The sequence below is a fragment of the Euprymna scolopes genome, chromosome 10, assembly GCF_053919585.1.
Source record: "Euprymna scolopes isolate OS-2025 chromosome 10, ASM5391958v1, whole genome shotgun sequence".
Lineage (NCBI taxonomy): Eukaryota > Metazoa > Mollusca > Cephalopoda > Sepiida > Sepiolidae > Euprymna > Euprymna scolopes.
The window spans coordinates 92,325,599-92,461,032 of NC_136491.1; the positions used below are offsets into that span (position 1 = coordinate 92,325,599).

Consider the following 135,434-nt stretch of genomic DNA (forward strand, 5'->3'; position numbering starts at 1 on the left):
TCCGCAGATGTAGCAAAATGAGTTGGGGTGGTTTTTGCAAGTCCGTGCCATTCTTTAATTGATCTGCAACAAAAAAGGTATATTAATATACGACGCAGTATATGACGCTGTAACACATAAACTAGAACCTTACGAGCAAAATGACTACTACCTTCGTGATCAGCACAAAAAATTGGTCTAGAAGAGGATATTGTCATGGATGTTGCATTTTTGATGCAGCCCAGTGTTATCATTGAGGAGTTATTTTCCCAAGTTATAAAAAAACAATGCGTACGTAGATCATAATACTGAATTTTCACGATTCAGTATTGAATGCAATTGACAATTTCTGTTATGTATTGGAAGAAATCAGAAAAGGCTTGTTTGCTATTATACAAATTTTCGGATTTTATTTGGCCACGTAAAATTTCTGCGTTATCTTTTGCTGATATAACGAAACTTCTTACAGAACTTTGCAGTCCAAAATTCTCCTTATTGCATAAAAGATAGAAATACTTAAATCTGTTGAAAATTATGAAGATGATTTTGCAACTCATGCAGCTGTAGTCAATAAACTATAGAAATGAGGAACAATGAAATGGGATTGCGTGTTCATATCACGTCGGGTTCACCAAAATATAGAAATGATAGACAACGCAATGGAGTTTCATTCCATATCAATAAACAAACTTTATTTGTCATTTTCGTTAGTAGCTTTGGTAGAAGAGAGAAACGTATTAGTAAGAGAGTTCATTGAAAGAAAGAGAAAAGTGTTCAATGTGTTTGAAAATAGATTTAATATCATGCCGGCTGGTTGAGGAGAGAACAGTTCAGTTCCGTTTACACATGTTTATAGATAGAAAGGAAGCCGGTTAAAAGAGAAAGAAAAGACAAAGTCTTCAGTGTGTTTGTGTGTTGTTGTGGGTGAGTGTGAGTTGTATGCTCTGTTCGTTTGGGTAGAGCAGCACATGGAAATAAATGTGAGTTTGAAGAGAGCCATAGCTATTTTGTAGTATTCACGTTCAACCTGGTGTTAATGTCCGCTGCCTGGCAGGGTCAGAATCAAAGAGTGTTAAAGGTTCGTGATTTTGCCTTTTGTATACTCGGTCACGTGATTGAGAGCTGGGTTGTGACTGGACAAGCCAGAGAGAAAATGGATTTCAAATCTCGATGTTGTAAGAAGTAACTTCTGCCTTTGATGTAGCGGGTGTCGACTGCTACAAAGCACTGCAATGAGTTTGAATTATCTGATCTCAGTGTGAACAATTTTAAATGTCTATTACATCAGGTGGAAATGCAGAAATCATAAGTTTGAACAAAGTTTACCTCTGAAAAAATTAACAGAAAACTGCCAGAAGATAGAAATCATTAAAGACGCACACTAAAGAAGGCTTACAGCTTGCTCACGCAAAAGTTTCTACAATAGTTTTTCAAGTTTATAGGATTACAGCAAACCCTAACTCACCAGCAACCCAATCACCAGCAGAAATTATGTTTGACCATTAGATCAGTATTAAAAATACTATTGTCAAGACAAACCACACAAAATAGAACCTCTGTTGTACCTCTGAAAAAAAATATAACGTTGGAGATAATGTTTACTTGAAGCATCTTAGAAATAGTGTTTCCTTTTGAGAACTGCTGAACATAATACAGAGGATGTGCAATGATATCTATATAATCAAGGGCCCGAAATTCAAACAAAAAAAGCAGGTGAACGAGAAATGTAAATATATAACTGAGGATCAAGATGATTTGCTGAAAGAAGAAATAGAGGCTATTGAAACCTTCTACAACACATTTGATATTGAGCCTCCCCAAACCACACCAGAACTATAACGTTTTTGCAGAAAAAGGAAGATCATAGAACTACTCATAGTCTACCCCCCCCCCCTAAAAAAATACTGGTAAACTCCATGGCCAGGAGAGTAAAGGCAGTTTTGGATAATGATGGTGGCTACACAAAATATTGAGAATTGACATGTTGTATGTGAGACAGGCTCGAGGTGCACTAATCTGCAAGTTAAATGCACCCAACGGGATCCGAGAAAAGAGGGGGGGGCGAACGACATGCATAGAAAAAAAAACAGTTGTGAACAAAAGAGAAATAGCAGATGACCGAGAAAAGAGGGGGGGGCGAACGACAGGCATAGAAAGAAGACCAGTTGTGAAAAAAAAGAGAAAAAAAAATAAAAGGAAAGAAATGTAGTTAGGGCAAGAATGCGGGGGATACTTCTTTTGGTCAAGAAAGCTGTAAACACTAATTGACCATGACAGCCCTGAGTGAAAAGAAGTACCAATGAAATTCCAATTTACAAAGCGACTATTGTTGACTTCCCCCTGGGACGTGGGTGGCCTCTATGGAAAAGCCGTGTGGCTTTTGTGGAGTTGGATTTGGTTCATTTTTATGATCCCTCAAAGTTAATTGAATGAGACCATTCTGGTTTTAATGGCCCGTCAAATTCTATTAGGCACACGCCGGCTGAGATATTCTACTCATTGCCAACAGAAGAAGAAGAAACAACCCCTTTTTTGGGCATAGGCAGCCTGGTGAAGATTTGAGTGACAGCGGTTCCAGCATCCTGATTGGCCAAAGGGCCGAATGAGAGAAAAAAGAAGATTTAGCTCCCGCCCCCACAATATAAGCAACGAGTTTTGAGAGACTGAGAAACACAGAGAGACCGAGACACGGAGTGACGTTCTGCTCCCCTGCGCTCGAACGAGCGAAAAAGCACCTCATCGATTGACCCTGTCACGTAGATAATTGAGTTTTTGTCGGAGAGAGAAGACAGAACCTCTCAGTTAACAAGTGGCCAGTCCCTAACTTAACAGCGAATTACGATTGTACTCGTAATTGAAATACAAGGAATTTTGAACAAAAGAAAACAACTATTGACTTGTCTTTTTTTAATTCGTTTGGCATGCTTGCAGAAACGCTCGACGAGTCTCTTTCAGATACTGGCCGCTGACATTCTCATCAGAAGACACGAGGAACAATCAGAGAACATCCACCACTAGACGACACGCGGGTGACGTAAGTGTCACATATGTTAATATTGACAACTTTTCATAAGGAGTGTGCTCACTTTTGTTGCCAGGGATTTAGCCTTTAATGGTTATATTTTGAGTTATTTTGAGGGGAAAATAAATTAACTCTGTTATATATGCTAAACACAGACTACTTTTCATTGTGTCAAAAAATCATTTTTTCAGTGTTGTCTGATGAAGAGATATATTTAAATATTTGAAGAAATGTGAGGGGTGTACTCACTTTTGTGATACACTGTATATAATTCCAGATTATTTCCCAAAGTCAAAGTAACCAATGAAGTTTTAATGAAGTTAATACAAAAGTTCTCAATACCGAAGTAAAGCAAGATATACTTTTTATTTGTATCACATAAGCATTAATATGTTACTACACATTCATGAGCATGTTTCGGTTAGCCAGTTACTAGAGTAACTATGGACCTTATACAAAAACTTAGTTCTTAATATTACAGACTAAGCTTTTGTAGAAACAATATCGCCTGAAGTGTAAAATAGAGGGAAGGTGCGAATGAACTGGAATTGGATGACCTGGTCCTATGACGCAAGTCGGTTTATGGGTCAGACGTTGAATGGAACAAAGTTCGGATGAACTTAAACCCTGACCGACAAAAAATGAAACCCGGGAATAAGATGACGTAATTCGGCCGCAAGTAAGACCAAATGCAAACATCAACAGGGTCAGAATGTGGGTCGATTACGTAAATTGGTTAACGGGAAAATTCATAAAAAGCAATGATAAACAAGAGTCAAGCAGTCAGAGAGTGACAGTCAGAGAGGGGAGAACAGACGACGCTCAACTGCCTGTCACAGTCGCAACCAAACCCTCTCCACTACATTATCTCCACCACCACCTCCACCGCCGTATTATGTATATGTGAATGTTATTAAATAAATCAAATTGTTTTATAACAAAGCGTCTCGTTATTCATAGATAAATTAACAGCGGTCATTCCATTCACTAGACGACGTACAACAATATATATGCATAACTGTCAAGCGAACTATCTCTCTATCTATCGAGATATTCAAAAATCTCGGATAGTTAGAATATAGATGGTGCTAACAAAATAGACGTCACGGCCATACCACCCAGTATATAACAGAAGAAGTCTCTAGTTTCTAGTAACTGTCTGACTGAAACATGCTCATGAATGTGTGGTGACATATTAATGCTTATGTAAAGCAAATAAAAAGTGTGTGTATATATATATATATATATATATATATATATATATATAAAATAAATTACTTGTACAAATGGAAATTCTTTTAACTTTCTTGAAGTTATACATTTGGATTTTACCGTCACTGGATTTTTTATCTTCCACCAGACTATCCATTCATGTGTAATCACCTTTTCCTTCACCATATTCCCTTCACTTTTTTTGTTTTCAGGTAAGATCTTTGACTTACTTGGTGTTTCATCAAATACTTCTGCATGCAAAATCCAATCCCGCATTTTGCTAATTCCTACGCTCTGATGAGAAGGAAAGTATTTCTTCGAAACTCCGCGGATTAAGGACAATCCATTTATCTAGTGTTTCCTTTTCAGATTAAATATGTTTTTAACTCATTTCAAAGTGTTTTTTTAACATATTTTATCAACTGTTTGCTTATATATATATATATATATATATATATATATATATATATATAGAGAGAGAGAGAGAGAGAGAGAGAGAGAGAGAGAGAGAGACAGAGAGAGACAGAGAGAGGGAGAGAGGGAGAGAGAGAGAGTATTCTAATATATTATTTGTAATTATAAAAGACCAGTTCGAAATTCTTTATATATTCCTAGATTTGGCATGAAGATTTCCGAGTTCGCAAGACGCAATGAAGAGGATTAAAGGTTACATTGATCGAAACGTTGCGAGAATAATATCCAAGATGAGAATAGAAGCTTGAATAATCTGAATAATATAAATCATCAATACTTATCTAAAAAATTTCGAAACATAACATGCATTATGTTCAAAATTAATTCCAAAAACTATTTCACTTTTAATAATTTACGTGACTGAAATAGGAATTAAGCATTAGTTATATCACAAGTTATCCTCTCTTGAAATCAAATGCGATTGAGACGAAATTATGCTTCAAATTCTGAACTGTTCTAAGGGGCATAACTCATTGACCCATATTTTAACTTAATAGAAATGTTTTTCTATAGTGATTTTATTGAAACGTCACCAACAACGTCAACAACAACATTCATTTTTTCCGTGTTAATTATATTAATTCAAGGTTAGTAAAATTCACTTGTCTTTTTTTTTTCTTTTAAAAAATGCGTTAAATGTTAATTGCAAGTTTTAAATTAACTGTGATTAAACCTTCTGCCTTTTATTTTTACAAATGTGTTATTGTTTGTTTATTTTTATTTTTATTTTTTGTTAATCCTGATCAGTATGCGTTGTTAATGTTTATGTTCTTAGGCTGACAGTAACACAACTATTTAAGTTTTTTTTTCTTCTTCTTCTTCTTCTTCTTCTTCTTCTTCTTCTTCTTCTTATTTTAATTAATGTAAAAAGAAAAAAAATGCGTTTTCTTCCCCGAGACGCAGTCGCAGTAGTACGCACTGAAACTTGTTGAACTCGATTAAAATACTTTTGGCGTGACATAACTTTCTTTTTGTCGTGATCACGCAATCAAATAGAAGCAATTAAATATTAATGGTGACAAAACTAATAAAATATCCATTAATTTTAAATTAAAAAGTGATGTTTATTGTTTCGAACAGGTTTGTCCCGATAATTACATGTTACCCCAGGCAGGACGGCCCCTATTTACTTGCATCCTCCCGCGAGGACAAAGTTAGACACGTGGTTTGTTTTTAATGTTGGGAAAAATTTATCTTCCCTTAAAAAGGCACTTTGAATTGAGACAAAAATAAAACTTGCTTATTCAAATTAGCACTTATGGCGGCAATTAAAAGTAAAGAAAATACTGAAAAGTCTGTAAGTACGTGATCGTTCGTTACAGAACGAAGATGTCATATTCCAAAAATTACGTAAAATCGATCAAGTATTTTTTTTTTAACTGACAAAATCAAGATTTACGATTTTTAGCAATTTTATTACTAAACTGTATTTAACATAAGGCTGATTTTTGACCTCGACATTTTCAATTTGAGTTGTCTCCCCCTTATTTATTTCATCATGCCCGACGAAAACACTACGACTTGTTTAGTCGAAAATTTTATTTCCTTAAAAAAAAAAACAAAAAAGAAAAAACTACTTGATTAAATTACGTGCTTTTTTGGGAATAATATGACATCTTCGTTCTGTAACGTATACGTACATCATCATACGAATTTTATGTATTTTTATTTTTTATTTTTTTAATTGCCGCCATAAGAGCCAGTTTGAATAAGGACCCTCCTTCGAAAAAGAAATTGGATGCACATGCAGAAATATAGATTGCACTATTTAAAAAAAAAATTTTTTAGACAGGCTTTGGTGCTTCTTCATTATTGTAATGAAATTCGAAATATTGAATTTCAAGTAAAACCAATTTAATTGCCATGTTGCATTGTTGCAGTAATGTAAGAATTCTCTTCTCGCCTGTTTTAGCTCCAAGACATTGGCAAAAAATTAACAGTTGCGACAAAGCATACTTCTAAAATTTGATGCAAGTTTTATTTGTTCGTCGTTGCAAAAAAGGAAATGCCTATTTTGCCTCTGAGTAGAGCTTGTAATACCTCGAAAGGTGATAGTCCATTTATCTTCAGCAGGAACTGAAATTTGGGTTCAGCACTGTTCAAAGATCGGATTAATTACAGCCGTTTGAAGGGGTTGGTATGATGGCTTCTGATGATGGATTCAATTTTCAACTAGTTAACATCAGAGAAATTCATAAAGCATATTTATTTGAAGGAATTTTCATTAAGACAGGTCAATAATTCTGACCATAAAAGTCTCTGGGAGAAATATATAATAATAAATTAGCCTAATCATTAAGGCTTTAACAATAAAGTCTCAAGGAGACGAAGAGTAGAGGCGCCAAATGCCTCATATCCAGAGAGAGTTAAGTTCTATGTTTCTTCAACGGCTGCTGTACCTGAAACTGAAAAAGAAAAGGCATTCAAAAACCTGCCAAGCCCATTACTCGGCAGTTAAAATCTAGATCAATCTGATTGGTTTAAACAAATACAGTGGGTGGCCAATCAGCCAAAGAAGGGCTTGCTTATAATTGTAGAGTTCTCACAAACTGCCAAGGAAAGGATGAAAAAGTAATTATTATTCATTACTTTTTCCTAATTAGAATATGAGGAAATTTAAAACTGCCAATAAGTAACAGGTAACAAAAGTTGTCCTAAAGGACTTGACTTTAATACAGTTTATTATCATTATTGAATTTAAATATGCGTCTGTCTGCTGTTAAATGAATTTATATACAATAAATCTAGTTTGTCTCGATCAGTAATTAACCATAAGAAAGAAAGTGACTTTATCTTAAGTCAATGACCCTAATTGAGGAATATAAGAATTTATTGTGACATTTTATCCACATTATTTGGACAACCCTCCCCTCCCATGGTGTCCTGCTGATTAACCCGGAAGCAACTGAAATGATACCAATTATCACATGAGTCACAGGACACTATAGGGCTGATTCATCATTAGCGACCGAGCAAGTAGGGCAGAGAAAAGGGGTTCTTTTTCCAAAAATTCTGCTAATGCAGACTCGGAATCACCTTTTACTTCCAAGGGAAAAAGATGTTTTAGTAAATAGACTTGTTCACACCCGTCTCTCAATACAAACAAGCTTTATTGTCATCACCGACAGTTTAAATATTTTGCTAGACTCCAGAAGGGTCAAGAATTATTGAGAGATTTAATGAACACAATCTGACCTACAGACACCTTCGGGGGAGGGGGGGGGTTCCTTATGTTGGCATCGACTTTTTTAAGTGATAACACGTAGTCGTTATGCCAAATATGTTTAACTTTGTTAAATTTGTTCCTTAGTTCAAGACAACAAAGAAGTGTAGTTCTATTAGGAGGATCTGGGCACAGTTCCTCAGAACCGTAATTGTTGATTAGCAAGTGGGGGTGATAGCCCGTTTGCAGGAAGTGGTTAGGGGTCAGAATGTCAGGACCTCTGTCCAATGTTGAAATAAATGTGAGCGGCCTATCAGTTACGGCTTTTTGCACATCTGAGAGGATGGTTAGGAATTTAAAATAACCAACCTTCCTCCTACCCATCAATTTTATCAAACATTGTTGAAAGGCCTTACACAATTCACTCAAAAGAATATAATTGTTCTTTCTGAAGGCTAGTAATAGGTCCAATAGTTGAGCTGTTAAATTGACTTGAGAGTAAACGGCATCATTGATTGAAGCACCCCTCCACTGACATTTTAGCGAACAGTTAAAGACAGGTCGGATCTTCATTGTTACCCCCACACTCTCCTTAATAACAGGTCTGTGGGGGATCTAGATGTAATTCTCATATGTTTCAGGTGGACCCGAAAAGGATTCAATTATTTTGCAGTCTTCATATTCTCTGAAAACTTGCATCATAAGGACTCTGCTACCCTCTGCATTATTTGCAGAGAAGGCACATAATTAGATTCTACTTTAGAAAATTTTTCAGAGTCCTACGTCAGATCAATATAATATTTACCATCCCTGAGTATGATAGCTTCTTTAAATTTATTTATTTTCTCTTCATCGCGGGAAGACAATCTATTGCTTTCATCAATTCCAGTGGAATCTAGAGAGAAAAACCTCTCAATTTCCTGGTTGACGTAAGATTCATTAAAGAACGGTTGAAGTGCATCCTCATCAGTAACAGTAGGATTCAGACACGCTATCAATCAAATAAGAATTGCATGTAGGGAGAGCATTTAACATTTTATCAAACGCCGGTAACTCTTTCTTAATATTTGAATTAAAATTTTAAAATTTGGACCGTTCACCGAAGGGAATTACGTACTTGGAAATCTTCCACGCAGTACCTCCTAAACAGTAATTAAATGGAGGTTATTTATTTGTTGAATTAAATCCAGACCCATTGTTTCATGAATAGCAGAGCCATTCAATTCCATGTATCCTGGACAAAGACAAAACCCCTCATTAGTCATTTTGACATGATTTTGTTGAATCTGTCCACATGGAAATTCAACTTCAGGTCGTTATCATATAGAGCAGAAAATAAAAACGGTCTTTGAAAACCCAATTTAAGAGAAACTTCAAGTTTCTGAAGTTTCAAAGAATTTGACCCAATAAGAATGTTTACTGGCATCTCAACTGTTCCTGGATTTAATTTTTCCCCGGGGACTTAATTGGTTTAAAACTGCCTGTGAAAAGAATGACCTCTGACTTCCCATATCTAACAGGCAGTAGAAGTAGACAGGGTGGTCTTTTATCCTCAATGAGATTTTAAAGACAGGAAAAATGCAGTTTTCCTATGCCACTAAAGAGGTATGTCCCACAAAGGATTTGGGACTCTCAGAGCACATAATAGAATAGTGGTTCTTTAGTCCACAAACAATGCAAGGGTATGGAAATCCCTTAATGCCCTTGCAATTAATTTCAGAGTGCCCAACAAGACACTTTGTACACAACTTAAGTTCCTTGGCCCTTTGAAATTTAGCATCAAAATTCTGATATTTGGTACAGTCCTTAACAGGTGGTCTGTAACCTTGCATAATTTACAAATTTTATTAGTTTCGACATTACTAGCAAGTGTTCTGAAGATATTCATACCCTTCACGTTTTTAATGGGTTTGGAGTAGGAACCGGCTGCCATATTGGACCTTGGTTCTGAAGAAGAAGCCGATGTTTTAGGCGGGCTATTTTCCCGCTTTGTCGCATCTAATGGCGCCGCCATAAAAAGATTCCAAATTGTTGAAACTATGTGATATTTGTCTTGTTTATCATTTCTCTTCGTACACTGTTTGGGAATTTTGCAAACAAGATATGGGCTGTCATAGCCCCAGACATTGAATTATCCAAAAGGAAGTTTGTACCAAATGACTTGTCACTTTCGCATAAGTCCAGTTTAACATGTTCAAAGTGGACCCGGAGGTGTTTTAATAGTGTAATACATCCTGGCTGAGGAATAATTTCCTTGAAAATTCGATTTTAATTTGGGTCAATTCGATTTTTAATCAAAGATGGATTTAGAAATCTCTGCTTTAAACACGTCAATGCCTGATTATAATTATCAGGAGTTATGGCTAAATTGGCAACAAGGAGCTATGTCTAAATTGGCAACAAGCCCATTGATTTTGATTTTAATAAAAGCAGCTTGTCTACCTTCCCTATGTTGGTCTAACAGAACTCAAACCTCCTAAGGAAACTTCGAAATTTGAATGTATCCAATGAAGGGGACCCACTAAAATTAGGACAGTCCAATTCAATTCTCATTGGTTGAATAGCAGTAGATTGTTTTAAACCAGATTCTTCTCGGTTAGACCTCAACTCAAGTAATTGTATTCTTACGTCAGAAGTAAACTGCACTGATTCTCAACAGTTTTAATCTTTCTTCAGTGGGAGATTTTAGAATCAACTGGTTGAACATGTCGTCCAACTTAGTTAACCATTTATTAACATCCAAAGAGCTCGATTTATGAGAGGCCAGTCCAATAGTATTTTCAATCAACCAGCCAAATGTGCTGATGATACGAAATTTCTTCACTTCTATCTGGGAGACCAGGTCCTTAGTAGCCATAGTTTAACAGCTTGAAGCAGAGAGAACAAATGACGGGTGAAAAAAAACAGACCAAGGCTTGATAAAGCCAGGAAAATATATTACAGAATTGTGAATGCTAATTGTTGACATTGCTTGTAGTGTTTTCGGATAATCTGATCATAATCTCATTGTTAATTAAACTTGGACAGGAGAACAGCTTCTATAGGAGGGAACCCAAAAGATTGAGATTTACAGAACAAACCAGGGTGCTTGTTTATATTTGTGATTTTTTTAAACCAACACATTTCAGGTGAAAACATTATTACGTACTTCCGTATCATGGCAAAATTAATATAAATTACAAAAAAATGATCCAGGAGAAAAATAGTTACAAGTAAAAATAGAATTTATTGAAATATTGAGTTTTATCATATGTTTTAATGTAAAAAAGTTATGCGACTAATTCAGTATGATAAAAAAGGAGATAGCCCTTGACTTAAGGGTCTGCCATTTGTAAACACGATATCAGAGGATGTAATTGTGGATGACTTTTTTTAATTAAAATACTTCTAGCACATCATCTACAGGGGTCATTTTTCGTAATTTTTATAATTAAAAACATTTCTTTTTGTATTTTGACTCCAAACAAGGCAGTACCACTTTAATGTAGGGGCTATTATCTGGGACATAATTGCTGGGATACTATGTAGGGAGTTGAGCAGCAAGATGTCTGTTTACATTACACTTGAACTTCTGCATGTCACTACAGTCGGGGAAGCAGGAACCCAGAAGAGAATTCCAAAGTCTATTAGTTCTGGGAAAGAAACTATTAGAGTAGAAGGCTTTCTGGCATCTGGTTATCTCTATTGTGTAGGGGTGGGATTTTGCTGCTTATTGAGTTTGTCAAAAGTATTTATGTCAAGGGGGTACAAGGGCTTGTAGTTCATCGGAGCATCTACCATTAAAATATTTGTAAATTTTAATTTATGCAGATTTCGTCTATATTATTATAGAGTTAATTTTCTATTGATTCTTATATATTATAAAGTTGTGATTTCCAAAATAAAAAAATATATCCATATGACTTGGGTGCAGAAGCTTGAATCGAAACTAAAACTTATGATAAAAAAAATATGTACATATATATATACTGCGTGTCAAATTATTAACGAGATAACATTTTTCTACCAGTTTCAGAAACTTACTGGTAGTTTTGTATCAAAAGCTTTGGAAATGTTGGTAATGCTGAGCTGCGCGTACTGTGAAATTTTCGTAATGTTCTGCACAACGTAAACAACTTGCCATCGTAATTGCTGAATCCACGGTATTTGAGGTGTGTCAAATTATTAACAAGGCAGTTTGTTTCATCAATGAAATGGATCGTAAAAATGGTTTGAGTAGTTCTTAAAAGAGTACTATTACAGAATAGCTAGCAAAAAGTAAAACTACCCTTGAAATATCGAAAATGATAGGAAGATACCATCAAATTGTGAAGAACTTTGTCAAGGACTCTATAAATGTATGTAAGAGAGCTGATAAATCTACAGTTGTTTCACACCGTTCTCTACTCCAAATTAAACATGAAGTTGTTAAGAACCGTGGGCAGACAAGTCGAGAAGTCTTTGACCAAGCCGGATTGAAGAATATCCCAAAATGTACTCGATGTTGCCCTCTGAAAGACGTGGCAAAGTCTGTTAAGCCTGTAACAAAGTCCCCATTAAAGCAACATCACATACAAAACCGATTGAAATGGGCAGAGGACCACATGAAAACAGATTTTTCCAAAGTTTTGTTTACAGATTAAGTGCGTTTCACTCTTGATAGCCGAGATGGCTGGAGCAAGAGATGGGTCCTAGATGGACAACATCTTCATCAGCATTTAAGGCGCCAACAAGGTGGTGGTGGGATAATGATTAGGGCTGGGATTATTAGAGGTACTTTAGTTGGCACATGGAAAGTCCCCAAAGTCAAATGCTTACATAGCTTTTTATGAAGGAACACTTTGAACCATAGCTGAAGAAGCAATGATTGATGTTCAGAAGAACTATTATTTTTATGCAGGATAATGCTTCTTTCACATGCAGCAAGCAAAAGCAAAGAGTATTTGCAACAACTGGAGTTCTGTGGCCTATGGAAGATGGTGTGGCCTGCGAATTCACTAGATTTGAACCTAATTGAGAACCTTTGGAGTATCATGAAGCGACACCTCTATGCAAGTGGACGCCATTTTGAGAGTAAAGATGAGTTGTGGGATGCTCTCCAAGAGGTATCGTGAGAAATAACTGTTGACGAAATCACAAATTTGACTAATTCTGTAGACCAACATCTTTTACAAGTCCTTCATAAAAAGGATCACATATCCCCTACTAATTATGTCAACGTAGAAATTGTTATGTAGTTATTGTGTTCTAAGCATTTTTCCTAGTTCATTTAATGTTTGAAAATTATTTCAATAAACAAGTTATGGGTATATTGTGTTTTTTCTTACTTTCGGTAATAACTTGACACACTGAAAGCAACAGATATTCCTCTCTTCTGCCATAGTTTCGCTAATATTGCTTTAAATACTTTTATTTTTTAACTGAAGTAGCTGAATAGTATTGTAAGCACTTTCTCAAAGTTTCATGGATTTTTATTCACTCGTTCCTTAAAAAAATGTAAACTCGTTAATAATTTGATACGCAGTGTATATATGTAACTTGAGTTCCTTAAGCTATAACCAAAACCAAAACTTATGAAGAATTTTTGGTAAAATTATTTATAAAAAAATAGATGACTTGAGTGCCATCAGCTGTAATCGAAATCGAAACCAAAATTTATGAAAAATTCTTGGTAAAATTATTTATTAAAAGAAATGGAAGGTCATAACAATTAAACGATAGTCACTCGGTAGAAAAAAATGTTAGCGTGGTACACAAAATAATACACACACTATTGTATTACTATATAATATCCTCTTGGCCTTTTGGGTCAAGATCAAAGTGTAGCATCTGTTCTTCAGATGCTGCACTTCATTTTCTTGTTCTCTTTCGGTGGAGGAGAAATCCTTCACGATTGAGACAATTTTTATTTTTGTACCTTTTTTCCACGTTAAAAAACGACCTTGGTGTCTAACTCTGTCCCGTGGGGAGGCATAGTAAATAGGTACTATATAAATTGTGCTACACATAAGGGAGGTAATTTTGTGGTGCGCTAAGGAAGTACCTAGTGTACAAGCTTTTTTTAACTCAACTGCTAAGTACATAATAATAAAGCTTTTGTGCAAATTATAATTTTTTAATATTGAAGTAAAACTGGATAAAAACCAACTTCTTAAATCTAATATATAAATGGGCGCACACGTTTGTGTATGTCCACGAAAGGCTTTTTCGATGGGGTTCTCGTGTCGGTTAGATTCTGAGAGCAGTTTTTGCATACTTCTCAGATTGTAATATCTCAGATTCACAAATGGACAATGTCTTTATCTTTTTTTTTTGATTGAGTTTTAAAAAATTCCCATCGTCCATTTCTCTCGGTTGTGCTGATCATGTTTGGTGATCTTTTTCGTATAAATAAAGCGAAACTATCCGAGCGCAACTGCCAACTCCCGTCCTTCCGGCTGGGTAGTATCTGTTCTGTAATTCGTGCTTGGTCAATGTAGGGGAAACCCTTCATACTGAGACAATTACTATTTCTTTGGATACTGCCAGATTGCCCTCTTTTTTTGGCCTAGTTGCTTTTCCCCAACATTAAAAACGACCTTTGTGGGAGGTTTAAAAGCAACGCCATTTCTGCAAGTCATCTTTTTGATTGACTATGTTTTATTTGAACGCTTAACACTTCCGGTCGCGTTATGCGTAGCGGTAAGACGTCAGGTTTTCTTTCACTTTCTTTTCTGCCTTCGCGGGTTTGAGCCTGCCTGCCTACTACCACTTTTTTTTTTTTACACCTACAAACACCCAGGCAACACCGGGCACACAGGCTAGTAATAAATAAAAGAAATAAAGTTGATTCACTGAATGATGAGAAGAAAAATTATTAAATTATTATTAACATGGAGGGCTAATTGACCCTAATCTTAAGTTTGGGAAAACATGAAAAAGTTGTTTCATTCAATGTAACTACTAACTGATTGTTCAGCTATAGCCCAGCCATTTTCAGTCTGTTTCGTAAATTGCAATCATAAACATTCAAGTCGATATGGGTCCCAAAATTTTAAATCAAAGTGAGTCTTTATTGCTTGGATTTAGAAACTGCTCTTGCTGTGGTTTTAACTGTTACTATTGGCGCAAGTAGTCAGAGTTTAGTTTATTTATTGAGTTGTGTCTTTGCATGGGCAAGCATTAAAAATGTTATAAAAAAAATAATACACTGGAGTGAACGGGCGCATATGTATGTTGGGTGTAAGTGCAGAATTCAAGTTAATTAAAAAACTAAACTGCAGAAAATTTTTTATAATACATGTACATGTTAAGGAAGGAAAATGTCATATTCTAAAAATCACATAAAGGGATCAAGTAGTTTTTTTAACTCACAAAATCAAATCTTATGAAGAAGCGATGTTGTCTTGATTCGACTTATTTAATAAAGTGGTTACTTCCCACTTAACAACCTCTCCAGAAATAAGAGATCAAAATCAGCTTTGTAATGCCTACATTGATTAATCAATGCCTCTGTTCAGTCTCAAGAGACAATGGATACCCCCCTGTAAGGGTAGCTGCACATGTAATTGTGAGGCAAGGGTTGCACAATACTCTCCTTGAATCCAGTGACAAGAAGTGAAAGACGACTGGAAACAATGCCAAGATAAGCAGAGAGCACATTCTCAAATGGTCACCCATTTTAGTACTGACCAGGCTCAATGTTGCTTAACTTTGGTGATCTAACGGGAAACGCTGTGTCAACATGATTATGCCATATAATGGCTATAATATACTGCTAATCACTTAAAATAATTTTTTTTAATTATTTTCTTAGTTAAAAAAAGCATGTAATCAATTTACGTGATTTTTGGAATATGACATTTTTGTTCCCTATTATGAAGATTTTTCTGTAATTTTTTGTTTTATTTTTAATCAGGTTGAATTCTGAACATGCGTCATGTGTTATCTTGATCATGTTTGGTGATTTTAGGCCAACCTATAGGACATCTGCCGACAATGACACACTGAATCCCAGAGATAGCAACAAGTACATAAGTCAGTTGTGATACCTTTGCCAATGTAGGTATGTGCCAAAAACTTACCTGAGTGTTACTTCTTCATATTGTTTGAAGTATTTTCGAAGTAATGTCATGGAAATGTTCATAACTCAAAAACTGTTTATCTAATTAGGTTGAAATTTTCATTTTAATCATATTTTATTAATTAATTATGTATAGAATTTATATATAATATATATATATATATATATATATATATATATATATATATATATATATATATATATATGATTTTTTTTTATCTAGTAAAAAAGCAAATTTTAAAGGCAGTGAAGAAAGTGTGGTAATCATAGAATCTTAGGTTCTTCTTTGATATTGCAGTGAATTTGAAAAATTGAAATATTGAATTTCAAATTAAACCAATGGTATCTAATTAATTGTCATGTCACAATAATTAACATATCCAAATATTATGAAAAACGATAAGGTAGAAAGTTAATTATTAATGAAAATAGTTTTTGAAGATAATCAGCGAAAATTGAGTTTTACAAAAAAAGAAGAAGGAAAGAATGAAACTGGAAAGTTCTAATTGTAACAAAAAAGCGATAAATATTTTCTGAAAACTGGAAATCTGTGGTCAATTTAGCAAAACATAATTATCACGAATTGTCTTTGAAAGCTTTCATTAATAATTAATTTTCTACTTTATCGTTTTTCGTAATTTTCGGATATTTTTTATTACTGCGACATGACAGTTTAGTAGTTACCATTGGTTTCACTTAAAATTCAATATTTCATTTTTCGAATTTCGCTATAATAATGAAGAACCGAATCTTAAACCATGGGTGCTCTCCCCTTGATGATTAAAGAGAAGGAGAGTTTGACAAAAAAATGATTTATTATGGAAATGATTTTAAATAGTTCATTAATTAATGTTTTGTCTTATCTATTTATTATTATTGCTTTGTAATGTCATTATTTATTATATTATTTCTTTATTAATATATATTTTATATTAATTTAGTTTTATAAATGTGATTGTTTTTTAATTAACGAATTAGTTATTTTTCATTTTAAAATTTTAAAAAATTAGTGTATAAAAGTTTGGGGCAGCAAAAACATGGTTGAAATGTGTAATGTTATCATATATCGAGTAAAAAATTTTATTAATCTAACATATAAAATTAAGTCAGATTCTCAAAATTGGATGTGGATACCCTTTAAACAAACATATCGATATTTGATGTTAATTGACAATTTTTTTTTCTTTAATGTTTAACTATGTTGTTAAGAAAAAAAAAATTATTTCGATTTCTTTTTTCCTTTTTTTTGTCACAAAATATTTGATCTAAGGAGAAATATTGTTAATATGGCTGCCATCTTTATTATCAGCAAGAACTTTTAGATAAAATGGTCACCTTCATCCCCAACAACAAATTCAGCTACTTATAGTAAACCTATATAGTACTTCATTATCACATAGATTATTTTTTATTTTTTTATTGATTATATTTAATATAGAAACAGATGTTGTAAATGCATGGCCAGGTATGGCTAGTCAATTAATAAATATTCCCCAAATTTCAGTTTCTTTGGAGTATTTTAAAGGGGTTTTAGGGGGCATAATATGGATGTAACATCTCCTTTGTAAATTCAGATATTTTCACATTATATTTGATCTAAATTCATTAAACATCAAAAGCTAGATTCTCTGACTTTCAAGTTCTTAAGACCCCTTAAGCTTAGGCCTTTAATTTTAAACATTTTTAGAATAAAAATTATGCACTTTGATAAGAATAAGAATTCTAGTTAAGAATTCAGTATTATATCTTTTATATATTTATTTTCGTAAAGGAAATATACAAATAGTGAAAAACTGTTCTGTTTCAAGGATTAATTTTACCTGTCCTGGGACGAGTGTTCGTCTGGTTTTCTTATATAAAACTAGTGTCTAAATTTAGAATTTCCCAGAATTTCAAAGTGGAAGAAAAAAGATTTTTTTTCTTTTATCTTATCTCGTGTTATGACTGTGCACTTTGTTAATAATATTTAATCAATTATTTATATTTTTATACATTTTCGATTATATAAATATGGACATAAACAGAAAGTTTTTAAAGTGGTGCATCTGAAGAACAGATACTACACTTTGATCTTGGCCAAAAGGCCAAGTTAGCTCTAGTAGTAGACCCACCACACGTATCATGGTTCAATTGTGCTCTAAACAGAAATATTCATTTTGAGCGTGCTCTTGTCTTATCAAAGAACCTATTGTTGATATTATATGCCATGCTCATCTGCTTGTGCTGTGATAAAACTTCTCAAATGCACATGTGATGTGAGGCTACACAAGGGTGTTAAGGTTGGTCAAAATCGGACTGTTCCTTCTTTAATCGGATTTTTTTCAGTTATTGATTTTTGATACTTATTGGAGGTATTCTGATACAAAACCTATCTAAAAACACTCCCAGGCGCATAAAGTACATTTGTGTGAAATCTCATAAAATTTGCCCAGCCATTTCAAAGTTCATAGGAAACCGACACACACACACACAGTGGCCTTTACATATAAGTCTACATTGCACTGCCACCCTAATATTTTGATGAAATTTTAATAATGTGATCATTTTTAATTTTTTCCGGCATACTGAGTTTTGTGATGATTACCCCCATCCCTCGAATTGGGTAGTCTGGTATCACTTCATCATCATCATTACCATCATCCAACACATGCCAGCATGTAAAGTACATGTTAAACTGACTATGATGATGATGATTCCGTGGTTGCAATTGCTCCCAGGTTCGCTTTTTCTACCCTGGTCGTATCTATGGGTAAAATATATATATCAATATATCTATAAAAGTGAACGTGTGTGTGTGTGTGGCTGTCTGTGTGTATACATTTCCCTACCAAACTACTCTGTCAATTTATAGTCTACAGACTCGAGATTTGATATAAGGGATTTGGGAAAATCTCTTTAATCGGTTTTTGGCCAGAAATTTGTCTGTCAAGGGGTCAAAGTTCAACGATTTGACCTTTGAAAACTCTACCAAACTCCTCTGCCAATTTTGGGTCTGAACACTTGAAATTTTAGATGTAGATTACTTGGACATGGATCAAACTTTTTAATTTGATTTGAACACAGAGCAATAAATGTTAACAGGTCAAAATTGGGGTCAAAGTTTTAAAAAATTTGACCTCTGCGGTCTCTACCAAATTACTCAGCCAATTTTAGGTTTAAACATTTGAAATTTTACATACAGACATAGCTTTTTAATCGGTTTTTGGCTGAAAATTTTGCTGCCAAGGAACTAAAGTTCAAAGGATTTGACCTTTGCAGTCTCTAGCAAACTGTTCAGCCAATTTTGGGTCTAAACATTTGAAATTTTATATAAAGGGTATTCAGACATGCAGCAAACTTTTTAATCAGTTTTTGCACAAAAATTTGGCTACCAAGAGGTCAAAGTTGAAAGAGCTGACCTTTGCAGACTCTACCAAAGTGCTCCGCCAATTTTTGGTCTAAACACTTGAAATTTTAGATGTAGGTTACCTGGACATGAGTCAAACTTTTTAATATATATATATATATATATATATATATATATATATATATATATATATATATATATATACACATAAAGTTATGAACAGTACATAGGGCCCGAGCAAAGCCGAGCTGATCTGCTAGTGGTCTTTGAAAACTATTTCCATTAATGATTAATTTTCTACAATATCGTTTTTCATAATTTTTAGATGTGTTACTAATTTCGACATATCAATTAAGTAGATAGCATTGGTTTATTGTGATTATTATGTATGTGCATACTCTGAAATGTTGTGTGAAAACTATTTTCATTAATAATTAATTTTCTACAATACTGTTTTTCATAATTTTTGGATATGTTAGTAATTTCGACATACCAATTAAGTAGATAGCATTGGTTTATTGTGTTTATTATTTATGTGTGTAATCTGAAATGTTGTTCGAAAGCTATTATCATTAATAATAAGTTTTCTTCAGTATCGTTTTCCATACATCTCATTCAATCTCGGACAACACCGGGTCTTCTGCTAGTATATATATACATATATATCATAATTTAGGAATTTAAAATTTGTGATTTGAAAACGTTAAATTTCAAATATAGGAATTTTATTTGTTGCAAAACAATACAGTATAGTAAAATATATTTCCTTAACCCATGAGTCTTCGATGTTTATAATCTCAGAGGAAAAATATTACCAAATATCATAAAAGGTTTGCACCTAAGTTACTAAAGGTGATAAACATAGAAAATTAAATTAAATATTTCTAAAGTTTTTAAATCATTTTAGCTACATAGAATAAGGGAAATTGGATATTGATGCAGCAAAAAAAAACAGGATATTGAACTTCAAATCGAAAGTGTATGCTAAATCCTGTAATGGAAGCTCTTGGTATTCGGCAGGTAAAAAGATCCAACGCGTATTGTAATAAATCCAAGGAAGCTGGTAACAATCCAATATATACATATTTCCACAGTTTTTCTTTATTTTTTTTATTTGTTTTTTTTTTTTTACATAGGCATCACCACATTATCAAGGCCAAGAGGCCACTCAAGGATAAGGGTTAAAGAGTGCACAGTAGAAATTGGACAATATAGTAATCATTAGTAATGAAAATTTGGTAAATTTGATAACTTATATGGAACGGCTCATCAAGAACTTATTTACGTTAGACTTGAAGACAACCATATTGTAGTCAGCCGGAAAGCAGGAAAACGGAAGACAATTCCACAGGCGTGCAGTTCTAAGAAAGAAGCTTTGTTCATGGAATCTACGTTTAGGTTTAGGTACAGATAAAGAGTGGGGAGAATTATTGATAGTGTTTACAGCTAGACGAGTGTTTCTTGTGAAAGTTTGGTGAGGGGGGACCATAGATTGAAGCTCAGACGAACACTTTCCATGAAAATAACGATACATCAGAGACAAACTCGCAACATCTCTTCTGTGAGACAAAGGTTGCAAGGAAGAGAAAAGGACATCTCCTACGAGGCTACGAAGTCTATTTTGAACTCTATATTGGATATCCGGCAAATTTTTGATTATATCAATCTGGTAAAAATTTTTTTCATATATCAGTTTCAAAATTCAGTTCAAGTTTTCAATCAATTTGTGAATAAAAACAAAAAGATATCTGTAAACAGACAAATAAAGTTAAAATTAAATGAAAATGAAAATAATTAAATAAAAGAATTGCTTATCAAACCAAAGGAAAATAGTCCATAAAAATCAGATGCAGTTTAGTTTTTGTTGTCCAGATTATATTTGTAAGTCAGCACAAGTCAAAATGTCATAATGTTATAATATTACTAAAATCGAAAAATTTAAATTCTATCTTCTAAAAATAAGGAAGTGGTAGAAGAATTTAACTTGAAGAGAGTGGGGGGGGGGAGAAAAAGAAAAAGAAAATAAAGGGAGCGTCTAACTTATTAAGCTTGAATATGAAAAGTCTAGACAGGATTTGACACGATTCAAAAGATGGGTCAAGGTTCATGCTAAGAGTTAAAAAGCAGAAAAGAAAAGAAAAAGAAAGAAAAAGCCTACTAATGTTAAAAAAGAAAAAGCCTAGTAATGTTAAAAAAAAGAAAGAAAGGGGAAAAAAATAAAAATAAAAGACCAACTTCTGTTTGCCTGCTTCGAACATATAATGCTGAAATTTATAATTGTAATATATAAAGTAAAATCCAGCGTATATACGTAATGATAATAATAATTGAAATCTAAGATTTCGATTAATCTGAAAATATTGCATATTAATAAGGTGTATTAACATGAAAAGATATAATAATAATAATAATAATAATAATAATAATAATAATATTAGTAGCCTTAATAAAATAAAAATAATAATAATATTATTACTAATAATCATAACAATAATAATAGTAGCATTAATAATAACAAAAATAATAATGATTATTTTCATAATAATATAATATTAATGTAAAAACGATGATAATAATATTAATGAAAATGATGATAATAATATTAATGACAATATAATTAATAATAATAATAATAATAATAATAATAATCATTACAATAAGTATTTTATCTGTATAATAGTACCACCACTACCAATGCTACCATTAAAACAATAATAAAATAATAACAATGATAATAATAAAATATAATAGTATTAATAATAATGGTAAAAAACAATAACGATAATAATGATAGTAATATTAACGATAATATAATTAATAATAATAAAAATAGCAATAATAAGTCATGACGATAAGGATGTCTGTATAATACTAATGCCACCACTAAAACAATCATAAAATAATTATAATATATATATATACACATATATGCATATGCACACACACACACACACACACACACACATATATATATATATATATATATATATATATATATATATATATATATATATATATATATATATAAAACAGTAGCAGTAATAGTAGTAATAATAATGGTTAAAAAAAAAATATTGATTGCCAACAAGTACCAGAGATGACTCATTTTGAGTATTATGAGATTTTGCATTTTCAAATATGTATATAGTGGGGAAATATTTTTCAACAGGAAACTATATGATCTACTTACGAGTATGAAAATTTAGCTTTATAATGGTATTGATTAGTGGGTGTTAAAACAGTGTTAATACAGTATTCACGCTAATTCCTAGAAGTGAAATTAGCGTTTAGGGATTTAAATTATAATATGTGAAAGCGTGCATGGTGAGTTACTAAACAGTATGAAATAGGAGGACATTAGTATATAGGCTGAAAGGAATGTAGTATATTAGGTGAATAGTAGTGGGTGTTTTATTTTTCAAACGGTAAATGTTTAAGGATAATCTATGTTATTTTAAGTTGGCTGTATTTAGAATTTTCTTGTGTTTACATCTAGAAACTAACTCATTTTTGGCATTTATTACAGGTTTAGGGAAAGTTATAATATTAACTGCTTTGAAGATACAAAGATTACAAAATTTAGTTCCTGGAGTGTATGATCTAGCTTTTTTCAGTATAATCCATTTGATTGAAGAGGGAATCTTCCTGTTCTCTAGACTATTAATTAATGGGGTTTGTATTACTGTACACATAGATTCGAAAAAGTTGTCAAAAAACTAATATACAACAAATAAATGTTATTAAAGGCAAGATAAGTTACTTTTCTACCTAACTGGATATATTTTTGTGTTTTTATTCAATGTAACATGTTTATTCAGCTCGAAAAACATAGTGTTTACTGTTTACCGATGTATTGGAAAATTCAAGATGGCGCCTGACTCTCTTTAACACGGTAAGTTTGGGAAACGGTGTTATAAATAAAAAAAAACTAGACAAAATACTATTAAAAATCCACCGAATATATGTCAACCTATGTCACGGTAACATATATTGAGCGAGTTTTTAACAGTATTTTGTCTAATTTTTTTTATTTATAACACTTTTTCCCAAACTTACCGTGTTAAAGAGAGAGTCAGGCGCCAGCTTGAATTTTCCAATACATTGGTAAACACTGTATGCTTTTCGAGCTGAATAAACATGTTATATTGAATAAAAACACGAAAAATATATCCAGTTTGGTAGAAAAGTAACTTATCTTGCCTTTGATAATATTTATTTGTTATATATTTGCTTTTTGACAACTTTTTCGAATCTATGTGCACAGTAATACAAACCCAATTAATGTAGTTAAAGATGTACTATTATTGTTTTGTGTTCTTTCATTTTTGAAGGAATGCATGTGGTTTTAAATTCTTACTTGTAAGTTTGAGGTTGTACCAATATGTGAATGTTTTTAATGTATTTTCATTGTTTAATGGCTTATTCAACTCAGGGTCGGTAATTGTTATGTTGGGAAACCATGTTTATTGAAATTCTGAAGATATGCAAGGCGAAAGCTGGCTAGTATCCTGTGGGTTTATATTAGGAATAATATTATTAGAATTGCTGTTTTGGTTGTTGCTGATGTTATTAGAATCTTGGCTGCCTATATCTGTGTCAAGGGTATTTTGATTAGACTCATTATTTGTTCTGTAGATTTGGTTGCTCCCATGTGTCGGCAATTGTGTTACCATGCAAGAGAACAACAACCTTAGTAATAGAGTAGCCTTACATCGATCTAACATCAAAATCGCAGAAAATAGAAACCTGCCTGTGTCACAGCACATACACACATGCAGTGGAGGAAAATTCGGGATAATGCCCATTTTCTAAACTGACAACTACTTCTACTTACTAACACAAGAAAAAAACTTCATAACAAAGTTCAACCCCAGATTGAACATATCCCAATAACAACACACATAAATAGGCAAAACACAAAATACATTTACGCGCACGCATGCTTAGGCAAATATGCACCCTCACACACAAATCAAGACAAGCACAATAAAGCAGGCGCACACATTCACGGGCACGCATATCCATATCCAATATAATACAGGTTCCCTAAACTAAACAAACGATTAGAAACAAAATACACTACTCTGCCCACATTTAATAAAAGAAAATCTTTCTAGACTAAGACAACATTAACCAACTTAGTTAAGTTTCGTCTCAGAATACCCCAGATAATTGCTGATAATTGAAACCATTATTTTAATTTATCTGATCTTATAAAGCCATTTTTTTCCACGTCGTTGCTTAGTAACAGTGACAGATTAACAGGCCATGAAAATTCTACTGTGGGTAAGTTGATAGCATTTTTTTTTTTTTTTTGCCTGCTGTGGTGCATAGGTTCAAACTCCACACATAAATTTTTTAATTCTTTTTTCATTAACTGCAAAGAATTTTATAAGACTTGAAAATTTACATGTTTTTTTTTTTTTTTATTTGCATGACGTGGTTCAAACCCGTATGTAAATTTCTTAATGTTTTTTTTTGTGAACTGTTTTTTGTTCTTTATAAGATTGGAAAATTTACATATGTGGGTATATTTTAAAATAATTGTAATTTTTGCAATATAAAACTGGAATATTACAGTACTTTAATTAAACTTTATAATTGATTATAGAAAAAAAATTGTAAACTAAGCAACGATGTTTTCATTGAAATAAAACAAGTACACTTGAATTTCACTCAAGTCACTTAAAATAATAAAACTTTAAATAAAACTTTTTTTTTTAACTAAGTTTGCTTTAAACTAAGTGTTTAGTATAAAATGATTATTTTCTTTAATCAAAAATTCACAGGCAGTAATACCTGAAGCAATTACAGTACAAACATAACTTATGTTTTTATATTAAAAAAAAAGTTTGTAAATTTAACACCTCTCTTCCCCCCCCTCCCCGGCTGCCTACTGTTGTTTCGATCCTCCTCCTACCCTACCCGATACTATCACTTTTATTTTAATCCCTCTCTCCACGCTGGCTGAACTGTTGTTTGACCCCCCCCCCACACACACACACACCTCTCCACACCCGGGCAACGCCAGGTACTCCCGCTAGTTAGTATTATAAATAGAATATGTCCGTTTTCTTGAATTTAATTTACATTAAATTTAATTATCAAAATTACCTGTCATAAAGTTAAACCTAAGATGTGCATTTTTTATAATTATTTGAAGATAAAATTCGTTCAAATTATTAAATAATCTAAAAAGATTAAAAAAAAAATAAAAACATCAATTTCTATCTCACATAGAGTTCACAAACCAAATTCTCTGGCCTTCTCATGTGCAAACATGAGTCGTTTATCAGCAGTATCATGGGTGAAAAATAGAAACTTACATGGAATTTTGTAGATGTTTAGCAAGAATTACTTCATTGCAGTCAAGAGATTAAACGTGTAGATTTTCAGTAGAAATCATTTCTAACCTAGATAACCTTTAATCATTTATTGTAGATAAATTTTTATTAGTTTTCGTCTGCTGAAACTTTTTTTTTTCACTTTTTGGAAACAACGCTAATAAAGCAGTGTACACATTTGGGTAAGTATCAAGTAAATTATTTTGAAAACTGTAATCGCAAAACTCATGAGAAATTCTTAGCTTAAATTTTCCAATTCCTGTTTAAGTGTTGCATCAAATCTATTAATTTAATTGTGTAATTCTTCTAGTTCTAACGTCATCCATTTTTTTTTTTGTTGTTTATGAAATCATTGACATTTTTATATTCCTAATCTTCACTGTATTTAAGCTGACGTTTAAAGGCTGGAAGTCTTCGCTTGGCAGTGTCTTTGCCGCATTCTCGGGATTTTTATCTCTGACTACATCCCAAACGCCACAATCCACACACAATGTAAACTTCCTAGACTTGAGGAAATAATTTTTATCAGGGAGCTCAAATGGTTTAGGCACACACTTTGTCATCTACCAACTGAGCTGATTCACAAGGTAATAGCATCAACATCACTATCGGGATGATGCAAGAACAATGGTCAACTGATGACATGGTTTGCAATGGTAAAAGGTGACTCGGAAGCTATGACCGGCTCTCGCGTTTTCCGTGTGTGATGATGGAATTGCGAATGAGTTAAGTATGCCACGGAGTCAGCAGTGGACAGACTTGAATGGACTGCCTTAACTCATGAAGCAGCTCAACCTACCCCAGGTGAATATCTTCACAAGTACAAGTATTTAAAATATTGAATTTTGAACAAACATATAAATTTCATTCCACTAGGATAAAAGAGAAAATCGGTTATCAACTGAAAACAAACTCTTGTTAACAAGGAAAATTAAAATGTTTGAGCGAAAAATATTGTTGGGATAATTAATCAGAATCAGAAAAATTAGAACTTCTTGTTTTTTTTTGTTTTGTTTTTTTTTTACAATGTGGTCACCACTTATCAAGGCCCGGAAGCCACTCAGGAATAAGGGTTATTGTAAGTACAGTACGTTAGTGTGGAGATTTAATATAGTGTCTACTTAAGGGGGCGGTTCATCAGGAATTTGTTTACGTTGGACTTGAAGACATCCAGGTTGTAGTCTGGTGGGAAGCAGGCAGACGGAACAGAGTTCCACAGGCGTGCAGTTCTAAGAAAGGAGCTTTGTTCATGGAATCTATGTCTTGACTTCGGTATAGATAAAGAGTGGGAAAAGTTTTTGACAGTGGATTCAGCTAGACGAGTGTTTTTCGTAAAAGATTGGCGAGGTGGGACCAGACGAGCACCTGCCATGGAAATAACAATAAAACAAAGATAGGCTTGCAACGTCTCATCTGTGGGAGAGAGGAATGCAGGGAAGAGAAAAGGGCATCCCCCACTAAGCCATGAAGTCTATTTTGTACTCTGTCAAGGCAGGATAGGCTGTTTTTAGCAGCTCCTGCCCAGATATGGAAGCAGTATTCCATCTTTGGACATACTTGGAGTATTGGAATCGTCTATTTTCCAATGTCCAAAACGAGTCTTTTAATTTAATTATAATTTTTTTTGTTTAAAACTTAATTTTTTATTACTAATGCTAATGATAAATATTTATTGATTTTAAACTACCAGTAAAACTAAAATCTATAGATCAACTCCCACAAGCGTATTTTTTTTACGTTAGCAAAATATATATACATATTACATGGGTTTTTATGGTAATCTGAAAATAAGTCATAAAAAACAACTCTATAGAAAAATGTTTAGAAATTTAAAAAAAAGCAGAGTCAGTATTCGTATGTATTAGTCCACCATTTGTTAATCAGTTAAAAACTGATAAAAAAAAGTTTCAGAATTCAAAACAACATTTCGTGACACATTCATTGTTTTTTCATGTTTCTGTTAAATATATTTTAAAACATAAATAACACAAAATATAAGGTATTTTTGAAGGCTTACAATGCGGGAATGTACAGTCGTTATAAGCAGATAAATAAATAAATAAATGAATAATAAATAATTCAATAATTTTTTATATATATATATATATATTTTTTTTATAAATATTATTTTTTTATTTTATTTATATTTATTTATTTATCTACCTGAATTTTTTTCCAACTGTGGATGATACTTATTCCAAAGGTCCTTTCCGGTAATAACCCATCATCAGTGGAGAAACAAATCCTCTCTCTACTGGAAAAGACCTTTGGAATAAGTACTATCCACAGTTGGAAAAAAAATTCAGGTAGATAAATAAATAAATATCAATAAAAAAATAAATAATATATAAAAAAAATTTATTGGATTATTTATCATTCATATCTTATATCGCAACAAAGCCACTATTCACCCATGCATGGGATATTGTTGCCACATCTGGGTTGATTCATCAACCGCTAGTCTCTTCCTCTTGCACAAGATCTTAAAAAAAGAGTTCTTAATCTAATAGGTCCCGCCCTGTTTATCAAACTCCAGTTTCTGTCCCATCATCACTATGTTCCTCCCTTCATGCCTATTTTGTATGTACTTTCAATGGAATGTGCTTCGACAAATTTGCTGTTTTTGTGCTCCCCCCACCCACTCAATGTAACCCCCCACCCCCACCCCCACCCCCGATCAACCTGGTTAGCAGCAAAATCCAAATTCCTTGATGTTAAAAATTTCTGGATGCCAGAAAGATTTCTACTCAAATAGATTCTTTCCCCAAACTGCTTGCTTGTGGAATTCCTTCCCTACTCTCTATTTTCTTAGCTGTACTAACATGCAGAAATATAATGTGAACAGGCATCTTACTACACTAATTCCCACATAGGTTTATTGGTTGGTTGGTTGGTTTGTTTTTGTTTTACGGCATATCAACCCCTTTCGGGTTATTTAATGCCGAATCCAAAGATTTTGAAGAAAATTTTTTTTAATAGAGTATATTTGTTGTTTTCAAGTCGGTTTCTATTTAACCCATAGTTGGGACCCTAACAGGTACTACCACTCCGGGTCAAAGTGGACCTGGGAGCAATGGTAATTAAAGGGTGGCTCCACACTCCCCAAAGCCCACAAGCTGGGGCCTCACCATTGGATATAGTTTAAGGTCATATCCAGGACCCCCATTGAGGGACTTTTACCCTCTGCAGGGGGGCAGTCGGCATATTCTAATGCCTCACCGACAGGGCCCCCACATAGGATTCCCCTATTAATCTGGCCTCTAACTCATAATAGCGTCTTATGTCCCAGTTGCAATATGCCTTGTTTGGATGAATATAAGAAAAGAAAAGAAAAATAAATAAATTTAAAAGTAAATCTTGCACTGATTTTTTTTTTTTTTTTTTCAGCGTTTTCGTTCTAAAAAAAATTATTTGAAGAAGATTTGACTCTAACCTGCATCTCTCCATGAAATCACATTAATAAAAGAAAAAGAAAGAAAGAAAGAAAGAAAGAAACATGAACACAATTAACCAGAATCCACAGAAAACTTTGTTATCTCCTGGCAAACCACCAATCATCAATATTTACTGCGGCAATACTGATGACCATAACGCTGATAAAAAATGCAAAGATTTTGAGGACCTAAAAAGAGCTTTGTGCCAGTGCATCAACCCAGAGATGTACACTATCTACCATCTAAAACAAAATCAATTGATAAACGATCCATGGATCAACAACACTAAACTGCTTGTCATTTCCTCATGCTGCAGGGGTTTGCATCAACAAGACAACATTTTTTCTGAGAGTGTGCTCAGTTACCTCAGGACTGGTGGGAAAGTCCTGTGCTTTGCACCAGGGCTGATTGAAGACCAGCAGATAAAGAAAATGTGTTGCAAATTTAGAACTGTGTCGATGGACTACGCAGGGCAGAAGCTGCATGTAGCCACAGAGAAATGGAATGAATATGGGGGAATGATGGTGGAAAACTCTGCATCATCTGTCTTGGCATATTGTTGCGATGAACCCGGAACTCCACTGATTGTACGAATTGATTGTCCACCTTCAAAGACGCAACACACCTCAGGCCTTGTGATCATATCTCATGTGTGTATAACTTGAAATTTTTCATACAATTTTAAATTGACTAATGAAAATGTTTAGCTCTTTAAATTCAGATAAATTACATGTTCTGATTATATTTGCAAAACAAAATAAATCTTGTTTCTGATTTTTTAGATGAGGATTAATAATTTGTATTATGCGGAATAATTTGAAGTACTGTTCTTATTACAGTTTAAAATGTTTTGAGATAAGGAATGATTGTTCATATTATTTGGATTCTCCCGACTATTCTTCTCATCTTGAGTAAGCTCCGACCTTCTTCAGGGGTATATTGTTGAAGTTGAGAATCTTTCTGTTGAGGTTAGATAAACATCAAAAAAACATAATACGTGGAGAAATTGAAAAGTCATGAATGACTGACCACATATGGAGAGACAAATGAAAACTATCTGCCCTTAAGGGATAAAGTAAAAATTATAGACAGTGAAGAGCGGGAGAGATTAAGCCGACTCAAAGAAACAGAGCATATACTCCATGATAATCAACTACTAAACAGACCTAGTATAGAATTTAACACCATATAGGAGCCATTAACTATAAATAATAGATAATGTATATATAAATAGTAATAAAGTAGTTTTAAAAAAATGATAATTTCAAATATTAGAAGTGGCTAGTTCTAAATCGTATTTTTAAATAATTACTTATGCAGCCTTTTTTTGTTAAATATGGAATTTCAAACATTCAGAGGGGGATAACTCATATTTTCTAAGAAAAATTTGTGTTATCTACCTTGATCTGCTCTTTTGATTTAGCATAAAAATTAGGTTTTAATTATTTTTTTCTTTTTATCTTATGCCAGTTATTAAGATAGTAAATATATCAAAAATCTATATAATTATAAAACTCAAATGACCTTGTAACAGGTGTTGTACCCCTGTTGTATAGCACGGGTTCATATTGGGGATCATATATCGAGAGATGACGGGGACATATAACGGGTAAATGTAATACGGGATTGACGATGATGAGAGAGACATTTATAACAGAGTGAGAGAGAGAATTCATTGTTGAATGAATGTGTATTACTGTTCTTCTACATCAGACTGGTGAATCATTACTTATGATGGAGGAGGGGACACATTACTTGGAAGGGTTTTATACAAAGTTCATTATAGATGGTGATAGACAAAACACATTACCTTCAATTGTTGAATGACGACATGAAGTCAACCAGTTACAAAAGCACAGAGATGTTCTTTATTTCATTTGACCGGTCAAAATGATGATGACGTCAGGAATTCACATTGGTTCTACATGGTTAATGTTCTTTCCTTCGCTTCAAAGGACCCTGACTCCAACTCTCTTTCTGACTAGCAGACTCAACTGTTCTGCTTCCTCTGCTTGACTGTCGACGCCCCGATCTCTAAAAACTAGCTCCTATATTGAGAATTTTCTTTTTGCTATGACGTCACTTCTGCAAACAAAAAATTCTCAACTAACCTATTTTTTTACAATATTTTTAATTTGTATTGTTCATTCTTTTCAGCTGACCTTTTTAATTCAGTTTTCATAAAAGAATGAACAATCAAATTCTTTTTACAATACAAACAATATCTAACTATTTTATATGGAATTTAGCAATGGCTAAATTCTAACATTCCAATTTCTGAATCTATTTCTGAACCGGCAGGTGCTCGTCTGAACTCCAATCTCTGGTCCCCCCTCGCCAATCTTTCACGAAAAACACCCGTCTAGCCGAATCCACTGTGAAAAATTTCCCCCACTCTTTATCTGTTCCTTAATCAAAACGTGGATTCCATGAACAAAGCTTCTTTCTTAGAACTGCACGCCTGTGGAACTCTGTTCCGTCTGCCTGCTTCCCACCGGACTACAACTTGGATGTCTTCAAGTCCAATGTTAACAAATTCCTAATGAACCGCCCCCTTAAGTAAACACTTCATCAAATCTCCACACTAATGTAATGTACTTGCAATAGCCCTTGTCCCTGAGTGGCTTCTGGGCCTTGATAAGTGGTGATCACTGTGTAAAAAAAACAAAAAAAAACAAACTTGCTTACAAGGTTTGAGTCTCGGCTTATCCTAATCTCATTTTCCACTTATCTAATGTTCTTCTTTTTTACAGGAAAAGGGGACAGCCTTTTCTTGTAACAGCCCAACATCCGGTTTACGACTTCCAGATGCACATGCGTCACGACAAAAAAACATTGTTTTACTGTGTACGTTTTCAGTATCCCAATTGTTTTTTTTTTTTCGCATTTAAATTATCCAAATAAACAATTGTTAATACTTTCTGCATTTTGTTTTACATCGTTCATTTCCGTATTACGTTTAAGTTATTTGAACGCAATTTACTTACAAATAAATCTACTTTAACCCGTTGACAACCATAAGAGCATTTTACAATGATGATTTACCGACCGCCTTCATTTTTTTTTTTTTTAATTTATTCTCCATTTTTTAATACACTTTTCTTAAAAAACAGTCATATATTTTCTTCTACACCACCAACATAAACCCGGAAAATATGTTTTTTTTAATATGCGTTACAAATAAATAATCAATGTGACAATAAAATGTATTGTTTTACTGTGTATGTTTTCAGCGTCCCAATTGTTTTTGTTTTTTTTTTGCGTTTAAATTAAAAGATATATCAAAATTTGAATTTAACTTCAAATATTAGGGTATTTGTTCAGTGCACATTTACCTATAAGTATGGCAAACTACTTATAATTCAATGGCTGTAAGTTTTTTTTTTTTCAAAAATAAACAATTATAGACAGAACGACTCATAGAAATCTATCTTTATTCTTTTTTCATTTTAATATACTTTCATAGAAATGTTTCTGTTATGTCACAAAAACTATTTTCTTTATGTCACAAGTGTCACGCTCATACATTAATTCCATAGCTAATATAACATACTGACCCAGTGGGTCACGGGTAGTCTAGTATTAATATAAAAATTAAAAATAGCATCTCTTTTATAAAAAGTAAGCATATTTATTTATGAGAATAAAACGTGTTTTTAATAACAAATAATTGGTTTTGTCAGTAATTTTTTAGTTTTGTAAATTACGATTATTTAATGAATTTAATTAAATTTTAGGCTGTTATTTTTATTATAAATATTTTAGAAATAGAATTAATAGGTGAAGTGTTGAAATCAAAGTTTGCCGAATACTGTTAAATGTTCCTGCAAAAAAAAATGTTTTTTTATCTTGCAATGTTCTTGGCTCATGAAAAAATGACAATCCATTTTCTTCTCTCCTGTTCCGACATTCGTAGAAAATCAATATTTCTTTCTTCCCACTGACATCTGAATTAACCGTACATGCAAACGACTCCAAGTCAAAAAAGAATGTCCTCGCCAATGAAAGAAATACCGGCTTTTTATATGCTCAAATTTGACCGCATCTTAATTTGCGTATGTCACCTTTTCGTTTCCTATCGGTCAGATTTCAAGTTCAAGTGTCAGTGACTTTTTTATGCACATGTCACCCTTGGATGCATGTTTCCATGACCATTGTCACACCCCTTCCTGATCTCCTGATCATGCAAGCAGCATCCCAGCAGTGGTCGTCTTTGAGTGCTGCTTCGCAATTGTGGGTTTTTATCAAAATCGTGGGCTTCATTAGAATCGTGCACTTCTTTTAATACTATCTCATGACCATCTTCCGACTCTGTTTTGTCATCAGACTTTCTCACCCACTCTCCGAAGGTGTTATGCTGTCAGAATCTTCTTTTATCGAGAGTACACTGTATCGGGGGTGCAGGCCCTTCACATATCGGGGTATCCCATCCACCAAGATGGACTGTGAACTAACTATTTTGGTTACTCAACCCTAACCAAATCTCATGGTACAATGACTCTCTGGTGTCTTCACCCACACATAGTCTCCAATTTAGTAGGGACTATGCTAGGGGCCTGCTACTGGTGGCATAACATCGATTCTTTTCATCCGGACCTCGTACTGGTAAATAGCATTGGCTGGTGAGGTCAAAGATGACTTGTCTTTTGGAGTCAGGTTGTACCAGTAAACTGCCTCTAGTATGGAGCAATGCATTGTAGTTGTGATCCATTTTACAGTGCAATGGCATCGCTCTTCTTTGCCATTCCCGACTGGGGCATATACACAGCAAAATCTCAAGTTCATGTCCTGAATTCTTTGCTGCAGAAAGCTGTATCATTTTCTGTCAGTAGTTTGAGAGATGGACCACGTTCACAAAAGACCACTTTCAGTTGGCAAATTATAGTTGTCGAGTCCTGCCGTGCTAACTGCTTCCACACTAGAAATGGTGAGGGGCACAATCCGTGATAGGAAATGATAAGCCCTGTAGTGTGTAATGCCCATTCCCACCTCCAGTTATCCTTTCTCCCAGTGAACTGGCGCTGGATCTGTAGATTGGCAGTTGAACATGTTCATATTGCCAATCTGACTACTGCTTTTGTCGCTACAAGGCAAACCTTTTGGGTGAAGTAAGCGATGCATCACACATCTGGATGTACACTGTTTCTGTGAATGGCTATGATCAAAGCCACATTTAGCTCAGTAACATGCACTAGACCAATCGGTGGCTTGGGTCCTACATCCTTCTTCATGGCATTGAACCATTGTTGAGGTACACACATCAATTGATCAGCAATGTTGTCAATTGATGCAACCAATGCCACATCTACTGAGAGCTCATATTCCTTCAATTTTTTGAGAGCATTGGCAACTTTGGTGTGAATTTGTGCTTTTCCACTGAGAGTGTCTGACACCCAGTTGTGTGCACATGCAGAGTTTGTCTTTATGTTCAACACCTTGGTCTGCCACTGAAGCGACAAATTAATTCCCTTCAACATGGCATGGCATCCAATTCAGCCAGATTAATATGCTGTGCATCGTTCTCAGGTCACAGCCAACAAGGATCCTTCGCCACAGTTCCATTTCTTTCCAATGCTACTCCGGCTGTTAGCACATTGGCATTGACTCATACATTCAGTTCCCGGCTATCCACACACCAGTCCCAGCACACATGTGCCATCTCCAAGCTATTCTAGATCCTTGCTTTCTAGCTCATATCGAACTAAATGTTTCCTGGCTTAAGATGCATGCACAACATCTTCATTAATAAAGATATTGTCGATGTAAGCCAATGTCACATGGTCCACAGCTTTCTCCTGTGATAGCACCCTGCTAACGATAATTTTCATAATGAAGAAAGCCACATTCAAGCCAAACCTCAAATGTGTTAGACAGTATCTATTTCCATTGACTTCTACTGTCTGGTATTGCCATAGTGTCTTGTGGACTTGTACTTGGAGATACATTTTCCAGAGGTCAAGTAGTGACACATTTACCTCTTTTTGGCGCCACTCACACATCTTTGCAGTGCAAACGTCTGGATTTGCCATGAATGCATCTACATGATGGTCCATCACTAACCACACCTTCACCTTATTCCACTGCATCATGGCCATCAATGGAATTAATCTCTTGAGAGGTCCGAGTCTTTCTTCCAGGTATGGCACAAGCCAACCCTTGTTTATCCATGCTCGGAGTTCTTGATCATAATCTGATCAAAGTTCCACAGCCCCTCGATATTCTGGCACTCTATTTGCACAGGCCTTCAGGTGGGCAGTTATTTCCATACTGCAATCCATGCTTGTTTCCGATGATCAAACATACCATTAAAGTCCGGTTCACTGATGGAGATAGCTGCACATGTAGAGACTTTCCCAATGCCAATCTGGATTGCACCTGTAGCCCCAACAGTGATGCCTCCCAATGCTTTTATTGCATTGATTCCTAACAGTAGGAACAGCAGATTTACCATTAGATGGATAGCTGCAGCTACATGATGGCTTTGGTCCCTGGTTGATGTCAGCACCCTTGTTTAGGATCTCAATCTTTAGTGCCTGCTGGAGTTCGATGGAAATGGCATTAGTAAACTCCATGACAATAACCTGTTTGGTAAGTTTTTCTAGTCTGACTCTCTCAAAACCAGTCAGTTCAACCAATCGTCTGATATTGTTCGCATAAACATCCACTTGCTCTCCAGCCCCTTTCACTATGGTTAATTTCTTAGTTTGTGAACCCGCCATCCGTGAATGCTTCCTTTAATCGAGTTTCTATCTGTTTGACATCCAATTGGTCACTTTTGCTTGTCTCTAAGTAGAGAGTCAATGCATCCTCCTCCAGCTATAATGACAATAGGTTTGTCACATCATCTATCTTTTGATTTTGCTGCTAGTCAAAGGGTCAGATATATTTTTTGTTGAGGAAGTACAAGTGCAGTTAGTTCATCAAAGCAAATTCTATGGAAGTACTTATGCAACAAGCACAGAGATACAACAGGGGTTGAAGTTTAGCAGACAGTGTGAGACGTATTATGTCAGAAATTCTTTTTTGTATTCTGTCCAAAAGGGAGAAGCTCGTGATTATTGCAATATCCCAGATGTGGCAACAATACTCCATGCATTTCTTGCCAATATTCTAATCAATTTACATGTTGGACAGTAAACTATAGAAACATTTCCAAATGACATGTTGTTGCCTTTGTAACTATTACATGATTGAAATCTATTTCTTGTAATCTCTTGTGTATGTGCTATTATGTCCAGAGTTGCATAGTAGTGACATCAACAGCACAGTGTCCACTTTTCCTCATCTCCGTCCAGACAGTTTGGTTGACAGTGTGGACCTATTGGATTGGAGATTTTATTTTGAACTCTGCCTTATCAGATAACATTATTGGTCACCATAGGTGATGCATCAGCCACTGGTCTCACTTAATAAAGAGAGACTAGTAGTTGATGTATTGGTTCGTATGTGGCAACAATATTCCATACATAGGAGAATGGTGGCCTTGTAAAGATATAAGATAGTGTCTAGTGGGAATATTTTCCTTGTGCAGTAGAGGGAGTCCACTTTCTTTGCAGTGGTCTTAGCAATGTCGTCTATATATTTGTTCCAATTTATGTTACCTATGAATGTTAAGCCCCAAGGAGTTTGAATGATGAACTCTCAGCTTGAATATCACAGGATTATGTTGTTGGAGGAAAATAGAACTAGCTCTGTTGACATCCATATCATAATAGCTTTTTTATATTAACATGAGAAGTAATTTCTTCAGATTATTTGATTGAAATTGTACCATTTTTTTTTACAGGCCCTTCTTGCAAAAGATCCCGCTGAATTGATTTGTGATTCGCAAACTTTCACAGCCCTCAAATCTTCCAATGCAGCTCGGTTTAATGTTCTCACTGACCTTTTGTCAACTCATCTGGGAGTTGACTGTAGTGTACAGTTCACGCCTCTTGTCCTGACACCAGCTATCTTGCTGTCACAAAGGCTGGTATGTTTACAATTTTTCGATGAATTTGCTTTTCATAAAACTTATGGTGAACACAGTGACTTGAATCTGGACAATTCAAAGGGTTGTTTGTTTTTCTTTTATTACAGTTGGATTTTTTAGTTTTAGTCTGACTATGCAGTCTGCTTGTTTTTTTTATTATTTTCTTTTTAACAGTTTGTAATAAACATTCAATTCTATTTGCTATCTTGACAATCAGTTTCCATAAAAAATTCTATGTAAATATTTATTTACAAAGTATCTGAACAGAAAATTTGAAATTCAATTAACAATATTTTATAATTTAAAAATAATCTTTTTAGAAATGACAAATTTTTCTAGACCGAGGCAAAATTTTTAAAATTAAAAACGAAAATGTTTGTCCCAATCTGAAATGCGCTCTAGAGAGCTAGATTTTCTCCACATTAGAAACCAACATTTTAGCTAACTCTGCCCTTGTGGGGAGACAAGTGAAATAAATAAAGACTCTTTTCCCATTGAAGAATCCCCCTCCCCCTCAGCAAATTAGTTATGTAATAATAGTGTATATTCTATTTTTTTCTTTTTTTTTTTTTTGACATTTTTGTAAGATTGAATTTAGTTAACATTATTTGATTATTAATATTTTTAAGTGTGTGCATGTGTGTGGGGGTGGGTGAGTGGGTGAGGGTGGATGTCTTTTTTCATCTTACATTTACTTTATTTCCACAAAAGACTGATTAATGATATTCATTGTCAATTGAACATTGCAAACTCTCTCCCCATCTTTCAAAATTTTAATATTTTGAGAATTCTGTAAATATTCATCTGAAACTGTTAACTTTTGTTTATGAGCTTGTCTATAAAATATTTAGTAAAAAAACTATTTGAAGAGACCATTTGTATTCAATTAACAATATTTGATAATTTAAGTCAGATCTTTTTGGACAAAAAGGACGCTCTTATTTGCAAGCTTTTTTTTATATATATATATATATATAATACTTCAAAATGTATAAATAATGATTCATTTATTTGTTTTTATTTATTTGTATTTATTTGTTTGTATTTGATTTTTGTTTTAAATATTATTAAATCTAATCTTTGGATAATAGGTGTCTCGCTTCAATTCAATATTTTAACAAAAGATTAGCACAAGACTAAAGCCATGTAAAAACTAGTTATGAAGATCGAGAGACATGTTCCTGATGGTAGTTGGCTAGTGGATCTTTATCTTTAGCATTCTACAAAGGTATGAGTTGATAAAGGTAGGTTTGCATTCGTCTGATGGTGGTTTTTGTTGTTCTCCATGTTTCTGCTCCATATTGTAGGACTGATTTGATGTTGGAACTGGACATGTGGATTTTGGTGCGAGATGTGATGAGGTTGGATCACCAGATGTTCTTGAGGGCTATGAACGATGCTCTTGCCTTTCCAATGTGGGTCTTAACATCTGCATCTGCTTCTCCCTGCTGGTTAATCACACTCCCAATGTATGTGAAGGTCTCGACCTCTTCTAGGTTGTTGTTGCCCAACTTCACTTTGCTGGAGGTGTTTATGTGTGTGTGTGTGTGTGTACATTTAAATACAGTTAATGAAGGGACAGTAGTATACATAAATACTTTTACAACACAAAGGACGAATAACACTTATTTGGGATTTCAACATCTGGCCAATCGGGAACATATCTGGTCCATCGTTGGTTCTTATCTTGACGGAAATCCATCCATCCATCTACAGCCGTTGAGCCCCTGGAGGGGCATAGGTCATCTACTACTTTGTAGATGCTTTTGTAGTAACCGAGTTCTTTTTTTTTTTTACAGGGTGAGGGTGCTGGCCCCCATGCCCAACCTCCCACAATACAGAACCTAGCCTTCCCAAATGGTCACCCATCTGGTACTGGCCAGGCTCAACACTGCTTAACTCCAGTGATCTGGTGAGAACCTGTGTGTCAATGTGATTGTGCCGTATACAATCTTGACGGAAAGTTGCAATGAAAATTTTCTCTTAGAACAACAGTGCCTCAGGTTTTATTTTCTGCAATTTTTTATTCTAGAGTGTTTTTTTCTCTTTTGAAAGTTGCAATGCTGGTCCTAGATTCTTACTATCACATTTGATAGGCATTGGATCCCTTGCTCCCCTGGGTACTTTGAGCCATCATGATCAGTCAGCTCCCGAACTCTATGTCTGTCTCCTTCAAGCTCTAAACACAAAATAATTTCTACGTATTTCAAAAAGACCATCCCCCCCCTCTAAATGACAGTCATTAGTATACATATATAATCACCTGATGTTTTTGCATGTCATTATTTCTAAGTTGTCAACTAAATTGTTATGATAACATTCCTGGTAACTATTAAATGTAAATGAATGTCTAAATATTTTAATTATTCTAAAACATATTTAAGCTGACAAAACTTTTTGGCTTGAATAATCATAATAATTATTCATCAACACATAATCCAGCCTTGCCTAGTCAATATCTAACACCATGAGAGCTTCTGGAAGAAGCATACAGAAACATGTAATCTTAAAAATGGAACAATCCTCAACATAGTAGGTAAGAATAAAGGAGTCTTCGACATGCGTGCGCAGTGTGACGATGTATTGAAGTGAAATCTGGACAGAGAAAACAGGAACAATTCTCACTACATCAAATTAAGATTCAAATTGATATAAAATACAGGGTAAAATGATAAACTTTTGTCCTAAAGAAAACAATTACAGCTTTATTTTAAAACTTTTATTGAAAAAATCAATTCTGTGGTAGAGCAGACATTTATTCAATGTAGCCGCCTTCAGCCTCAATCACTGCCTCAATATGGGTCCAAAACTGAGAGCATGCCTTTTCCAAAAGCACTGGTGGGAGCTTGGCAGATTGCAGTGATCAGGTTGGCTTTGGTGTTATGGGAGGTCATGCTGATGATGTTCTCGACATATGACCAAACAAAGTAGTCTAGCGGGTTTAGGCCGGGGGAGGAGGAGATCCAGCAAGAAAAAGGTACAAAGTTGTAGTGCTCCTTCTGAAGCCAAGCCTGGGTCTCTTTGGACTTGTGGGCCAGTGTCAAGTCCTAGTGCCACACCCAGGGTCTGCCAGCGGCCACCTGATTGCACCAGGAGATCACCACACTCTTCAGCACATCCAGGTATACTTTAACGTTGACTTTCAAGCCGACTTCAAAGATGTGAGGTGGCATGACATGGCCCTCACTTGAAACCACACCAAAGACCATAACTGTGGCCAGAAACTTTGTTTTCATCACCCTAGGCATGCATTTTGAGGGTTCTGCCAATGGTCCTGTTGATAGAGAGCATGAGTTGTACAGCGACACATATCCGATCTTGCTCATTGAACATTGTGTCACTTTCAGACATAATAAAAGGCTTCTGTTACTCTTGGGATTTGTACACAACTGGCCAACTAGTAAATGGTCTGCAACAAAAAAAGAAAACCAGTTTTCATCAAATGGAAAAGGAATCATGTCATCTTTTCTAGGGTGACAATTTTAAGGTTTCACCCTGTAAAATATATAGAGATTTACATATTTTTTTTCTGTAGAATAATTATTTAGATAGTTATAAGATTTGAATTAAACCGTGATTGGGAGGGAGGGTATGGAGAGATAATTCTTCTAAGCAATAGTTCTATTTATAAAACAAGACATGAAAATATTTATTAAATTTCAGAAATTGAAAGAGGATCTTCTGCAGTCAGTGTATCCTAAACTTCAAGATGGTTGCCTGCTGCAAGGGGCTGAAGTATCTTTGCTCCTTGTGGATTCAGAAAAAGAACTGACTACGTCTGCAACCGAAAAAGTTCTTCCGATATTGACAAATACAAACCACTTTCAGCTACAATACTTTCAACCCAATATTTACTGGAACAACCTCCAAACCAAAGTTCTTGGCCAGACAATGTTGTATGTCGATGTTGTTCCTACAACAATGCCTCTGCTTGATCCGTAAGTAAAATTCTCTTGTGGTAGGGCAGGGGATTTGTACAAATTTCAGATTTTATCATTTTTGGAGATATGCCTGACATGTTTTTTGATCTTATGTGATACTAATTTGATTAGTTCAATAATCTTTTTTAATGATTCTGTCAGTCGGTTATTGAAGTTTAAGTTTTAAATAACAGTTATAAGCATCTGTTATGCTTATATTTAAAATGCATTTTCATTGTTGAGCTCAAAATAGTATTTTTAAATATGACCATACATTTCTGTCTAATACTCTGCCTGCCCATTACTTGGTTTATCAAGCTTAATTTTGAAATAGTATTTTCATTGCTAAATTCCCAGATTAAACTGCTGCATTGAAAAGATATTCTTGTTTTTATTTGAAAGCAATTCAAATGATAATTGAGGGGAACATAAAATCTTTTTTTTTTCTTCCTTTTGATTTTTTATTTGTTTTTGTTTTTTTGTGTTTTTTTTTCTTGCCTTTCTTTTTTTCCTATTTTTTTTTTTTTTCCTTTTAACTTCTCCATTATTTTTTTTCCATTCTAATAAAATCTAATTTCATGAAAAATATATCTTTAAATCTGGAGAATAAATCAGCCATCTTTCTCTTTATTTTTATTTAAAGTTTAATGTGCTTAGTTCCTCAAAGAACTGGTCTTGTGGCTGTTGCTGGAAGACAGACACAAGGAAGAGGTGAGTTCATATGAAATAAAAGAATTTCCACACTAAGACATTTTCATCTTGGCAAAAACTAAACTAAAATTGATTTCATGCACTGCTTTATGTAGCTTTCTTGAATATTATTCTATATAAAACTAATTACACTTCAAGTTCATTTGGCCAATCGAATACCCGTCTTATGTAGGTAAAATATTCTTTTGCTCGAAATAGCAAATGATACATAAACATACAAAATTCCTCTCTCATAAGAATAATAAATATATTACAAAACCAAATTCAATTTTTTCATTGTGTGTATGGTCCCGAGCAACACCGGGTATCCCCGCTAGTTCTATATAAAACTAATTACACTTCAAGTTCATTTGGCCAATCGAATACCTGAGTTTGTCAAAGAAGGAATTATGCACACTTTTCTTAACAAATGATTGTTGTGCTTTTTCTTATGACTCATAATTAATAACAATAAATTATATCGGTAGACTTTCAGAATAGAAAGATAAAATCTCATTCTCACATTAAAAAAAACAACTTTATTGATCATCTTCATATATGTGTTAATAAAAAAGGACTGGCCAAGAAGAGTGTTAGTAATAGAAAAAGTCAACACGTATAGATGAAAACAAAAAGGTTAGGAACTTCATATGATGTTAAATGAATGTCATAGTTGTTGAAAAAAAATTAGTCTGTAACAAGATGGCTTTCTCTTGTACATCTTGAGGAGACCACCTAAACTTTTTGCTGATACAGAGGTGGTCTATCTGGTTCTCTGTTACATGGTCAGGCCATACCCAGGTGGCCTTGTGTATCCTCTTGTGGGCAAAGATGCTGCCTCCGATGACAAGGTCATTCAGTCCACAGAGGTCAGCAAATTTCTCTCCGTTTTCGTTTATTTCTCCGAGGGCATGTTGTTCCATCACTTCCTCGTAGCCTCTATTGTCTGATCCCACCTTTGCATTGAAATCCCCCATCAGGATGTTGATGTCTTTGTCTTTAAACTTGTCTAAGACTGGCTGTAGTCTGTTGTAGAAATAGTCTTTGTCTTTGTCGGCATGATTATTGGTGGGTGCGTAGCATCAGATCACATTCATCTTGATGTTCTTCTTCACGGTCATGAAGGATGCTGTTATTATCCTTGATCCGTGTGCTTCCCACCTTGTCAAAGCTTTTTGTGCTGTTCTTGAAAGCATGATTGCTACACCTTCCGAGTGTGCTGCATTTTCTTCTTCATGTCCTGAGTACAGCAAGAGTTCACCGGTAGCCAGCCTCGTTTGTCCAGCTTTCAGCCACCTCATCTCACTCAATCCTAGCAGGGTAATGTTGTATTGGCGCATCTCTGCTGGCACTTGTGCTGCCTTCCCTGATTTATACATGGTTTTGACATTCCATGTAGTAATGGTTGTCCTGGTCAATAAGAGGGTTTTCAGCATTGAAGCGTCCCTTCGGCTTTGACTATAGCACATCATTCTTTCTGCAGGTGCAGAACCTTCCTCTCCCAGAACCAAAGTTTCTTGGGTTTTTGTTGTGGATGCTTTGTAGCAAGTTCTTTTTTCCGAAGTGAGGGTGCTGGCCCCACACCCAACCTTCCCCAGAAGGTAGGTGGAGTGCTCTTAATCTGGCCTCTATCCGTCGACCTGTCCGGCATGGGTGGCCCTGCCAGGAGATGAATTTCCTGCTACCTTAGCTCTTGATGTCATTAAAGCATGCAAGCTTCCCAACCAACTTCAAGGTTGCATTCCCAAGATATACGAGTGAGGAGGGGAGCAGACACGGCATCAGACCATCATCTTCTGAATGCTAGACTCAAACTGAGACTAAGAAGAACTGTCCGGCAGGCAGAAGGTTGGACAAAGTACAACATCAACCTACTGAAAGACCAGATGACTCGGGAAACCTTCACTGTGATCCTGAGTAACAGATTCCAAGTACGGCAGGAGCTTACCACCAAAGACACCAATGTCCACGACCTTTGGAAGGGAATAAAAGACATTCTTAGGGAAACATGCCAGGAAGTACTTAGGCCAAAGAAGAAGCAACACAAAGACTGGATCTCTATGGACACCTTACAGAAGGTTCAAGCCAGAAGACTCAAGAAAAAGGCAGTCAATGAGAACCGTACAAGGGGCAGCAAGATGACAGCCCAAGCAGAATATACAAGAGCCCACAAGGAAATAAGGGAAAGCGTAAAGAAAGACAAGAGAAACTATATAGACAGCCTGGCAGGAGAAGTGGAAGAAGCAGCCTACCACTGCAATATGAAAGACCTGTACATGATAACTAAAAAGCTATCAGATAAGTATAACAGACCAGAGCGACTGGTTAAAGACAAGCAAAGACAAACCATCACAAACTCTGAAAGACAACTTGAGAGGTGGGCAGAACATTTCAAGGAACTTCTCAACAGACCAGCTCCCGAGAACCCTCCAGACATTACTGAAGCAGACGCTGATATTGATATAGACTGTGATCCACCAACAAAAGAAGAGATCACACGCGCCATCAAGAAGATGAAAAATGGCAAGGCAGCCGGCCCAGATGGAATTCCAGCAGAAGCCCTCAAGGCAGATGTAGAAACAACAGCTGGCATACTACTGCCGCTTTTTGAGAAGATCTGGGAACAGGAAGAGGTACCGACAGATTGGAAAGACGGACACATAATAAAGCTGCCCAAGAAGGGAGATCTTAGGAATTGTAAGAACTATAGAGGCATCACTCTTTTGTCAGTACCAGGGAAGGTGTTCAACTGGATTCTGTTGGAGAGGATGAGAGATGCAGTTGATGTTAGGCTCAGGGATCACCAGGCAGACTTCAGATGGGACAGATCCTGTACAGACCAGATCGCCACGCTACACATCATAGTTGAACAGTACCTGGAGTGGAATTCCTCATTGTACATCAGCTTTGTGGACTTCCTCAAGGCTTTCGACAGCATACACCACAACACCTTGTGACAACTCCTCCGACACTGGGATCCCAGAAAAGCTGACGAGAATTATCAGGGAGTCATACAACGAAATGGCTTGTCAGGTTGTACACAGGGGACAGTTGACACAATGTTTCAACATAAAGACTGGCGTATGACAGGGATGCCTCCTATCGCCGTTCTTATTTCTCCTAGCTATTGACTGGGTGATGAGGCAGACAATGGATGGACGGCATCCAGTGGACCCTCTGGACTCATCTGGATGACCTTGACTTCGCTGATGATCTCGCTCTGCTCTCCTACAAGCAACAACAAATGCAGAGCAAGACCTCCAGATTGGCCATCCACGCTTCTCAAGTTGGCCTCCACATACACCCTAACAAGACGAAGATCCTGAAAATCTATGCATTAAGCAAAGAGGCAGTGGAGTTGGGCAACAAAAACTTGGAAGAGGTTGAGACCTTCACATACCTCGGGAGTGTGATCAACCAGCAGGGAGGAACAGATACAGACGTTAAGACCCGTAAAAAGCAAGATCATCTTTCATATCCCTCAAGAACATCTGGCGATTCAACCTCATCACTTCTCGCACAAAAATCCGACTGTTCAATTCTAACATCAAATCAATACTACTGTATGGAGCAGAAACCTGGAGACCACCATCGGAAGAGTGCAGACTTTCATAAACTCGTGCCTTCGAAGAATACTAAGGATCCACTGGCCAACTATCATCAGTAATGCAGATCTCTGGGAGAGAACTAACGAAGTACCAGCAGAAAGAGATGGCAATGGATCGGACACACCCTGAGGAAACAACAAATGAATATCACACGCCAGGCTCTGATCTGGGACCCTCAGGGCAAGAGGAAAAGAGGCCAACCAAAAAACACCTGGAGAAGAGACCTGTAGGCAGATGCTGAGCTAACCGGATACTCCTTAAGGGAGTTGGAGCAAATCGCCCAGGACCGTGGACGTTGGCGGGCAGTTGTGGATGGCCTATGCCCCACTAGGGGCTCAAGGCTTAAGAGAGAGAGAGAGAGAAGATGGCTTTCCATTATCACAACAGCCGCTTACCTTTGATTTCTTGTTGGCAAAAAGGTTAAAATATAGCAAATGATCAGCTGCTAATTTTTTTTTTTTTTTTTGGGAGCAGCTGCATTTAATATTCACATAATTGGATAATTTTCTTTTCTCGACGATAAATTATATCTTTTGTCAGCAGAAACATGGGCAAGCAATGTTACCTTTCCTCTAATGAGACAAAAGCAACTGAAGAAAGGATGAGAGTCCTATCTATACTCCTATATATTTGTTTTATATCAAAAACGCTCTTTCTATTTATCTATAAAGAAAATACAACTTTGTTATTTATGGGTCGTGGAATTGCATTCATCTGCAAAAGATCTAGCTAATTTGCATATTCTTTGAAACATTCATTTTAATTAATTCCCTATTAGTTTTTTCGGTTTTCTTATGGGACGATCACCTTTTGTTAATAATTACGAGTAATTATATTGATGCAGATATTCTACATGATTTATACTTGCGTAATATTTGTGTAAAAAGGTTATAGTAAACACAAACCTCTTTCTATATATATTTATGTATGTGTATATATATATATATATATATATATATATATATATATATATATATATATATATATATATAAATATATATATTTAAAAAATTTTGTCTATCAAGCTCCTCTGTCAGCTTTGGTCTACATACATAAAACTTAATATATAGGTTATTCAAACCCATGCAAAACTTGGGTTTTAGACAAAAATCAGTGCAAAAGTGTAAAAATTAAAAAAATGGAATTTGCCAAGTGAAGGTCGAATAACGGCATTATGAATATGCATGCGTAGCTATTGGTTCATGTTTTCATTTTTAACCTTGCAGTAAACATGTCTTCATAGCTCAGGCACTAGCATCAAAGGAAAAAATAAACCCTAAGCTAAATGTTTTGGTTTCAATTCTCAGTGGTGGCGTATGAATAATTTTTTTTTTATACTTTTTAAATCATGACTATATATTGGTTCCAATATAATGTAATAATGAATATGAAATCTTCATTAATTAAAATAACATATTTGAGCATATTTTACAACTGGGCAATGCCGGGCAGCCTGCTAATTTTCAATAAAAGGAAAAATGTGTATGTATAAAGAATCATCACGGCCATGTAGTTTTCCACTTTGTTTTTATTTTACTTTCTCAGAAATCAAGGCGGGGGGGGGGGGGCTTCCTAGGGTCTAACAATTGATCTTTATAAGAGATACATAGATATTCCACTGAGTTAGTAAAGAAGTTAAGAACATAATTTTCCTCTCCAATTGACCATTTCAATATGTTTATGTATATCTTTCTTGTGATCTCTTGATCTTACTAGATTCCAAGACAAGTATTCATATAGTCTGGTGGACTATCCAACTTTGTGCTATTATTTGATGTAACTTGGAGGAAGTGCAGCATTCCTCATAAAAGCTGATGTGGATTAATGATAGTGAGATCTTATTTGGACTGTGAATACTATGTAATTTTGAATATTTAGTTAGGGTTTACTTGTAGAGAAAAGTGTCCTCATGCCAGGTTGTCCTAATAAACCCCTGTACAGATACCTGAGGACAGTGTCTAGTAAGCATTTAAGTTATGTGGGTGTAAGTACATGTTGAGTCCATGGTGTTTCTTGTCAAACCCTCTCCAGGGGCAGACAGCTTGGGGAGGGTTTGGTTGCACCTCAGGAGAGAAGATTGAGGTTGGAAGAAGTGCCAGAGAATAAGTCGTCTCATTTTGGTCAGAAATGAGAAAGTAAGTCATGTATTAACCCTTTTTTATCACTCCTATTACGTGATCAGCTTGCCTGAGAGGTTGCTTCTGATTGGGTAAGCCAGGAGTTGAATATGTGCACGAATCAGCACCAAGCTTATATACCAGACACAAATTAAAATTCGTAAACTGCAAACTGTCACTGTTATTTTCTGTAATTGCCATATCAGCTATATAGCTATTAGTTTAAATTAAGGACAAAATGAAATCTAGATAATTTTTCTCTAACCAAATTGTAATATTTAATATCATCATCCAACATAAAATCATGTGCGAGATTGTGCCACAGAAACACAAAATGTACATCGAATGAAATGAAAATAATAATACATAAATAATTGCCAATAGAAATATATGTGCTTAGAATTACAATCGGTACAGCTTATATTCTATAAATAATAACATTTGAGCAGAGTACTTTAGCAATTCTTTTTTTTTTTTTGTTTTTGGAAAAGGTTATGAAAATACAGCATAATAAACAAAGCATACTGAAATGGAAAACAAAATCATTTTCATTTTTCATATATTAATTGAAAATTAATAATTTTAATACTGAACTGGCAATAGTAAGTTTAAAAGCTTAGAATGCTTGTACAAAATTGAATGAAAGTAATTTAATCCAAGAGTGTATAAAAAGAGTTCTTTTGGTCATGCCATGATATAATGCTCTTACATTACTTCCTCTTGAATGGGACGTTCACACTTTGAATATTGTTATCAAATAAGTGTCTGCTTGTTAACAAATGCAAATCGACAAGTCAGAAAGCACAATCAAATCATATGTCATGTCTTCAAACTCAACAACAGCAGTTCTCCAAGACAGTCTATCCAAATTCGTCCTTGGGGGTCTTTCATAGTCCTCTGATGGCTGTCTCTCTAAAAACAACATTAAAACAACAGCAACACAAAATGAAATAGACTCTATCTCAAATTTAAAGAAAAACCATTTTATTAAGAAATTAGCATCACTTCTGTCTTTGCTAATGGCCGTGGGAAGCTGCAAATTTGGAACTTTGCCCTTTGACCTTTTTATCTACCATTGATTCTTAAGTCATTTTTGCTGTTTTATTGCGGGTTTTGTTAAAACTAACTGGAGGAGAATAAATATCCCAATCAAGATTCCTGGATCTTTGAATGGACTTCCAGGAGATATATTAAATTCACCAATGTTGCAGTTATTTAAGGCAGAATTGGACTTGTATCCTCTCTTATATAAATTTATATCCCCTTTTCCCTATGTAGTAACTGGAGCTTGTTTTATTCTATGCCAAATTTATTGAATGAAATTGAATTTTGTTTGTGTCTAATGGCATCGAATCAAACCCCCTGGTATTCTATCTTTTTTGACGTCATTTCCTTTAGCTAGTGTCTTCATGAATAACAGTTCCTCCTCTTGACATCTTCACAATGGTATATGACCAGAAAAATACTGTTAGTATATATACATATATATATATATATATATATATATATATATAAGTTTTGGGATGATTAATTGGAATTGGGGATCAGAAAATCGAAACATTTTGGAGCATCAGGATCGGAAAAATTTGTGCCTATTTAAGATGCCAAAAACGATTCTTGTAATTTGCTTTTTTTTTAATTTAATTTTATTTAAAACAAAATCTTCTACTGCTGGTTGCAATTATAAATATTTATTTATTTTAAACTACCAGTAAAGATAATATTTATAGATCACTCCCACAAGTGTGCTTTTACGTTTGAGAAAATATCTGCTCATTTAACATGTGCTTTAAGGTAACCAGGAAAAAATAACAATCTTATAGTTAAATATTTAGAGATTTATAAAGAATTGGAATTGGAAGCAGTAATTGTATCAGAACTGTAAATTTAGTTCAGAATTGTATCAGAATCAGGGAAAATATTGGAATCGTCCTATCACTAATATGTATTAAAGAAGATCAGAACAACGTCGGTAGTGTCTGTTTCAAATTCAAGCAAAAAGTACCTAATTAATCTCCTTTACAAGACTCTCTTCAGCCTCTGTTTATGTTTCTCATAAATAATGGCTAAAGAGAGTCTGGTAAAAGGGACAAATTGTAGGTCCCCTATTATTGGATTTTAAACTGGCGGTACTGATGTTCTGATCTTCTAGAATATATATATATATATATATATATATATATATATGTATATATAAATCCAAATTACACTCTTATTTTTATTTTCTTAATAATCGATCACTCTGCTGGCATTCTCTCCCAATAATCTCAGATAGAAGTTAGTATATAATAGGTATATTTCTGATGCCAACAGGTCGAGGAGGAAATCGATGGGTAAGCCCAGAAGGTTGTGCAATGTTTACACTTCATGTGCAGCAAGATGCTAACAGTGAACTTGGATGTGCACCTGTATTTTTGCAACACCTGTGTGGACTGGCTATGGTTCTCAGTATCCGACAGATACCTGGTTATGAGGTGAGTAATATTTTCTTTTATTCCATGACAATTGAATATATCTGCTGGTTCTGATTTTCAAGAACATTAAAAAAAAAAAATGCTATTATGTTTTGGAATTTGGTAGTTGAGGATTCATAATTTGTTTTATCTTGGATGTTATTTTCACAATGTTTCAACTGATGTAATCTTCTACTTTCTTCAGATGCAACTTGAAGATCTTTATATTGAACTTAGAAATTTGTGAAAATTTTCGAACTGAACCCTCTAAGCCATAGTTTATATTGTTCTCGTTCCAACAGCCATGATCAAGTAATTTCTACTATACTAGCAGGACTTCTTGGTATTGTCCGGGACAAAAATGTAACATATTTCTATTAAAACTCTTATCCCTTTATCTTTTTCTTTATTCGTCTCTCTGTCTTTCTCCCCCCACACACACACACACTCCTTTTCTCCTCTGTCCAGCTCATGCTTCTCTCTGGACATACACACATATAGATCATTTTCCGTTTTATAGATTCTTCAGGGAATCAATTGGCATAAGGGAAGTAACTCTTTAATAAAATATCTCCTAAAATAATACATGCATAAAACGTCCAAAAAGCTGATCTCCCACTGATGAAATCTATGGCAGCTTTGGGTCACAGAGTTAATAATTATTTCTAAATTTTAGGTATCATTCATCCAGGACACTGCTAATCAAGAATAATAAGAATATACTGCAGGAGTTATTGGTTTCTAAAGTTCTTTAAAAACAAGACCTATAAACCTATGGCAGATTTTTATATATGTAATACTATGGTTGACCCCCCCCCCCATCTAAATGCTAGGAAGTAAGAGAGAAAAGGAGAAGGATAGGTATCAAAAGAAATAGACAATAGGGTTTCTTAGTAGACAATAGGTAGGAAGATAGACTAAAGAAAATGTACATGAGCTTGTCTGTTAGGGTTTGACAATGAGTAGATATATTTAGTTTTTATGATGGTGGGGAGTGTTTTTTATGACAGTGTCTGATTGATGAAACTAGGAGCGATTTTTGAGAACGGATCAACCAATGACAGTTGAGTTAATACTTATGACAGTTCAGGGCTGGAGACAATTAGAGATAGATCGTGGCCTGGGCAGAGGCGAAGCTAGAGTAAAACTTCCAAAATACAGTGTTCAGAGTGTTTTCTTTCTTTTTTTTTCTTTTTTTTTTATTTTAAGAGTTTGTAATATTTTAAAAAGATTTTTCAAAAACTAAAAACTTTAAAATTACATAATATATGAAAATAAATTCTATTTTCAGTCTATATTCGCACCTTATCTTGGCGGAAAAATGGGCAGAGGGGTGGTGAAATGTTGTCACCCCTCTTTGGCTGTCACCCAGGGCGGACCCCCCTCCCCCCCTAGCTCAACCACCACTTGGCTTGAGCCAGGTCAGAAATGCTTTGGAAGATCATAATGAACTGATGGCAACAGACGTAGATGTGGAGCCTAAGCATGTTGAGGGTCGATGATGACGCACACACCCAAAGTCCAACCAATATATGAAGCATCAGAATTTGTGCTCCTTTTGTTTTCCTGTTTTATTTTATTTTTTATACTTGTGAACCTGTGCGTCCCTCTCGATGGTCGACAATATGTAAAGAATAACGACACGGCCATAAGAACGACATAATGAATATGAAGCATAAAATCTTTCCAAAATTATCGGATTACTCATTAACATAGCCTGAAAAAGGGTTGATATGCCGGAAAACAAAATAACTAAACCTTTCCTCTCTGCTTCTCTCCCATGCTACAAATCACAACCGTCATTATTAAAAAGAAGATGACAATGAGAGAGAGGAGGAAACAAATTATTTGCATGTCGTGTTTCACAACAAGGCTTCAACTGTTTGTGTGAGAAACTGCAATCAGAATTATCTGCAGAAATCAAAGAGTATATTTTTGTAATGCTGTACTAATTTATAATAGTCATCAATGTTTGTTTTTTTTTTTAAATTTTTTTTCCTTTATTATTATTTTTTTCTATTTTTAGAAATCATTCCAGATAAGGCATGAAGCTACTTGATGTAAGGAGCTAAAAAACATACTACTTCAAAAACTAGATAAAAATAAGTTTGATATATAGATTCCAGCCCAGAAAACAGCAAATCTTCCCCCTTTATCAGAAACAAGTGAGGACTAAAGGACAAAATAAGGGGAAGTGAGAGTTAAAAGGATGCTGGAAGTAAACCAATGGTTCACTTTGTACTCTCCTGAAATGATAAGCATCAAATTCGGGAATTGCAAAAATCAGAACTTTTAAGGATATCAGAATCGATATCAAAAAAATTTGTACCTATTTTCCAATGCTCAGAACAATTCTCTTAATTGTCTCTTTTTTTTTTTTTGTGTGATTTTATTTAAAACAAAATCTTCTACTGCTGGTAGTAATAATAAAATGATCAATATTTATTGATTTTAAACTACGAGTACAACTAAAATCTATACATCATTCCCTACAAGTGTGTTTTCATGTTTAAGAAAATATCTGCACATTTAACATGCATTTTCTGGTAATCAAGAAAAAATAACAACTCTAGAGTTAAATATTTAAATTATTAAATATTAAAGAATTGGAATCAGTAATTTTATCAGAATCAGAAATTTATTACGGAATCAGTAAATTATCAGAATCGGGAGAAAAATATTGGAATAGTCCCATACATATATATAATACCAACTCCCTTCTCTCATAATCGAATAGGAGCAGCTTTATAAAGTCCTGAATGTTTACTTGCAGCCTAGAAAAAGAGGAAGATCTGAGGAACTTATTTACAAGATCTCATTAATAACTTTTAGTTTGTGATGTAACTTCCTGCATACGTTGATATAATTAACTTCTAATGGAAAATTCCACTCTTTATTTAATTATAACCTTATATGTAAATTTTCGATTTTAACCTTATTTTCACACATCTGGATTTAAATATTGTTATTAAAATATCCTGATATATTAATTTACTCAATTTCACAATCATCGACTAGTTAGGTGCTTTCTATGTTCCTGAAAAAGAGCTCAGAGAATAAAAACCTTCTGCAACATGAATACTATTTCCGAAATAACTGGATTCGGCATTAAGTAACCTGAAAAAGGGTTATGCCAGAAAAACAAAAAACCAAACATTATTCCCTTTTTCCATGCAGTCATAGAATGTTCAACATGACGAGTGATTTGCTATTTTCATCTCTTTACAACTGGTTTAACATAATGACATTTTCAAAAATACCGCCTCTTCTCTCTAGCATATTAAATCAACCAGATTTTAAAAGTTAAAGTATATTGAAGCTTACAAATCAGTTTGATTCTGATTAGCCAATTTATTATTCTTGTGTGTTCTTTGCTATAAAATAACACTTTACTCCAATTTGTTAAAAAGAACTTATTTCAGCTCAAAGGTTACATTTTCGATTAATCACTTCAAAACAAACATCAGCTTTTTTTCTTTTCTTTTTTTTACATAGTGGTCACCACTTATCAAGGCCCGGAAACCACTCGAGGATTGCGTGTACAGTAATCAATGGGATAGTACCGTAGTAATCGTTAGTATTGGAGATTTGATAAAGTGTCTTACTTAAGGAGGCGGTTCATCAGGAATTTATGTTGGACTTGAAGACATCCAAGTTGTAGTCAGGTGAGAAACAGGCAAACAGAAGAGAGTTCCACAGGCGTGCACTTCTAAGAAAGAAGCTTTGTCCATGAAATCTATGTTTTGATTTAGGCATAGATAAAGAGTGGGGGGAATTATTAATAGTGTTTTCAGCTAGACGAGTGTTTCTTGTGAAAGTTTGGCAAGGGGGGACCATAGATTGAAGCTCAGTCGAGCACTTGCCATGAAAATAACGATAAAGCAAACACGTAACATCTCTTTTGTGAGATAGAGGTCGCAGGGAAGAGAAAAGGACATCTACAAGGCTACGAAGTCTATTTTGAACTCTATCAAGGCATGGCGAATCCTTTCTAGCAGCTCCTGCCCAAATGTGGCAAGAGTACTCCATCTGTGGACGTACCTGGCTCTTATATAGATAGAGAATTGCATCAGCAGTGAGATATCTACTGGATCGATAGGATTCCACCATTTTTTCAGCAGCCTTGACAACAGATTTGATGTACGTGTTCCATTTAAGATCAGGAGTAAAGGTCAAGCCCAGAAGCTTGTCAAAACATAAGGCCTCCCCAAGACGAGAGCCATTCATTTCAATTGATGCCAGATGGGGGAATCAGAATATTGATGATGTAAAGATTACTTTTCCAATAAAAAAAAAACAATGTTCACCATTGCTCAAGATAATAATGGAACTACAAATACTTCAGAGTGAAGAAGGCCTTTTAAAAAAAAAGAAAAAGAAAAAATAAGAACTTGTACATTTGCATTTGAAAACAGTTGAGACTAGTGGCCTGATGATGCTAAATTTCAATATAAATTACAGCTGAAACATGTGTGCATATATGTAGCCAATAATGTTTGTATGAATGAAAATCATACAATAATACAGCTTTACTTGTTTTCAAGCACTATTTTATAAACACCGGATTTTCACTGAATCATATATATATTAGGTTGTCCGGAAAATAATGGCCAATTTTAGAGAAAATGGATTTATTAATCAAATAGGTGACACTAGACATTGAAATTAGTCAAAGTATGATCCTTGAACAGCCATGCATTTTTGCCATCTATCAACTAGATCATTTATGCCTCGTTGATAAAAATTCTTTGGCTTACATGCTAAGAAATCTTTGAAAAAAGATTCAACCTCTGCATTAGATCTGAAAGTTTTGTTGCTTAAAAAAGCGGCTAAATGCTTGAAAAAATGGTAGTCTGTGGGTGAAAGATCTGGAGAATAAGGAGGATGTGGTAAAGTTCCGTATCCCAAGTCTGTGAGTTTCTGCAGTGTCATTCTCGCAACATGAGGCTGCGCATTATCGTGGAGCAGGATTGGACCATGCCTATTCACTAATGCAGGTCTCAATTTTTGTAAATGATGATGCATTTCTTCGAGTTGATTGCAGTAAACCTCTGCCATGATGCTCTGATTAGCATCCAGAAAGCTGTAATGAATAACACCAATTGCACACCACCAAACAGTCAGCATAATCTTCTGTTGGTGAAACTTTGGCTTTGGAAAATGTTTGGGTGCTTCATCACAATCAAGCCATTGACCTGATCGTTTCCGATTATCATAAAGGATCCACTTTTCGTCACAGGTGACTAGTCGGTCAAGAAATGGATCATTAATGTTTCGCAAAAAGAGCATCGAACACACTTCAAAACGTCGAGCTTGTTGATTTTCATTGAGCTCATGTGGGACCCATTTATCGAGCTTTTTCACCTTGCCAATTTGTTTCAGATGGTCCGACACTGTTGAACTGCTGACACCAAGTTCCCGAGACATTTCCCTGACACTTTGCCGTGGGTTTTGCTCAACAATGGCTCTCAAATTTTTATTGTCAAGATTAGATGGCCGTCCTCTACCTTCTTCATCTTTAAGGCTCTCATCACCATTACGAAATTTCTGAAACCACCTTCGTACTGTTCTATCACTTGTGATGCCTTCTCCCCATGCCCTATTGATATTTACAGTTGTTTGAGAAGCATTGTTACCAAGCTTAAACTCATGCAGGAAAAGTAATCGTAAGTCTTCTTTTCTCATATTCCAAATTATGGGCTCATTCGCTCATAAAACGTTTTCTGAAAGAAAAAAGTAAGAAATCATTAAAGAGCACATATAAATCAATAATCATGTTGATGTTTACCTGAACTTTAATAAAAATCCTATGATAAAATCCAATTTCAAAACAGACTTCCTGAAATGGCCATTATTTTCCGGACAACCTAATATATATATATATATTAGTCATCCACAGATGGACTATTTTGCTTCAGAGTGACTAGACTAGCACCCATCTCAAACCAGGATCAAACCTACAATTATCTAGTTGATAGTCAGCAGTTCTACTCTTGGGCTCATTGGATCGGTGCCCACAAACAATATCATCAAAGATCTATTTATATAAACATTTGACCACCACTTTTACATTGGTCGATTTGTTAATAATAATAATAATATATATGATTATTATAAACAAAAATATAAATGAATAAAAAAGAAAAAATATTTCATCACAAATATATATATGTAACGTTAAAATATCCACATATCCTACTAGAATAGAAATTCCCCTCTAGACTAAAGTACTGTAGGTTTGCCATAACATATATCACATACAAATTTATTATGTCTAGCTTATTAGCCACTATCTTATGTAACTTAATAACAACATTTTAAGCACATTTAGTCGTTATAATAAAATCCTACATGTCATCCTAGGAGGAACACCATCACAATTGCAACCATCTTTAGAGGATGTAGTTCCTATTTTTTTAAGTCCTCCTACCCCCCCCCCCCAGTCAACACCAAAAGGAAATATAAACATTCTGCAGATATTGTGCTTGCACCCTTCGTAACTGGATCATAAACTCATAGACATAAACTAATTTTTCCCTTTTCCAATTAATAACTAATAAGGTCTTCCCAGACTTACTCTGCTCATTCTGAGTGGCTGAGCCCTGACCATTCCTATATTAATTAACAGTATTTGCATGCTAAACGAATGCTAATGTACTATTCAGACATGGCATCGCAGTGATACCTACTTTTGCCCTCTGAGTAAATGTCTGCATCCATTTTTTTACATTTTATGGCATCAGCAATATCTACACAAGTTTTTATCTACCCCCCTCTCTCTGTCTGTCTGTCTCTCTCTCTCTCTCTCTCTCTCTCTCTGTATATATTCTTCCCAACTCTCTTTCATTCTCTCTCTCTCTCTCTCTCTCTCTCTCTCTCTCTCTCTCTCTCTCTCTCTCTCTCTCTCTCTACAATTCTTTTTTATGCTGAAAAAAAAAGCCAAACATTTCACGACATCAACACTACCTACAACAGTTTATATTTCCTCTCTCTCTCTTTTTTGCTGAAAAATTTTTTTTTGTAGCGTCAATATTATCTACAGCAGTTTTTATCTCCTCTCTCTCTCTCTCTCTCTCTCTCTTTTTACATTTCTTCGTATGCCAAAAAAAAAACATTTTACGCCATAAACACTGTCCACAACAGTTTTTATTTTCTCTATATATATATTCTTCCCACTTCTCTCTCGCTCTATTTCTCTTGCATGTTTCTGTGTCCGTGTGTTCGTTTTACCATGCAGCTCACTATGATAAATTGCTATCACAAAAGCAAAAAAATTTCATCTACCTACTTTTCATTCTGCCTTTATTTATGAATTCACAGGTTGTCTATAGGAGATGAGGATAACAGTCTGAAAAAAAGAATAAAACATAAACTATTTTCTTTATTAAGTAACTTATAGATATTTTTCTATCATGAAAACAAAAAAACAGTATACCACACTAATTTCTTCTTAAAAGAAAATTAATTTTTTTTTCTTGAAGGAGGTAGGAGGTGTTCCATTTACACAAACTGAGCCACCACAACGCATGGCCGGGTACGGCTAGTTAAATATAAAAAGCAACAGCATCGTTTTTATGCTTCATAAAACCTTCATAGCCTTGTAATATATATATATATATATATATATATAGATATATAGATATAGATATAGATAGATAGATAGATAGATAGATAGATAGAGTGAAACGATAAAATTGTTTCCCTAGAAAAGACTTGATTCTATTTCTATTTGATGAAAATCAGTTTGTTTTTTTTTGTTTTTTGTTGCAGAACATCTACTGGTTAGCTAGTTGTGTACAAATCCCAAGAGTGATAGGAGCTTTCTATCATGTCTGAAAGTGACACAATGTTCAACGATCGAGATCAGAGATGTGCCACTGTACAACTTATGTTCTCTACTGATCTAGATGATGACAACAGGACCATTGCCAGCACCCTCAAAATGCATCGCGTATTGCCACGAATGACAGGGCTGTGCCTAGGATGATGAAAACTAAGTTTCTGTCCACAGTTATGGTCTTTTGTGTGGTTTCAAGTGAGAGTCACATCATACCACCTCACATTTTGACATAAAAGCTTGAAAGTCAACACCAAAGTGTACTGAAGAGTGTGGTGATCCCCTCGTGCAATTAGGTGGCCACGGGTAGACCATGGGTGTAACAGTAGAACTCCGTGGCTGCCTACAAGTCCCAGGAAACCCAGGCTTTGTTTCAGAAGGAGTGCCACGACTTTGTACATTTCTCTCACTGCCTCGCCTTCCTTCCCGACCTAAACTCACTGGACTACTTCATTTGGTCATGCGTTGAGAACATCACCAACATGACCTTCTACAACACTAAAGCCAGCCTGATAACTGTCATCCGCCAAGTATTCGCTGAGTTCCCACTGGTGCTTGTGGAAAAGGCATGCTCCCAGTTCTAGACCCGCATCGAGGTGGTGATTGAGACTGAAGGCGGCTACATTGAATAGATATCAGCTCTACTATAAAATCAGGTTTCCTGAATCGGTTTTTTTCTATAAAAGTTTTAAAATAAATCTGTAGTGTTGTTTTTTTAGGATAACAACTTTATCATTCCACCCTATATATATATATATATATATATATATATATATATATATATATATATATATATATATTATATTATATTATATTATTAACAAATATATAAATGAATAAAAAGAAACAAAAATTTCATCCCATTTATATAGATATATCAACGTAGTTCTCTTTTTACTACTATTAGCTAAAAAAAATCCACTGGGTCAATATATTTAGTTTTTGAATAAAAAAAGCAAAGAATATATGAATAAAAATATTTAAATATCAATCATGGCTTCATATTTGCCACCCCACTCCCACCCCCACCCTATTGCTCTTATAATTCTTTTATTTTTATCTTTAGGAACTGGATCTCAAAATAAAATGGTCAAATGATATTGTGTTTGGAGGACACATCAAATTAGGTGGAGTTCTTGTGAACTCTTTCATCATAAAGGGAGTACTTCATGCAGTTGTTGGTAAATATGATTAATACTTTATTTTATGTGAATCTCCACCATATTTTATCCCAAAGATTTGCTGAATTAGCAGTTACTTACCTTGACTCAGGCACATTATTCAATACATATGTGAGATGCGAGTACTTAAGATCATAAAACAGCATCGATTTTAATGGATTGAACTCTTAATTTCATTAGATAGTTACTTTCTTTGCTTTGTAAAAAACACTGTTTCAACAGTTTCCCTGGATTTAATAATTGTAGAGAATAAAGTAATTTGAAAACGAGAATTTAGGAAACTGAAAGACTACAAAGCCTGAAAAGTATAAATCTTTAGTTTTGGTAAATGGGGACGACAATTCAATTGTTACACGCCATAAAATAAATATTTTGTATTTCTGTTATTTATTTATTTTTTTTTCTATAATAAAATCTTACCCTATATTAAAAATCGATTTTGTGATGAAAAACAAAAGAACTAAGCTTTATTATCTAGTCATTATTCACGGTGTAGACCTGAAGACGCCTTTTCGATTTTGCTTATTTTCTTGGGTTCTTGAAACCTAATTGATCTGTTTTCCTGAAATAAATATATTTCAATGACTTTGGAATCGAACAGACTTTCAGAAGGAGAGAGAGACAGGCATGTTAACACTGACATCTCTGTTCATAGTTGTAATCACAACACAATCAAACTCTGGTGGGGAGATCAATATTATGTATCACTATATATAGAGAGAAATTTAGGAGACATTTACAATGGAGTAAACATCCGAAAATTAAAAAAAATTATAATGACATTTTCATCTTTTCTTAACCAATCTAAATGAATACAAAAGTTCTTACACTTATTTTTTATTTTTTTAGTTTTTACTCATGTTCACCCCTAACAAAGCATATCACCACGTTGATGTAAGGGGCTACTATTCGGAACCATGCCTTGGAAAGATTAACAAGATGTTGGTTTACATTACATTTAAACTTCTGCATATCAGTACAGCCAGGGAAGCCGGTAGCAGGAAAGGCATTCCAAAGTCTAGCTGTTCGAGGGAAGAAACTATTGGAGTAGAAAGCTTTCTGGTATTTAGGGACCTCAACAGTGAAGGGGTGAGATTTTGTTGCTAAGCGGATCTGTCGGGGATATGTACATCGAGTGCAACGAGTTCATCAAGTACAATGAGTTCATCAGAGCATATTCCATTAAAATACTTCTAAAACAGGCACAGAGATGCAACATTACGGTAGTGGGACAGGGGTTAGAGCTTAGTTGACAAACTGGGACCTATTAGATTGAAAACTCTATCCAAGAGGGAGAGACTAGTGGCAGATGCACCAGCCCAGATGTGGTAACAATACTCCATGCATGGGTGAATGGTGGCATTGTAGAGGTACAGGATACTCTCAGGTGTGAGTAGTCTTCTAGCTCGATAGGAGAAACACACTTTTTTTTTTTTTTCAGCATTTGCAATGTCCTTAATATATTTGTTCCAGTTCATATTGCTCGTGAATGTTAAGCTGAGGAGTTTGAAGGAAGAATTCTCAGGTAGGATATTATTTTTCATGGATATCAGTGGTTGGAGGGGCATCTTGTAATTGTTAAAGGAGAGCAGTTTAGTCTTACTAGCATTAAATGTTACCATTCATTTGCAGCCCCATTCCACTATGGTCTGGAGGTCATTTTCTAATGATTCTGCCATTGACTTAGATTTATATACATCTGTTCTTTCCTCATGCATATTATAGAGCATTGTATCATCAGTAAATATAACCATCTCAGACATGTCAGGGAGGTCATTTATTAGTATCAGGAATAATAGTAGTCCAAGGATCGACCCTTGAGGCACTCCCGCATTAATGTTATGCTGCTTGTATATATGCCGATCAATGACAACCTGGATGATCCTATTGTTTAAGAAAGATCTTACTATATTTAGTATACGTCCAGTTATACTGTACAATTTAATTTTCATTAGCAGCCCTTCGTACCAGACTTTGTCAAAGGCCTTGGATATATCAAGGTCTACAGCCTTGGCTTTGCCCACCTTATCCAGTGCATGGTATATACATTTAAAGATGACTGTTAAAATATCTGCAGTAGAATGACATTGCTTAAAGCCATACTGTTTGTCAGAGAGATTTGCTTTTGTGAGGTGGTGGACTAGTGCTTGATTAATTAAGGTCTCAAAGATTTTAGCAAAGCGGGGAGAAGACTGATAAAGTAAAAATTAAGAGGATCAGTCCTTTCACCAGAATTCTTGTATACTGTTATCACAGAAGCCATCTTCCAGTTATTAGGGAAGCAAGATTTGGCAAGGCACTTATTGTTGAGCTTGGAAAGTACAGAGGCTGGCTCAGTTGAGCATTTCTTAATTAATATAGCAGGGATGAGATCAGACCCACATGCCTTGGAGTTTTTTATGATATTGCAGACATGAGAAGGGATGATTTTCACATCATCTAGTGTGGCTTCCGTCCACACAGGGAAATTAGGAAGGGAGTTGTTTGTTGGCTCTAAGGTGATCACTGAGTAAGCAGTTCTGCCTTCTTGGTTGTCCTACATGCGACCTTCTGGTTATTGGATAGTGGGGGAATTACTGATTTCCCTTTATTCATTACACTATTATAGATTTTCCAGAAATTACGAGTTCCTATCTTTTGCAATTCTATGTGTTCCCTGATTATTTCAGCATGCTTTCTTTTGACTGTCACTATTTCTCTCTTACAATGATTTCTAGCATCTATGAATTTTTGTCTATTTGTATTTGACTTATGATGTACAAACTGATGGAATGCATGCTGTCTTTGAGTGGGGCTTGCTATAATACTCTGTATGGGAACATGTGCTTCAATGCCCGCTTTGCACTATTCAGTTGTCTTATTGGCACACTGTTTAGCAGGAAGAGAGAAGATATTGGTCCATGGGGCATCTCTGATGTGTTCTTTGATGATTTCCCAGTCAGCCCTTTTGTAGTACCTTGTTGTTTTCAGCAATGACTCCTCACCTTGGGGTTGGGATTTAAGTATGATGTCAACTGATACCACTAGGTGGTCTGCGTCTCCAAGTGGACTGTAGGCAGTCCTCAGGTACTATGGTGAGGAATAGGTCTAGAAGTGAAGCTTGCTGGTGGCCACTATCTGTTAGGCGAGTTGGGAACATTACTGTCTGTTAAGTGTTGTGACATTATGTTGAACAGAGTGCAGTCTTTATACTGAGTGTGAAGTAATTTCCAGTAACAAAGATGGCAGCTAAGAATCAAATGCGGTTCATGACATAGCCAAAAGTGAACTGATTGAATCCAAAATTCGACAATTTTTATAGTAACTTTGGAAGATTTTCATTGGTTGATTAGTTTATAAAAACGATTGTCAAAATCATTGGTCTCATACCCCCGCATCAGGAGTCAAAAACATTTCACACACACCCTTTTTTGATATAATGGAAAAATCCTTTCGGATTCAATTTTGGTTTGACTTGAGAAAAAGAAAGAAAAATAAACAAATAAATGAACAAATAAAAATAAACCAATAAAATAATTGTTTTTTTTTGGGGGGGGGGAATTTGTCTTTATTCTCATTGGTCAAAAAGAATTATAAATATTTTGGTATAATATGTGCAAAAAGAAGCCTTTTTTTATACATATAAAAATAAACACTTTTTAAATATATATATATATATATATATATATATATATATATATATATATATATATATATATATATATATAAACAAATAGAATTCTATTCAAATACATATAAACATATATGCACAAAAATTCACAAATATACATTTTTTTTTTTTTTAACAAAAACTGAAAACATTATGTTAGGTTTTAGTTGGTTAATTTGGTTAGTAAGATAGAAATGGTCACAGTTTAACGTCATGCCCGGGACAATTTACAATTTTTTGTGTGATTTCGACTGTTCATGCTTCTCTTTTTGGGTTTCTGAAAAGAGGTTTATTCATAATTAGATTCCAAAAAGTTTGGTTATAAAATGTTTTAATTTTATTCTTTTTATAGGTTTAGTGAAAATGTCAGCTATATTATTCTCAGACATCAGAAGTAAGAGTAATAGATTTTTTCCTTATTTCATCCCTTATAAAATGATATCTGATATCAATATGCTTTGACCTTTGATGAATCATAGAATTATTTGCTAATAAGATACTGCTCTGATTATCACAATGAATTACTATAGGTTTTTTACTTAGATCAGGTTTTAAAATAGATTTTAGAAAGGTGTTCAGAAAAATTGCCTCCTGCGCAGAATGGGTGAGGGCCACAAATTCTGCTTCACAAGTAGAAAGGGCAACAATTTGTTGCTTTTTAGTTTTCCAAGAGATCATAGGTCCAGTCTTTGAAAGTCTAAAACAATACCCCATTATACTTTTTCTATCCTAAGAGTTACCCCAATGTGACTCTGAAAATCCTTCTAAATTTAGAGGATATGTAGACTTTTTAAATATTAAAGATTGTTCCTCGGTTCCTTTTAGATAACAAAGGATTTGTTTTGCATGATTAAGGTCCTTAATTGTCGGTCTCGATAAGTTTTGAGATAGCTTTGTTACAGTGTAACATATGTCAGGCCTAGTTGTGCTCATCAAATAGATGAGGCTTCCAACCATTTCTCTGTATAATCGATTATCTATGGATTTTGTTTCGGTCTCTATATTTTTATTTATGCCAATTTCGACCGGAGTTTTACACTGTTTGCAATCTTGCATTCCGAACTTGAGCAGAATTTTTTCAATGTATCGTGATTGGTTCATAGTTATAGTTTCATTTTCACAGGTAAATTTTTCACCAAGGAACCATGTCAGTCGTCCAAGATCAGCCATTTTAAATTTTTTATTTAATTTATTTTTAATATCTTCTAAAGTGTTGTCGCAGTTTTATGTGAGTAATATATCGTCAACCCAAAAAACCAAAAGCAACAATTTATTACTCACATTTTTGGTATACATGCATGCTTCTTTGGGACATTGCTTGAATTCCTGTTCTATTAAATAATTATGGAGTGTAAGATTCCAATTGTGAGCACTTTGTCTTAGTCCATATAACGATTTATTCAGTTTCCACATGGAATTTTTATTTTTCATTTTAAATCCCTCTGGAGGGTAAATATAGATTTCACAGTCAATTGGATCATTTAAATAAGCATTTTTTACATCCATTTGATGTATTTTTAAATTGTATTGAGCGGCAAGTTGTAATAAAATTCTAATTGTTGTTAAATTTGTCGTTGGTGAAAATGTTGCAAAATATTCCACTCAAGAAATTTGTGAAAAACCTTTTGCAACAAATCTTGCTTTAAAAGTTTCACTGCCAGAAGCTGCAATTTTTTTGGAAAAAACACAGCGTGAAGAAATTATATTTTTATCTGTTGGTTTTGCCACTATTTCGTATGTGTTATTTTCAGATAAAGCTTTCAATTCGGATACCATAGCTTGTTCCCATTCTTGGTGATTTTGTGAATTAATCGCCTCATTATAACTTTCCGGTGCGCTTTTCAACGAGTAACAGTAATCCACTGCGTAATCTTGTATCTTTTCAATTTTTAAAGAAGTCTGGCCTTTTTCGCTCCCTTATTGGGTATCGACGTGTTTGGTTAATATTTTCATCAGTAATTCTACTGTAATTGTCGTCGTTATTAATATTTTCATTGTAATCGATTAAGATGCTAGGTAATATTTTGTTACGTTTTTCATCCACTGGATCGCCATTTTTTAAATTTAATGTATCATTGAATTTTACACATCTAACCCTTTTTATGGCATTTTGGGCTGCAAAGTAGATTAAATATGCTGGACTGTTTTTATCGTAACATTTGAAAATATCTTTTTAGCTTATAGGTATTTTCTATAAATGCAAAGCAATCTGAACCAAATATACGCATTCGGTTCATTTTGGGTTTTACACCGCAAAACGCTTCATACAGTGTTTTGCCTGATCTTCTATTGAACAATCTATTTCTGATATATGCTGCTGCCATTAAAGCGTATGTCCATAAACTATGCGCTAATTTCGATTCGATAAGTAGACATCTTGTCATCTCAAAAAGGGTTCGCCATGCCCTTTCAGCGGTGTCATTTTGGAAGGGGGAATACAGCGCAGATTTCTCGTGTTTAATACGGTGGTTAATTGATAGAAGTTCACAGTCTTTACTAATAAATTCAGTCCCATTGTGTGAGCAAATACATTTTACTGAGCCGTACGGGGCAATATCAGCTAAATATTTCTTAGTGGCGAGGATTTGTTTTTTAGAAAATAAACTAGAATTAAACAGGAAAAATCATCAATAAAGTTCAAAACGTACCTTAGATTATTTCTCCTCATTGGGCTGATCGGACCTGCTAAGTTACAATTCAAGTGAGACAATTTTCGTAGCTTTTTTGTCTGGCGTTCGGCTTATATATTTTGTCATTTTCCCCTGTGCACACACATCACAATTTGGGAGATCGTCTGAATTTTCATGCCTTAGACTACACTTGATAATTTTTTAATATCAGCTGTATTGCAGTGTCCTAGAATTTTATGCCAGGTTTCCAAGTCGTGACAGACAGTTTTTGAGGGAACCATACTTTTTAAATAATATAGTCGGCCATTTTCTCTAATGTCAAATACAGTTCCATTGGGGTATATCAATTTTGACTTATTTTGGCTAAACTTTATATTGGCGCCTTGTTTAATTGCAGCCTACACAGAAAATATGTCTTGTTTAAATGTAGGTATGAACAGATCATTTTTTAGAATACAGTTACAGATTTCACCTTTATTATTTTTTAGGGATATTTTAGCATCGCCTCTTTTCAAGACTATATCATTTATTTGACTACTGTCGGCAAGTTCGAGAAAATGACTTTGTGGATTAATGTTTGGATCAAAATTAATAAAATCAGAATCCTTGGTGAAAAAGTGTGCTGTAGCACCACAGTCTACAGGAGATTGTTACCGTTTGTGGTATTGTCAAAGTTACATGTGAATAGAAATGTATGTTCTTTCTCAAAGTTCTCAACGTTTTTTACGGAGTTCATTTTAGAGCATTTATATCGATATTGGAAACTTTTGTGGTTGGGCCATCTACAATTATAACAGATAATTTTATTCTTTTTCTTTTTGGGGAAAATGTTGCGGTGAGGTGCGTAATTTGGTGAAGTCTGTTTTCGAGAAGTATTTTTGAACTTCATAATATTGCTGGAGTTATTATTGTCCACAAGCATACGATTAGTCTCTTTGTAACTGCGCAATGCCACTTTAAATTCACTGAAAGTTATAGGTTTGTCTTTTTGCGTTATAACACTTATTATTTCACCTGAGAGTTTTAAGGCATTGGCGGTTGTTTCTGCCCTGATAACATTGTCGGTAATAGTTTCATCCTCGTTACATTTCAGAGACGTTAGTTCTGTATATAGTGATATAATTTTCGTTTTCCCTTTTGATAAATAATGTTCTCTTAATATGTTCAATGTTTTCCGTTCGTCATCAAAGGCCTCTCTTATAATCAGAGACAGACTTCTATCGTCTAAGCATTAAATAAGTTCTGCAAAAACAGTCACATTCTTTTCGAGAAATTCGGGGTCGTTTGGATTCTCTGTTGGAGATTGTATCACTTTGTGTAGTTTTCGAATCTTAGATACCCCAGAAATTTTACCTGCCACAATTCGAATTTAGATTTCGATCCATCAAAGAAAAGACGATGACTGAGTGCATAACCTGTTAAGTGTTGAGACATTATGTTGAACAGAGTGCAGTCTCGATACTGAGTGTGAAGTAATTTCCAGTAACAAAGATGGCAGCTAAGAATCAAATGTGGTTCGTGACATAGCCAATGGCGAACTGATTGAATCTAAAATTCGATAATTTTTATAGTAACTTTGGAAGATTTTCATTGGTTGGTTAGCACAGCCGGTGGTTATAAATACAATTGTCGAAATCATTGGTCTCATACCCCCGCATCAGGAGTCAAAAATAGTGTGAGGGAATGGGCTTTAGAGAAGCTATAAGTAGAGCATCGAGCTGTATCTGTGCAACCTGAGAAACCAAGCCAATTTTTATGATGCACATTAAAGTCACCATGTATTTGGGTATCTAAGGAGTGTGTTGCATCTAAGCTATCAGAGACATTATCGATTAAGGTACAGTCCTGACTTGAGAGAGGACGGTAGAGAAAATATAAGTAACTAATGTAATGATGAAAGGCTAGTCGAAAGCACATAAAAGGCTGGCCATTCAATTCAAGACATTGCTCTCTAGTTAAAGGGTAGGTGCTACGAATATAGACTCCAAGCCCATGCATATCTGAGTCCTTATGGCAGGGAGAGAAGTATCCTGTCATGTTAAAGTAGTTAGAGGAGATTGAGGTGTGTAAGTTTGTTTTACTTAATGCTGATATCCGGGGAGTTTACTAATAAGTAAGACGCTACATCATCTAGATTACTTCTAAGCTCACGGATATTTGTGAATGCAAACCTCAAGGGAGGAGGTGAATCGTTTTTGTTTATTATCTAATAGTGTTGTTTCAAATAGTAAACTTTGCTAAAGGAGCTGGCAAAGCTAGTAATGAATATAAATTGAAATACTTTGTTACTGAAGATGATATTTACGAATCTATTGCATGTATGAAAAGATATGCTTTCTTAGTTTTAAGATTTACATGACTCATTTTATTTGGGGGTTAACTGACATAAGATCCGTGAACATAGACATATCTGCTTGGCCTTTTGGCTAGAAACATAGTTTGTTCTGATGCTATGCTTTATCTGTTCTCTCCTTGGTCAATTTTTATTTTTGTCTCAATCCAGAGTGCTTCTGGGAAAAAGACCTTATTTCTAACTGACCTCTTAAAGGGGTGAGTGAATATGGACATATCAGCATCTTGTTAATGCACTTAAATGTGTTAATACACTTAAATGTGTTAAGCAATTTGATTAAACTTAATTTTTCATACAGTAAACTATAAAATTTCATGCCATTTCTGTGAATTTAATGTATGAATTGGCTGCTTTTTTTTTTTACATTAAACTGAATATAATACAAGTCTGTTTAATACTTTTGTTTACTTAGTGATATTTCATAGAAAGGAAGAGGAGATCCTCACTCAGAAATATTCCCACTTTTACTCATTAAAAATCAAAAATTTTCTTAATAATAATAATAATAATACATGATATGTAACATTGCTTACAAATCAGCCCTTTCCTAGTATCACATTCTGGATCCCAAAGTGTTCATTGTTGCCTGGTGTTTATTATTATTATTTTTATTTTTTTTTTACAAGGAGCTGGACTGAATGTCAACAACAGCAATCCAACTGCATGCATAAATGATGTCATACGACAAGCAAATCAAGAGAAAATGGCACAGGGAGCTGACCAAACTGCAAAATTAAAGGAGTTGTCCAAGGAAGAAGTGCTGGCACGAATCATAACTATCTTTGAGCAGTTGATAGAAAAATGCACAAAAGAAGGGCTCAACCAGTTCAAGAATCATCTCTATAAGTATTGGATCCACAGGTGATATCATGTTTTCTTCTTTTTTAATAGTATAACGAGGTACCAATATACCGGCACCAACCACACCAGGTGTCCTTAACCTCATCAGATTTCACCCGATGTGACAGGTGTTCTTTCGATCGTACATTGTCCCATTACAAGTTGGCCTGTTGATCGTCCTTACCCACTGTGTTTTCATGGTGGAGCGCTTTGCCTCTCGATCGAATCGTCTCCTACCCTGTGTAGGTAGTCTCCGGGTACATAAATCACTCCGCTGGTCCTTGCGGCTTGCTGTAAAATGAAGAGTCCTCGCCACAAACAAACAGAAATCCGGTTTATAGCAATAACAAACTATTTATTAATTTCATTACTTCCTAACAGCTACTGTCTAAATTGAGGTGACTGACTATAGCAGTGAAATGCTGTAAGACCAGACCAGTAAAGTCACAGATTTCCCATTAACACAGGCTAGTTAACATCATAACATCAGGCCCTGAGGGCTCCCAAATCAGGAGCGGTTAGCCAGCCCAGCCGTTCTGTTTGCTGGCTACGACTCTTCTCTTTTTTTGAATTCTTTTTTATAAATCCAACGCCCTTTTCCCCACCTCTCCTTCAGAAAGTGTTTACAAACACCCCTTCTTTCTTCCTCTTAGAGCTTACCCTACCAAACCTCAACCCCCACCTGCACTGAGGTTTTTACTTATTATCAAATTAGGAGTTATTAGTCATTCCAAGTCGAACAATGCCTGGCGGCGACCCCTACCCTTGACCCCCATTCTAAGTTGTCAGCCTTAATCAGCTAAGGGTCTCTGGATCTCTTCATATCTCTCAACAGAGGTTTTAAAAACAACCTTTCATGTTAACAGATATATAACGACAATGAGATAAAAACAATTATTCTTTGTTGCTTTTCTTTTTTTCTTGTCAGAATCCCGTAGACATTTCTGCCCTGTCCCAATCAGACATCGACACCCCCTCTTCTGCCCTCTCTTCCTCTATCCCGTCCGGTCAAACACCCCTCTCACCGCAATACGCACCTCGCTGCATGCATTCATGACACCAATTAGTGTCACAATAGAAATAAAAGAGAGATGGAGAGAGAGAAAGAGAGAGAGAGAGACAGTGTGTGTGTGTGTGTATGGATTTATTTTGGTGTTTGAAATAATTCTGACAGGAGTATAATGATGTGGGATTGTGCCATAGTAAAGAAAACATAGTTGCCATAATCTTTACAGAAACATTAACATTCACAATTTGTATTCATACCTTCATAGTTTCAAATTCTCCTTGTATGCACTCTTGCGCAATCAGATTTCAGATTGAGGTGTTGTCATCCTGAAATCAAAACTCCTTATTTATACTTTCAAAATTACTAAATTGAAGCAAAGCTGAATGAAGACAAAAGAGGTGTATTTGACAACAGAAGCAGGGGGCAGAGAAAGATTGATAATCACTGTTTAATATTTTGTAAACTTATCTAATTTTTCATATCAATATGTCATCATGTAGAAAACAATACACAGGTATAAAATATACAATAAATTTATTCTGTTAGGTACAAAAATAGAAGTCCATGTCTGGTAGCAACAACTCGTAAAGTGAATTTGCAAATAATAGTATTTGCATTTCAACTTGAAGCATCAATTGACTTCAACCAATTTTGCTCTCCTTAAATGTGTGAATTGTAATCACATGTTCGAGCCATGTCACAATGCATATCCACACATTGCATGTTCTAAAACTGACAATTTTCCTCTCTCACACTTTCTCCTTGAGTCATATGATGTCATATCAATTTCTATTAATTCACACAGTTTAGCAATTTAACCCAGGGCTGACCTTTCATTTCCTGTTATTCTCAACTAACCATTTTATACACTAGCGGGTCTCCTCATCGAATATCTAACAAATGAGTGATATCTATTTTTCATTATAATTATAGTAGCCTATTATAAAAGGTTCAACTATTTCCAAAGATGAATTAGCAGATAGCATAGTACTTTTATAGGAAAATATCTTTTATTTGGTTTGTGCTAAAAAGAACTTAGAATGGCTACGAGTCAATATTTATATAGGGCACTATAGATAGATAGATTTACCATATCCTTGGCAATTTAAGGAAACCAATGAAATATGTCTTGTATATGGTGTATTCACTTCAAATGGAACCTTGATGTTTCTTATCCATATATTCATGTAGCTTGATCTCTATTAATATAAGGAATGTAAGACAAAAGTTAACCAATGAGTTTATTCATGTTTTTAAAAAAAAATTTTTTTTATTGCAAACAAGATATATTGCCACTTGGAATGTAAGGGGCTACTATGAAAGGGGATCGTATTTAACAGAGGACTGTAGAGAATTGAGCAGCGAGTTGTCTGCTCCCAGAAAACAAAATCATGCGAGTGTTGTAAGAAGTAGTCTGATGAATTTGGTCCTTTTATGCTAGGACTTCTGATTGACTGGGGTTGGGGGGTAAATCACTCAGTGGTACCCCAAAATAGATATCAGATGTTTAAACAGAATTTAATCATCGCAGGAAAGGATTAGTTTAGAAATTTAAAAAAAAAAAAAAAACACAGCTCATCATCGATTTAAAGAATGTAACGTAAGTGTCAGAATTTTATTTAATTGTTGTCAGAATAATTCTCTTGGGAAACAAAACCACAATGACTGTGAAATGTTCATATAAGAGTGAATCAGACAGAGTTGGTTTTATTATAGTCAAAACACAACATCTACATACATTGTTTTATGGAAAAATTAATTGCCTCATATTGAAAACCTACTACCAAAGCTATACACACACACACACACACACACACACACACACACACACACACACTTGCACATGCAATAGCAGTTCACGCATTTGCTAAATGAGTCATTAGTGCAATACAGATGTTAAATCATCTTTATTTTTGTGTGGCTTACTGTTAACTCACCACAGAAGCCATGAGGATGATGACGGGATCATCATCTTAATAACAATAAAAATACTCTACTTAGCTAGCTCCTATTCTGCTCTACAATAAAATGCCTTGCCAAATCTTGCTTCCCTGATAGTTTGAAAAATGCCTCTGTAGTACCAGTATTCAAGAATTCTGGTGAAAGAACTGACTTGCTTAATTATCGCTCCCATGTCTCCTCCCCTCAAACATGAAAAAAACAAACAAAAAAAAACTTCCACAAAACTTTTTCAGTTCAGGCACATTAATCCTTCATTTGTTGCACAAAGCTATGATAATTCTAATTAGTAGGATAATTTTGGGTTACTAGTTGAATGCATGCACCACTGTAAAACTACTGTTTATACTGACATGCAGAAATATGAATTTTATATGACTATAAATTTCATTTATTATTATCTGTTATTGGCATTAGTAGATTTTCTTCTGAAAGAAAGGAATAATTAGGATAATTCTGGGTTACATAGATTAATTAGTTGAGTGTATGTACCTTTGTAAAAAAAATTTTGCATTCATATACAGAGAGTGAGTGGCAAGATTAACTTTATATTACAATAAATTTCATTTATTATTTTCTGTAATCAGCATTAGTACATTTTATGCTGAAAAAAGAATTCTGATCAATAGAATAATCCTAGGTTACAAGTTTTTTCCATGTTTACCCTAGCAATACATGTTTAATCTTGATTGTGTCGAGATGTGAACATGTTAGGCGTGTTCACTCACCACCGTGATCATCCTACATGTTATGTCCGTGTAAAAGTTGTGTGTTAATCCATCCAATCAGTGCTGCAATGAAGAATTATCCATCCAAAACAAACCAAAAACCACAAGCCCAGCCTATAAACAAGTAACAATGTTTATTTCTTTGAGGTTACAGATAGTACTTGCTCTCCTCACGTTGAATGGCAGCCTTTCAGGGTGAGATGTTTAGCTTGACCAGCCAAAAACAAACGAGTCCACTTGATGCAGACCTTCATCCAAGAGCCTCTAAAGGATCTATCAGCCTGGAGAGGCACACTGGCTGAGCTGCCTAGTGGCTCTCACAAAAAACTGCCTACTCAACTCCAATTCCCACTCTTCCTCCTCCTTTTCCAGGGGGAGTGTGTCTGGCTATAACCCCCTACCCTTCCATTCACCTGGGATCTCTTCCCTAACTGACTCTGGCCTTTTGTTAGCAGTGGCTACTCCAGATGTCCACTGAAAATAACATCTATGACTGTCTCCATTCCTGGAGCTTATCTAAAGATATCCCTGGACATTGTTTTTTCTCATAAAAGCCGATCTCAGTGTGACTTTTCCCATTTATTTGCATTACTATATTTTCTGCTTTAAAAAAAAAAAAAAGAAGTCATTTACATAAGAAATTTAACAGGTTTCTTTTCCTTCTTTTTATTTCAAATTTATTTTCAGTGAAGTAACAGAATTTCAGCTGGAGATGGATGATGGTAATCACACCAATGTGACAATTGTTGGGTTGGATTCCGAGGGTCACCTGGAAGTTACTGCAGTCGGCACTGGAGAGATGTTGACATTGAATTCACTGTATTACAGCATGGATGTAAAACTCCGACAGATTTTCAAAAAAAGAACCTAAACTTATTGTTGAAACAGCGCCTTTTTATTTGATGAAGATGTGCTTGTGTACATTAGTAATCTTTTAAACCAACGCATTTCAGGTGAAAACATTACATACTTATGTGTCATGTTGAAATTAGTATAAATTCAAAACAGGAAAAATGATTCAGTAGATGTGCTAGATATATTTTGAACAAAAAACATCCACAATTACAATCTGTTTAAAAATGGTGAGCCTTAATTTAAATCAAGAGTTAGCTCCCTTGTTTGTCATACTGAATTAGTTGCACATCTTTTCCACTTAAAAACATGTGATAAAACTCAATAATTATTTTTCTACTTAATCAGTTTTTGTAATTTTTTTGAATTCATACTAATTTTGCCATAACACATAAGCATGTAATGATGTTTCCACCTGAAATGCATTGGTTTAACAGATCACCAGTCTATACAAGAACTAATGAAGATTACATTTTGAATGAGTTCCCCAAAAGTTTTTAAAATTTATCTTTATTTTTAATACACATGCAATTATGAAAATTGATTTTATTGTAAGTGATATCCAATTAAACTGATATGAAAAATCTTTAACTGGTTTTAATATTCATTACAAGAGCTTTTTTTAAAAATAATTTACTGGTTGATTTAACTTATCTCAACACTTTATTGCAGTTTCTTGCTATATCGAAATGGTGTGATACAGTTTCCATTAAAATGTAGCACAGTTTTTAAGAAAAACAAGATGAATACCAAAAATACTGCTAATGTATCTATAGTCATGAAGCTGTATTAAAATATTTAAATCAATAAAATCTATATTCTTATAAAGTTGAGTTTATTTTTCTCACTCTGACATTGATATTAAAATCTACTTTACCATGTAAAAATTATTAAAACAAACTTTTTAATATACTCAGTCATGGATATGTGAGCGACTATATGAAGATTAACTAATTTGCATATTCTTTTTAAAAGCGAGCATTAGTTAATTATTTATTCATTTTTTTAATAGTTTCTTATTAGATGATTGGCTTCATTTCACTATTATGTTAGATTCTATTTATGCATAGTTTCTACATTCTGCATAATTATGTAGAATTTAAGATGAAACATAGAAATTTTTTTATATAAATCTATCTATATAGATATATATAAAAGCGACCTTGTCGGTATGTGTACAAACTCCTTTCTGAATATTTGGTCTACAGAGTTGAAATTTGATATATAGGGTATTTGGACCTGTAGAACAATTTTGATTTGGTTTTAAGCCAGTAAAATAGCTTCTAAGGGGTCAAACATTGACTTTGGCCTCACATAAGTTGACTATGTCCATTTTTTTTCTGCACATGCGCTAATTAAACATTATAGGTTAAATAACATTATTTTTTGTGGCTTTGTATACATATGGATTTAGGTCATACATTAACAGATAAGGCTGGAGAGCTATATGTTTCGGTTTCGATTCTAACTGATGGCACATAAGTCATTTTCTTTTACTTTTGTAATCACTACTATATATTAGCTATTACATATTATAATAATCAATAGAGAATTGGCTCTATAATAATAAATATAAAATCTGCATGAATTAAATATAGGGTATTTGGACCTGTAGAAGAGACGTTGTGAGCCTATCCTTGTTTTATCGTTATTTCCATGGCAGGTGCTAATCTGAACTCCAATCTCTGGACCCCCTCGCCAATCTTTCACGAAAAACACCCGTCTGGCCGAATCAACTGTGAAAAATTTCCCCCACTCTTTATCTGTGCCTAAAACAAAACGTGGATTCCATGAACAAAGCTTCTTTCTTAGAACTGCACGCCTGTGGAATTCTGTTCCGTCTGCCTGCTTCCCACCTGACTACAACTTGGATGTGTTCAAGTCCAACGTTAACAAATTCCTAATGAACCGCCTCCTTAAGTAAACACTTCATCAAATCTCCACACTAACGTAATGTACTTGCAATAACCCTTATCCCTGAGTGGCTTCCGGGCCTTGATAAGTGGTGACCACTGTATATAAAAATTTAAAAAAATAAAATAAAAATATTTAAGCATATTTTACATTTAGTTAACACTGAACGACCTGCTAGTTATTTATAAATATTGTTGTAAAACTCTATTTGAAAAGATATTGAGCACTTCATATGTACAAAGATTTGCTGTCTTTATTTGGGCTAATTTTAGAATTGATAACTGAACAGCTGTTTTTGAGAAGTTGATTTTTAAAACTCAAACCGTCTTGCTTGGGCAGTGAAACCATGTATCCTGTTCCGGGTTTATGACTTCTGGTATTAAAAAGACAAAGTCATAAAAGCTTCTTTTTTTTTTTTTTTAATCAACAATTTATGGGATTGTCTTCTTTTTTTTTTTAAATAGATTTATACATTTTATTTTTCTACCATCTTAAAACCGCAGATTATTTTTTTAAAAAATTGGTTTGCATTACAAATAAAAAAAATAATTATGCTTATGTGTTTTACTTTTTTTTCATTTAAAATAATAAAATACACAAATAACGTTTCCATAATTTTCCAATGAATGTTGAAACTAAAACACTAAGTTTTATATTCATGTATTACACAAAACAAGGCAGATAAAAAAAAATCATATCTACTTGCATCCCCACGAGGGCAAAGGTCAGATTGTGTGATTACATGGATGTTAAATTTTTTGCTTTAACTGCAAATGACTTTTGTTTTTTTGTATTTACATTGGTATTTTACGAATTTTATTTTTATTTTTCATTGCAAGGTGGAATTGTTTTCAAACTAAAATTAACACATAATACCATCCAACATTTTTAAAACTGAAGATAATACAAAAACTATATATGGTTATAGCATCACAAATTTTTAAAAACGATTATTTTGATTGTATTTTCATTGCAAGTTGGGATCGTTTTCAAACTAAAAACAAAACGAATATGTTTTTTCTAATGTAAAAAAAAAACTACTTGCACAATTTACATTTTTTTTTTTTTTAATATTTTCTTTACCCAAGTTGTGTGTGGTTAAAACTAGAACTTGATAAAAAAATGTACATTTTAGAGTGGGGGATCACTTTTCTATATAAATTTAATGTAAAATGAGCACCCACTTCTTGGCCACGTAGCGGTAAATGAGACCTGTAATCGATAGCATTTTTTGGTTTGGTGGCAGGAAGGAAGAGGCACAAAGAGGGGACGGGGTGGGGAGAGGTGGGTCATAAGTTCCAAACATTTTAAAAATATGTAGAAATACTTCAAAACATATTCGAGGGGTGGGACTCTTTGTTTTAAGATTTGCTTTGAAAAGGTCTCATCGTTATTAATTACCTAATTAATTGTTATTTCCCGATATTTTTAAGGCTGATTTAAACAAAATCACATAAAAAGACAATTAAAATAATCGTTTTTGGCATCGGAATATAGGTACAAATTTTTCTGATACTGGTTCCGATAGCCCCAAAAGTTTTGATTTTTCCAATTCCAATTAATCATTCCAACACCTTACTAGCTTAATGCAAATACCTTAATGTGTGTGTATGTAAGGAGAACACACACACACATATAGAGAGACACATGTAAATGTGACACATGATCGAGATGACAAGGATGTTGCAGGTTGTGGTAAGGTTTTAAATTCAATCTTGAGCAAAGTCATCAGATGATTTAACAAAGAATGTTATAAGACCTGGTGAATGAAATGTGAACAGTCTGCCCAGCAATCCAGTAAAGGGTTGGGTTCAAAATTTCATAAAGTTTCCAAAGTTAAACATAAGGTACCTTAAGTAGGCCAGAGAGAAAAACTGTTGAAACGTTACAGTAACAACAATTGAGATAAGCAAAACAGGTTGGAAAATCTTCTTCTTCTAATATATAAGCATCTATGTGTGTGTGTGTGTGTTTGTATGTCTGCTAAAAACTTTCGTCAGCCGCATTTTTACAGCATGGACCAGGAATTATTGGAAAGAGCTATCTCTCAGACAAATCATATAGAAAAATTAGAAAAAAAACCTTGATTATTTCATGTGGAAATGTTGTTTTGTTTGAGGAGTGGGGGGGTTTAAAAAATCTTGGCAATTTAATTGCGAACGCAAGTTTCTAACTTTAAGTTTTAAACAGATTTGTGATGTGCTGGTATCAGTAGCATCTTGGTCCAGTTGATAACATACTTGCTTACAGTCTTATCTTTTGCGTGTTTGCGTCATTTTTTTTTTTTTAATAACATGATAAGTAAGTTTTTTTCTATCCTATCTTAACACAATAAGTATAAAAATGTTTCTTTTGAACTTTTTTAAACTGTTCTTTTTTTATTTTTGTGTTTTCATCTGTTTTACATCATAACGCAGCATTTTTATGTTTTTAACTATCTTTTGTTTTTTAAATTAAAGTGCACTTACCCCTCCCCCCTCCATTTCTCCTATTTATTATTTCACGACCAGAAAAACTCACTATGTCTATCTCCATTTATTGCTTACAAATTTTGCTTTCGGTTTCCATTCTGGCATCCAAGTCACAATTTTTTTTTATAAATTAAAATATCACGTTTAAGCAGATTTTACAGCTGGGCAATGTTTAATTTAAATTTGAAAGATTTAATGAAAAGATAACAAATAATCAATAATGCATACTCCCTTGTTGTTTACAACTTCCTCCCAAAGTCTGATAAGATTTTTTTTTTGTTAAGAGCAAAGTATAATATCTGTTCTGATGCTGCAATTAATCTTTTCTGCTCTCAGTCAGTAAAGGAGAAATCCTTCTAGATTGAGACAATTTTAATTTGTGTTCCATTTTTAGGGAAACTGGATTTTCCTACATTAAAAACTGACCTTGTGTATAACTCTGTTTTTTTTTGGGGGGGGGGAGACAAGTAAATAGGAACAAGAATTTCAATATTTTGTTGGTAAAAAAACAAAAATTTGAAAAGCAAAAAGTGTAAAAAATATTTATTTTTCTTGGCAGAAATTAATTAAAAAATATATATATATTACAAAATAATTTCAAAATAGAATTCTCAAAAACAAAAAAAGTATCCCAAATTTGAAGACACAAATAGCAAGAATTTAATTATCAATGGAATAAATAAATGTTATTATTTATCCTGTTTATGTTTAACAAAAATAAATCTTTAAATTTTTCATAACAATGTTTGTTTTGATTCTTTTTTTTTACAGTGGGTTTGATTTAAAAGATAATCAAATGCTTGCCTTTTAATAAGGTATGTTTAAAAAATTTATATATACTGATTTAAAAAAGTACAGAATAGTTAAAAAAAAACAAAAAAAAAACTCCTCTCCCCAGATTAAGAATGGCTTTCTAAATAATAACATTATTTCAGCATGGTTGTGTTCTGTAGAAGTCAGTTTTTGTTTATTAAATTGTTAGTATAGTATAGAATAGTTACAAAACACATTCCTCTCCCCATATTAAGAATGGCTTTCTAAATAATGTTATTATTTCAGCATGGTCCGTATTATGTATGAGTCAGTTTTTTTATTTATTAAATTGTTAGATGAAAGTACACAATCGTTAAATAAAAAATAAACACTCAGCATTACATGATCAATGTATGTGATTTTTGGAATGTGACAAACACTCAGCATTATTAATGTATATAATTTTTAGAATGTGATAAATAAAAAAACACTCAGCATTACTCAGCGTTGTTTGGGACTGAATGATGATCAACAGTTTAGATGAGATAAGTTCTCGGTACCATCAGTTTCGAACCTAATAAGTAATCGTTTTAATTCCCAATTTCACGCTCTCTTCAGCCAATCTATCTCATCTGCCTATTGACAGTCTATAGCAGATGGCTTACCATGTCTAAACTTTTGAAAAAAAATAAATATAAATATTACGCTCTTATTTTGAAAATTTTTTCCTTGCTCTATTGAACACTTCTGGATTTTTTTTTCTCAAAAATATAACTAAGTGTGTGTGTGTATGTATATATATATATATAGATAGAGAGAGAGAGAGAGAGAGAGAAGAGTGTTTTTGTTCTGAATCAAAAAGGATTAGGTTAAGAAGAATCATGTAGATTGTATTCAAGTAAAAATATAAAGACAAGAGACTAAGAATTAGAATATTAAAAAGATCTCTCGGTTGGAATTTTCCTTTTCCAGTTACAAAAATAATAATTTCTCCCTCAATCAGTTCCGGCTATTCCCATTGGCTGCAAGTTACAAAATCGCTTATTCCGGAATGCACATGTTCATAAATAAACGAACACGCTGGACATTAAAAAACATGGCGTCTATCATTTTAATCTAAAACAAACCGATTGTTTTCATTTTTTTCCTTTATTTCCTACATATAATACTATGTTTACTATAATAATTTTTAGTACACTTAAATCTTGCATGAGCAAACACGCATGTTAGCACGGCCGTGTAGGTTTTACAGAACAGTGTGCAAGAGGCTTTGAGATAGATGAGTGTCGTCATTAGTTGTGCTACACTTTTTCATTCATGCATACCGATACATTCTAAAGGCGTTACGGTGGGACAGATAGAGAGAGAGAGAGATGAGCGTCTACACTTTCTCATTCATGAATACCTATATGTTTTAAAGGCATTATTTCAAAGGCCTATAACGTCAGAACTTCTAACTAGCTGAGGGAACTAGATTGTTTAGTTTTTCTTCACCTACTGTTCCTCCTAGCGTTACGAGTTTGAGACTGGGTACTGTGGGTAATTTTTTTTTTTTTTTTAAACGCTCGATAGGGAACTCGATGCTATTTTCATTTTTGTAGGATGTTGCTTAGGTTTTTTTAAATTTCTTCTGCAGGCAATTTTTTACGCTGTGGGACGGAGGGGGGATACTACCGGTGGCAATGCCAGTTAATGGGACCTGCTAGTTGCGAAATATCCTAATCATTTGCAAGAGGTAATTAAGACCAATGGTCATGGTACTGAGTATCGAATATTGGGTATGAATAAATTTGAACATGTGTTATTTTCTGTTTTGTTTGTATTTTGTTACTAAATGGCACAATATTTTTTTTTGTTTGATAAATTAATACTTATAGTTTCTTAATTTGTTTTCTTCTTAACTTACATATGAAATTCCCACTCATTTGGGCAAAATCTTCATACTGTTTCAGGGTGTGTGTGTATATATATATAGACCGTCTGAAACGTACGTAAACGATTTCAATGACTTAAAAACATTATTACAATGATCCAAACATAATTCTCAATGAAAAACCAAGACACGGAATAATAAAATAATGTTAAAAAATACACATTGTTGGTGACTACTCCCTTATTTAAATATACATCTTTCTTTCGTTGGAATTTATTAACCCATTTTATATAAATATATCTAACTACAACGACAGAATGCCACCAACACGCAAAAAAACTGTAGAGGATACACCAGAATCCCAAACAACACTCAACATGGAAAACAAACATCTCGAGGATGAAATTCTAAAACTGAATGAAAAGATGGACAGGATAATCCTCATGATATCCCACCAACAGGATAAGATACTAACCAACATCGACGAAATTATAGTTCTCCTAAAAAAACAACAAGAACATTTAGAACATCTAAAGGAACCACATATCCGGAATGAAGCGCTGAAAACAAAAGAAAAAAACCTCCAAACATGGAAAACTCTTATTAAAAAGAGAAAAATGGCCTACTACCGTGCAGTCAAATGCAGCGACACTGCCTTAACCTACAGGACATTTTTAACCATGGAGGAGCAGTTTATCCCAAACAAATTCCGAGAAAAAGTCACACCACAAGACACAGAGGAGCAGAAAAAAATTTTAAAAAGCCCTAAACATATCAAAACTACAAGCTGAAATTGAAATACAGGAGGACAGAAAGATACACCTCACAGAGGAATACACCAAAATTGACGATGAAATACTCACCGACATCACAAAACTATGCCCCAAGGAGACCCACCAATTCCTTATTGGACTTTGGGAGTCTGAATGCAGAGAGGAGGAGGAAAAATTCAAAAGAATTATCGAAAGGAAGATAACCTGGCTAAAGAATCTTCCAGAAAAAGAAAAAAACGAACAAGTACCGAACATGACCAGTCAAACCTACCAAAAACCGAAACATACCCGATTCCAACAGCTGGAGAGATTCCAAATCAAAGGTAAGAAACGAGACACACATCACTCTCAAACATACCCACACAACAGACCCAAACACACACAACGAAACGACCGGAACATATTCATACCATACACCCATCCCCACCAACAAACTCAACCAAAACTCCCATGTAGAACACCACACATCCACACAAGAACACAGACATCATACAAACACAAATACTACTACCAAAATGCTCCAAAAAACAACATATCAACAACCAACAACCCACTACCACACGACAACACTAAAAGATACAACCTCCCACAACAATACGAAAATAGTTACTACCAACCACGTTACCCAACTCAGCCAAGAACCCACTATCTCTTACCCCACCCCACCCACACAAACCACCAAAAAATCCCCCAACTTATCAACCCCCACCGTAACAACCCAATGGAACTAAACCATCCCTATAGATACCACCCAATACAAAACAATCTTTACAACACCCACCCCCAGTACCCCACAATACAAAACCGACCCCAGAAATACCCCCCACACAAACACAACCAATCCAAATACCCCAGGTACCATCATAACCCATACACCCCCACAAAATGACACAACCAACCCCCCAACCGAATCAACGAAACTAACGACCCTCACAATCATTTTTTAGGAATCCCTCACAAAATGACAACACCAGACTAGACAATAAAAAACCCAAAGTCATCAACCTATCTACAGAGACGCTTACAAAGGACGAAATTGAAGTACTAAAACTAGGCCTCAAATTCTGCCCAACTCCCAGAAGTAACATAGCAGAGTTAAAGAAAGACCTCAAAAAATTTGAACGCAAATTTAGACTCATAGATATACTTAACGACAGTGATAACACAACAGACGACTCTCTAGTGAAGAACAAATCAACATACTTCCCCAACAAACATAACAACACAAAAGAACTAAATACCTTCTTTGAAACACTCTGGAGCCTCAACCCCCAACAAAAAGAAAACCCCACCAGTAATCTAACACGAAAACAAAATCAAGCACTTAAAAAAATCCAACACAATAACAACTTAGTTATAAAGGAAGCAGACAAAGGTAGTGCAGTAGTTATAATGAATAAGAACTTCTATAAAACAAAAATTTCAGAATCACTAGGGAACGAAAATTATTACAAACCAATTAGCTCTAACATAGACGACACAACCATATCTAAAATAACAAAACTCTGCACAACATACAATAGTACATTAACTAAAAAAGAAAAAGACTTCCTTACAAACTTCACAACAAAAACAAACATCTTCTATGGGCTACCCAAAATACACAAATCTAACCAGGTAAGACATGCCATCAACATACAAAAGTCAGAATACATAAGCACCCCAAACCCCAACGACCTCACATTCAGACCCATAGTAGCAGGACCATCATGCCCAACAAGCAGACTTAGCAACCTAATAGATATACTATTACAGCCCTTCACCAATCTAGTCAGAAGTTTTGTAAGAGATAACACACACTTCCTTAGCTCCCTACCACAAACAGTAGACGATGGGACTATACTAGCCACATTCGACGTTAGCAGCCTATATAGCAATATCCCACACAATCTAGGAAAAGAAGCTATCGCATATTGGATTGACAAACATACACAGACTTTACACCCCAGATTCAATAAGCAATTCGTGATTGATAGCATCGACATAATCCTCAATAACAACTCCTTCCAATTCAATAAAGACAACTACATCCAAATACTAGGCACAGCAATGGGTACCAAAATGGCACCGACATATGCCACCCTTACACTCGCTTTCCTAGAAGAGACCCTTTATGAAAGGATAGAGCAAAAGTACGGGCACAATATAAAAACACTCTTCATAAAATCTTGGAAAAGATACCTAGACGACTGCTTTATCCTCTGGAGAACCTCATGGGGGGATATCAAAGAACTCCACACTTTGCTACAAAATCTACACCCAAAAATAAACTTCACACTAGAACAAAGCCCCACAGAACTACCTTTCCTAGACATCCTAGTAACAATAAAAAACAACAACATAATCACAGACATCTACCACAAACCCACAGACACTCAACAATACCTCCACTTCAAAAGCCACCATCCTAAAAACTGTCTAAAATCAATACCCTACTCCCTAGCACGTAGAGTCTGCACCATAGTAACAGACAGACACCTCCGTTCAACTAGACTGAATGAACTACAAATAACACTGCGGAAAAGAGGATACCCACTACCACTAATACAGAAAGGTATTGAACTGGCTGAAAAAATTCCAATAGACCAACTAAGAACCCCAAAAGAACACAACAAAGAACAAATTCTAGCATATGTCTCTACACACAACACAAACAACCCAGAACTATTCACACAGATAACAAAAAACCTTATCCTCCTCAATCAGAACGACAAACTAAACAACATACTTAAAACAACAAAAATAATAAAAAGCAAACGCCAACCCAAAAACTTAAAACACATCCTAACTTCCTCCAAACTCGTCCCACATACTACAAAAGGAGTTACAAAATGCAACAAACCGCGATGTGGAGTATGTGACATAATAATAGAAGGTAACACATACACATTCAAAAACCCAGCACAAACATTCAAAATAAAAAAGGATCTAAATTGCACCTCCAGAAATGTAGTATATGCACTAAGATGCACAACATGCAACAAATCCTACATAGGCGCCACCAAAAATTTCAGCAATAGAGTGGCCTTACATAAGAGCAACATCAAAATTGCAGATAACAGACACCTCTATGTTTCAAAACACGTACACACATGCAGTGGAAACAGCTTCAAAATAATGCCAATCTTCCAAACAGACAATTATTTTTATTTACTTACACAGGAAAAAAACTTCATCACCAAATTCACTCCTTAACTGAACAGAACCTAATACCATCACACAAAAACATGAAATACAAGGTACACTCGCATGCACACTCATACACATATACACACCCACACATAAATCAGAACCGACACATCAAAACACACACACGTGCGCACATACAACCACACACAGGCATAACACCCCTATCTCTAATACAACACACTGAACAATACCAACCCTACTTAACCTCGAAACCAACAACACTAGGAGACACCTAGAACCATAGTATAATATCTGTTCCAACACCTCGCTCTCTCTCCTCAGTCAGGGGAGGAGAACCCCCTCATGACTGAAATGACTATCATCCCTTCTATCATCCCCCTCCCATACCTACACACCCTCCAATGCCCCCCCTCTGGGGAACAAAATCTTCCCCACACTAGGAACCGATCCTGGGTCTGGCCATACCCACCTGGGGAGACAAATAAATAGAAACATAAAAAAAACCTTTTTTAAATACACCCCTCTTTCTAAACAAACATAATATTAGACTAAAATGAAAAATCACAATACTAAAATCCAAGAATCCAAAAAATAAATATCAAAATAGAATGAAAGCACCCCTACCCTTACTTCAGAAGAGCCAGTCCCCCCTCCCCACACATACACATTAGTAACAACCTTGGACCACAGCCACCTTCCTAAGGAAGCAAATAAAAATATACACATTCCCAAACCAATAAAAGCAAACACACACACGCGCACACACACACACACATAAACACACACACACACCCTACCCCACCCTAAAGGAAAAGAAAAACACATTAGCAGAAAGAGATAGCGACTGACTACAGGAGGTCAAAATCTCCCTGGACAAACGAAATAAAAAAAGCCATAAAAAAGCAATAAAAATTCAGCATAAACACTTACAAGCCTCCACCCCTTGGAAAAACTTCAAACTAACTGAAAATCGCCATTTTTACACATTTGAAAATAATTTCTGACGAGGACGAGCATCAGACCATCTGAAACGTCAATGACTTAAAAAACATTATTACAATGATCCAAACATAATTCTCAATGAAAAACCAAGACATGGAATAATAAAATAATGTTAAAAAATACACATTGTTGGTGACTACTCCCTTATTTAAATATATATATATATATATATATATATATATATATATATATATATATATATATGAGTAAAATGGTCTGTGTGTGTATGCATGTTGATGCATCACAGTTAAAACAGTAAAACAGTTGATCTAAGAGTCAAACTAACCACAGTTTTGGAATCAGCATCTTTGATCCGATGTCCTTATCAATATCAGATGTTTTTAGCTATTTATTTTTAAAACACATTATTAAAAATTAAAAGTATGTAATTATAACATCAGAAACAAATGTTTCACTACTTTTAGCATTCCCTTATCAACCAACCAAGCAAACAACAATTAACTTAAATTAACAAAATATTTTCGTTTGATCACTGACCGTGTAAAGTGTTCATCCTCAGTTCAAATATTTTATGCTATCTTTTATGGTTTGAATTTCATATTAAATAATTTTTTTTAATATAGTGTTTTACTTACTGATATCTATCATCATCAGAAACTCTAAGAAAAAATATGTATTGCGATTTAAAATGAAAAAAAATTTATTTTCATTGGAACTAATATGCAGGTACTAGTATATAATAAAAAAAGAAAACCAGTTTATGCATACATTTCTACTTAAAGGCAACTATTTTTATAGTTTAAATCTTACTGGATTCTATAAAAGTAGATATAAGTCATATACTACGACTTTGCTCATCCAAATGATCATTAACATTTTTTATCTTACAATCATTTATGGTTACATTTGTCAACCATTAATGATGACTTCATCCACATGGTGGCATTTTTCATATCCAACAAAATAAACATCTAATTTTTAAATAAATAAATATTGAGGACTAAAGTAAAATATAAAAGAAGAATAGATTGACCATTTAATTGGTCATATTAAAAGTCTTATAGACTGATGTGGTATGTTTTATACTCCTGTCCTAATAACTGGATACCTCATAAAATAACACAGATGTAAATGTCACTTTCTTAAAGATGTTGTTTTCCAAAGTAAAATGTTGTCAATTTTTTTAAAAGTTTGTTTTCCAAAGTAAAATGTTGTTACTTTCTGAAAAAAAAGTTTGTTTTCCAAAGTAAAATGTTGTTACTTTCTGAAAAAAAAGTTTGTTTTCCAGAGTAAAATGTTGTTACGTTCTGGAAAAGTTTGTTTTCCAAAGTAAAATGTCACTTTTTGCATAAGTTTACATAGAACAAAACGAGTCAAAATATACTTTTCCACTTTTTTGTCATGTCTTTAAAAACTTTCAATGAAAAATATCTATAAAGCATCATTCATAATTGAAGTTTACTTTGTGTACTAAAAAAATACTTTTTTCCGCAGTGTAGATAATGGAGCTGGAACTTGTTTATAAATCTGATTACCCACAAGTCCATCTTCTTTACTGACAGAATTATTCACCATTAGTAACATGTCACTCAGATCGTATCTGAAATAGAAAAAGATTTTTTTTAATATACATTTAAAATACATTTTTGTTGTCTTCATGATTTCTGTCTTCAAGATTTCTCTACAAGTTATGAACAGATTTTGATATTTTTGGGTAGTTATGCAGAATAAAGACCGTGCTATCATCGGAATTTTCTGAGCAGTTTATGTAAAACAGTGAAAATGCTGAATGAAAGTTTTGCCAGTTATTTTTTAAAATATTTTCATGAATACAAAAAAAAAAAAAAATCAAATATTTATCTTGATTTGAATGAATCAAAACTAATCAAAAAATTTTTTTTTTTAATTTTGTTTGTTATCAGTCATTTGTTATTCAAAAAGTAAATATTTATTCGTGAAACTTTATCTTACAATGAGTGTTTTTGTTTTCTTGATTTGAATTTTTATTTTCTAAAAGTTTCATAAAAATTGTCCAATAATTATTTTTTATTCATTTATTTATTTTTTTTATATGGGGGTCACCACTTATGAAGTCCCAGAGGCCACTCGAGGATAAGGGTTAATGAGTATACATTAGTCATTGTGATTTTAGCGTAGTAAACATTAGTGGGAATTTTATAACTTGGATTACTTAGGGGGACGGTTCAATAAGAACTTGTTCACGTTGGACTTGAAGACAATCAAATTGTAGTCAGCTGGAAAGCACGCAAACGGAATAGAGTTCCACAGGCGAGCAGTTCTAAGAAAGAAGCCCTGTTCATGGAATATATGTTTAGGTGTAGGCATAGATAAAGAGTGTGGGAAATTGTTGATAGTGGTTCTGGATAGACAAGTGTTTTTTTCGTGAAAGTCTGGCAAGGGTGGGGCATAGATTGAAGTTCAGATGAGCACCTGCCATGAAAATAACGATAAAGCAGGGATGGGCTCGCTACGTCTCTTCTGTGGGAAAGAGGTTGCAGGGAAGAGAAAAGGACATCCCCCACTAAGCTACGAAGTCTATTTTAAACTCTGTCAAGACAGGATAACCTGCTTCGAGCAGCTCCTGCCCAGATGTGGCAGCAGTAGTTCATCGTTGGCCAAACCTGGCTTTTATATAGGTAGAGAATAGCATCAGGAGTGAGATATCTACTGGAGCGGTAGAAGGATCCCACCATTTTTCCAACGACTTTTGCAATGGATTTGATATACGTGTTCCATTTCAGATTAGGATAGGAGTAAAGGTCAAGCCCAAAAGCTTGTCAAAACATGAAGCCTCCCCAAGACAAGAGCCATTCATTTCGATTGATGGCAGCTAGGAAACAGAGCATTGATGATGTAAAGATAGAAGCTTGGTTTTAGATGCATTAAAAGTAACTTTTTTCCCCATTGTATCACGTGCTCAAGATCAGAGGAGAGAGAGAGTCAGAGAGAACTTGATCATTTACGATCTTCGAAGTGCTACCATAGATGGTAGTGTTGTCAGCATAAATGTTTACGAATGATCTAAGGATGTTGTTTGGAAGATCATTGATGTAGATCAGGAAGAGAGTTGGACCCAGGATGGACCCCTGAGGGACTCCAGCATTAATGCTGAGAGCCTCTGATTCTACCCATCAACCACTACTCTTAAGAACCTATCAAAGAGAAATGATTTAATAGTTGAGAAGATATTTCTAGCTATACCCTGGCTGGAGATCTTGTGAAGTAGACCTTTATACCATACCTTATCAACAACAATTTATAAAAGAAAAAGATATTGTAAAATTTGAATTTAACATGAAAATACTATTTTAAAAAATAGTACGATAACATGTGCATAAGTGCCACTTTAGGTACTCCTTGGGCGTTGAGTTCCATGGTGACCAGTATAATTATTATACCTTTGATATATCAATAGCAATTGCCTTAGAGAGGAAGCCTCCATCAAGGGATTCGCCAATCCTATGAGATATAACTGTAAGCACATCTGCTGTAGATCTAGCAGAACGGAAACTGTATTGCATGTCATTAAGAAGGTTATTTTTGCTGAGATGGTTGACTACTTCCTTATTTAGCACAGATTCCAGCAGCTTACTCATGATGCATAGGAGACTTATTAGTCTGTACTGAGAGGGAGATGAGTGATCACCTGAGTTCTTAAATACAGGGCATACTGATGAGATTTTCCAAGGTGTTGGGAAGCATTTCTCCTTAAGACAATGCTTAAATAACTTTGTAAGTATGGGCGCTAGTTCCGGTTGAAGCCTTTTGAGCACTATAACTGGAATGCCGTCAGGGCCAGTTGCTTTACTGGAATCAAGGTTTTTGATTAGCTTGGCAACATCATGTACAGATATTTGTATGTCACATAGCATGTTTTCTGATATATAAGGGAATACTGGGGGGTTGGTGGCCTTGGTTGTAAAAGGTAGAATTAGCTGCAAAGTTCTTGGCAAATGTGATGCTGACAAGATTAACTCAGATCCATTGATGATAGTTGGGATAGAGCTCACACTTCTGTTGAGGATTCTGTTTGCTATTTGCCAGCTACCTTGGACTTGACGGACTGAGCATACAAATCTCTTGCCTTCTTTATTAGTTTTTTACAGTGATTGCTGGCAGTCCTGAAAGCGGCTTTAGGTTTGTTGGAAGCAGTGGAAAAAGTGATTTCTGTGCACAATGGCAGAAGCACATTCTGGGGAGAACCACGGCTGGCTGTTAGGTTTTTGCTGTAATTTTTTCGAGGGTATGAAACTGTCTATACCTACAGTTAGCCATTCCATCAGGTCTGATATTGTAGAGGACACATCCTTTTTAAACATGGCATGTAGAGGTAGGTTTGATATAAATGTACGGAAGCTATCCCAGTCAGCCACTGTACGATGGAGACCTATTAGATTTTGTTTTTATCTTAACTGATACAACAGAGTGGTCGGAAGATCCATGTGGAGACTGAATGGAAGATGAGCACAGCTCAGGGCAAGTTGTGAGAAAGAGGTCTAGGAGACTTGCATACTGACCGTCAGTGTTGGGAATGCGGGTGGGTTCTTGGACAATCTGAGTGAGGTCATAAGCAATGGAGAAATCGTGGCAGAACCTCCCCTTGTCATCGGTCTTGTTTGAGTGGGTTAACCATTCCACGCTGTGAACATTGAAGTCCCCAAAGACATGGATGTTAGCTGAGGGATACTCAGACAAGACATAGTCAATTTTCTCAGTTATGCTATTAAAGATAGTAATTCCATTGTTGTGGGGACGATAAAGTGCACATATAAATGCAGTAGTGTGAGCAGGTGCAACCCGGAAACACATGTAAGGTAAATTAGGATCTTCTCTAGAGATGTCCCTACCACATGGAAAGTCGTCTTTAATGTAGGCACATACTCCATGCCCATGGCGATCTTGGAGGTCGGACTGTAATTTCTTTGTAACAGCAAAAAGAATATTGTTTTCAGTTTTTTTCAATTGCACAACATCTGGCATTATACATAAACTATCTGGAAAATTCACACGATAGCATGGTCCTTATTCTGCATGAGTATTCATTTTTTTAAAGGCTTTCTGACACTATAGAGTATCCCACTCTCATAACCAAGACACCAGAAAAGATTAGCTAGAAAATGAATAACAAAAGAAAAACATTAAAATGAAGAATCCATTGAATAAGACAAAGTGACGCCCTGGCAATTAGCTGTTAATGGCTGGCGAATTAAGATAGACAATTCGAAAGATAAAAAAGAAAGCAGACATTTTTAATTTCCAATGAAAGTAATTAGAAAACTGCAAACAAACAAAAAGGCAAGGGACAGAGAAGGGTCGTGAGCCATGCAGTTAGTTTTAGAATTTGAAACTGCATTTGAAGGTGAAAGATACAGAGACAAAGCTCTAATCCCCCCTCCTATGTTCAACTTGTATACAATGTTTGTATTTGTGTGTTGTTTTATTATCTATGTAAACTGCGGACCACTGATTTCTTCTGCTATGGTAACCAACTACATTATAAAATGATACCCCCTCCCCACAACCAGGACACAAAGAGATATTAGCTAGAAAATGAATAGGGACACATAGTCTTTCGCAAACACGCATGCGGCTTTTGCGTTCTACAAATGCGTACCTCATGCGTTATCGTCGGTGAGTGATCCCAAAACAGAATTGCGTTTGGCTTCATCCTCCCACCCTCCAACGTCAGTCTCCCCCGTGTGTAGTAGCTGATTTGTATCATTTATTGACTTGATCCTCTGTTACTTAAGATGAAGAAACTTCATGCATGAAGAAACTAAGTTTAACTTATATTTTATAAGGAATAATGAAACACGAGAGATTTGTTGAAAACACGAGAGATTTGTTGACGATTTACAGGTTTATTTGGATGAGAAGATTCTTTCAAAAAGGGGAGAGACAGGAACATTATTCCTTATAAAATATAAGTTAAACTTAGTTTCTTCATACTTGACTTTCTTAACTCATTGAAAAATTATTGAAACATTTTTAAAAAAATCTTTTAAAACTATTTTGGGTATATTATGCATTGGATATGTTTTTTTTTATAATGTTTGAAATTTTGTTATTTTGATTTCAATAATTTCATTTGTTATTTTGATTTCAATAATTTTATTTTTACACTTTCATAAAAGTATATTTATGACACTATGGTGTCATGAATGCATGCAGCGGGGTGCATATTGCGGTGAGAGGGGATGTTTGACCGAACGGGATGGGGTAAAGGAGTGCAGAGAAATGCAAAACCTTAGCTAGGAAAATAGGACCAACCGCTGACATGTCATTATGAGCTTGTTAAAGGCAAAACAGATGGTATATTGTCTCAAAAATGGAGACAGATTTGGAATTATCTACGATATGTCAAAAGAGATGGTCATATTAGAAGTGACATTAGATGATAACGGACCACACACACAATGCTGGGCAAAGACAAACCCCTGGGGACTGCCAATAGATATCAGTGTGAGCAACCTCCCCTGCTCTCCTAGGAAAGGGAGAGATAGAGGTGTTGAGTGGACAAGACGAAGGGTAAGCTCAGAGAGGAAGAAAGAAAGGGTGTTTGTAACCACTCTCTGAAGGAGAGGTGGGGAAAAGGGGTTGGATTTAGAAAAAGGAATTTTAAAAAGAGTAAAGTCGTAGCCAGCAAACTGAATGGCTGGGCTGGTCAAGCCTCCCGGTTTGGGAGTCCTTGGCGCCTGATAATATAATGTTAACTAGCCTGTGTTAATGGGAAATTTTTTACTTTACTGGTCTGGTCTTACATCGTTTCACTGCTATAGTCAGTCACCTCAATTTATACAGTAGCTGTTATGAAGTAATGAAATTAATAAATAGTTTGTTATTGTTATAAACTGGAGTTCTGTTTGTTTGTGGTGAGGAGTCTTTATTTTGCTGCAAGCCACAAAGACCAGCCGAGTGATTGATGCATCCGGAGACTAACTACACAGGAAAGGAGATGATTTGGTCAAGAGGCAAAGTGCTCCACCATGAAAACACAGCGGTTGAAGACGATCAACAGGCCAACTTGTGACGGGCAACGTACGATCAAAAGAACACCTGTCATATCGGGTGCAGTCCGACAAGATTAGAGACACCCGGTGTGGTTGGTGCAGTATCGGTCCTCGTTATATATTTATCTATATATATAAAATATAATTTATCTATATATTTATCTATATATATAAAATATATTTATCTATATATATAAAAGCGAAAATGTATGTATGTATGTATGTTTGTGTGTCTGCTAAAAACTTTTGACCGACAGAACAAAAATTCACAAACTTGGTATCATATTAAAGCCCCACCCTCTGGACGACAAATATCGAAAGATTAGCCCAAATGGACCATCAGAAGTGCGTCAAATGATTGATTTTCGGCAGGGGGGGACCCAAAAAAGTGACATTTTAATGTTAAACATTACATATTTTTAAATCGATTTATAACTGCCCAAAAAAATACGGGTGCCAACTCTTCTGCATAAAGTATACACGGGGCCGTTTATTTTGGGTCAACTTGTATTTAAAACCCGCTGAGTCATGTCACGTGATCTTGACGTCAGCAAGCTCTAATGGTTTGAATTTAAAAATTGTTGTTATCGGTAAAATAAAAATTAACCCTCACACAAGCTAAACTATGAACTTCTACGCCATGACAACATAACCAAAGTTATTAGCACATTAAAAATACTTAGATGCGATAGTTAAACGAAAAATAACAAGCCAAAAATGTGAAGTAAAAAAAAAATACGCTTACAAAAAATATTAACGATCGAAGTTTTTACAAAAAAAAAACAGCCAGACGCCATTTTCTTTTTTAGTAACAGTCGAAGTGAGAGAGAGAGAGAGAGAAAGAGAGATGCAAACAGAGAGAGAGAGAGATAGAAAGAAAAACATTAACTTTTTCACCCCGAAATCGACAATTTTTGACAGGGGGGGGGGGTCAACAATGCATGCGTCAGATGACGTCATGACGTCGTGACTTGATTTACTTTAAATAGTTGAAAAACCGAACAAATTTCAGATGCATCGGTTTAGCCCAGCTAGTTAAGGCCTTGGTTCATTATCTAAACGTTTTGTGTTCGAATCGTGGTATGAGATGGTTTTTTTTTTTAATTTTTTTATATGTAAATATTGAACCCTGTATTATTTAAGCTATTTTTCACGTAACGTTCATTTTCCTGTTTTTTTTTTTTACTTCGCTTATTCTTAGCGACACCCAAAAACACCCGGGTACCCACCGATTTTTTTAATTTTAATATCGAAACAGGCTTATTTAAGCCATTTTTCACGTGTTCGTTTTTCTGTTTTCATCGTTACGTTAGTTTTTTTTTTTTTTTGATGTTTTTATTACCCCCCCCCCCGCTTAATTAAAACGTTGTATTCTTTTCTTACTTCGCTTATAACAATGCTTACATCGTCATCGTCGTCATAACGCTCGACGACTTTCAAACATCTTTCACTTATTCGCTTATAACAATGCTTCATTCTGGCTGGCCAATTTTATTTTCAAACTTCGCCTCAGGGCTTCGGCTTCGATCCTAACCCCCCCCCCCCTTTCTTTTTTATTTAACACCACACACACACACCTACAAACACCCGGGCAACGCCGGTTACCCCTCGCTAGTTAATAATATAATAATATATTATTATTTATTCAAATAAAAACTTTTATTTTTAAAATTAAAAAAGAAAACCCATTTTTATAATTTCATAAACATATTTCTTATAAAATTTCAAATAAAATAAAAACTTATTTTTTAATTTTGTTATTAAAAGTGCAAATAAAGACTAACTGTGTTATTTTTATCTTTTTATGATTTTGTTAATTTTTATTGTATATTTATATTATTTATATATTTTATATACTTTTCAATAATGTCCTTTTCTTATATTTTATTTCAATAAATTGTTTCACAATAGAAATTTATTATTTTATTATTTATTATTTATATATTTTATATACTTTTCAATAATGTCCTTTTCTTATATTTTATTTCAATAAATTGTTTCACAATAGAAATACTGAAGAACAATAAAAGTGAAGGAATTGATTTATCTTGTCACTGCTTCTGGTAGCAACCACGCTGGAAGTTAGGAAGTATGTTAGTTGACTATTAATGACCTTTATTTCCTAACTTGCTGGGTATGCTGAATATATTTCTGTTTATTACCGGATGTGCCGAAATGCACTTGACCTTTTATGACCTGGTTGAACTAATTTGTTCAGTCGTAAATAAAGCAGGAATAAATTCAACACACCTTGTACATATTAATTTAGTATCTGGGTAGATGTCAGATACCTCCAGATTGTAACTGTCCATTGCTTACATTCAGGATGCCACCACCTGTCTCAGAGAGTGGAGGATTACGTTTGTTATCATAAACACACTTTTTTCAAGCACTATGGATAATAAGGTAAGTTTATAAAATGCAAACATTCTCAGTGGTAGTTTAACTATTGAGCTTTTTTTTCTGCTTTTTTTTTTTTTTACACAGAAATCACCACTTATCAAGGCCCAGAGGCCACTCGAGGATAAGGATTGATAATTTTTTCCAGTTTGAAGACCATCATAGTATCATTACCTTTTAAACTAACTACAATTAACAATAAATATTGTTTTAATCATCTACATCATAATTCAGATCATAAAGGATTAATGCATGCTCTTAAAATCCGCACCAACTGACTGAATCTCTACCTACTAGTGTAGAGCTCCAATATATAAATCTCTATCCACTATCCCTTTATTCCTCTCCTCTCTAACCTATATTTCTTTTTTTCTGGTAACTAAAAAAAAAAAGCTTTAAATACCCCCTTCCCCCCCCACCTAAATTTTTTCCCCATCAACACCTAAAAAGTTAATATGAAAATGAAAAATGTGTCTGTATTCTATTCGATGCACTACTTCACAGGTGTGGGTTGTGAAGTTTCTAATTTTTAGGTAGACAGACGGACAGAAAACTTTCCTTTATATAATAGATCAGAACTTCTGATCCTAAACTTCCTGAATATTTGACTGTATTTTTTTCTTTTACAAGGAGGGGATGGGATTTACTACTTATCAAGGTCTGAAGGTCACTCAAGGATAAGGGTTAATGCGTGCACGGTGGTCATTGGGGCAACAGTATAGTAATCATTAGAGGTGGAAATTGGGTATAATTTGATGAGTACTTGCCGTGAAAATAATGATAGATCAAGAAAATGTGGCCTCAAAATGATTCCAAACTTGTCAAATGTTTGATCCAGTACCTTAATTAAATTCACAAAAGAAAAAGAAAATTGAAATAAATACATAAATGGTTCTTACTTTTTACTGCAATCGCGGAAAACTTTGCATAGGTTCTGGATGAACCAAGATCCATTCTTCTTACTCCGAAAGGATACGTAACCAGAAACTGTTGCATATGCCATTAAGAAGTCAGCTTCATGAGGAATTGATGGTGGCACTGAGATTGGAAGGCAATCGAATTCTAAAAAAAAAATGAAATAATTAAAGCTATTATGGTCTCTCAAAGATTCACAGTAATCATTACTATTAACGACAAAAATTGGTACTCTTGCATAATTTGACCCAGATTCAAGAGAATTCCCGTCAAGCATGGATCGGGCAAGACCAGCAATCATTGGTTTCAGCTGAGCTTTGTTCAGATGTTGAAATGCTAAATCGACTTTTTATTTTATTTATTTGTTTTTTTATGTAATGTTTTTAGTATTTTTTATGATGATATAAAGGGGGAGAGTTTTTTTTTCTGATTATTTATTTTTTTGTAATTCATTGGCTGCGCGTTTGATTAGCCAATGAAAAAGAGCTATTGAAAATGGAAGCAGACGATTTTCGAATTGGAAGAAAGTGAATAAACAAAAAAGCTAACAAACAAATATAATTTCAAACTTGCCAAACAGAAAAATGACAGGCACGGAAATAAATCTATGCATGTTAGACAAAGAAATGAAAACACTGATGCAGACAATCTTACATTGTCAGAAGAAACTGCTGTCCAAAAAAAATGAGGGGCAAGAATTGTAAACGCAAATGCTTACTAAAAAAAACAAAGATCGTGTGTTAAGGATGGTTTCTCCTGGAGATGCACAAATGGGCACTGCAAACAATGGATATCCTTGTGCACATGATCGTTTTTTGTGCAATTCAAGTTGGAGATTCTAACAATAGTAAAAATTATTTATTTGTGGGCATTTGAAATGGCTACCCTGAAAAATATGTGATGGGAATGCGGTGTTATATCAGAGCGCACTTACACAGACTGAAAGAACTTTCTGAGAGAAATTTGCCAGGAGTATTTCCTTAGATCAGAGGCCCAGGGCACACAGTCAAAATAGACAAGTCTATATTCAACCAAAGGAAATACAACGTAGGGGGAATCCTCAAACTGCTCTGGGTTTTCAGTAGCTATGACATCATTAACAAGGAGTTTTTTGTTTGGTGACCATCACAATGCTGAAACCCCTCTTCCAAGAATAAACAAATATATTCTGCTGGGGACTACAGACAGATCTGACTGTTGGAAGGGCCTATAACAAAGTAGGTGGAGAAGGGTTCCACCACCTGACAGGGAATCATAGTATGCATTTTGTGGACCCTGCAATGAAGGCAACAACAAACCATGTCGAGAGGATGTGGGAAGGAAGCAAAATAGTGAAACAAGCAGCAAGAATGCGGGACAAACTGAGAGCTTCTAGGTACATATTTAATATATAATATAATATATTAATTATAATATTATAATTATTAATATAATAATTAATATATATATATATATATATATAATACATATAGCGGAGAGACAAAAATTTGGAAATAATCCCTTTGTCTCCATCATAAATTACATTTCTGAAAGCTACCCGTTTCTTGGGGAGCTTCCTTCCATTTCCTCTACTCCCATCTCCTCTCTCTTTGCCATCAATGGCTGTTCAACAGTCGACCGAAGTAAATATTACTATAAGGAAATATCCTTATCTCGAGAAAGTTCTTCAACCATCATTGAACAACTGTAAAAAAATAAAAAATAAAAATATTAAGTTTTCTTGAAGAAAAAGCAAAATTTTTCCTGTACCTTCATCTTACAATTTACACTTTTTGTTAACATATTTTTACGTATTTCCTTAAAAAAAAAAAAAAAGAGAGAAGATTTCTGTGGACCCCCCCCCCCGCCCGCAAAAAAAAATTGACTAAACAAATAGTCTTAAGAAAATAAAAACAAAAAACTTGTACTTACACCTAACAATTTACGGTTAAAAAAAAGTAAAACATTCATTTTTTTCTTGAAGAAAAAAGTTAAAAAAATTTTGTTGATAAATATTTTGCAAAAAAAAAAAGAATAAATAAAAAAATTTTCAGTCCTTATGAGGTAGGTTTTCATTATTTTTGATTATTTGTTTTTGTATTTTTTTTCCCTCTCGGTTTGTTTGTTTTGAAATTACTTTGCATCTGTTAAAATGCTCAGCTTAAACCAATGATTGCTGGTCTTGCCCGATCCATGATTGATGAGAATTCCCAAGAATCCGGGTCAAATTATTCAATTATTATACCCAAAAATTATTTTTAAAGGAAATATAGTGGAGAAAACTTTTAATGCCTTCTAAGAATTTGTAAAAACAAAATATACATAAAAATTTGACCTTTTTAGGTCATTCAGAACTGGTAAAATGGTATTATTTTCTCTACACTGTTAACTAGAAAATAAAAATGATTTTATTTTGTTTTGTGATATTAAACTTCAACAATAATATTTTAGACTTTAGACTGGGGGTTCATTTACTACATATAAATATAACGTAAAATGATTATTTATTGTTTGGCCAGAAAATGTTATTCATCACCCAGTTTTGACCACCGAGTCGTATAGAGTGCATAACCATTTTGGAAATGCAAAGAAAACGATTACTTGTTGTGTCCTATGCTATGCCATTAAAAACAAGGTGATCGTTTCATGTTAGAGTTAAACATTATCATTGGTGATATAAATCATTTTAAAGAAAATACAATCCGGAAAATTAATCAAAAACATTTTGCTTTATTTACTCATTTGTAAACTATTTGTGTTCAACATAATTTAATATTTAAAAAAAGTTTTTAAACCTATTTACTTGAGTGATGGAGTAAAATAATCCACGGAAGCCATTTTGATTCTGAACAAATACATAGAGCAGAAGCAAATAAGGGTTAAAATTGCAAAAACCAAGATTTCAGAATTTAATCGCTTACACTCCAGTTATATACTTAGTTCCTATCCAGAATCAAAATGGCTACCATGAATTATTTTACTCCCAACCCACCCGGCTGGCAGCAAAATCTCCACACGTCTCTTCACTGTAAAGATCTTTAGATGCCAGAAGATTTTTTACTCTAATTGTTTCTTTCTTCAAAGTGCTTGCTTTTGGAATTCTCTCTCTGCTCTCTGTTTCCTTAACCATACAAGTATGCAGAAATTTAAATGTATGTGAACAAATATCTTACTGTTCAACTACCCATCCAGGTTGCCTCCTATAAATCTAGCTCTTATCACAGTAGTCCCTTATGGTTAATGCTATCTGTAAATATGATATGTTTCTTTTTTCCCACTGATTTCTATCAAATCTACTTTCAAGGTCAATAGCCAATGCTTCAGTAATATAAAAGGATATTTTGTCAGGGAGTCTTATGAAAAATTTGTCTTTGTTAAATACTACTGGAAAAAATCAATTTTTTTTATTTGCCTGAAAACAAGACTCAATACTAGTATTACTTGTATTATTCGGATTACTGTTGGTTGGACGTTATTCTTTTGCTGATGAAGAATGCAACTGTCTCCAGCTTTGGATCCACCTGTCTATATTTCCAAATAGTCTTGGAATCTATGTTTGATTATTTCTAAATCTTCATGGGTTTCGTTTTTTGTGTAATTTGCTAAGTTAAATATTATCGTTGGTTGTTTTGCAAGCCAACGTGGATATCTCAGTCTGATGGATTCATGAGTTATTTTATTTTATTTTATTTTGTTTTTTACATGTAGGTCACCACTTATCAAGACCCGAAGGCCACTCAGGGATAAGGGTTATTGCATGTACAGTAATCAATGAGATAGTATTGTAGTAAACATTAGTATTGGGGGTTTTGATAGAGCGTCTTATTTAAGGGGGCGGTTTGTCAAGAGTTTGTTTATGTTGGACTTGAAGACGTCCAAGTTGTAGTCAGGTGGGAAACAGGCAAGCGGCAGAGAGTTCCACTGGTGTGCAGTTCTAAGAAAGAAGCTTTGCTCATGGAATCTACATTTGGATTTAGGCACAGATAAAGAGTGGGGAAAATTGTTGACAGTAGTTTCAGCCAGATGGGTGTTTCTTGTGAAAGATTGGCGGGGGGGGGGATTGGAGCTCAGACGAGCACCTGCCATGGAAATAGCGATAAAACAAAGACAGGCTCACAATGTCTCTTCTGTGGAAAGGGCATCCCTCACTAAACCACGAAGTCTATTTTGTACTCTGTCAATCAACTCTGGTGTTCAAATTTCCTTACTCCTCTCACACCTCTCATCATCTCTTGCAGACTCCCTGCCTTACTCCTTTCATCATCCCACACAGACCCTTTGCCTTCCTTGAATCTCTTATGCCAATCAAAAATTGATGATCGTTCCCCCCACTACTGTTTTTATTTCATTAAGACAAAACAAAAATAAACACTTGTTAACATATAAATAAGGAAATTCCATGGTTTGTTCTACACCAATCTGTCAATAATAATTTACTGTTGATAATAATATTTCTTTTGAAATATTAAATGCTTGTCAGAGTCAAGACTATTAAAAAAAAGTTTTGTGCACATATGAAAGTGGTAGACTTTCTGTTATTTTTTCTGTGTCTTTTTTTTATAAAAAGTACCAAAAAAAATCAATATTTAACATTTTTAAGGGGTGCGCCGCTCTAATACAACGTTCTAGTAAATCGATCCTCCATTTTAGAAGCAGCAATTTTTTTGTCTCAGAATGCCTCCGATAAGTATTGAAAATCAATAATTGATAAAAAAAACAATTAAAGAAAGAACATTTTGATTTTAACCAAGGTTAACATACTTATACAGCATAACATCACGAGTGCATTTAAGAAGTTTTATAACTGCAATAGTAAGTTCTTTGATAAGACAGAAGCACATTCAAAATGCATGTTTCTGTTTAGAGTACAACTGAACCATGATTACTTGACTTTTGCATTTTAAACTTTGATTCAAACTATTATGTATAAAAATAATTTTATAAAATCAACAGTAGGTTCTCTACAGTGCAATGTAGACTACAATGCCTTATGGACCTGATGAAAATTTCCACATAATAGTTCAAACAAGTGAGCGTAACATTTTTATTTTAAAAGTTTACCCCAGTCGTGTTACTTTTTTAACATACATTTCCCACCGACTCTCTCATTCTTTGGACATTCAGTGCAAACACAGATCCCACAATATTATTGTACCATCTTGAACAGGAGAACTACACTTTCATCCTAGACCAAAGGTCAAGAAAGCAAAATTTAATTCAAATTTTATATTGAACACAACAGTGACACCAGATTAAATTTAAAAAATTATTTTTTGTGCATTACATCTTCTTTGATGGGATGATCCCATCTTTTAAAAAAAGGGTGGAGGGTGAGAACATATGCATGAACATGAGTACTATTATATAGATTAAAAAAGAAAATTGCACTCACCTATATCCTCTTCCCCCGACTGATAAGCTAATCCTTGACAAGCTTGTATGAAAAATAGTTTTGGCTTTCCAGTTAAGCTTTTACATTTCAATGGTTGGAATGGCGATGTAATGCTGGGATAAGGCAAACGTTCACCATCCACTCCATAAACAATTCCTTCTGTTCCATGTGAAAGAATGCAGCAGACAAAGCAGTCATATTCTCTGTGATCCATGGAACTGACTTCACCAAGTTTTTCTTGCATTTCAGTTTTGGTAAGATCTCTATACTCAATTATTTCAAAGTGAAAATTTGTAAAAACTTTCACTAATTCATCTTGAAATAAAAAAAAAACAAAAATATAATCAAGTAAAAACATAAAACAACAACAAAAAACAAATCATCCTAAGCAGCTCTACTAAAGGTTCTGTCCGTGTCTGGTGCTTAAGTTTGAAATAGCATTTTCAGCTGTGTCCATGTATCTCTATAAAAACCTATGTCTATCTGTTTACCATGCTCAACTTTGAAAAATAGCACCTATAGGTTTGTTCATGCACCTCTATAGAAAGCCCTATCCATCTGCTATGTATGTGAGCAACATTCATCCTATGCAGGCTGAACTGGCTTCCTCTGAAGGAGGAAGTGTCAAAGGAATATTAAATACACAAGCAGTTCCCAGTCACTTATATATCCTGGTCACGAGAGATGATGAAATTAGGTTTTTGCAATTCTTGCCCATGCTTAACGTTGGTTAACTGCTGGGTAACCACTTGGGAATACTGGCTATGCTTAACTTTGAAAAATAACACCTTTAGATTTGTCCACATATATCTATAAAAGGCACTGTCTATCTGTCTGAAAAAAGGGACCTATTCGTCCATCTGCCATGTTGAATTTTAAAAATATTATTTTCATTGCTAAATCGTCAGATTGCATGACTGGTTCTCAGTAGAGAGTTGTTTTGTAGCCAAAGAGCAAAAGATTTTTCCTGTGTTGACGTGAAGAAAACAAATGCAAGGTTGCTAAAAAAAAGAAGGGTTAATTTTTATGGAGCACTTCTGGTTTCTGATTGGTTGGTAGCAGAATGTGAATTAATTTGATTCATCAGTTCCTAGCAGCATCGTTTATAAATAGGATCTTCCAACTGTGAGGGACCATACCCCCATTATGAATCAAAAATATTGCAACACTGTCTATCTGTCTGAAAAAAGGGGCCCATTCGTCCATCTACTGTTGGATTGAGGTACACCGCCTAGGTAATACTTAGGAGGTCCACCCTCCCAGGCCTTGCCACCGGGCTTTCCGGTGGGGCAAGTTTATTGCTTGCTGCCTGAGGCGCCCCGACTGGGGAATGCCGACAGGGTTACTCAGGCAATTTTTAAAATTGCAGGAGTGCCCCTCCTTTAGGGGAGCCTGCGGGGTTCCCACTTTCCAGGCCTCGTGCCAAATATTGCCAATGTGGGCAGCAATTAAATAACTACCCCATTATGAATCAAAAATATTGCAACACTGTCTATCTGTCTGAAAAAAGGGACCCATTCGTCCATCTGCCATATTAAACTTTAAAAATGTTATTTTCATTGCTAAATCGTCAGATTGAATGGACACACTGTTTGAATTTAAAACCTAAAACTTTGAGAATGTTGTCACCATGCAAACTTCATGAATGACAAAATATATATCATAGACTCAGTTATTTAGATAGAAAAACTTGTAATCAAGTACAGTTCAAACATTTCAATATACAATTGTTGAAACAATGTGCGGCTCTTTACAAACAGACTTCTTTCTCCAAATTTACAACATGGCAAGGAAGAAGAAAAGGAAAAAATAAAGAGAAACAAAACAACACACTGAAGATGGAGGAGATTTCTGAAATATATTTGTGATAAATTTCAAACAAGTAAAATATTTGTTTATTTTCCTTATATTATGTTGTATTTAGCTTTCTAGCGCACTTGATACGTATTTTATTTTATTCAAATTAAAACAACGTTTCTATATGAACTCTCATTCTTTGATGTTATTCTCGCATTGCCTACGCACAGTTCAAACATTTCAAAATACAACCGCTAGAAACAACACGCGGCTCTTTACAAACAGACTTCTTTCTCCAAATTTACAACATGGCAAGAAGAAAAAAAGGAAAAAAAAGAGAAAGAAAAGATGGAGTATATCTCTGAAATATATTTGTGATAAATTTCAAACAAGTAAAATATTTGTTTATTTTCCTTATATTACATTGTATTTGGCTCTCAAGAGCACTTGATGCGTATTTTACTTTATTCAAATAAATAAATAATTTACGTTTCATTTCATTTTGGGTTTCCGGTCTTTGATTGGCGCAAAGTATTTTTTTGTGGTGATTGAGCCAGGATATTCCCGCTGTCACATTTACCAAAAAAAAAAACATTAGACTGAACGATAAAAATCATAAAAATAATATTTTAAAAAACTTTCTTTTTTTTAAACTCCTGAGATTAACATGATAAAAGAAAAACCAGGTGTCCCGTGTGGATTTCAGAAGGGGGGGGATACATTTCTTTAACCCTCAGCTAGTTATTTAATAAATGTATATTTATTATTATTCAATAAATGTGTATTTATTATTATTCAACAAATGAATATTTATTTTAATTCAATAAATATATATTTATTATTATTCAATAAATGTATATTTATTATTACTCAATAAATGTTTATTTATTATTACTCAACAAATGTATATTTATTATTATTCAATAAATGTATATTTATTATTAAGAAAAAATAAGAAAAGGAAGAAAATAAAAAAAATTTTTAATTATAAATTTAAAGGAAAAAAAAAACAGTAAACCATATTAACTCCTAACAGACCTGTTTGCAAATATAGCTGCTTCTACTGTATGAACTCTTACTCACCCCCTCCTCCAGTAACAAACAATGAAATAGCAATCTATTGTAATCACTTTGAGGAGTATAATTTTTCAGTAGATATATGACCTTCATAAGCTAACCCAGTAACATTAACCACCCACGCGGGGTCGCAGAAATACCTGGATTAGGACCCATGCGCGAGGCATACCCTCTCGGTGCTGATCGACCAGTAGATCTTCCCAGGTCGTCTGTCTAGAAGAAGGAAAACTCTGAAGCTAAACCTAAGGGGAGGAAGGCCTCTCCAGTCTTGGATGACAACCTTCCTAGATCTGGTGACTCAAACAAATTACCGGTCTGCAAACCTAAACTGCTTAAGGAGTAGATAGGCACTGTCTATCGCCTGGCTTCCATACTCCTTCTTTACCTATCAGCCAGGCATAGAGGTCGAATTACAGGGAGTCGACAGAAACACTCAGTGGTCAATCTTGTTTCCTGACTAGGACAATGAACGCCGTTTTCCCCACTCCCAACACATCCCATCCCTTAAATTGGGCACTTGGAAGTGCTTGAATACCATAATGCCAGTGCAAGTAGATTGGGTTGACCATCGTCTGATGGGCTGAGGGTACTGGATAGACAGTTCCTGGCTGCTGTTTCCGACTGGTAGTACAGGAGCACTAACTCTTTGGTAGCGCTTAGAGCGGCTGCTCCATCAACAGTTATATAATATCAGGTTGTTTGTAGTGCAATGTCACGCATGGAAAGGGACCCTGCACTCATCCCCAGTGGGTTATCCCAAGGCCACAATCCTAGTAGATGGAAGGACAACTGATGGTCTGCTTGTATTGCATGTCTGGTATTCTACATAACCACTTGTTCAGCACCCTTTACCTAAACTGAAACTCTTAAAAAAAAATGAGAGTACAATCAAAAATTACACTAAAACTAGGCCTAAACTCAAGCAAAACTAACCTGCCTTCTCCCTTGAGGCTTGCACTTACAAACATCCATGGACTTAGAACTAATTTAAATGATGTTGAAGCATTTCTCCTAAAAAACACCCCGGATATCTTAGCACTAAGTGAGACTAACCTACATTCCTCCATCCCCTCTAACTACTTTAGCATGCCTGGATATCTCCCACTCTGCTGTAAGGACTCTGACAGACATATGCACGGGCTTGGAGTCTATATTTGAAACACCCTCCCCTTGACTAGAGAAACTAAACTAGAATCGGACGATCAAGTCTTTATGTGCTTTAAAACTTAACATGCAACATAACATTAGCTACTTTTATTTTCTCTACCGCTCTCCCTCGACCCAGGACTGTACCCTAATAAACAAAGTCTCTGACAGCATAGATACAGCACTTTCCCTTGACACTAGTGCCCAAGTGCATGTATTTGGTGACTTCAATGTCCACCACAGCAACTGGCTTGGATTTTCTACTTACACAGGCGCAGCTGGTGCCACAACACATTATTTCTCTATATCTCACTCCCTATCACAGATGGTTACGTTTCCAACCCGTTTCCCAGACCAGCAAGAACAACACGTTTCACTTCTAGATCTGTTTCTGACCATAGTTCTCGATGACTGTATAACGAATGGCCACAGCCCACTTGGGAACGCTGATCATGCAGTGGTAATCACCCTAAAGTCTAGAGCCAAAACTGAAGTCCGACTGCTCAAAACAACAAGATATTATAAAAAGGCTGACTGGAAAGTCATCAGGGATCTCATCAGGGATGCCCCATATCAAAAACAGTGCACAAACGAGACCACTGAATGATTCAAAACTGCAATTGAAGCACATGTTCCCATGCGGAAATTTTATAGCAAGCCCCACTCTCCCCAATGGTTTACTTCTACTTGCGCAACTGCCATTGCTCCAAGGCAGCATGCATACCGCAGATTTACCCGACATAAGTCCAGTTCAAACAGACAGAAGTATATAGAAGCCAGAAGTAACTGTAAGAAAAAATAGTTACAGCTAAGAGAGAATTTACTGAAACCACTAAAAAACGCATCGAAGCACAGAAAATAGGAACCCACAACTTCTGTAAAATCTACAACAGTGTAGTATATAATGGGCAATCAACAATTCCCCCACTATCCAACAATCATGAAGTTGTTTGCTCTGCAACTGAGAAGGCTAACAAGCTTGTCAGTCCGTTTGCCTCCAACTCCACACTGGACTCTGCTAACCACCACCTCCCTGACTTTCCTTTGCAGACAGATGCCACACTAGACAATCTGAAAATCACCCCTTCTCAGGTGCATGCTATCATAAGAAATCTTGACACTGCAAAAGCATGTGGACCTGATTTCATCCCGGCTGTGCTATTAAAAAAGTGGTCCGCTGAAGTAGCTCCAGTTCTCTCCAAACTCTACAACAAATGCCTTAATGAAGCTTGTTTTCCTGCCTGCTGGAAAACTGCTTCTGTAGTACCAGTTTTCAAGAATTCTGGCGAAAGAACTGCCCCACTAAATTATCACCCCATTAGCCTCCTCCCACTTTTCGCCAAAATATTTGAGACAATAATTAACCAAGCTCTAGTCCATCACCTTACAGATGCTAAACTTCTGACTGAACAACAATATGGATTTTCCACAGCAGACATCCTAACTGTAATCTCAGAACGTATATACCAGTCACTGGAAAAAGCAGACGAGGGTAGAGCGGTAGCTCTATATATATCTAAGGCTTTTGACAGGGTATGGCATGAAGGTCTTTTCAGGAAAATCAGATCATACAGTATCACTGGAAGAATACTTAACATAATTAAATCCTTCTTAGACAAGAGAAAAATTCAGGTCGTCCTCGACGGTCGTACATCTAAACAATATGTTATAAATGCGGGAGTGCCTCAAGGATCTATCCTTGGACCTCTGTTATTCCTAATATTCATAAATGACCTCCCTGACAAAATTGTCTGTGAGATGGGTATATATGCTGACGACACCACGCTCTATAACAGACACGACAGGAAAACAAATGAACACATATCTAAAGAAATGGCAGAAACACTAGAGGATGACTTCCGATCTGTAGTGGAATGGGGACAAAAATGGATGGTCACATTCAATGCTGCCAAGACTAAACTTGTTTCCTTCAATAATTACAAGAAACCTTCTCTACCACCAATAGCAATGGCCAATGACTCTTTATCTGAAAGTACATCTTTTAAACTCCCTGGCCTAAGGTTCACAGGAAACATGAGTTGGAACGATTACATTGAGAGTATTGCCAGGACCCCTGCAAAGAAGGTAGGTTCTCTCTACCATGCTAGAAAACTATTAACGCCCGAAAGTATCCTATACCTCTATAAGGCTACCATTCGTCCATGTATGAAGTATTGTTGTCATATTTGGACTGGTGCATCTGCCACTAGTCTCTCGCTCCTAGACAAGGTTCAAAAGAGAGTCGCTAATCTGATAGGTCCTGAACTGTCATCTAAACTTCAGCCTCCGTTCCATCAACAAAATGTTGCATCCCTCTGCCTGTTCTACAAGTACTTTAATGGTGAATGCTCTGGCGAACTGCAAGCACTTGTGCCCCCTCAACGTAAATACGTCTGACAAACTCGACAAGCAGCTAAATCCCACCCCTTCATAGTAGAGATCTCTAGATGTAAAAGAGCTTTCTACTCCAGTAGTTTCTTCCCCGGAACAGCTAGACTTTAGAATTCCCTTCTGGGTCCCTGCGTCCCTAACTGTACTGACATGCAGAAGTTCAAGTGTAACGTGAACCGACATCTTGCTGCCCAACTCCCTACGCAGTACTCCTGATGCCTATGTCCCTGATACTAGCCCTCTTCAACAAAGTGGCAATGTGCCTTGTTTAGGGTGAAAATGTAATATAAAAAAAAAAATTATTACTCAATAAATGTATATTTATTATTATTCAATAAATGTATATTTATTATTATTCAATAAATGTATATTTATTATTACTCAATAAATGCATATTTATTATTACTCAATAAATGTATATTTATTATTACTAAATAAATTTATATTTATTATTATTCAATAAATGTATAAAATGTAACAAAAACTTTTTCAACAAAAATTTAAAAATTTGTTACAAAAAAATGTAAAGAATAACAAAAAAATTCTAATTTGTGCTTAAAAAACTGTATTTTGTTATAATTTTCTTACATCTATTTTGAAAAACAAGAAAACATGCATTTATTGTTGTGAGATTTTCGATTCAATCTTGAAATTGCATTTGTCTGCCCCTGTTATGCACTCTCTAAATGTCCCAACAGAAAACCAAAATGTTGTACTTTCACACTAGTGCACAAGTGCCGATTTTATCTGGTCTGGTTCTGAATGCTGCTACTTGAGATAACATCATATAAACCAGTGTCTCTTTCACATCATATATAGCCATCTAATTAGTTATATATTTTGTTTGGAAACAGTTTTCTTAACATTCAATCCATATTTATATGAAATCAGTCTTTTCATCTTGAAAATTTAGATTGATTTTCTAATTAACTTTTATTGATATTTTTGTTGTATTTGTATTTAACCTGAATGTTCGACACTACGTTAACATGTATATACAACCAAATTAAACAGTTGCAAATCGGAGACATGTTTTGATTAAATTTTACCAGAAATCAGCCGTATATATAAGGCTGATTTAGATAGTCACTAATTATAAGTATGTTTCAAGAGGTCCACATGTAGAATAAGGCTAAAAACACCTGTATTAGATTTTTCAAATAGAACAAAATCCAGTGGAATAGATGTTAATTATAAAAGAAAAAGAAAGACCAATTACCTTTATCTACATCAGATCCGATTCGATCCTTTAAATTTTCAGTCATAAAATGTACATTGTTGAAGATAAGGCATATGCCTGAAATGAGAAAAAACAAAATTGTTTTACATGTATTCTACATCATTTTCTCATAGAAATTACTCCAGACAAGGTGTGAAGCCACTTGATGTAAGGCGCTAAAAAGAACAAAAGATAATTGCCAATCTTTCACAAAAAAATTTGTTTAGCCAAAATCACTATCAATAAATTCCCCCACTCTCTATTGATGCCTAAACCTAAATGTAGATTCAACATCAACAAGGAATCTTAGAACTGTTGTCTGTGGAACTCTGTTTCATTGGCCTGCTTTTCAGCTGACTACAAATACAATACCATCATCTTCAAGTCCAATGTAGACAAGTTCTTATTTAATTGTTCTTGTAAGTAATCTGATTACACCAAATTTCCACCACAAACGATTACTACACTACTGTCCCAATGACTACAATACACACATTAACACTTATCCTTGAGTGCCCTCCGGGCCTTGATATATGATAACCCCATTGTAAAAAAAAAAAAGATACAATCCTCTACCAATATAATAGTTAGATATATAGCACTGCTGTCACATCTGGTGATATGCCACTCAAAATACTCTTTCCTTCCTTGATTTTGCAATCTAACGAGTGGGGTGGGGGGATGATCTATTTTCTTCCCTACAGCCCCTTTTCCACAGCAGACACGTTGCTAATCCCTCTTTATTGTCATTTATTTATAAGGGGCTCAACTGAACTTCAATCACTAGTTTGTTAATGTAAGACATTTACAGCAAGAACCCACTTTCTATCACAGATGTAAATAATTTGACTTTCTTCCTCTCTATATCTAATATCAAAGGAAATTTCCATGAACAGAGTTTCTTTTCAAAAAGTTCCCCTCTATGGGAACACATTACAACACAATTACTTTCCTGACGCTTCAACATGATCGTTTGCATATCCAATCTCAACAAATATTTGGTAGAAACTGCATTCATAAGAAATAAAATTTTGTTCTTTATATTCATCATTTTCAATCCTCCCATGATGTTATTCATTATTTGACTGAGCTCCAACATCCTGTTTCCCATTGTAAAACATTCATAGCAAGAACTCGTCTACCTAACACAATGGAAAAAGTTTCCCTTTCTTCGTCCATCCACCTTGCATCAGACAGAATTTGCATGGACAGAGTTATTTTGCAAGAGCTTCCTGTCTGTGGAACACCCTACTGTAGTACTGCTTCACCACAGATTACAATGTAGACAAATACAACAAATACTAGCCATAAACTGCCCTATAAGTAATGAAATCTAGTTTATACTGTTGCTTGTTTCTCAACTTTTGTCTGACAATCATTTTTTCTTATTAACCGTTATCATCAAGTAAAACAAAAATTCAATAGTCTCTTGATGAAATTAGCAATATTTCATTAACTACATACATTTGGACAGCTACAACAGATAATGCTTCTTTTCTGAGTTTGACAGGTTATTGGTTTTCAAATGACTTTGAACAGTGTAGAACAGGTGCAATAATAAGTGAAGAATTGCATAATGTTGTGGATGAGTATAAAATCTTCAATAAAATATTTTTAGTCTGGCAGGATTCAGAAACACATAGTTGATAATGCAAAAGAATGTGATTTGGAATAACTATCATACATTGTAATTCAGGCTGTGATAACAACTATTACATCATTTAACAGAAATACAGTTTCTCACTTTAATCGCTTTCTATTAGCAATTAGTAAATTAACTGAAATACAAGATCAGCTTAATTTGGAAAAACAAACTTATTCAAGATGTGATCACATGGTGGAATTCAACATATTATATACTGTAAATAAATTAAGAAAACTGAAAAGCTCTTGTAATGTTTGCTGTTGATTAGATTCCTACCTTAACAACTTACCGATGGGGACTTGTTTAAAAAAAATATCCAGTTACTGAGTCCATTTGAAGAAATCACCGAAGAAGCAAGTTACAGAACATCAACCATATCAATGATAATAGCTTCAAATTTAGCTCTGATGTTATTTTTGTCGAAAGTTGTCCAATCTAATTCTAGTGTAGCAGTTACAGAGAACTATTTTCTCTTGTGAATCAATGCCCCTCCTCCCTGAGTTCTTCGGCCACAGGCTAACCTATCAGCTAACAGGGTGCATTGATTCATCTGTTCCCTAAAGTCTTGAGGGAACGTCAGTTAGTCAGGACCGGACCTTCAGCCAAGCACCACCTCTTCTCTCGTTCCCTGTCCACTGGACATCTTGCTCTAGCATCGACGGCCTCCACTGGAGACAACTGCTATTAGCTGGCGATGACACAGTACTGACTGATCGATGTCGACCTCACAAAGAACTTTCTGTTCCTTCTTCCTTTTTTGCAGTCGACCTGCCAGTTCCTGCTACTAATAAATATTCTAAGTTGTTATTGTTAAAAAGAAGTTTGTGGTTCTTTTGTGCTGTGTTCTTTAAATATATTTTATTAGGGGTAAAACATTCACCTTCCTAAACTAGTATTTCTGACTTTTGTGGAATCTTACTTGCCATTGTTGAACAAATCAGGTTATCAATAAAAACAAGACTTTCATCCAATCTAAATGATACAAACTTGTACATGTCTACTTTCCTAGGCCCGTGATTCAAATATTAATTTTAAAAGATTGGCATAGAAAACATATTTAGAATTGGATTCTACATCTACTGTTCACTGATGATCAGCAGTATACACTACCCTGCTGCGGATGAAGAAGCACAAACATGTGTAAATTATAACATGGCAACTTTGAAATCAACTGACAAAAAAGTAACCAGTAAAAATGTTGCAAAAGATGTTTTCATCACTCCTAATATAAGAAGACAGTCGGAAGTAAAAGTAGAATTATTTCTAATTCAATTTTGGTCTTCATTTTTGAAGGGTGAAAAGTGAGCATTGCATCATTATTAATAGCAAAATTGAACTGATCAACAATTTTCAAAGTATCATCAAATAAAACTGAATAAAATAGCAGTAAATATAAACATTCAATATACATAATGATTATTATGCCTATTTTTTAAAACAATTCCAACTGCAACTTAATTTTTTATTTATTTATTTTTTTACACAGGAATCACCACTTATAAAGGCCTGGAGGCCACTCGAAGATAAGGGTTAATGGGTATACATTAGTCAATGTGATTATAGTATAGTAAACATAAGTAGTGGGAATTTTGTGAATTGGATTACTTAGGGGGACAGTTCATCAAGAACTTGTTTATGTTGGACTTGAAGACAATCAGGTTGCAGTCAGCTGGAAAGCAGGCAACCGAGAGAGAGTGCTAAGAAAGAATCTTTGTTCATGGAAGCTACATTTAGGTTTAGGCACAGATAAAGAGTGTGGGAAATTATTGATAGTGCTTTTGGCTAGACGAGTGTTTTTTGTGAAAGTTTGGCGAAGGGGGGACCATAGATTGGAGCTCAGATGAACACTTTATAAGTCAATAAAAATGCTGATATGTTCAATTTTTGGTGGCGGAAATAAAGTACCAAATGTCATAAACATATATATATATATATTTTTTTTAATTCAATTTTCACCCCAAACAAGGCACAGCGCCATTTTGAAGTAGGAGGCTACTATCGGGGACATAAGTTGCAGAGGTATTATGAAGGGAGATGAGTGGCAAGGTGTCTGTTAAGATTACAGCTGAACTTTTGCATGTCAGTACAGTTGAGAAAACAGAATCCCAGAAAGGAGTTCCAAAGTCTAGCAGTTCTGGGGAAGAAACAATTGGAGTAGAATGCTTTCTTACATCTCTACAATGAAGGGGTGAGATTTAGCTGCTTGTCGTGTTTGTTGAGGGTATTCACATCGAGGGGGTACAAGGGCATTTACCATAAAAGTACTTGTAGAACAGGCAGAGGGATGCAACATTTCATCGATGGGACAGAAGCTTAGATGACAGTTCAGGACCTATCAGGTTAGCGACTCTCTTTTGAACCCTGTCCAGGAGTGAGAGACAAGCAGCAGATGCACCAGCCCAAATGTGACAACAGTACTCCATACATGGGTGAATGGTGGCCTTATAGAGATACAGGATACTTTCAGGCGTAAATAATTTTCTAGCACAGTAGAGAGAGCTCACCTTCTTTGCAGCGGCCTTGGCAATGCTCTCAATGTATCTATTCCAGTTCATGTTGCCTATAAATGTTAGGCCAAAGAGTTTAAAAGAAGTACTTTCAAGTAATGTGTTCTTGGCCATTGCTATTGGTGGTAGAGAAGGTTTCTTGTAGTTATTGAAGGAAACAAGTTTAGTCTTGGCAGCATTGAATGTGACCATCCATTTTTGTCCCCATTCCACTACAGATTGGAGGTTATCCTCTAGTGTTTCTGCCATGCCCTTAGATATGTGTTCATTTGTTTTCCCCTCATGCCTGTTATAGAGAGTGGTGTCATCAGCAAATATACCCATCTCACAGGCAATTTTGACAGGGAGGTCATTTATAAATATCAGGAATAATAAAGGTCCAAGGATAGACCCCTGAGGTACTCCTGCATTTATATCATATTGTTTAGATGTACCACCGCCGAAGACAAATTGGATTTTTCTCTTACTTAAGGATTTAATTACATTATGTATTCTTCCAGTGATACCATATGATCTAATTTTCCTTAGACGACTATCGTGCCATACCCTGTCAAAAGCCTTAAATATATCAAGGGCTACTGCTCTACCTTCCCCTGTTTTGTCCAGTGAACGGTATATACGTTCAGAGACTACAGTTAAGATATCTGCTGTTGAACGGGCTTGCCTAAATCCATATTGATTGTCAGTCAGGAGTTTAGCAGCTGTTAGCGAAAAGCGGGAGGAGGCTAATGGGGCGACAATTTAGTCGGTCAGTTCTTTCACCAGTATTCTTAAAGATTGGTACCACAGAAGTGGTTTTCCAGCAGTCGGAAAAGCAAGATTCGTTAAGGCATTTGTTGTAAAGTTTGAAGAGAACTGGAGCAACCTCAGCAGAGCATTTTTTTAATAGCACAACCGGGATGAGATTGGGTCCACATGCTTTTGAGGTGTCTACGTTCTTTTATGATACCATGTACCTGAGAGGGGTGATTTTCAAATTGTCTACTGTGGCATCTGTTCGCAAAAGAAAGTCGGGGAGGAAGTGGTGTGCCTGGTACAGTGTGGAGTTTTAGGCAAACCGACTGGCAAGCAGATTACCCTTGTCAGTTGCCGTGCAAGCAACCTCATGATTGTTTGATAGTGGGAGAATTGTTAACTGCCCATTATTTACTACACTGTAGTAGATTTTCCATTATGGATCAAATATTCTCAATTGGGTTTAAATCGGGGCTTTGACATGGCCAAAATATCACATTAATTAAATTATCAGAAAACCATTTTTTGTGACTTTAGCGGTGTGTGCAGGGGCATTATCGTGTTGAAAAATAATGTTCTGAGATATTCCCAGCTTCTGGATACTTAGTAACAGTCCTGTTTCTAATATTCGAATGTATTCCTTTGCATTGATTGACTTCTCACATCTAATAAGTTCCCCAACTCCTGCTGCAGTAAAAGTTCCCCATACCATTATCTCTCCATTCCCATGTTTAACTGTCGTTTTTATGCAACTTGGTGAAAACCTTTCTCCAGTTCTTCGATTGCACCATTCGGGAGCATCACTAACAAGACAAAATCTTGATTCATCTGTCCAGAAAACATTCCTGAACCAGTCTGTATCTTTCTTGCCATAATACAAGAAAAATCTCTTTCTATCATTGATGTTCTTCTCAGATAAAAATGGCTTCCTTGCACACCTTTTAGAAGAAAATCCCATTTCTTTTATTCGTTTAGATATTGTATTTCTAGAAAGAGAATTTCCAGCCCGTTTTGAATTCTTTGTTATGGTCAGCATAAGTTTTCTTTCAATCCTTCAAAACGTTTAATTTAAGCTTGTAGTCGTCCTTCAAAGTGAATGCTCTAGGGCAACCAGATCCAGATTTCCCTTTTACCAAGCATTCGACTTCGAACCTTTGACCAATTCGCTTCACTACAGAAAGAGATGTTTTCACTTTTTCCTATTTTAAAATATTAAAAATCTGCTTGTAAGTCATTTTGGACTGCCTTAATCCTGCAATATCCTCGCCAAGATGCGGTTCTACCATTTTTAGGATTAATTTTTCCACTTATTATTATATGCTATAATAATAATGATCTGCAAAATAGAAATTTTTAGTTAAAATCAACAAAAATTCATGGAAAAATATTGAAAAATCGATTTCTTCCTTCTTTCACTCTTGGCCCATTTATTTTGCTCATGAGTGTATATATAAATTCCTTCCTATACTTTTTATAAGTAAATTGAGATCCATGATAGTTGAAGTACCTCAAAATCATAAATGACTAAAAAAACATTTTATTTTTATTTTCATGTACAAGTTGAGGCAAAGAATTCTTTCCTTCTTTATTTTTTATAAGAAACATGCTAAAAAGTATGTTTTTTTAAATAAAAAAGATAAGAAAAATAAGTACTTACCACGTGGCTTAGCTGTCATTTTATAATGTTGTAAATTTGTATCTGCAAAGATCAATATTTAAAAGTTAATGATTTTCAAGTTTAAAGATTGTGAAACAAACTAAAATAAAATACATAAATGAACTAGAAGAATGCCCATCCCAGAATGGGTAAAATTAATTTCTTGAATAGAAGAGTTTTGCACTATTTTTACACTTTCTTATAAACATTAAAATCAAGATATAATGATAGTAAACCCTATATAAGTAATTCTTATTGTAATTTTACATCAAAATCCATTACATGGTTTTGATTTCTGAAAAAACTTAAAAAGGCTTAAGTGGTTTTATGAAGAAATCGAAATTTTGGAATCTTGCCGAAATGGTGAAATGAATAAAAATCAAATTTAATGCAAATTTGAATTAATTGAATTTTCAAACGTGAAGTTATACCCATATTATGTCTGGAAACTGAAATTTGGAGAATATTGATGCCTAATATCTATAATTAAAATTTCACAAAAAATTGGAGATGTCTGAACTTATAACATCACACACACACACACACACACACACACACACACACACACACACACACACACACACACACACACACACACATATGAGTATCAATAAAAAAAAGTAATATATACCCAAGGTTTATTCATAGAAGTAAATAAAACATTACTTTAACCTTTGTGGATATGTAACTTGAACTTAGCCACCACAGACCAACCTATTTGCCACTCTGGATGTGAGAAATTTGGAATCACAAGACTACATCCTGAGATAATTGCCAATTCAAACAACCTTTTGTCAAAAAAGAGTGGTCACATCCATACATTATATTTCTTGTTCCGGCTTTACTATTTAAAAAGATTTAAAAATTCACTCACCATCACACACTACCCTGAATCACTGTTTGAATTGGATTGAAACGGAAGTTCTCACAGTAAGGCTTCTGTTTATTAACAATATAAAAAGGTACTTCGATAACTACTTTGCACTCAACTTGGACCTAATATTACATCCTCGATCTGGTTTTAAGGCACAGCATTAACTTTGACCCCAGCACTCAGACTTAGGGTTAGTGCAGGCATTGGCTTTCAATGGCGGGTAAAGGAGTTTACCATCAAGGACGTGCTAACTGATTGCTTTTCGTCAAATCTCACCCTCAGGTGTCGAGCTGACTTCAGGTATCAAACTGACTTCAGTTGGGATTAGGCAATTAGGGTAACAGCTTGTAATCTGGGTGATCCTCTGTGCTACAGTCACACGATCAAATGTCAACAAAACAACAATAAACTGAGATTTGGTTGCTGATCAAAGATAGAATTATTCAAGGAGAAAATGAATAGAGAATAGCAAGGAATACTTGAAATTCGGATGTTGAAATTTTTTTTACATTTCTTTTATTTTTTGTATCATTTTTATTTTATTTTATATATGAAAATTAAACATTCGAATGGCGTTGCAACAAAAGAACAAAAAAGAAAACATTGAATCAACAAAAGAGTCTCTCAATTTTCCCCTCCAAGAGTTATAAAGTCTGACAGATGGGGGTGGGGTTAGGCACAGAATGTTTTCTTACTTGGATGTGCAACGGGCGACTCAATGAGTTCTTGGAACTTAGAAAAACTGAGAGTCAACTATTTCTTTATAGTTTATAGTTTATAGTATCGTTTGTGAATACAGCAAATTTCTTTTTACATCTGAACAGAATGTTCAGAAACTAGTCCGTCAAAAAGAAAAAATCGACTGTAAGAGAAACAAATAAGAGTTGTCTCTGCACTTCAATGAAATGTGCATAAAGGAGAAAATGCTGCTCAAGTATACTAATTAACTATAATATATATATAATATAAAGCTGAATGTGTGTGTGTGTGTGTGTGTGTGTGTGTGTGTGGTCACGAATAGACTCCTATATGGTTGACTATTTTAAAAAACTGATTACATATAATGATAGAAGATTTATCGAAACACAGGAATGGGTATGTTTGATCCTGCAGAACGGTGGTTCATTAAAATTGTGAGGTCTGCGTTCGCGCCTGGCCCACAAAGTATGGAAATAAAAAATTAAAAAAAAATGTTTACAAGTGTTTTTGATATAGATGTACATAAGAATACTTTGATAAGTATGTTTTAACTTAAATAGGGATGGTATAATAAAATTGTGGGTTCTGCGTTCGCGCCTGGCCTCCATAGAATGAAAATAGACACTAACTTTAATAAAGACTTTTCATATCTTTTTGTGTAAGTATAGTTTGATAATTATGTTTCAGCTTGAAGAAATATGGTATAATAAAATTATGGAGTGTCCGTTTGCGCCTGACCTTCATAGAATGGAAATATGTCACAAAGTTTAACAAGGTTTTTTAATATAGATCCACAGAATATTGTGATAAGTGTTTCAGTGTGAACAGGTATGGTGTAATAAATTATGGGGTTTATCTATTTTATTTTTACTTTCATCATATTTTGCTTTGGTTTTGATACCCCCGAATTCGAAGCTATCTCTTTACAACCCTTCCTTTTCATAACCTATCATACTTTCATAAATCAGAGTCCATTTTCTGTAGGTTGTTTTTGAACACAATCAACAATGGGTACTTTTGCTAGTATATATATATATATATATATATATATATATATATATATATATATATATATATATATATATATATATATATATATTTCTGTGGAAATATACTTTATTTCCTTATAATATATATCAAAAAGTAATGGCAGAAACACTAGAGGATGACCTCCAATCAGTAGTGGAATGGAGACAAAAATGGATGGTAACGTTCAATGCCACCAAGACAAAACTGGTTTCATTCAATAATTACAAGAAACCTTCTCTACCACCTATAGCAATGGCCAACGACTCTTTATCTGAGAGTACATCTCTCAAGCTCCTTGGCCTAACGTTCACAGGAAACATGAGTTGGAACAATTACATCGAGGGCATTGCCAGGGCCGCTGCAAGGAAGGTGGGCTCTCTCTACCGTGCTAGAAAACTTCTAACACCCGAAAGTATCCTGTACCTCTATAAGGCCACTATTCGCCCATGTATGGAGTATTGCTGTCATATTTGGGCCGGTGCATCGGCTACTAGTCTCTCACTCCTTGACAGGGTTCAAAAGAGAGTCGCAAATCTGATAGGCCCTAAACTGGCATCTAAACTTCAGCCTCTGTCCCATCGTCGAAACGTTGCATCCCTCTGCCTGTTCTACAAGTATTATAATGGTGAATGCTCTGAAGAACTGCAAGGACTTGTGCCCCCACGACGTGAACACCCTCGACAGACCCGACAAGCTGCAAAATCCCACCCCCACACTGTAGAGATCCCTAGATGTAAAAGATCTTTTTACTCCAGTAGTTTCTTCCCCAGAACTGCTAGACTTTGGAATTCCATTCCAGGTCACTGCTTCCCCAACTGTACTGACATGCATAAGTTCAAGTGCAACGTGAACCAACATCTCGCTGCCCTAATCCCTACATAGTACCCCAGTAGATGTTTCCCCTGATAGTAGCCCCCTACACCAAAGTGGCAATATGCCTTGTTTGGGGTGAAAATGTAATTAAAAAAAAAAAAAAAAAAAAAAAAAAAATCCTTATTTAAGAATATCAATGTAATTACAGAGCAATATAGAGAATGAATGATAAAAGTCTATATTTAAAGTTCATGATATTGACCATCTTACAATTTATTCCTTTAATTCAGCTGACATTTAAAATTCTTGACAGTATTTCTTTTGTAGCACAAAATCAATAACTTAATTATTATATCAATCAGTGAATCTATTTTGCCCTTAACTCATCAGAAGAGATAGAAACAATCAAGCCATCAAAAGAAAATAAATTGCATTTTAACATGATTAAACACAATTAAACTTAGCAACAGCTGTACTGACAACTTGGAAAAATAATCAAAAAACATAATAGGAAGATACTTAACAAGGATAAAAATACAAATAACATTGACAATATTAATTTTTTTTTATTACATTTTCACCTCAAACAAGGCACATTGCCACTTTGATGTAGGAGGCTACTATCAGGGACATAAGCATCACGGGTACTATGTAGGGAGTTGGGCAGCAAGATATCGGTTCACATTACACTTGAACTTCTGCATGTCAGTACAGTATGGAAAGCAGGGACCCGGAAGGGAATTCCAAAGTCTAGCGGTTCTGGGGAAGAAACTACTGGAGTAGAAAGCTCTCTTAAATCTAGGGATCTTTACTGTGAAGACATGTGATTTAGCTGCGTGTCGGGTTTTTCGGGGTTATTTACGTTGAGGGGGCACAAGTGCTTGCAGTTCATCAGAGCATTCACTGTTAAAGTACTTGTAGAACAGGCAAAGAGATGCTACATTTCATCGATGGGACAGAGGCTGAAGTTTAGATGACAGTTCAAGACCTATCAGGTTAGCGACTCCCTTTTGAACCTTGTCTAGGAGTGAGAGACTAGTGGCAGATGCACCAGTCCAAATATGACAACAATACTCCATACATGGGCGAATGGTGGCATTATAGAGGTACAGGATACTTTCGGGCGTTAGTAGATTTCTAGCATGGTAGAGAGAACCTACCTTCTTCGCAGCATTCCTGGCAATACTCTCAATGTAATCGTTCAAACTCATGTTTCCTGTGAACGTTAGGCTGAGGAGTTTAAAAGATGTACTTTCAGATAAAGAGTCATTGGCCATTGCTATTGGTGGTAGAGAAGGTTTCATATAATTTTTGAAGGAAGCAAGTTTAGACTTGGCAGCATGTGACCATCCATTTATGTTCCCATTCTACTATAGATCGGAAGTCATCCTCTAGTGTTTCTGCCATGTCTTTAGATATGTGTTCATTTGTTTTCCTGTCATGTCTGTTATAGAGGGTGGTGTCGTCAGCATATATACCCATCTCACAGACAATTTTGTCAGGGAGGTCATTTATGAATATTAGGAATAATAGAGGTCCTAGGATAGACCCTTGAGGTACTCCCACATTTATATCATATTGTTTAGATGTACGATGGTCAAGGAAACCTGGATTTTTCTCTTATCTAAGAAGGATTTAATTATGTTAAGTATTCTTCCAGTGATACTATATGATCTGATTTTCCTGAGAAACCTTCATGCCATACCCTGTCAAAAGCCTTAGATATATCTAGAGCTACTGCTCTACCCTCCCCCGCTTTGTCCAGTGACTGGTATATACGTTCTGAGATTACAGTTAGGATGTCTGCTGTGGAACGGGCTTGCCTAAATCCATATTGTTGGTCAGTCAGAAGTTTAGTATCTGTAATTGCATCAACAAATCTGAATGCCCACTTAATCAACAATGTCTACTAACAGAAGTAGTGTATAAAGGTACAATTTCCCCCACAGAAAACCCAAACGACAAAAAATACTATAGTGGTCTAGCCAGCACCTTTTTTAAAGACAGATTTAGAGTACATAAATGCTCCTTTACAAAGCCCAACTATCCTGACAAAACCTCACTAACCTCCCACTATCATCATCTAATCCAAAATAAACTTACACCAACCATTACTTCGGGAAATTCTTAAAAAATCTAGCATATGTAAATCTTTAAATTCTTCATGCTTCTTTTGCCTAAACAAGAAACTTTTTAAAGATAGAGATACATTACTTAATTGAAAACATGAAACTACCATAAACTGTTGGCATTACAAATCCCACCTCCTTAGCAATTATACACCTTTCTGAAACATTCCTTAGACAACGTTTTCTAAATCTGCCAAATCATACACCCAGTACAACCATTTATCACATACAACTAATTACTGTAACATCTATACACTTAAACCCTCTTATCCCATTCTTCCTATACCCTATCCTACCTTACCTTTTTACCCTACCTCCTCTAAATCCAACAAAATAACTCCAATACTACCAATTTAAACCCCACTTAACTTTTATCTACCATACAATTACCTAGTAATCTGCATGCATTGCTATTTTTAATTAAATTTACTCACCTAACCCAACATATCCCACATACAATTTCCCCAATTTATTGGGAAAATATTGTACATGTAACTGTATAGGTTTTCACCTGCACATGTGGACACATATAGGCACATACATGGATGTATAACTATACAATGGCTTATATACATGTGTATATATCTTAATATGTAGATGTCCCCATATAAGTATGGGTATGGAATAGTTTATAATGTATTTAAAATCAAATACCTCAACTTAGAGCAGTAAGTAAAGTATTTAACCTCCATAAAACTACTCTAGACCCCTCCCCAAACTCTGTAATTATACCTACCTAGAACCATAATTCCACAAAACTATTAACCATATAATCGTCTAGAAACCACACTCCCTACTTGTTAGGAATCTAGCCTAATATCCTCCTGAATATTCATAAATTAATTATGTAACCAATTCACTTACTTATTTATTGGGTGCACCCCTTTTCTTCCTATTATACTGTCTCTTTACGTATTCTACTTATCCTATATATTTCTATATATTTTCTGATATATTCTCCTCCCTCCCATACCCTTATGCCATATTTATTTTATTTTAATATATATATATATATATATATATATATATATATATATATATATATATTATATATATATATATATATATTCCACTATCTATCCTACACTCCCTATTCATGCACTCACTTATCTTTTATCATTTACACATTTATCTGTACAGGTATTCAACTATCCCCCACTTACTTACTAATTACTATTATAATTATCGACATATAGAAGTATGCATATGTAAGAATATGTAGATGTATCTGTATGCATATATGTATGCATTTGTACAGGTGTGCTCAGAATACTATTATTATTAATGTTCTCACTCGCTTACTTACCTTTTACTACATCTATGCTTATGCGTCTGTATGTACATGTACGTATCTCGGTATCTTTATGTATGTATATGTATGTATGTGGGTATAAATGTATATGTGTGTATATGTATGTGTATATATGTATTTATATGTATATGTATGTGTATATGTATGCATAGGCCATGTATATGTACATATGTGTGTCCCTATCTAGGTGTGTATATATTTGTGTATACATGCATGTGTACATGTTTGTGTATATGTATTTATGTATGTGTAAGCGTAGATATATATATTGTTACGATGTATCCCAGTCCTACTGGGGACGGTAGAGATGGGTGACGTAATGAAATATATAAAAAAAATAAAGTTTCCCAGGTTCCTTGATAATGCGTTGTTAAGGGAATGGCACAACCGTCCCGAAGACAACAATAAAATGAAATGTACTGGACAACGAAATCACATGAGAAATAACGAGGACAAGTATCGTCGAAAAATTAACAAACTTTTATTTATATAAAAATAAAATAAAATTCAATTCAAGAAAAGAAAATTAAATATGCCTAACTAAATGAAATGATTTAATGATTGAGAGAAAAATATATCAACCGTCAATGTTCACATAAAACAAGAAATCGTCTGCTCAATTAGACACAGGTTCTAGGGTAAGAGAGAGATGTTGGAGGAATGAAAGTTTTGATTGAAAAACTCACTTAATGTCCTTTGAAATGTGACCTTTCGTTCATCTCTTTTTTTTATGTATATATTTCTTTCCTGTAAATTGTTTATGTTCGATTACGCGCGCGCAGGTTATTTTTCATATTTTTGTCCTTCGGATGATTTATGTTTCATTACGCACGTGCGTGTTAATTGCTCCAAGTATTCGTTTCCGAAGCTCATCAAAGCCCTTGATTTATAGTAAAAGTTTCAATGCTCCATGATTCCTTCCTTCGCTAGCTTCATTCTTTTATTGTAAATATTCTAACTTTGACCGCTGATCATCGGCTGCTGTCGTTGATATTTACCTCCGCGATGCCGCTACCACACCGTTGTCTTTTGCTGGCTTCGCCACCCTGACCTTCACTGATTTACGTCTTGTCGCTTTGAAGCACGAAGCTCCACTGCCTGTTGACAACTGTTTTCAGGCCCCTCTCTCTATATAAGATCTATCTCTCTCTTTCTCTACACAGTTTCTCTCTATATATACGGTTTATTTCTCTCTATCTTTCTTTTCTCTTTCCTTTTCCACTCTTCGTTCAAAGTATCTGTCTCTCCCTTCTCCAGCTCTCAGGCCTCCTCCTCCCCTTTTTTTCTGTTTTGTTTACAAAATGTGACCGAGCAGACACGAATTGAATCCTTTTGGCGCAAAAATGATACAGTGAATAAAATATACTGAAAATATATCTCCTCTCGGCTAAAAATCAATAAAATAATTTATTAGACATTTTAATAAATGTATCACAATATATATAGATATATATTTAAAAAACACAATATCTTCAAAACAATGTATTTTAAAAACAATATTTTAAAAACAATATATTTTGAAAACAATATATATGCTGCTCCCCATATGGGGGTACCAAATTGGTTAAAGGGAAAATTATTCCCAACTCACATTTAGGTAAAAATGCACTTTCGTAAATAATTGAATTCATTCAAAACGTATTGCAAAAATAAAAACAAATAACATCTATATAAATTGCGATATATCCAAACAGTCAGCGAGGGGGACGAGTGGTAAGAGTTTGGCCTTCTTACTATAGGGTCCTAATTTCGAATCTCGCTAGATTCAGCCATTCTGATGAGTCGTAGATGGCGAAACATGTGTCAGTGGATAATTATAGTTTAAAAACAGTATGTATACCGTTTCCCATATGGGGGTACCAATGTCATCAGTCCATGATCCTATACATGAACCCCCAATCCGCTCTAATCCAGAATCACTTCACGATGGAACCTCAGCCCAATACCCAGACGTTAGAAGAAAAGCTAACCTGGCTGAAGCCGGTTTCGTAGTCAGAAACAACACCCAATCGCTCAGGCTCTGGAAGCATCGTCGAGAAATATAAAGACCCTAAGGCTTTAACAGTCCGGTGTTTACCCTCCGCAAGAAGAATGGATCGATCTGTGTGGTCGCTAATTTCAAAAGAACACTCAACAAAGTTTTAGTCGATCTTGATCCCTACCCGATACCAAGAATTGACCATCTATTTAATAAGATCGGCAAAGGCAATACATATTTTGCTTCCCTGAATCTGCATAACGGCTACTGGCAAATTGAGATCGACAAGCAGGACTGACACAAAATGGCATTTATGTGGAAGGATCAATGCTACCAGTACACTCGCTTGGCTTTCGGCCTTACCACTGCTGGGCAGATTTTTTCTCATTGTGTAGCAGAAGCATTGACCACGGTTATGTCACGTGATAACATTTCAACTTACATCGATGACAACTTGCTTCATGCAAGCACATTTAATGAGTACATACATGCTCTGGAACAGCTCTTTACTGCCCTTCGAAATTTTGGACTCAGATTAAACCCAGACAAATGCTCCTTCCTCACATCCGAAGCAAAGTTTCTCGGACAGATCGTAAGCAGTGAAGGTTTCCTGAATACGTTCGGGCAATCAGAGAAATACAACACCCAACGTCAAGAAAGGAATTACAAAGCCTCATTTGCTGACTGGTATGGATTACACAGTTCCTTGAGACATGTTTACAGGAACAAATCAAGTCGAACACATTCTCAAAACTAATGGCTGCCATACACGTTTTCAACAAGATCAATAAGCCATTCACCTGGACAGAGAAAGCCAACAGAAAGATCAAAGAATGACTATCCTCACCACCCGTCATCTCATTCCCGGACTTCTCCAAGCTTTTCACTCTCACCACCGACCCAAGCAGCATCGCGTGTGGAGTGATTTTGATGCAAGAAGCCGACAACAGGAAGAAAAGCATCATAACGGTTGCTTCCCAAGCATTCAAATCTACAGAACAGAACTAGTCTATGATGGAATGAGAGGCATATGCTGTAAAATGGGCTATAACGAAATTCGATTATTTCCTATGCAACCGCCTCTTTGTTATTTTCACCGACCATCATCGTTGACATATTTGGACCAGAGAGAGTTCAACAATGTCAAAATACAGAAATGGCAAAAGGAAATCTCATGCTATAAGTTCGTCTTAGGCGAATCAAACATATGGGCAGACATGCTCAGCAGAGGTTGCGGACAGAAGAAAATTAAAACTCTGCATGACCCGACCCCAGTAGGCTGGACATTCGAACAAAGTGGTTCGGAATTACGCATATACATCTCATCATGGTGCTTTGACGAGTTTAAAGGTCTGCAGCTATGTTCTTCAAAAAGCACTTACAGCAATTTTTTCTGGAACCAGGCACCTGTTCTGATGATAAAAGACAGCAAAAACTCCCCCAAGCTGGTTGTACCATATAAACACCGTGCCAGATACCTCTCCCAAGCACAGGAGAACAACAACCACTCAGGCATCACATGCCTGCAAGAGCTCATGTCCAGCTATTGGTGGGAATTCAAAAACCGCGACATTAAGGCCTATGTTGACTCTTGCGACACATGCGCAAAATGTAAAAGGAACTACGGCAGATGTACCTATTGGCCCATCGGTCATTGCAAATGGGAACAGAGACCATTCGAAGTTATCTACATAGACTTTGTGACAATGCCAAACTCAAAGGGGAAACGATACGTCCTGACCATTTTGGCCATACCATGTGCAAGGGACCGCGCCATTGATGCTGCCCGTGGATTGTACCAGTGCTTCCTTCAGCATAGGGAGATTCCTCGCATAGTATCCTCGGACCGAGGTACACACTTCATGGGAGAGGTCTATAGACAATTCTGTAGCCAAATGTCCATTATGCAGGAACTCCACTGCCCTTGGCGACCACAAAGTTCAGGAAACATTGAATGTCAACACCACACGATGAAGAATGCCTTATACATGCTGTGCAAAGATAGAGGCTGTGAATGGACAGATATCCTTGAATCCGTCATCTCATCTATGAACGCCACTATCAACAGTGCCACTGGCGTCTCTCTCCACTACGCAATCACTGGCTGTCACCCAAACATCGGCCTACCTACGCTTCATAGAAAAGAAGTCAGAGGCGATGATCCGGGAGCATATGGCATGAAGATCAACGCCCTATTGAGACAGGTTCATCACCACGTCGCTCTGGCCAACGATGAGGCTGACCACAAACTTGAGAGGGATGAACATCACCCCACTTACAAGGACTCAATACAGGTGGGCGACAAGGTCTTACTCCATCGGCCACAATCAAGAGTGACCCAGGCATCTCATCTATCTTGGGTAGGAAATTTCAGTCATAAAATTAAATGATGTGATGTGCCAGGTACGAAATGAAAAGGGCGATACAGCCTGGATCCACCGCACACATATCAGATGCTTGGCCCCTCGACCGCCACACCTATGCAGTGGAATCCCACTTCCTCCATGTACCAATCGCAAGATCATACTACACAGCAGCCATCAAACAACCCTATACTAACTCATGATATACATCCTACAACATTACAGGAAGGCAATACAGACGGAATTCTACCCCCAGCGAGAATAACGAGAGGAGGACTCCCTGCCCGCTTCAAGGACTTTGTAATGAGCTAAAAACATTCCACCAACATAGACTGATTGAGATCTGAGGTGGACTTTGTTATATAACAGATCTCACTCAACTACGGTATGATCCGCTTGGCTAAAAAGTGCAATTACACACGCATTTCACCGGACATTAAATATTCCAATCATGCACACAAGGTCGATTGCGCCTATGCACGCTATGCAAAGAACAAAAACAAAACTGCATTATCCAGGCAGACGTAGTAGGCAGCATACCACGTGATCAGAAAATGCGATTTACTGGCCAATCAGAGACAAAAAAAAATCAAACATTTTTTGATCCGATTCGAGCCAAAGTCGGATTATAAAAGGAACCCCTTCTTTAACCACGAGACAGTCTTACTGTCCTCGGGGATCGTCTCGACATCACTGTCGCCACCATCGACCTACCGTGTATACTTCACTGTCATTGTTGATATCAACCTACTGCATATACTTTGCTGCCAACACCAACATTATTGCTACTGACGACGATGACATCAACAATACTGCGAATAAATTGCTGGCGACGAGGACACCAATGCACTGAATACCATCATCGTCGTCATGCCTCCTGCGTATACACCACCGCCGATGACAACAATGTCATTAACTTACTGCAAGTAACTCGTCGAGATTCAAGCAAACTCAGTGCTGATAATGACAATGCCTTGCCGCTATAAATCTCTGATTTGGTGAGAATAAAATATATATATATTTAATTTTACTCAGTCGTTTGTATTTTTCTTGTAACCATACACTTATTTATTACAATGCTCAAAATGTATAAACATTTTGACTCCTCCCTTTGCTTAAAAATTCACCAAAAATCAGGAAATTAACCAATTTTAATGAAATTTTCAGTATTTATCAAATAATGATTGCAGAATATAATGAACTAATTATTTTTATTTAAATCTGAGTAGAAATGTATTATTTTGTTTAAACAAAAAATACCTCTACTAAAGTTATGGTTTTCAGTAGTAAATAAAAACCGCAAGAATTTATTTTTGGTTTTTTTATATAAATAAAGCATCGTAATTTGTAACAATAAAAAAAAAAAAATAATTTTTACAGGAACATTACGAAAAAAGCACCTAAAGTCCGTTTTAATGAATTCGATATAACTCAAAGAAAAATTAATTTCTCGAACTACCAATATTACCATTGAATTAAGCATTATTTATTTAATATTTTCACACAAAAAAATTATAATAGCAAAAATATTTCTACTTTTTTTTTTAAATTACAGATTTTGCATAATTTTTATATGCAAGATTTTAATAATTTCCTTACTTGCAAGAATGTGAAACTTTCGGTGTAACATAATTTTTATATAATCTCGAACAATAATTAAAAAAAAAATAATTTGAAAACAGGACCATAAAAAATAATTAAATTAAAAAATGATAAAAATTGATACAAACGTTTAGAATAGGAATGTATGGATGCACTTTTGGGAAAAAAAAAAAGAAATCTAACACCCCTACCTCCTTTTACTATCATGAATTCATTTTGAAACAGCGTTTCGATTGGCTGAAATTTTGGGCCTCCTTATAATTGTGTTTACAAAATTTTAGTTTGTTGCGTTTTTGGCGAACGGTAAATTACTTGCTTTTTGAGGGCTAATTAAGTTATTTTTGCATAAACAAGATGGGTTTTTTTTTTTTTTAATTCAATATCTTAGGACTTTACTTTACTAATTATCTTTGAAATAGACACAGAAAACTAATATTTATTTACAATCAATTTATTTAACTTCAAAATTTATCTGAATTGGTTAGCTTGCCGTGAAAACATTTTTCATAACTTTTTTTTTTCACGTGTACAAATATTTTTTTTCCTTTAGGAAATTAACTTTAGTCTCTAATCTTTCAAATACGATCAAAAAGTAGTCAGAAACCTACAAAAAAATTATGATAAATTGGCTTTCAAAACTTGGTCCCCCTATTTTTACTCGCCCACTTTTGCCTGTATCTATTATACTTCATTTCTACTTAATGTCAAATTGTAAATTAATTAGTTACTTATATTTACCTTAATTTTATTTTTTTGTTTATGCATTTATATTGTTTTTTTTTTATCAATATTGTTATTATTATTATTTGTTTTGAAAGTAATATTTTTAAATTCCACATTTCACATACTTTTACCAGTTCAACATTCAACAATCTAGTATTAATAAACACACACGCATACACACACACACATATATATATATATATATATATATATATATATATATATATATATATATATATATATATATATATATATATTAAATTTATTTATACAAACATTGATGGCTACATATGTCCAAACATGTTTCTGTAATCACCCGTGCTGGGGAGATTACGTCTTCAGGCCAAGAATTACCCTTGGAAATTGACATTTCAAAACACAAACACATTTCCTTATTTCGTTTACAAAATTAGAATCTTGTCACTTAATATGGGTGGGGGAGTTATGTGTGGGGGACGATAAGTAAGGTCTTTGAACGATCCATTCCTCACAGGCTTTTATCTTTCCATATCTTAACCTCTTATTTTTTTATTCCCTTTTATATAATTCTTTTATGAATCTCATCTTTTGGTTTTGCGTTATAAAATACTTGAGAAATTCGACATTCTGTCTCCCCTGGCCGTAATTTCCACGAACACAAAACTAAAAATCTGCCTCTGTGCGCCAACGTAGTTGAAAGCACCTGATGTCACAGGGATATTGTGTTTTCAGCCAATCGCATTGCAAGGAAAGAGAATTTAAAAATATTTTCCCTAACAGTTCTCTGGGAGCTGGTCTGTCCATGATAAAAGGGGGCAAACACGCCAAAACCAGTCAGTCAGTCACAGCTAGTCAACTAGTGTAATCATTAACTCCGTTGGGTCTCCCGACACTAAAAAACCACCACATCAAACTACTCCACTCGGAAATACCAGAGCAGTGAGAAGTAATATTCCTTTCCTGTACATTTTAATTTTATTACCTTCTTGACTGTGCTGAATCGACACGGGCACACATAAATATACATCAACACAATAACATCATTCGCCTTTTTCCTGTTGTTAAATATAAGTCATACTGAATTTTTAAAATTCACCTTTGTCTTAATGCCATTTCTGACAACCTTATTTTTTTTATTTCATGTTGGGGATTGGAAAGCATTTACCTATGCTCATATCACGACCGTGATACAAGGCATCGGTGAATATCGACCAAGCTCCCCACAGATATCAAACTAAATTTTTGTCAACTTTATTTTATACAAGCAGGGAAACCTGACGTTACTCGGGATTGAATGATGATCAACAAATGTTTTACATTCCCATATTTTCATTGCCATCGAAATCGATTAAATCGTCCACTGTAGAGAACCCACTGTTGATTTTATAAAATTGTTTTATACATAATGGCTTGAATCAAAATTTAAAATGCAAAAGTCAAGTATCATGTATTAGTTGTGCTCTAACCAGAAAAATTCATTTCGAATGTACCCCTGTAATATCAAAGAACCTACTGTTAACTTTATATGCCAGACCTGCTTGCTAGTGTGGTAATAAAAACTTCTCAAATGGACTTGTGATGTTAGGCTGTATATGGTGTTAATTTTTGTGAAAGTTGCCTGTTCCTTATTTCATCAAATTTTTTCAATTATTGATCATCAATACTTATGAAAGACATTGAGAGAAAAAACCTATCTAAAAACACTGCAAGATACATGAAGTACATTTGCATGAAATTTCATAAAAATCGGCAGAGCCACACACACGCACCAGTTCCTTTTATATAATAGTAGATAGATAAAGAATTTTCTTCCTTAGCATGTTCATATTTTATCAAAGTTAAAGATTAATCTGAAAACTAAATAAAAAACACATTCATGGACATGATAAGGGAGAGAATTTTTTCTTTTATTTTCATAACGAACTTGAGATCAATTATACTTGAAGCACCACAAATTCATTAACTAAAAGGCACATGTTTGCTCAACTAAAATAAATATTTTAACACCTCTTTTCCATGTACACAGATAGTCAATGAAGAAGAATTCCAAGTGATTGATGGAAGAGTGGAAAGAGTTTTTTTTGAGTGAGTAAAAGTTACGCCTGTTCCCTCAAAGTCATACTACTTTATGATAGTCAGGTTGGACAGAAAAATTGTAAGAAATTCTAAAATCAAATTAAAATGAATGTAAAGTGTTTATAATTTTATAGTGATTGAATTAAGAAAGAAAAAATTTACTTTATTTTATCATATATATATATATATATACATATATATATATATATATATATATATATATATATATATATATATATATATATATATATATATATGGAGTCAAAAATGGCTTTGTTGCTAGGTTCGAATGAGTTGACTGGTGTTAATCGTGACACCCTGCACTACTGATTCCTGAAAGGATGAAACACTAGTGTAGGTATTTAATAATTATTATAATAAATAATTATGTCAGCCCCTTTAAGAAACTCGTTTCTTATTGTTGAGCACTTTCAGTTGAAATAAAGTTGGTCAATTTAGCTTGCATGCACAGATCATCATATAATGGTTAGAGCTCTCTGACAGACATTAAAAAACATTTAAACATAAATGTTTAAATTTCAACAGTATTTCTCACTGTTAATGGTGGCCAAATGGATTTGGTCCTTGCTAATGGAGTCAGAAATGGCTTCATTGTCGAGTTCAAATCGGTCGACTGGTATTAATCATGACACCCTGCACTGATGGTTCTCGAAAGGATGAAACACTAGTGTCTGCATGTATTTAATTATTATAGTAAATAATTATATATATATATATATATATATATATATATATATATATATATATATATATATATATATATTCCTTCCTGTACTTTTTATAAGTAAATTGAGATCTATGATATTTGAAGTACCTCAAAATCATAAATGACTAAAAACTCACATGTTGGATCGTTTTCTTTTTATTTTCATGTACAAGTTGAGGCAGAGAATTCTTTCCTTCTTTATTTTTTATAAGAAACATGCTAAAACTATTTTTTTTTAATAAAATAGGTAAGAAAAATAAGTACTTACCACATGGCTCAGCCGTCATTTTATAATGTTCTAAACTTCTTTCTGCAAAGATCAATATTTTAAAGTTAATGATTTTCAAGTTTAAAGATTGTGAAACAAACTAAAATAAAATATATAAATGAACTAGAAGAATGCCCATCCATGAATGGGTAAAATTAATTCCTTGACTAAAAGAGTTTTGCACTATTTTTACACTTTCTTATGAACATCAAAATCAAGATATAATGATAGTAAACCCTATATAAGTAATTCTTATTGTAATTTTACATCAAGGTCCATTGCATGGTTTTCATTTCTGAAAAAACTTAAAAAGGCTTAAGTGGTTTTATGAAGAAATTGAAAATCAGACTATTCAAGAAGTACTATGACAAAAGCAATCCCAAGACAAGGCTCCTTTACATATATAGAACATAATCCTGAATTTATGTCATCGATTTTCTAAACAAACAGTGTGTGTATGTATATATATATTTCTTCCTTAGCATGTTCATATTTTATCAAAGTTAAAGATTAATCTGAAAACTAAATAAAAAACACATTCATGGACATGATAAGGGAGAGAATTTTTTCTTTTATTTTCATAACGAACTTGAGATCAATTATACTTTCCTCTTTTCCATGTACACAGATAGTCAATGAAGAAGAATTCCAAGTGATTGATGGAAGAGTGGAAAGCTAATCCAACCAACCACTACGGATTTACCAACAAAAACACAGCTCCATACATAGAACAATTGGCCGCTTTTGAAACGGATCTAACAGATATTATTAACCACATTTCTTTCCGTAAACAAAAAAATCCTTTCCAACTCCACATGGACAAAATAATTAAAGATATAGATAAATCTAAGCAAATATACCTCAAGGCTGATAAATCACAAAATTTCTACAAAGTCTCCAAACAAAAATACTTAAAACTTCTAAATGATAATCTCACCTCAACATACAAAAAATCAAATATTGACTTAATCAAAGACATTAATATAGAAAGTAAAATAATCACAGATACTTTAAACCTAAGCAACAGGGTAGCTAAGCTAGATACTAAAAATGCATACCTCCTCATAAAAGACCATAAAGAACACTTCCGTACCAGACCACAAACCAGGCTTATCAACCCCACCAGACCCGAAATTGGCAGAATCAGCAAAACAATTCTTGAAAGAATCAATAAACAAATCAAAAATAAATTCAACCTAACCCAGTGGATTAACACCGAAGACACCATTAATTGGTTCAAAAGAATACCTAACAAGAACAAGGCTGCATTTATTCAATTTGACATAGTTAATTACTACCCTTCTATTTCTAAACACCTTTTTGACACTGTCTTGGATTTTGCTTCTACCTTCTCCGATGTTCAACCATTTGAAACTGACATCATTCTGAAATGCCGTAAAACTGTCCTACTAAGCCAGGACTCTCAATGGACTAAAAAAGACCAACCTACCTCCTTCGACCTTGCGATGGGTGCTTTTGATGCAGCTGAGGCTACTGACTTAGTAGGCCTTTTCATCCTATATAATATCACAAAATTTATCCCCAACAACAACGTGGGACTTTACAGAGATGATGGCCTTATCATTGTTGAAAACGCAAGCGGCCCAAAGTGCGAAGGCATTAAAAAGAACATTATCAGGGAACTGAAGAATATGGATCTAAAGATTGAAGTAACTTCCAACTTAAAAACAGTAAATTTTCTAGATGTTACCTTTAACCTCCCTAATAATACTTATGAACCATACACTAAAAATAATACATACCCCCTATATATACACCCTATGTCCAACCACCCCAAACACATTATTAAACATATCCCTAAATCAATAGAAAAAAGGCTTAGCACAAACTCATCTAACTCCAGCATTTTTAACCTACACAAACCCTTCTTTGAAAATGCTTTAAAGGAATCTGGATATTCCAACCCTAATATTACATACTTGGACCCTAATAAACCCAACAATACAAATAGGAATAACAGATCCCGCAAAGTCCTCTCTATAATAATATGATAAAAACTAAATTAGGTAAAAAATTCTTCATGCTTCTTAATCACCACTTCCCCCCTAGTAATATTCTACATAAAATTTTTAATAAGAACACTATTAAGCTTAGCTACAGTTGCACAAATAATCTAGAAAATAAAATTAAAAAACACAACAATAAAATACTAAATAACCACAACTATAATAACAATGGTCAAAATAACTGTAACTGCCTTAACAAACCCCAATGCCCGCTCCAGCAAAATTGTCTCTCAACAAATGTGGTTTACAAAGCAACTATTGCCCCTGCTGAAGACCCACAAAACAAAAAATTTTACATTGGCCTCTCAAGCACCACGTTCAAAGACAGATTTAGAGTGCATAAATGCTCCCTAAATAACCCCAACCACCCAAATAGTACTTCATTAACTAACCACTATCTACTACTTACCCAAAACAACCTCACCCCAATTATTAGCTGGGAAATTCTTAATAGAGCTAGTACCTGTAAATCACTAAACTCCCCATGTTATTTATGCTTAACTGAAAAATTACTGATTACTAATTTTAGAGATAGAGATAAACTTCTAAATAAAAAAACTGAAACCTCACTTAATTGTAAACATTATAAATCCCACCTCTTAAGCAACTTCTCACCCTTCTAATAATAACTATAACCCACCCCTAAAATCTAACACTAACGAATTACACACACCCTATTTACAACCTAAACTATATAGTCCCCCATTCATTTTAAAAGAACCCCTCCACAGAACCCCCACCTATTTATCCCACCATTTTTTAGCTACATCTCTCTTTACCAAACTCATTTTTGTACCCCCCCCCTTTGCCTTAATCACTCCTTATGTCATTATTTAAAGGTTCTCGCCCCATAGTCTCTTATTGGCTATTTCCATAATTAGGTCTCGATCTCTATTATTTCAATTACGTACTTATCACAATTGGTATCCTTCGACTTGCCTCTCGGTCTATTATCTACTTGTTAACAACTAATCATTTACTTACCTTCTATTTTAATTAATTATTTAATTTACCATCTACATATAACGTATATAATACGCTTTTCTCTTATATTTACCTCTTACTAATTCTTTCAATAATAATTATCATATTTTTTAACACGAAGCTTATTTACATATTTTTCGTATTTGTGTTTGTACATATACTCAAGCACATGCTCCTCCCCCATTGATGTGTGTATTTTTTTACATGTGTACTCATGTGTATGTATTTGTGTGTTTTTGTTATCTACTTACTATCTACATTTTATTAATAATTATATTAATTTTTATTATTTAATTAACTTACTGATATCCTTAGTTTTTTTACTTTATTAAATAAACCTATAACGTATAATTCACCTATTTACCCTTCTATTTCTCATTTCTTTCTTTCAACTTAACGCCCGACAATTCAAAAAACTATAAATAATAAATTAAAAACAAAAAATTAATTTTTTCAATCTCTCCCTGCCCAGCTAATTTATATATATATATATATGTATATATATGTGCACATATATATATATATGTGTGTGCGTGTGTATGTGTGTGTGTTTGTATATGTATGTATATGTGTGTGTATGTATGTATTTATATGTGTGTATATATATATGTGTGTGTGTATATGTATGTATATATATGTATTTGTGTTTGTGCGTATCTTCTACATGTGTGTATATGTATGTGTTTATATATATTTGTATTTGGTTACGTATCTTCTACATGTATATTTGTGTGTGTATTTTTCTGTGTGTATGTGTTTTATTCACTTATTATAAATATCTCCCTAATAATTTTATGAATTTTATTATTTGATTAACTTACTGATATTCTTACCTATTTCTATATTAGTAAAATAAACTTGTAACTTATAATTCATTAATTTATATTTTTCTCTTTCTCTCTTTCCTTCAACTACAACGCCTGAAAATTTAAAAATTATTTATAAAATATTTTTCAATTCCCCCCCTCCCAGCTAATTTATATTTATATATATATATGTATGTATATGTATATGTATATATATATGTATGTGTAAGTGTTTGCATCTGGATGTATGTGTATTTGCATATATGTTTATATATGTATATATGCGTGTATTTTTACGTATCTGTGTATGTGTACATATATATATATGTGTTTGTATATGTATGTTTGTGTATATATGTATATGTATATATATATATATATATATATATATATATATATATGTATGTGTATGCGTGATCACGCATGTGCTTTTCCCCCATTTAC

The 135,434-nt window shown here is 34.6% G+C and overlaps 2 protein-coding genes across 11 annotated transcripts in view; one reads left to right on the top strand and one right to left on the bottom strand.

The window, feature by feature from the left end:
• The first annotated feature begins 3,811 nt into the window (after positions 1–3,811).
• LOC145286132 (biotin--protein ligase-like) lies at positions 3,812–73,399 on the top strand. 8 transcript variants are annotated; one of them, XM_080134842.1, is made up of 11 exons: positions 3,816–4,425; positions 4,829–5,274; positions 15,727–15,873; positions 28,969–29,665; positions 36,802–36,987; positions 40,651–40,925; positions 41,551–41,618; positions 49,636–49,796; positions 58,679–58,793; positions 68,052–68,286; positions 72,649–73,399. In XM_080134842.1, exons 4-11 carry the CDS (start codon positions 29,078–29,080, stop codon positions 72,830–72,832), a joined length of 1,812 nt encoding a protein of 603 aa, XP_079990968.1. In that variant the 5' UTR covers positions 3,816–4,425; positions 4,829–5,274; positions 15,727–15,873; positions 28,969–29,077; the 3' UTR covers positions 72,833–73,399. The 8 variants fall into 8 exon arrangements, with proteins under 8 accessions (XP_079990973.1, XP_079990968.1, XP_079990969.1 ...); XM_080134843.1 differs by having other exon boundaries at positions 15,727–15,869; XM_080134840.1 differs by lacking the exon at positions 15,727–15,873.
• Positions 73,400–77,726: 4,327 nt separating this feature from the next.
• LOC145286134 (caspase-3-like) overlaps positions 77,727–135,434 on the bottom strand; it is a 113,134-nt gene continuing 55,426 nt past the window's right edge. For all 3 annotated transcript variants that reach the window (XM_080134849.1, XM_080134850.1, XM_080134848.1), the window contains 6 exons: positions 131,174–131,215; positions 114,602–114,643; positions 108,058–108,135; positions 100,428–100,742; positions 95,041–95,203; positions 77,727–86,310 (listed from right to left, as the gene is read on the bottom strand). In XM_080134849.1, coding sequence (XP_079990975.1) covers positions 86,181–86,310; positions 95,041–95,203; positions 100,428–100,742; positions 108,058–108,135; positions 114,602–114,643; positions 131,174–131,215 — 770 coding nt within the window. In that variant the 3' untranslated portion in view covers positions 77,727–86,180. The remainder of the gene's footprint in view (positions 86,311–95,040; positions 95,204–100,427; positions 100,743–108,057; positions 108,136–114,601; positions 114,644–131,173; positions 131,216–135,434) is intronic.

Bases quoted from the DNA above. Each gene is read 5' to 3' on its own strand.
- LOC145286132 (XM_080134842.1), top strand. From the start codon at position 29,078: ATGAACACAATTAACCAGAATCCACAGAAAACTTTGTTATCTCCTGGC. The intron at 40,926-41,550 runs GTAAGTAAAATT...TTTTATTTAAAG, and splicing joins ACAATGCCTCTGCTTGATCC to TTTAATGTGCTTAGTTCCTC. The intron at 49,797-58,678 runs GTGAGTAATATT...TTTTATCTTTAG, and splicing joins GACAGATACCTGGTTATGAG to GAACTGGATCTCAAAATAAA.